Source organism: Pleurodeles waltl, chromosome 1_2 (assembly GCF_031143425.1).
Source record: "Pleurodeles waltl isolate 20211129_DDA chromosome 1_2, aPleWal1.hap1.20221129, whole genome shotgun sequence".
In the NCBI taxonomy this organism is placed as follows: domain Eukaryota; kingdom Metazoa; phylum Chordata; class Amphibia; order Caudata; family Salamandridae; genus Pleurodeles; species Pleurodeles waltl.
In genome coordinates, this window is record NC_090437.1 from 1,297,849,124 (window position 1) to 1,297,993,302 (window position 144,179).

The 144,179-nt window shown below is 44.9% G+C and overlaps 1 protein-coding gene across 1 annotated transcript; it reads right to left on the minus strand.

The window, feature by feature from the left end:
- Nucleotides 1-10,140: 10,140 nt before the first annotated feature.
- On the minus strand, nt 10,141-81,311 carry PAIP2B (poly(A) binding protein interacting protein 2B). Its single transcript, XM_069205428.1, has 4 exons — nt 80,818-81,311; nt 55,555-55,706; nt 51,360-51,536; nt 10,141-12,649 (listed from the first exon to the last, which is right to left on the minus strand). Exons 2-4 carry the CDS (start codon nt 55,696-55,698, stop codon nt 12,593-12,595), a joined length of 378 nt encoding a protein of 125 aa, XP_069061529.1. The 5' UTR covers nt 55,699-55,706; nt 80,818-81,311; the 3' UTR covers nt 10,141-12,592.
- Nucleotides 81,312-144,179: the final 62,868 nt, after the last annotated feature.

The following is a 144,179-nucleotide window of genomic DNA, read 5'->3' on the forward strand; positions in this document are numbered from 1 at the left end:
GGGTGTTGTGGAACTTTGTCCCACCTGTGCCTCCTTGTTCATCTGAATGTCCACACATTAGTGTTTAGTGAAGGTGTGTGGGGACATCCAGGTTTACACTGTGCATATATCATTAATGGGTACATTTGCTAGGAACTAAAGTATAACACCCTTTTTTCCTGGTCGAGTATCCTCTCAGGCACACAGGTAATATTCTTTCCCGCTCCGGTGTAGCAGGTTTGTTTAGTTTCCACTATACATCTTGCAATAGTTCCATTGGTCACTGGTGATCCCTTGTTTGGCCTCACAAGCAAATAATTGGTTGCCTTTACAAAAATACCTTGTTTCCTGCAGGTAGTACATTTATGCTCTATGCACATCCAATGCGTGAAAGGCTTTCGCCTGGGTCTTGGCTTTTGGAAGAAAGCTGGTAGCTGTATGCTTTGGCTGACATGGAACTTGGTCACTACCTTGGGCAGGAAGCATGGATTGGTCGACTGAGTAGGGATTCAATTGTTATTAGAGAGGCTGCTTTCAGAGTTAGTGACTTTATATCAGATTTGGGCATAGGCTCAAAGAGTTGGGGGCCCAATTCTACATAGTCAGGAGCCATGCCTCTAGGCTGAGTTTGGCTGCTTCCAGGTGGTACTCTCTTCCATTTTTAATAGGTCTTGTTCTACTTTGATTGCCAACATTTTGCCTTTGGACACTTCCAGTAGGTCTGTGTACCAGGTCTGTCTGGCCCATTGTAGGGGTACAAGGATGAGCGCTGTCCCTGAATGTCTGGTCTTGTCTAGTACCCTTGGGATCAAGGAAATCTGTGGAAAGGAGTAAGCACATTTCTTTGACCAGTTTATTGACAGGGAATTTCCCCCTTTGATTCGTGGTGAGGAAACCTGGGGCAAAGTCTTGGCATTTTGTGTTTCCTGAACAGGTCTCTGCTTGGTCTGCCCCAAACTTTGAAAATATTTTCCAGTGTCTCTTGCTTCATCTCCCATTCACAGGAGGTACTGTCCTGACTGCCCAGTCTATCTGGCTCCCTATTGTTTTTTTTCCTGGCAGGAGAACTGTCTGTAGTGTGATTTGTCTTTGAATCGCCCACCTTCATATCTCCAGAGCTAGTTAGGACTGCGTGAAGGATCTTGCCCCCACCTCTTTGTTGAGGTAGAACATGGTTGTTGTGTTGTCCTTCGGGATCAATACAATGTGACCTACTACGTGCACTTGGAAAGCTTTCAAGGCATGAAAAACTGTCCATCTCTATGTAATTTATGTGCTTCACTGATCCATGCTGTTACATAGTCCTCTGACCTTTAGGTTTCCTGTGCATGCTCTCTAACCCTTGTTGAATGCATTCACTGTTATAGTTACCATGGGAGCTGCCATTCTGAATGGTCTCCCTATGTTCTTGTTTATCACGTTCCACCATTTTATTTCCTTCTGTACCTTTGCTGTGGTAAACACCAGATCCTCCCAGCAGTGTGCGACCATCCATTGCAGATACATTCCTGAATGGGGTACACATGTAATATCACACATGGTATGAGTGAGATGCATCATGCCCATCAGCTTCATGACAGTCCTAACTGTCAGACCCAACTTTTAAAGGCAGGTTTGTTCTGGATTTGCCTCTACACTCTTCTGGGCTGGGTGTCAGGTTCGTATGAACTTGTTTAAAAGTCCAAGACCAAGACCTAGGACTGGTGTTCTTTGGTGGTCTTGTTTTGGCAGCAGCAGGTAGAGGAGTAGATTTGTCTCCCCTGGTGAGACTTTTTCTGTGGCTTTTAAAATAAATTAAAACAAATTGGGGGAAGAGCTCTTTGACCTCTTTTTAAAATTGTATGACTTCCTGTCCTTTGATCTTTTTTGACTATGGGGGTAAATGTGTACACAGTATGTGTGAAGGTTTCTTGATCTGTTCTATACAGTATCCACAAAATATGTTCAAAATCCAGTTGTCTGATGCAATTGTCCTCCAATCTTGCCCCCCACAGGTGCTTCGCAGGGGAGTTGGGCACTGCACAGGTCAGTGATCTGTTGGTTCCCCACCTCTTTGGGAGGTTGGACTCTTCCGCTTGTTCTTCCTTGAAAGGGCTGTTTCAGCAGGTGAAGTCACTGCTGGTGCGTTTGTTGCAGGTTCTGCTTTGGGTTTACTGCCCTGATGTAAAAGCCACCTGCCTGTGAGCCTTTAGTTTGCAGCTTCTCCTCTCCTGAAGGAACCCCTGAATTGGAGTGCCCCCATGAACTTCACTGGATCATTTTCCTTCTTTATTTGTTGAAGGGTATCATCCACTGCCTCTCTGAACAGAGCACCTCATGTGACAGGCATGTTGATGACTGAGGCTTGTACCTCCATTTTGAAGCCTGATACCCTAAGCCATGCGTGCCTTATCAGTGTTGTCCATGTGCACATCTGCCTACTGGCTGTATCTGCTGTATCCAGTGCAGACTAAAGACATGCATTGGCAATGCTCTTACCTTCTTGATTTACTGTCTTGGCCCTTTTGTGGTATTCCCCCAGTAGGTGTTGCATTAGGCCCCCTACTTCATCACAATACTTGTGTCAGTAGCAGCACATGAGAGCATTGGAATGAGCGATCCTCCCCCATCTTTCTTTTCACTAAGTCAAACAGCCTGCGTTTCCTTTCTTGTAGTGTACCCTATTGATGTGTGGACATTGCTTTTCTCCCTTGCAGTGGAGACAATGATCGAGTCCACAGGCACGCTGCCCTTTACATATATTTTAAGTCCCAAGTGGAACGCTTGCATTTCTTCTCCCTTCTAGGTGATACAGGTCTGGCAGCGGCCAGTTCACAGAGGGCCTCCTTCCCTCAGTCAATGATGCTAGGTGCAGAGAGCTTTCCCTTTTGTGAGGGCATCAATGTCTCAAGTAGAAGGCATGTGTTCTTTATCCTCGTCTAGTTGCACCCCCACAGGTGTCTGCAGCCCTTCTGATGAAGCTGTTGTAGTGGGACAGGTCAGAAGGGGTTGGGGGACTCCAAGGATAGCCATCTATCCCTTCATATGGGAACTTGGTGTTGCAATCCTTCCTTGTTTCCTCGAACTGGTGCTATTTCTCAAACTCTGCTGTGTCCTCAACCTCTTCAATGTCAAAGAACTCCTACTCCTCTTCATGAGGCTCTGGTGTTATGGCAGCCTCCATGCCAGACTAGTCTTCTTCAGGTTCAGGGGCTGCTAATGGTCTTGTAGGGATGAAAATGAGTTACTTGCCTGTAACTCCAGTTATCCAGTATAGGTATCTTTCATAGATTCACATGCTTGAATCCTTGGAGTCACACATTATCACAGAAAGCAGTTTGCAACACCCACACAGGCTATGACAGTAGGCCTTGCATTCACTAGCATATCTATGTCCTTTTAAAATAATTTTTAAAACATGTTAACAAAGGACCAAACTTGAACCATGACCAATCAGGCGACATTACCCTCTAGAACACTCCTAAGAGAGGCTTTCTCAGTCAGATTTTCAGCACTTGAGTGAGGTATACATCTTGAGACTATAAGTTAAGCCTCTAAGGGAAGGAAGGTGAGTCGCATGTGAATCTATCAAAGATATCAATACTGGATAAATGCTGTTACAGGTAACTATTTTTATTATCCATTATTGGATCTTTCATAGATTCACATGCTTGAATAACAAGCAGTATTAACAATATTGATTACCAAAATCTTTGCACATGGTGGTTATTAGAATTTATATGCACAATCATACAATATATTACAATTATATTGTGCGCTTACATAAACACAGAAACGTTCTGGTAGACGTTAAACTGGTTAGTGATGTCCGTAGCATATATAAGAAATAAATTCTCTATTACAAGAGAGGCTCACCTTACTGGAACAGATAACTTAGGACTACTCGTCCCACAGGTGCAGTTTCTATGTTTGGACTGGAGGCAGTAATGCTTTGTGAACGAGCGGGTGCTCTTCCAAGTTGTAGCCCAGCATAGTCGCTGCAGCAGAAGTCCAGCAAAATGAGTAGCAGAGATAGCTACTGCCCTGGTCAAGTGATCCTTAGGTCATCTGGTTAAAGGTTTTCCTGCTGTGGAATGACTGGAAGGTATCCAACAGCCACCTTGCTATTGTTGAGTTTGTTACCGCAGTGCCTTGATGCCCAGTCCCATAGGAAAGTAGTAAGACATCAGTCTTGCGAATGGCTTTAGTGTATTGGAGATGGAACTTAAGGAATCTCTTACCATCCTAATTGTGGACAGATGTTTCTGCTGGTGTTGTTGGATTGCGAAAGACCATAGGAGAATAACTGGTTGACTGAGAGGAAAATCTTAGGAATGAATTCTGGATTTGTTCCAAGTATGACGAAATCCTCTGCGAGGAGTAGGCAAGATTTTTGCCTAGAGAAAGCTTGGATCTCACTATCTCTTCTGGTGAAAGTGATCACTAGTAAGAAGGCTACTTTCCACGTAAGAAACTTCAGATCAGCACTGTAAATAGGTTCACAATTAATGAACATTACCCTAGGGCTTTCAAGGAGATCTTGTGGTCTGTTAGCCAGTTCGATAAATCCTGGGATTCTAGTGTTAAGAGAGTCCGTCCCTCCCTGCTTGTTGATATAATACATGCTGGTCGTGTTGTATGTCAGTACCGCACTGAAGAGCCTTCTATCCTTGAGGGGAAAAGCTTGTAATGCGAGGCAGATGGCTTTGCGTTCCAAGCGGTTGAAGTGCATTAGCTTCTGATGTTTTGACCATTTTCTCTGGATTTGTAGATCTTGGATCTGTCCTCCCCATCTGACCATTGACACATCTGTTGTAATAACTTCTGGCAGATAAGTGAGGCCTTGGGAAAAAGGAGATTGGTGAGACCACCATTCCAGCACCTTTATCATCTTTGGTGTGCTGGATAACCAGTCTTCAAATGATACTTGTGTTAGATTCCACTGAACTTGCAATTCGTCTTGCAACAGTTTAATTTTGAGACATGGCTGTGGAAGTAGTTTAATTGCAGTTTCAGTTGCCTTTCCTGTGAAAAGAAAGCTTTGTTCTGCCAAGTGTCCAGAAAAGCTCTGAGGAAAGTCATCCTCTGAGTAGGGACCATAGAGAATTTTCTTTTGTTGACTGTAAGACCCAACTTTTGAAAAAAAGTTGGAGGCAGGCTTTCCTTGCTTTCAGGGTTCTTTGTGGAGTTGAGGCTTTCAGCAACCAGGTATCCAGGTACGGGAACATCTCAGGACCTGGCTTTCAGAAAGAAGCCACTACTGGAGCCAAACACTCTGGGAAGATACGTGGGGCTGACTGTAGTCCAAAAGGAAGGACTCAGAATTAATAATGGATACCAGCTACTGTGAATCGGAGCTATCTGCGATGCTTAAGATGAATGGGGATATGGAAGTATGCATCGTCCAAGTCTAGAACAGTCATAGTCTCTGCTGTTTAGAAGGTTCAAAATGTCTGAGAGATTGATCAATCTGAATGTTTGTGGCGGTATTTGCTTAGATGCCTGCGGTCTAAGATAGGTCTCCATTCCCCTATTTTCTTGCACACAGGAAAAAAAAAAAAAAAACAGGGATAAATTCCTTTTCCTTCCTGACCCACTGTTGCTCCCTTGGAAAGCATCAACTTGGTTTCTTTTTTTCAAAAAGTGAATATGAGGTGGATGCACCCCCTTTGGGGGATTTTGGGGTGGTTTTGCTGTGAACTCCAAGGTGTGACCATAAATAACTACGTCCAAAACCAATTGGTCAGAAGTGATGGCTTTCCAATTGTGGAAATAATTGGAAATGTTTGCCCCTACTGGATGATGGGAAGGTTGAGTGGCTGGTACTCGAGTTGGGTCACTGCTTGAACCCTGTGTCTATAGTCTGATGTGAGGATCTCCAGCGAGTTCCTTGTTTAGGAAAAACAAACTGTAGTTGGCTGACGATATCCTTGTGCTGGTCTATATTGAGGTTGGCAAGGTTAAAATTGCTGGGAACAGGGATAAGCGCCTCTATAGGTGGAAAAACCTCGTCCACTTGGGCCTCCAAAGGGTAATCTTCTGTATTGTAAGGTGCCTAGGGACTTAGTGGTGTCTGTTTTAATGGCAAGAAGATCCTCATCTATATGCTTGCCAAAAAGCGTATCACCATCATAAGGTATAACAAGAAGTTTTGACTGTACTTCAGGTCAAAACTTAGTGGCTTTGAGCCAACCTTGACGCCTCACAACTGCTGCGCCTGCAAGCTGCCTGAACCCTGTGGATGGCTAGATCAATCTCCAAAGAGGCATATTTGCCTTCTTGTAGGATTCTCCTTGCTTCCTGTCTCTGTGGTCTTCTGGAATCAGGTCTAGCAAAGACAATGTCAGACCACTATCTACCGGTTGTAAAGCGCCAGAATAGCTAAGGCATTGGCAGCTCTGGCTGACATGAGGGGAAAATCTTTTGCATATTGCCTCAAGACAGCGTCCGTCTCTATCGGATGGGATGGGATTTGGGGGTTGGGGGAGTTTGATTCTTAGATCTTCCCTGCGCTGCTTGGGAGACTAAAGAATGTGGTATGCCCCATCGGGCATGCAGGGGAATCAGACACATCCTGTGTTTTTTTTTTTTTTTTAATCAATACAGGGTAGGACCACCGGCACTGTAGCGCAGTGCTTCATGATTTTAAGCCTCTCCTGCCATATGTGGTCAATGATGGGTATTGACCTGACCAATTTCCATACCTGGTCCTTGAAATCATATAAGAAGCAATCAGAGTGCTTCACTGTGATGGGTAGGTGAAATCTTTCTGCTGCCCTTTCCATAATACTAACACCCCACCCCCACCAAATGTCTTCCGAAGTGGAATCAGCATGGGATGTTGAGGTGGAGATGGAGTAGGGATGATAGTCATCCCTGTCATCTGATTGAGCTGGATGTTCACCTTCCTCTCTGTTCTCATCTTCTGAGGTGGAAGGGTCCTCCCTAGGAGGGTAAACTGCATGTGGTGGTGTCATCCTAGCCATAGTTGGAGGTGGGATGTTGGTGGAGAAGCAGCCATTCCTGGAGGGGTTGATGGTGGTACCCCTGTATGAGGAGGAAAAAAAAGTAATCTATAATCCAACATTTCCTGAAGGTCTTGTATCAATGAGAGAGGCATAAAGACATCCTGTCTGTGATGAGGTTCTGAAAACGCTCTGTGCGCTCATGTGCAGAGAGTTGATGATGGTAACCCTCAAAGCCCTGGCACTGGTAGCCCTCCTAATATTCTTCCTCCTCTTCCCGATGCTTAACATGGAGTTCTGAAGGGCATTGAACTGGTGCACACGGGACCTCCTCATCTGAAATGTCAATAAGGGGTGAAATGTTAGAAGAGTATGAAAGAACATGCTTCAGAAAGGTCTTAATTTTTATCCTCATCAAGGTCATTCTTGGCAGTGGATTGCAAACAGACATCTGAATCATCAACAGTGGTGGCATCGCCATCAGGGACGTCTTCGTCAACGGTGATGTCAGAGGAACCAGCATCTACGGGGTTAATGTTTTGGGGGGGGGGGGGGGGAGGATAGAGAGGGGTGGGACAGATGTGCCCCTCATCTCTGTGGCAATAGTCAATGAGATGGGAACCTGAATTGCAGTAGTCATCAGCGCTGCAGATGGTCTCACCAACAATATGGTAGTAACAGTAGACAATGTTTCAGTCGACAGTGATTTCGTGGTCAATGGGGTTTTGAAAGCAGATTTTGTTCCTGTCAGATTTACCTGTGGTAGTCTGTTTTTTTCTTTCTGTGGCATAAATGGAGGAGCAGATGAAGTTACTTCTGTAGAGGAGTGATGAATTCTGGGGGATTTTCTGCTCTTCTTATAAGTACCCTCCAGAGATCTGGCTTGAAACTGAAGATGTTCTTGGGATTTAGTTTTCTGTAATCACAATCTGAGTTTTTGTAGGAAAAGTGCTATAGATTTTGCATTTGTTTGCCTTATGGTTAGGGTAAAGGCAATAAATACAGTTATGTGGATCATCCACACAAACTCTTTTTCCCCCACAGGTCTTGCAGGGCTGAAAGAGGCCTTTTGTATCGGAAATGGCGACTATAGATGAAAATCTAATACCTTTTTATGAAGTAGCAGAAACAAACTGAGCAAAGCTCAGGGACACTCTTCACACTCGACATGCAGTGAAAATCTGAGGGAGAGCGCCTCTCTTGGAAGAGTTTTAGAGGGTGCGGTCGCCTGATTGGTCATGGTTCAAGTTCTTTTTTTTAAAGGACATAGAAAGGAAGTGAATTCAAAGCCTAATGTCATCATAGCCTATATGGTTGTTGCAAACTGCTTTCTATGATACCGTGGGACTCCCACTTCGACGACAGGAAAGGATTCAAGCATGTGAATCTATGAAAGAGCCAGTACTAGATAAGCGGAATTCTCTTTCAGAGGTGTACTAATTTCTTTGCAGTAGGGAAGACATTTCAGCCTCAAGTCTTTTTTTCATTCGTTCGACTTCAAGTCCTCTATTTGGCATCAAGTGTCAGTCTTTTTCAGCATCAACGGATCTACCATCCAAGAGTCCTTGCCGTTCTCTCTTACTCCCTCACAAAAGGATGGTTGAGTCAAGGGTTTCAACTCCACCTTGCCCCTATCAGTATCCTTTGGGAGGACCTGTGTGGCTCTGTTTGTGCTGATCCTCAGTTGAAAAATGTGGACAATGAGGCAACTTTTGAGGACTTGAGTACAAGGAATCATCACATATGCCTTTTTAACAGTTTTGTTACAGTGAGTCATCTTTTCTCTGCGTCCTTTACTGCCTTCCTCAACACTTGCTTCACTTCTGCTTCAGCTGGAGTTCGATTTCTGACTCCTCTCCCTGTACTGGCCCAGCCTCCTGAACGTTCTCATGATCACTGGATAAGTCAAGGTCTTTCAGGGCCTCCTATGTCGGAGTGCTCCCCATGGTGTAATGCTGTAACCTCTGGGTACATCATTTAGAATCTTGGGTACAAACTCTGCATAGGCCTTGTGCTTGCAGTCTTTCAGTAAAGGTTGCAGAATTCATGGTGGCAGTAGAGGCAGAGCTTAGAAGGGACGATCCCCTCCCCCTCCCCCTTCATTAAATTACCCTGTTCTGCCTCTCTTCCTCATTCTCCGGTCACATGGTTGTTATAAGTGGGGTGCCCAGTCGGGATCAAGAAGGTTCCCCTTCTCCATTTAAATGCTGTGCCTTGACATTTTTCTATGGATTTCCAACTCTGCATCTCTTTTCAAGAAATCGTCGGAGCTCATCCATAGTTCTCTCAGACCCACTGGGAGGAAAAAAAAATAAAAAATCTGAAGAGGGCTACCACCCACAGGAACTTCTGGGGCACCGTCTGACATCACAGAAGGGATGGTCTTAACAAATGGAGGTTGACAACGCCCACCAAAAAAATAAAACAAAAATAAATGTTTCTAGACCCAACCATTAGTAGGCGGAACAATGCACAGCAAGTGAATCCAAAAAAGGATTCATGCTGCAAAACTACAAAATCTGGATAAATATAATTTTTAAGAAAAGAAAAAGAAAAAGAAAAATCAGATTGGTTTACTAGTGGTCTACCTCCACTTGTAAGGTGGACTGTTCTGTGTTTTATGGCTTCTATACATCACCACTGTTCAATGCCTAAACACTCCCAACTGAACCCAGTCCTGTGGCAAGTACACAGTGCACTTTAAAACATTCACCATGGGCAAAAAGATTCTCATCATTTGGAAAAAGATTAGCAAACATGCTTACCAAATTCCATAACCTGCTCTGCAAACGCACAAGAGTTGTTTAAATTGAGCTAAAGTAAATCTTAATGTAAACACAAGCTATTAACTGGCTCTCTCGCTGATGGGCATTAGCTGCTACACATTTAAATGTACACACCATAGTAAAAACGTATTCTTACCCTCTATTATCTAAGCGAGTCAGTCAAATATTTGATAGAGGTTTTTAGAGAAAATTCCCACATCACTGGACTACACTGTGTTAAGTAAGCTTCATTAAAAACATCAGGTTTAAAGATGAACATAGGACTCAGTTAAGGAACCAAGACAATTGTGTACTCTGCTCCACAATATTTTGAGTCTGGATAAAAATACTCGTTATGTGATGCAGCCAACAAACATAACATGTATTTCTACGTGAATATGAGGTATACAAAACAGCAGGCACAAAAAAACAAGTCCAGAGATGAACATTGGTCTCAGTACTTACAAATGAAACTGCATGATTTATTTACTTGAAACTTAACACAACTGCGTGGGTACAGCCCAAGATGCTCAGACACCCACCCATGCAGAAACCACCACTCGTATGCAATGAATCGTAACGTTTCCCCCATTGAGACTCAAGTCCAATTAACAGAATCCTCCAGATAATAAAATGTGAAATCGTCCAGTCAGGTTTTAATGTTGCTAAACTAAACAGATCCAAAGATGGCTAGAATTCCCCATTTGCTTCCAAATTAAGAATCCAATTCGGCAGTGTTGACGTCCTGTTTTCTCCATTAATGCTTCGCTCTTGGTCTACAAGTTGTGAGCCACAGATTTAAACATAACATTCCATACTAGACATGATCTAAATGACAGGAAAACCCCCAAATCTCTTCCCCCACAGCTACATTTGCAAAATATATATCCAGCCATAAACACTAGCCTTCCATCAGTAAGTTTTACTCTGTGGGGAAAAAGGATAAAAGTGATGTTACAGAACTACTATGATATTCTTCAATTGTGCACCCTCAGATTAGCAAGTCTAAAAAAATGACAGCTATTGCCAGATATAAATATATGTACACACACATTCCCTGCATGTACATACAAGGGAGTGGGGGGCCCAGATCTTGCTCTGAGGAAAGCTGCAGTATTGAGAATGTCAGTGTAGTTTACATTTGCCTTTTAGTCTTCAATATCCTATTAACTTAATGACACTGCAAACTGAACAAAAATATAATATTGGCTTGAGAAAAAAATGAGCATGGTTTAGTTTTGCACTTCACTCCGAGTAACCTCCTGAGAGCTCGTAATGGATTTGAAATTTGGTTTCAGGAACGTCATCCAAATTTGAGACACGAGTTAGGCAGCATGGTTTCAACTTGAATAGCAGACGAGCCGCGGAAACAAACACCAATCATGGCTGGTAGCAAGTTTGCAGGGGGTCAGAGCTAAAAGATGAAACAAACAGATGGCCATCCAAAATGTTGGCCTTGCAAACAAAAAATAAGCAACCACAGAATGCAAGTGGCACTCGACAGAACAGACATCTGTAGACAGAGTTCGTCTGAGAGGTGTATCCTGCAAGCCATGCTCACTTACGGAGCACAACAAAACATTTTTTTCATAAACAGTGGAATTTCAAGCAAAACTATATTCAGAAGTGAGAGGAACCATGAGGATTAAAGTCCTGGTCTATTAAAAGGAATATGTTCCATTTACCCAATACACATCTGTGCTGCCCCAACAAGCACAATCAATCCATCCATCTTGGTGGCAGTGAATACTAATAAAATTATGGAGCTTTCCAGGCATCTGTAGGAACCTCCATATGTGCTGTAAGCCTCTCATTGCTTATATGAAGTAATAAACATTAATTCTTTAAGGCAAAAAAAAAAATACCAACACTGGAACAGATGCAAAGTCTGATAATGTTCCATGAATTAAAACATTACCTACAAGAGTTTTCTGAAGCAAATCAAAGTGGACGCCTAATTGTACATAAATGGAGGGATCGCAGTTAAAACAAAAAAATTTAAAAATGCAAAGAATGCATTTCACCATCTATTAACCCTTAAGAATAAAAAGTCACCATCCTTTAACCCTGGCAGCATGCAAACATTTTAATGTTCACATAAAAATGAGCTCTTTTGCACTTTAGTTCATAAACACTGAAAATTGGAGATTCAGGAGGGCAGTTTTGAAAACAATTGTTCTTGAGCTCTCAATAAGCACTACATTAACCTGAGCAGAATCAGAATGTGGCTGGTTTGATTTCTCTTGCCTCCTGGCCCGTAAGTAATACTTTCAATGGTCGCTAAACAACTGCTTAGCCTGCACCAACCTTTCTACTTACAAAAGCAGTTAAAACGTGAGGGGCAGCATCAGGGCCTCTTGCGCAAGAGGCACTGTAGTGTTAAATATTGAATGGGATGACTTAGCTTAATGCACGGTTGAAAGGTAACAGGCAACAAGCCACGAATAATCCTGGCCTAACCTGTACATTATAAAACAACGCAAAGAGATGTAAGGCCTGTTGTCACCCGGGTCCATTAGCTTTCCGATACATCTCAGAGGTGAGGACGGTGAGAAGGGATTACGCAAGGAAGGGTGAAACCCCATGATTTTACGGTTTTGTCAATAGCATTGTGGTGCAAACACCCAATTGTTTGATGTACAGATTGCAAACCCCCTTGCAAAAAATAGAATATCCCAAGTCCGATAAGCATACTGCCAAAACAATATATGTTGTAAAGAAAAAAAGAATCCAAGCTTATACAATACGATCCCTTGTCCTTCAGTCCCGCCCCCCCTCCCTCCCAGGTACTCGATTCACAGTGTCGAGTTCGCTTTCCATTCCCGCCCGGCTTTTGTGCAGCGTTGTCCCAAATACTTAGGGACACAGTCTTTTTTATTTTATTTTTTTTAAGTTCAGTAAATTTCAGTACTTCACTCCTGGAATAAACTCCTTGGCATCAGGGTTCAGATTGCTTTTGCTCTGCAAAGAGAAAAGAAAAAAAAATTGCTAGGTTAAATAATTCTACTACAAATATATATTTCTTTGGATTATTTAACAGATTAATTTTGAGTACGTTGGATCAAGCAGTTTAATCTATGTGCTAACAATTAGTAAACAGTCAAATTAAAAAGAAAAAATTGACTTCACGAGTTGTGTATACACATTTTACCTTTCCAATACCTAAAACCATCTTCTTTCCAATTAAACTACACTCCACTGCATTATGCGGTTTCCCAATACTACAATTAAAATCTCCAACATTTTTAGTCGAGCGCGCATGCTCTGGCCTGTCGTAATCTATCTGTGGGCTTTTAACTACAACCACTGCACGCCCATTCCTATCACTCGTTCGTCGGCTTGCCTTTCAAAAATCCTTTATCATCATTTGCCCCTCCTTGAAGTGGTTTGGTTACCCACCTTCAACAGACACGGTTACATGGATAATTGCACTTTTGCTGAGACGTTTGAGTGCAAGCAAACTTCTTTTTCCTTATGTCTCTCATTCGCACTCATGCTGGCGCTTTGAATCGGCTCGCTTATGTCAACTATTTTACTTTCATTTTCAATTTAAGTGGCAAGAAAAGTCCAGTTAGGAATTTTACAAAGTTAACAGTTATAACTCGAGCAAACAAGAGACCCATTACATTACAAATGCTTGTTATTATAGCTATAGTCTGTCTTTTCATGTCTGGGTAGGTCCATCTAACCTGGTGAGTGTCAGCAATAGCTTAAGGCTCAATCAGTAGGTGAACACATCTACTTCACCTTTAACGGTTGCTTAATTCTCCACGTTGGACACTAAACTGTTAAGGTCTTGCATTAAGAATTACTTCCAGCTGTGGTTATCATAACCTATCTCTGTACATTCCTAACCATGATCGCTAGTCTCAATATGCCTCCTGTTAAACTACCACTGTCTTATTCAAAAGGCCTGCAACACAAGCTGACAGCGCTTCACCAACATGTTGCTAATCGGGGTTAAAAGCCTTGTTCACTAGATTAAAAAGGACAAGATGGATGCTTTAAATTTGTATGCTATTTGGTCTGTATGATATTCGGTTTTATTCAATTCAAACATTAAAACTATGGACTAACAAACTGACATTTAGGTCAATTTATTAGCTCAAGGCTGCTAAATATCTTGCTGTATCATACACATCGGTCAACTTTTCGCGCTATGGAAAGGTTACAAACCTTTAGTACTGGTTCTAAAATGGAAGGAAACTAATTGATAGGCAAAATGAATAATTCTGTGCTGCATGCGTGTAACCCATACTACCTTTCGGCATGAAACAGATAAGTGGCCTCTGTCCATTTATATTCCTTTCAGGAGTGGCTGTTCTAGGGTGGTGAGAGGGGGGAAGAGGACCACCTCTAAAGAAAGAAATAACTAAAGATGCATTCTTTCTCTAGAAAGTTCCACTCACTTGGAAGGTGGCTGCACGTACTTATTACTAGAGAGGCCATAAATAGTGCAATCTAATGCACACACAGGTAGCATTAAAATAACTAAAATGAATGTGCTCTCCGGTATCCTTCATCTACTGCGATCTCTTGCAATGTCTATTACAGTTGGTGAACTTAAGGATCTATGGCAGTGTATTTGGGGATTATATGGGTAGTGTGATTGTATATGGGGAATAAGAGGATCCGGATGGCTCAGAGGGAACCAGGATGGTTAAGCTTGCCCTGACCACATACGATACGACCAAGCTGCACAAATGCGAACACTAGTTTAATTGGCGAGTCAGACTCGAGATGATGATTCTATGAAGCAGCCTTACAGGAAGGACTCTGGAAATGTCCATGGGTCCGGAGGGGGAGTATGCCCTCACAATCTGTAACTAGCTGAGATTACTAAAACAGCCCTACACAGAGAAGTTAGTGTGAAAGAGGTCTCAGCACATTCTCATCTCCATACACACCAAATAAATTCCACTCCAATTCAACCCCATCAATGACAGCAGATCAATTTGCAAGTTAGCAAAAAGGGCAATGGGGGCGGGGGGGGGGGATGGCTTGTCATACACTAAGACCTTTGTGGGAGCTATGGGCCCACATACCCAAATGATCTAGAAATGCAGTGAACACAATAGAATCCTACTAACTAAATGTCTCCATACATGGACTTAGACAGGTACATATGGTCGCTAATGAGAAATGGGCATGTTAAGCCAATGAGGTGCTCATATACAAACATTTAGGAATTAAATTCCTACTCTTGTTGCAAAAGGGCTAGGTAACCTTATAGTGGCAGACCCCCATGATCACTCTTGCATATGTTGTAGGTGGGATACAGGAGCAAGTGTCACAGATTGATACTGTACCACATGCTTGGGGAGGCGAGGTAGCTCAATGAAACAAATGCCACTGATGCCATGACGCCCTGAAATCTAGGCCCTGGAAAAGAACTTAAGACCTGCAAAAGCGCAAAAACAATTTGCTAAAGCTAAGCAACCTCTGATCCCTCATCTGGCTGGGATGGTCTAATAAATCCATTTCCCGCCACACCCGTGACCTTAGCAATTACTTGAACTACATCAGTTATTTTTAGGAGTCATGCTACTGGCCCATGTTAGAGGGTCTGTTACACAGATTAAGGTTTGTTCACTGGAAGAATTTTTTAAAATATGGTTTTGACTTTGTTTACTTAGTACTCTAATAAAAAGGTATCTTGTCATTTACATGTAATGTCTAGAAGACAAAATTCGGAAAGGTTGAACCAGAAAATATATACTTAGTCTGGCAATCTTCATGAATGACAGCAATCAGTTAAAAACCAGAAAAAATACATTACTAACCAAGTTCAGTTGTCCACAATATTAAACACCTGGGAAGATTTGTTTGTGGTACTAGTAACTTGTTTACTGACGACAAACCCTCTTTTGAACATATTCATTACACCCTCCTCCAAGGTGGAATTAATTGCAAACAAGACTGGCAAGACACCTACCCCCTCACCGCAATGTAGAGACTTCATAAAACCAGATACAGGAATTAGTTCCAATTCCATTTGCTAGAAAGAGGGTCGAATTCCAAATTTAAACCACATTTCAAAAAATTTAAATTTCATATCGCTCGCTGTAATTAAAAGTAATCACTAACATACGGGACGCATAACAATAACCAACTAGACCAACAATTAGCTAGATAGTTACACCTTCATAGTGCATACTAAAATGTTTTGGCCGAATATAAGGGGTCTCTCCAACTGTAAGTGGTCGCCGAGTTAATGTTTAAAAAAAGAAAAAAAAATTACCTTGATTTTACAAGTGGTAACTATACTATCCTATCGTTTCAATAATTACGGCATGCATTAGCCCTGTCCATCAAGAGAGGGGGGGGGGGTTTGGGCTGTCTGGCCAAAGTTATATTACCAGTGCTGCAGCGTGGGGATTTTCTTTTTAATATTTTTTTTAGTTCAGCAAAAAACTGCCTTATTCTCTAGAACCTAAGAGACCAATTCTAATCACAGAAAAGAATTTGCTGTGTGAACTCCAAAGCTCTGAGAGGTGCTAACGTAATGATCTGACCAAATGACTGGCCAGAATGCCAAAATGAGTCATAGCACTGGCAAGTACCATCACGCAGTCTCACACATAGCCATGGGAAGCAACTGCAGGAACCAGTGAGATGTGGCAGCAGTATGAATAAAATCCTGAATTGCATCCTTGCTCGGATCCAGTTTCAGTCTTTTGAGTAAAAGACAGAGGGGCTTACCTCGGGGCATTATGTAAAGTATTTATGCAGCACCAAAGCAGTAATAAGGTAAAAATGCAAAACAAAAAGTCCCAAACTAAATTAGAAAAAGTAGAATTTAACAAACAAAATGACAAATCCGATAAGGGAAGCAGAGATATAAATGTGGAAAGCATTAGGTAGGAATAGCACCAAAAAGTACAAAGTGCCAATGATAGTTAACAGTCGTGATAGGCCTCATACGCAATCCGCAGCCCACAGGTTGGGTAGATCAACCAGGTTCAACCTGGTCAAAAGCTCTAGCCTTCTGAATCAGTCCTTTAATTCTCAACCCACCACAGGAGTACATGTCTAAAGTGACCCTACCCTTTCTCCACCCAAACGAACTCAGGAAAGGGACAGACCTGGCAACCAGGTTTCTCAGATCCATTGGTGATGAGCTAAACTAGGTTTTTTCCCCCTTATACTTCAGGACCTTTATAATGGCATAATAAAGATTGCAAGTTCCCGGATCCAAAGTAAAAACTTGAGCAGATCAGCCATGGACCTGGGAAACTGTACACACTCTGTATCGGGCAGAGACCAGCAGAAAGAACCAGTCCAAGTGGGTAGTTGAGGTAATGATCTCCCTATAGCTTGACCTGGAGATCAATCTTATGACCTTTGGAGTTTACTTCTTTAAAGAGAGGAGCCTTTAATCTCCCTCTTGTACCCAGAGCACAGACAGCAGGTCCTGTTCTCTTCTGTTCTTCAGGTCCAGCGGTGTTATGAGGTGGGTGCCTTAAGAGGACACATTTATGCCTGGCTTAAGCTAGACAGTTGAGAAGGACTCCAGGACATGCCTTAACCAATGGGGTAAAAATTACCTTTGCCAACCCTACCCACTTTTGATATTTTCAAAATGATGAAATTCTTCAGTCACTCCAAACTTGTCTTTGGAGGGTGTCCGTGAGGAGTGTACTATGGTCCTTAAATATCTGAAATCCAGTTCGAGGGAGCCACTGTACCAATCATAATAAGCCCAGAAACAGAAGTTTGGTAGGACAAATGTGGAGTTTACCAGCAACCAGCCAGGAAACCGGCTATAAAGACATTTGTGTACCTTCTACCTTTCATGTGTGCTACCAGTGTTGTGACCAAAACCACAGGTCAAGTAGGATTTGACACAAATGTCAAAAAAAAAGAAGCAAACAGCTTCCCCTCTGCTGAGTTTAAGGGAGACATCCTTGCGGATTAGGGCGGACCTATGACAATGGCCTATTTTTAGCTCCTGGGAGGAATTTCATACCTCATTCACACCTATCAGGCCTTGAACAATTATAAACATTTAACCAGACCTACAGGTCTAGTGACTCAATCTACTCGACCTAACTGTAATACGCTTGACCCGTAAACTGATCTCAAATTGTGTGATCCTAGGCAAACATTTTATTTCACCGAATCACTTTTCCTTTTACCCCCACATGAGCACTTTCAAGTATCCAAGTTCAGCAGCTCTGCTGTACAAATCGTGTTTGATTAAATTAACTATACATTTTCTCCACGCAATAAAAATCTTGGCCACATATATGGTACACATGACCCTTAATTAGCCTCTTAGTTCACATTGGATACCGGTTGCTAGAAGATCCACCTCCAAACTGCTTATCATCACCAACAAAGCAGTACATGGAACAGGAACGCCTTTCACCAGGAATAAAAAAAAATATCACCAAATACATTCAACAAAAACTTCCACTCAAGATTGGCACCCCGCCTCAAAATAGCTTTCTGTGTTCAATCAGCCAAACTACGGAATTCACTACCCCCAAAATATAAGATCCACGGATAACTCATCTTCAGAAGACTACTCAGGAGTTGGCTCTTTCCTACATTACCACCACACTCAAAACAGCAATGGATAGCATATTCCCTGAGTGCCTAAATGTTATAATTTGATTATGTGTATCTCTAGATAGGTATATTTCTTTGTACAAGTATGTATATTTATGATTTTATCTTAAAACATACATGCTCTTTAGGCCTGTTTAAAGAATGTATAGTTGACATCAATTAAATGTAAATATGTATTTATTTGTATGTGTAGAAAAAAAAAAATATCTATATTATATATAGTCCACACTTGACATGTGCATAGGCCATTGCATAGATTCTATACAAGTTGCTTGATTAGATGCTTATGAATGTTTTTAATCACAATAGGTAAATATCATAACTTTCTCTACAAGCATTTAATGAAATATTGAGGAAAGAAAATACTGTTCGAAAAGTACACAAATAAAAACTTCAAATAATGTAACTCTTGAAACCCTGTGTTTATAGGATACAACTTTAAATCTCAATATATTATATTCCTTACACATTTATTCCCTGGATTATATATTCCCTGGATTACACATCTATATATATATATATATATATATATATATATATATATATATATATATATATATATATATATATATATATATATATACACACTTTGTCACTACTGAAATCCTACTGTATGAGAGGGAAAAAAATGAACTCTCGAAAGCTTTACTCTGTCTGACCATTACCCTATACTGTTATCAATCTATCCCCACTGACTCATCCCAAACCCATTCTACTGCTATAATCTCCAAAATAACCCTTCCCAGACTCTTCCCTTCTCTACCACAATCCTCAGTTTTAGGACTATGATCTCCTAAACAACCCTACTAAATTCTCCCTCATTTATCTCTCCTTTGACTCATCCCAAACCCTGTTTAACTGCTATGATCGCTCCAATCCCTTTTTACAGATTTACATCCTTCACCTCTACTTTACTCATCCCAAACCTCATCTCACTACTATGATCTCCCAATTAACACTTCTGGATTCTTTCCTCCATCGATCACTTCATTACTCTACTAAAATCAACTAAGATTGCCATGTTCTCTGCTCAAATTCCCTCATCTCCCTATACTAATACTGTACTCATATTTCCCTATACTAATCCACCACTAATCCTTTTCTATTCTGGAGTAGCGTGCTACTCGCCGAAAAGCACTGACCTCGTTGGGGTAGTAAGCGCCATATAAAAACAAACAATCACAATAGCATTGTAATCAGGGCAAGGACAGGAATGTCTCAGTTCGGGTCTAAAATGGCTCCATTTTAATCAATTGATTACTCAAGTAGGATGTTTACACAGGGCACACTTCCATCAAAATAGCCAAACATTCCTACTGAGTTTGTTTTACTGAAAAAACTATATAGCATACAAACGATAACCTGTGGAAATCGGGTTTCAGCAAATATTTATCATTTGCACAGGACCAGGTGTTTTTTCCATTACATTTCAGAATTACAAAAAAAGTGCTTCAACTACGGGGACATGTTAAAATATCTGTATAGTTCATTTTGCAAGCTATTTAAATGTGTTGGAAAAAACTGACATCCAATAGCCTTTCATGTCACACTGCCTGTACCCCAGCACAATTCTGACAGTTCAACTTTTCTCCCCCTCCGACAGCAAAGTAGGTTTTGTAAAACATCAATCTCCAAGATAAAATACACTGCAATTTTTAAGAAGAAATAAGATGAAGTTTCATCTGTCTGAGCACCGCAAATGTGACCAGATAAAACAAAAAAAAGTTTAAAGATCTCCATTGTTCATTCATTTTTTGAATGAACAGAACACTTGTTATTTACCAGCTCGACCTCTCGCGCTAGTAGGCCCTAAAAATAGCTTGCCCTGATAAGTGACTGACCACAGCAAATAGAAATTGAATAGGCAGACCTCGAATTCCAATTACTGGCTGGAAGAAGTTGGAGAGCAGGGGAAAGGTAGCTTTCTGAAAGTTACTGTTCCTTAATATTTATTTTGGAGGGATAAAAACAACATTTTTATATCTATATCTAGTAGACTTCACATCTTATTTGAATTTTTAGTAAGTATTAAAATATATTTCTTTAATTATTTCTAGTCTGTCGCATTCCCGAGAAACAGTACTCAAAATTTGTTCTGCACTCTGGTTTTCTGCGTAGGGCAGCTAGGCCTGCTAGAGTTTTTTGGTGCTTGTCACTGTAAGGACATGTTAACATTAAATTTCTAAAATTTCTACATGTTTGACTTTTACACTGCCACATTCTGGCTACGATGATAGGCCTGAAGCCATGTTTTACACGGTCACTATAGCGAATGACAATAGCTGCTGCATTCCACTTGTGACAGTTAGTTTACAGGTCCTGGGTAAATTTGTGCCTTCTAGCAGGGTTTTATAGGCATGTTAAATATACCAGTAAGGAATATATTAATAGGGCCATGTTTAAAGAAGGGAAGTATAGCACTTTACAGATTGTTAACAGGCATTGAGTTCCAACACCAGCAGAAAGAAGAAAAAAAAAAAAAAAGGGGCCATCAAAAGACAAGATATATAAAAAAGATACACACACGGAAAATGTCACTTTCCCAGTGTACATCTGTCCATGGCATGTAGTGCGGCAGATTCACATGATGTGTGTAGGAAGTTGGCTCTGTATGTGCTATTTCAAAGTAAGGAATAGCATGCACAGAGTCCAAGGGTTCCCCTTAGAGGTAAAATAGTGGTAAAAATAGATAATACTAATGCTCTATTTTGTGGTAGTGTGGTCGAGCAGTAGGCTTATCCAAGGAGTAGTGTTAAGCATTTGTTGTACATACACAGACAATAAATGAGGTACACACACTCAGAGGCAAATCCAGCCAATAGGTTTTGTTATAGAAAAATATATTTTCTTAGTTTATTTTAAGAACCACAGGTTCAAATTTAACATGTAATATCTTGTTTGAAAGGTATTGCAGGTAAGTACATTAGGAACTTTGAATCATTTCAATTGCATGTATACTTTTCAAGTTATTCACAAATAGCTATTTCAAAAGTGGACACTTAGTGCAATTTTCACAGTTCCTGGGGGAGGTAAGTTTTTGTTAGTTTTACCAGGTAAGTAAGACACTTACAGGGTTCAGTTCTTGGTCCAAGGTAGCCCACCGTTGGGGGTTCAGAGCAACCCCAAAGTTACCACACCAGCAGCTCAGGGCCGGTCAGGTGCAGAGTTCAAAGTGGTGCCCAAAACGCATAGGCTATAATGGAGAGAAGGGGGTGCCCCGGTTCCAGTCTGCTTGCAGGTAAGTACCCGCGTCTTCGGAGGGCAGACCAGGGGGGTTTTGTAGGGCACCGGGGGGGACACAAGCCACACAGAAATTTCACCCTCAGCGGCGCGGGGGCGGCCGGGTGCAGTGTTAGAACAAGCGTCGGGTTCGCAATGTAAGTCAATGAGAGATCAAGGGATCTCTTTAGCGCTGCAGGCAGGCAAGGGGGGGCTTCCTCGGGGAAACCTCCACTTGGGCAAGGGAGAGGGACTCCTGGGGGTCACTTCTGCAGTGAAAGTCCGGTCCTTCAGGTCCTGGGGGCTGCGGGTGCAGGGTCTTTTCCAGGCGTCGGGACTTAGGTTTCAGAGAGTCGCGGTCAGGGGAAGCCTCGGGATTCCCTCTGCAGGCGGCGCTGTGGGGGCTCAGGGGGGACAGGTTTTGGTACTCACAGTCGTAGAGTAGTCCGGGGGTCCTCCCTGAGGTGTTGGTTCTCCACCAGCCGAGTCGGGGTCGCCGGGTGCAGTGTTGCAAGTCTCACGCTTCTTGCGGGGAGATTGCAGGGTCTTTAAAGCTGCTCCTTGAAACAAAGTTGCAGTCTTTTTGGAGCAGGTCCGCTGTCCTCGGGAGTTTCTTGTCTTTTTCGAAGCAGGGCAGTCCTCAGAGGATTCAGAGGTCGCTGGTCCCTTGGAAGGCGTCGCTGGAGCAGAGTTCTTTGGAAGGCAGGAGACAGGCCGGTGAGTTTCTGGAGCCAAGGCAGTTGTTGTCTTCTTGTCTTCCTCTGCAGGGGTTTTCAGCTAGGCAGTCCTTCTTGTAGTTTGCAGGAATCTAATTTCTAGGTTCAGGGAGAGCCCTTAAATACTAAATTTAAGGGCGTGTTTAGGTCTGGGGGTTAGTAGCCAATGGCTACTAGCCCTGAGGGTGGGTACACCCTCTTTGTGCCTCCTCCCAAGGGGAGGGGGTCACAATCCTAACCCTATTGGGGGAATCCTCCATCTGCAAGATGGAGGATTTCTAAAAGTTAGAGTCACCTCAGCTCAGGACACCTTAGGGGCTGTCCTGACTGGCCAGTGACTCCTCCTTGTTGCTTTCTTTGTTCCCTCCAGCCTTGCCGCCAAAAGTGGGGGCCGTGGCCGGAGGGGGCGGGCAACTCCACTAAGCTGGAGTGCCCTGCTGGGCTGTGACAAAGGGGTGAGCCTTTGAGGCTCACCGCCAGGTGTCACAGCTCCTGCCTGGGGGAGGTGTTAGCATCTCCACCCAGTGCAGGCTTTGTTACTGGCCTCAGAGTGACAAAGGCACTCTCCCCATGGGGCCAGCAACATGTCTCTAGTGTGGCAGGCTGCTGGAACCAGTCAGCCTACACAGATAGTCGGTTAAGTTTCAGGGGGCATCTCTAAGGTGCCCTCTGTGGTGTATTTTACAATAAAATGTACACTGGCATCAGTGTGCATTTATTGTGCTGAGAAGTTTGATACCAAACTTCTCAGTTTTCAGTGTAGCCATTATGGTGCTGTGGAGTTCGTGTAAAACAGACTCCCAGACCATATACTCTTATGGCTACCCTGCACTTACAATGTCTAAGGTTTTGCTTAGACACTGTAGGGGTACAGTGCTCATGCACTGGTACCCTCACCTATGGTATAGTGCACCCTGCCTTGGGGCTGTAAGGCCTGCTAGAGGGGTGTCTTACCTATACTGCATAGGCAGTGAGAGGCTGGCATGGCACCCTGAGGGGAGTGCCATGTCGACTTACTCATTTTGTTCTCACTAGCACACACAGGCTTGTAAGCAGTGTGTCTGTGCTGAGTGAGGGGTCTCTAGGGTGGCATAACACATGCTGCAGCCCTTAGAGACCTTCCTTGGCATCAGGGCCCTTGGTACCAGAGGTACCAGTTACAAGGGACTTATCTGGATGCCAGGGTGTGCCAATTGTGGGATCAATGGTACATTTTAGGTGAAAGAACACTGGTGTTGGGGCCTGGTTAGCAGGGTCCCAGCACACTTCTCAGTCAAGTCAGCATCAGTATCAGGCAAAAAGTGGGGGGTAACTGCAACAGGGAGCCATTTCTTTACAATGTGCGTATAGCGCCATCTAGTGTTGGGTTCGGAGTGTTACAAGTTGTTTTTCTCAGAAGTTTGAGATCGAGCGACTCCTCTCGGTGATAATGCCCATGCGCACTAAGTCCTTTGATAGAATGTTTTCCCGCAGGAGGGTAACGTAAGGCGTGAATGATTGTATATGTACAAATAAATATTAAGTAAAGAAGAAGTCCATGCAATGAATCTATATAATCTACATAATAAAATACAACGGCTACAGGCTTCCGGGGAGAAGGGAGGGCGCACGTGAATCTGCAGCAGTACATGCCACGAACAGATGTACACTGGGTAAGTGAAATTCTGTTCAATGGCATGTGTAGCTGCAGATACACATGCTGTGCATTGACTGAAAAGCAGTCCCCTCCTAATTAAGCGGTGGCAAGCCTGTAGGAGTTGGAGTAAAACAGTGTTTAAGCACGGCTTGACCAACATACACTTGTTGGTGAGATAGTACATCCACAGCAGTGTTTGGTTAATGTGTGTGGCGTGGACCATGTGGCTACTTTCCTATGTCTGCCATTGGTATATTTACCAAGAATGCCATTGAAGCTCATTTCTTTCTAGTAGAGTATGCTTTAGGAGTTTTTAATAGTTGCCTTTTAGCTAGCAAGTTTGAATACACTTTACTATCCATCTGGCCAATCCTTATTTGGAAATAGGATTACCTTTATGAGGCTGTTGAAAAGCCACAAAAAGTTGTTTAGATTTTCTAAAATCTTTTTTTCTGTATATATAATACATGAGAGTTCGAGATCAAGAGTGTGGAGAGCTCTTTCAGCAACTGAATCTGGCTGTGGAAAGAAGACAGGCAATTCCACTGAGATTGATGTGAAATGGTGAAACCACTTTGGGTAAAGATTTTGGATTTGTCCTAAGTACTATTTTGTGCTTGTGAACTTGGAAGAAGGGTTCTTCGAAAGTGAATGCTTGAAGGAAAGCAACCTTCCATGAGAGAAATTGAAGAGTTGAAGAATGCATGGGTTCAAACGGTGGATCCATAAGCCTTGTGAGCACAATGTTGGGATTCCATGCAGGAGCTGGTGGAGCTCCAGGTGGAATAACTGTTAAGGCCCTTCATAAAAGCGTTTACGACAGGAATTCTAAACAGAGAGGTATGTTGTCTGTTTTGGGGGTAGGCTGATCTTGCTGCCAAATGAATTTTAAATAGATGAATATGCAATAACTGCTTTTTGTAAATGAAGCAAACATACAATATCCTGACCTGATACTTTAAGTGGATGTTAGGTTTGCAGTAATATACAACATTTTTCCATTTATTTGCATAGCACTGCCTGGTTGTAGGTTTACATGCTTGTTTAAACATTCTGATGGAAGCTTTAGATATCCAAATTCTATGGCCTCAGGAGCCAAATCGCCAGGTTGAGCAAACTGAGGTTGGGACGCCTGATCTGATCCTTGTTTTCAGTCAATAGGTCTGGTCTGCTTGGGAGCTTGTGATGTGGGACTACAGCCAGATCTAACAATGTTGTGTACCAGTGTTGACATTCCCACATGGGAGCTATGAGTATCATAGTGAGAGAGGTATGACAGATTATTGACCAGAAATGGAATTAGTGGGAGAGGGGGGGAAAAGCGTAAGCAAATATCCCTGACCAACTGATCCATAGGGCATTTCCCTTGGATCGCGAGAGTGGGAACCTGGATGCGAAGTTTGGGCATTTTGCGTTTTTGCTTGTTGCAAAAAGGTCTGTGTGGTGTTTCCCCACATGTGAAAGTACTGTTGAATTATCTGTGGGTGAATCGCCCATTTGAGTATTTGTTGCTGCATCCTGCTTAAGAGGTTCGCAAGCTGGTTGTGTATTCCTGGGATATACTCTCCTAGTAGGTGAATCAGATTGTGAATTGCCCACTTCCAAATTGTCTGTGCTAGAAAGGACAATTGGGATGAGGGTGTCCCACTGTTTTTACAGATAACACATTGGGGTCATGTCTGTTCTTATGAACACTGTTTTGTGGGTGATCTGTGTCTGGAACACTGCTAGCAATTCCAAGTGGTTTATGTGGTAAGTTTGTTGTATTGAATCCATTCTCCCTGTATAGTAAGACTATTGAGATGGGCTCCCCAACCGGTCATTGATGCATCCGTGGTGATTACAGTCTGAGGCACAGGGTCCTGAAATGGCCGCCCTTTTGATCAGTTGGTTTGATTCTACCATTGCAGAGAGTTGCAAGTTTGGCGGTCCAACAACACTAGATCCTGTAGTTGACCCAGTGCCTGAGGCTATTGTTGCAGTGGTCTCCTGTTTAGACGTGCATTGGGCACTATTGCTATGCATCATGCCATCATTCCCAATAGCCTCATGATAAACCTTACTGTGTAGGTTTGATTGGCCTGTAATTGGGAATGGAGTGTGAAACGCTTGAATTCATTCTTGATTTGGGTAGGCAAATGCTGACTGAGTGTTGAGAATTGCTCCTAGATATGGCTGACTTTGTGATGGCAGAAGGTGAGACTTTGGAATTTGATGGTGAGCCCTAGCCTGTGTAGGGTATCTCTGTGTATTGCGCGTGTTGTTGACAGGTGAGAATGGTGCTGGCGTTTATGAGCCAGTCGTCCAGATATGGGAAGACATGTAGGTACTGTCTGAGGTATGCTGCAGCTACTGCTAGGCATTTTGTGAATATCCTTGGTGCTGTTACTCCAAAGTGTAGTACTTGAATTGATAGTGCCTGCCCGCTATCACAAACCTTAAGTACTTGCAGTGTGCTGGATTGTATGGGAATGTGAAAGTAATCATCTTTTAGCTATAATGCGGTATTGCAGTCTTGTTTTTGTAACAAGGGAATTACACCCTGCAGAGTGCCCATTTGGAAATGCTCTGACAGAATATACTGATTTAGCGGTCTGACATCGAGAATTGGCCTGAGAACCATCATTTTTTTGGTATGAGGAAGTACAGAGAATATACCCCTGTCCCTTGTTGATTGATGAGAACTACTTCTACTGCACCTTTGAGTAGAAGAGATTCTACCTTTTGTTTAACAGACCAATGTGTTCAAGAGACTTGTTTAACAGACCAATGTGTTCGAGAGAAAGTCTGTGTGAATTTTGGGGGGGTGGGGGGGGAGGATAAGTTCTAGGCAGTAACCAGTGCGGATAGACGGTACCCATTGATCTGTTGTAATCTGTTGCCAGTGAGGATGGCAATATTGACGTCTTTCTCTCAGTAGATATATGCTGTGTGGGGATGCAGGAAGAGTCATTGATTTGATGAGGTGGAGGCACCTCTTGAAGCAGCAGATTTGACTCTAGTTCTAAAAGTGTGTCGTCTGTAGGAACCCCTGAAAGTTCCCCTGGTATTATTTTGTTGTCCCTGTTTTTGTTGGGATGTAGAGGCCTCTGACGTTTGCGGCTTAAAACCTCCTCTAAATTGAGGTTTACGAAATGAGCCCCGAAAAGGTGTTGTGTAAGACGCTCCCATGGCCTTTGATGTTTCGGAGTCCTTTTTTAAATTTGTCAATGGCCGTATCCACCTCAGGTCCAGAAGGTTTCTCTTTATTAAAAGGAATATTAAGGACCGCTTGTTGTATTCTTGGTTTAAATACTGAGTATCTCAACCAAGCATGCCTTCTAATCATGACACTGGTGCTAATTCCCCTAGCTACTATGTCAGCTGCATCTAGTGCTGATGTAATCTGATTATTGGCAATGGCTTGTTCTTCTGCCACTACTTGCTGTGCTCTTTTTTTGGTGTTCGTTTGGGAGGTACTGAAGGAACTCCAGCATCTCATCCTAACGTACCTGGCCAAAAGAGCTTGGGAGTTGGCAATTCTCCACTGATTTGCAGCTTGAGTTGCCACTCTTGCCTGCTGCATATTTGCGGCTCTCTATCAGGGGGAGGAGCAACCCCTGTGGACTGGCTATTTTGCCCTTTTCCTGGATGCACTGACTACAATGGAATCAGGTGGCAATTGCTGTGATATTAAGACTGGATCAGATGGTGCAGCTTTATTTTTTTATCTACTCTAGGTGTAGACACCCTAGCCTTGACTTGTTCTTTTAAAAGAGTCAGACATGTTTTAACATACCTGGTAACATTGGTTAACATTGGTATTGTTTGTGAGTTGAGGAAAGTGTTAAATAGGAAATCCTCTTCTATAGGCTCAGAGTGCATTTGTACGTTATGATAAGTGGCGGCTCTGGAAATGACCGGATAGGCTGTTTATGCTCAGGTGGAGATGGCCTTGTGGGATACAAATCAGGGTCATTGGATGGAATTGTCAGAATCGTATATATCCCATGGAGCCATGTTGTAAATATTGTCACCCATATAATCCTCATGTGAAGAAACTGGGGAAGGTGTGGGAAATTTAGTGGGTGAAGGTGGTGGAGAAGAGGGAAGCTAAGGTGAATGTGGTGGAGAAAGTTGTTCTACAGTCTCCCTTGTGTTTAAAAATCTTGGCTGGAGAAGGGCCAGTTTCCAAGCTTTGCTGAAATGCTAGTTTCCTCCGTTATAGGAGGAGAGGCAATAATCTTCCGCGTATCTTTCTGGATTTGAATCCTCCTTTGATTTTGATCCATGACCTCAAGAATTGGTCTAATGTCCGTTTCATCTGGTTCCTGTTCTAAATATGAACATTTTTGCTTCCCAACAAAGACTGCTCTGAAAGCTTGGTGGGAGCATGCTTTATATGGGATGAAAAAATGGTCTGTTCAGTAAGTGAAAGTTTTTTTCAACTCAGAAGAGGAGCTTTGATGTTCCAGCTCCGATGTAGTGTGCAGCTGTCTTAGATCCAAAGTGGAAGCCTCCATCTTTTGACTCAAAGCCGAAACAGGTGTGCAGTCTGTTGATCGGTGTGAGTTTTGTCCTTTTTCGGCGCCGAACCGGAGGGTCTGTTGACGATATGTTGTTTTCGGGTCAAACCGTGGCCAGCAAGCAGCAGTAGACCGAAGGCCTTCTGTGATTTTTTAAATCGGTTTCTGGTGGGAAGGGGCTGGTGTACTCCCGTACTGCGCCGCAGGAAATATATGGCTGACCCCATCTGAATCACGGTTGGAATCAGTCTCAGATGGAGACTGCAGTCTGTGCCTGTTCCTCACCAAAGATGACAGGCATTTGTTCTGTGGACCTCGATGCCATCTCTAACCGTCTTGCTCTTTGATCCTGTAAGGTTTTCTTGGATCTGAAGGATCGACATGAAATGTGCCGGTGACGCAGTAAGCCAGAGAATGCACTGGGCGTTTAATCGATCCTGATGCTACAATCTGATCCAGTGTAGTCAGAAACCTGTTCCAAAATGATACTGACGTTGAAGAAAAAGATAGAGAAGTTGAGATAGTACCAAACCGAAATCTACAGGAGCGAGAGGGAACACATCCGAACCAGACGGCGGAAAGAAAACAATCAAACAAAAGCCTAGATGCCCATGTGCACTATCACAGAGAAGAGTCACTTGATCTTGTGACTCAGAAAAGCTTTTTGAAGAAACACTCCGACCCAAACTCTAGGTGGCGATATATGCACAGCATGTGTATCTGCTGCTACACATGCCATCTAATATATACACACACTCACACTGCATCTTCAACACAGTTTGTCACAGGATTTAATCAAGACCAAAATCCTTTGTTTATACAGCAATTAGATTCCATGTAACAAGATACCTGTCTAAAGGCTGTAACTCAGTGTTAACAATCCACTCATACTAGCTTTAACATACAATTCTCAGAATAACACACTACGGTCTAGTGCCTCTTATTTTTGATAATATTCAAAAGGCATCTAAGGGAACTTCAGGCAACAAACCAATCAGACCGGCAGGCTTTTTTGTTGGCTTATCACCATAACAACTCATACCTACTATACTGATACTTTATGTACTTCATTGCCGTTTCACTTAATATAAGCACATACTTCAAGAAGAGCACCTTCACCCATTTACTCCCTGAGCACCCTAGTCTCGTCTTAACTTTATAATGTGTCTCCTTGTCGAGACTACATACGTTTTCCATTTCAAATTTCCATGGTAGGTTTTGATATTCATGTTTGTCTAATAAAGATTAATGTTTGGATACCAATTACAGATCCTGAAAAAAGAATGTGGTCTAAATCAAGCCAGAAAGAACCATTGTTTGGGATGTATGTATTACATACTGGTATCTGGGATGCTGGAATTCCCCTTGTTTACAGAGGCACTATATCAAGCAAGCATAAACTTAGTTGCTTTGACAATTATTGTAAAAGCCAGCAAAATTACAGATACCTAAAAAATTAGATTTGGAAAAAACCAAACAACCCATGTTAAGATGGTCTAACAAGCATTGCTACACTGCTAATCTTATATCGCAAGTGTTTATCTGAGGGGGTAACCAGTAACAAAACTCCTGCTTTCTAAATTCATCAGAGAGATTCTATGTGACACAATTCCAGTCTGCAGCCTTCAACAATGCTTAACAACCCATCACAAAGACCTATAGTCTTGAATAAATGCATTTCATGATAAATGCCTGTTCATAGTAAAACAGATCAGACCTATGGTAGCTGACAAGTTTTCTCAGTGAACCAATTAGGCATATTGCCTTTATCACTGGCTTATGACCATCATATCAGATGCCTCCTGTAAAGCACATAAGTTGGCAACCATCAAGTGTACTGATATACAATAACAAATTGATCAAAAACAGTTAGCAAAACCTCCATGGAAGGGCTTCACAAGGATTATGTTGCAAATCTTCAACTACAAAATCCTTGCCTCACGTGAAGAGTTTCGATGTAGCAAGGCATGTAGCCTTCAATACAATGTAATGACAATCCACCTCAAAGGACTATTAGCTTTAACAAGGGGAGAAAATGGTTTCAGGCATACTTCTGTATTAACTTCTCATAAAAAACAGTTCAGACATATGGCATTGGACACAATTTCCCCCAATGCACCAGGTATGCATATACCTTAATCAATGGCATGCACAAGGCAAGTCATACAGATAGAAATTTGTAAATATATACAAAATTACAGTTGGCAAAAATGATATTCACTCCTTCTTAAAAAGATCATCAAGTGCAAATCTTCTACAAGCAGGGTTTGCATAAAGCGGAGAGCGGGAAGAAACCAATAAAGATCCTTAGCTACTACAATTATCTGCAAGAATCCTTGTAACACAAAACCAGTCACAGGCTTTAAATTGAATATTAATCCACCCTTAACTACTTATCGGATTTAATATACTATTTTTTCAAATAAATCAGCCCCACTACTATCATACATTTTCATTAAAAAAATTAGACCATTGGCATCTGACATTTTCCCAGAGAACCTATAATGCCTATGGCCTTTATCGCACGTTTGTTAGCACAACCAACTCGAACGTACTGTACTCCGCATAAGCTTTCCCATAACACAACTGCTGATAAACAGCCATAGAATTACAAATACTTATGAAGTTAGAGTTAGCAAAACAAAGTGCACATTTTCTACCCTGAGGATTTGTCAAAGGGGTCTCCAACCCCAGAACTCGACTGCGATGGTAATCTGAAATCACATATTGCAAGGTATCAGCCAAAAAGCTTTAACGCAGTAATGACAATCCGCCCATTTAAGGTTAATTGACTTGAGCATATGCTTTTCACATAAAAAAAAGAAAAAAAGCCTCCTGCCTTTGTGATAACTTCATTTAAACAGATCAGCCCTTTAGCCTTGATCACAGGGTCACCATAACCAACTCAGTCTTTCAGTATTAAGAATAAGCTTTCCACAAGGCAAAGCGTGCAATAAGCACTCCTTATAAGGAAATTAACACTTCAGCGAAGACAAAGACCCTCTTCTCAGTAGTGCTTCTTAAATCACTATTTTTGTTTATCAGATAGGGACACACACTAGCTATGCTGTCAAGCCAGAGCTGAAAAGTTGACGTTATGAATGGAGCACACAATTAGTCTTCCAAGGTCCTACCTGGGTAGAAACGTTCTAAAGGATCCGAAACTGTTCAGTGAGTGCTGCAGCTTTTCTGTGTTTTATTATATAGTCCGTATAAGCAGAATAATGAATGCTGAGTGTTAGACTGCCCTTGTACAGATTACTAGAGTTAAAGATTTACAAGAAGGTTCCAATTCAGGAGTGCCTTTAAAACAAATAACCTTGCAGGCTGCTGTAAAAACCAATTTACTCTGGTTTTACTCAGTCACCTATTAAAGTATCCAACTGGAGCACCAAAAAGTTGTGGTAAAATGTGGCATGGGAATACATAAAAAATAACACCCACAATATCTGGGGTGGTCTGTGCAGGGACAGGTCCATGACTTTCCATGAGCAAACTCACAAGTGCTGACATATGCAAGAAAGACCCAGTGCTCGAGGTCACTGGCAGACATGGAATAGAAAAAGGGAAAAAGAAAAAAAAAAAAGTGTCCATTACACATGCAGCAGGGTAGGAATCCCTCTCTCGACCAATAAGCAAACTGTTATCTTAAAAATTGTGCTCTTAACTAGGCTCCTCTCTAGCTCTATACAATTCCTTACTTATTTGTATTGGCTCTACGCAATACCTTATTGGGGATATCAATACTTTATTCTTTCCGACTATATGTTTTCAAATCTCAACATCTGGTACTCAGATTGTGAACACCTCCCTACAGCATTAAACTTGAAACATGGTGCTTCTCTGTTCTATGCCACCATGTATTCTACCAAACTCTAGCCCTGTGCTTAAGGCTCCTCTCGCTATCATAGTGTCCCCTCCTGCTCATTTCCTGTTCCCTAGCGTCCAATGCATAGCCACAGACTTCACAAAATGTATACATCATACACTCAAACAAAAAGCCAGAAGGTTTGGAGTGTACTTGTTACTTATATTCACTATCACAGCAATCCAATTTCTCTAGTTCGAAGAGAACAGAAGCCTAGTAGATTGCAACCCTAGTGACTGCTGTAATAACTGATATGTGTGAACCTTTTATAGTATCAGGATATTATGTACATTGATGGCACGCACGCCCCCCCCCCCAGCCCCTACCAACAGATAACCTGTATTAGCAAAACCGATACATTCAACATTTTATAAGTTTCAGTTTTACTATAATTTCAGATACATTCATTTCAAACGGCAATAAAAAGCATGCAGGTAGTGTGATATATATATACACACACACACACACACACATACATGTATACATACACACACGTCAAAGAAAAAGACAAAGGTTTAGGAAATTCACCCGTTTTAGTTAGAGGCTCTGTTTAATAGTTTACACAGTGGTGGGTAACTACTATATTACTTTTCCACTTCATTTTACAGAGTTTGGGTCTAGCTAATGGGTGTGTGTGTGTGTGTGTGTGTGTGTGTGTGTGTGTATAAATGTGTATACAAAAAGCATGTTTGCACCACAGTGGCATAGAGGTATTGAACAGGTTATAAATCTTTGTATGCAAGAGTAATTCTGTGAGCAAGTGACAGTTGATGTTTTTTGGTCCTACAGAAAGTTTAAGGGGAGAAAGTTTTTATGTAGTAGATAGTAACTTTAGTAAGGAGCTTTGAATTATTATATAGATTCTTCTCAGCACCACAATTTCTACTTAACATTGAAAACTGTGTGCACCAGGTTCTAAATTATGTATATCTGCTAGTTTTGCTAGACATGAGCTATCTGTAAAGTTTACCATGTGAAGAGTGCAGGCAGTATGTTCTCTAAATTGTGGTTATCTTTATTTTTTTTTAATAGTTTTTTTTGACAACTGCTGCAAGAATGCACACTATTAGTAGAATGTAATACTTTGATGCATTCGTCATGAGTTTCACTGTCTGCAAACAGTGTGGTACAAAGTAAACTATCTCCAAAGAGTGAACACTGTTAACAGTATCTACTACTCTACTTATTACCTTTACTTTTCAATATAGGTTCACTGAGTGACATGGGTTTGATACAGATTAATGGTGTAAGTTGCGGTCCCTAGGGACATGAGCCGCATGGCAAGGAAAATGCAAGGGGCTGTTGCGTTTTGGGGAACTGCTTGATGGGTCACCAAGAGTTTCCAGGAAGGCGTTGGGGGTAGATAAACTTTTTCTTTTTTTTTTTTTACATTTTCAAAGATTCGTCTAACGTGGTTTAAGTTATTAGCAACCCCCCCCAAAAAAAAAAATGCACTATGCAAAAAACAGACCCATTTGTAACTACCCAGTGTGTGTGTGTGTATATATATATATATATATATATATATATATATATATATATATATATATATATATATATATATATATATATATATATATATATATAGATATATATAGATATATATAGAGAGAGAGAAAGTGTGAAGAAAGGAGTAATAAAGTATAAGAGAAGAAGAGATGTCCATGCAAATGTAAATCTATATGCATATGTACAACTGTATTAACTTAGACTACAGGCTTCCGGGGAGGAGGTTGGGGGCATGTGAATCCGCAGCACAACATGCCACAAACAGATGTACACTGGGTAAGTGACAATTCCGTTCGATGGCATGTGTAGTTGCAGATACACATGCTATGCATAGACTACAAAGCAGTTTGTCCTCCCCAAATAGCGGGGGCTAGCCTGTAGGAGTTAAAGTTCTTTGAAAGAACGTCCTTAGGACAACTTGTCCTACTGTGGCTTGTGAGAAAACATCTGTGTTTAGTAAATGTATGAGGTGTTGACCATGTAGCTGCTTTACATGTATCAGCTATTTGTATGCTTCCTAAAAAAAAGTCATTGTTGCACCTTTCTTTCTTGTAGAATGTGCTTTAGGAGTGATTACAGGTGGTCTTTTTGCTTTGATATAGCATGTTTGTATACACCTAACAATCCATCTAGCTAAACCTTGTTTTGATATAGGATTGCCTGTATGTGGTTGTTGGAAAGCTACAAAACGTTTTGTTTTCCTAAATTGTTTAGTTGTCTTTTTAGTACATTAAAGCTCTTTTGAGATCTAATGTATGTAGAACTCTATCTGCCAGAAAATCTGGCTGTGGGAAGAAGACTGGCAGTTCAACAGTTTGTTTGATGTGAAATTGAGAGACTACTTTTGGTAGAAATTTAGGATTGATTTGTTCCAAGTACAACTTTGTGTTTGTGTACTTGGAAAAAAGGTTCAAGAGTAAAAGCTTGTATTTCACTTACTCTTTGTAAAGAAGTAATTGCCACAAGAAAGGCAACCTTCCATGTTAGAAATTGAATTTGGCAAGAGTGCATGGGTTCAAAAGGTGGTCCCATAAGCCTGGTAAGTACTATATTCAGATTCTATGTTGGAATTGGTGGTGTTCTTGGTGTAATGATGCGTTTTAAATCAGTCCATGAAAGCTTTAATAACAGGAACTCTAAATAAAGAGCTAAGAGCTATGTTGAATAGTTTGTAAAAATGCAGATATTGCAGTATGGTGTATTTGTAATGAGGAGAAAGCTAAATTTGATTTCTGCAAATGGAGTAAACAACATACAATGTCTTGTATTGATGCTGAGAGAGGATCTATGGTTTTAGATTGACAATAATAAACAAAATCTTTTCCATTTGTTTGCGTAGCACTGTCCAGTAGTGGGTTTACATGCTTGTTTAATAACTTCCATACACACTGATGGGAGTTTTAAATATCCAAATCCTATGACTTCAGGAGCCAAATCTCTAGATTGAGAGCTTTGGGGTCTGGATGTCTGATTTGACCTTTGTTTTGTGTTAACAAATCCAGCCTGCCTGGCAGTTTGGACTGAGGTACCACAGATAATTCTAGTAGTGTTGTGCGCCATGGCTGACGTGCCAATGTTGGTGCTACGACTATCATGTTGAGTGGAGTTTGATGCAACTTGTTGACCAGAAATGGAAGGAGTGGGGGAAAAGCGTAAGCAAATATCCCTGACCAATTGATCCACAGAGCATTGTCTTTGGACAGTGGATGTGGGTGTCTGGATGCGAAGTTTTGGCATTTTGTATTTATGTTCGTTCCGAATAGATCTGGTGTGCCCCACTTTTGAAATTACTTTTGAAGTACTTGAGGGTGAATCTCCCATTCGTGTGTTTGTTGGTGATTTCTGCTGAGGACATCTGCCAACTGATTGTCTATCCCTGGACTGTACTGTGCTACTAGATGAATTTTATTGTGAATTGCCCATTTCCAAATTGTTTGGGCTAGAAGGGACAGTTGAGATTAATGTGCCCCTCCCTGCTTGTTGAGATAATACATGGTTGTCATGTTGTCTGTTTTTATAAGAACATTCTTTTGTTTGAGAAGAGGTTGAAAAGCTTTGAGGGAAAGGAACACAGCTAATAACTCTAAATGATTTATGTGTAGCTGTTTATGGTTGACATCCCTTTGCCCTTGAACGTTGTGATTGTTTAAGTCATTGCTGCATCTGTTGTAATTATGGTCTGAGGCACAGGGTCTTGAAATGACCGCCCCTTTATTAAGTTGCTGCAATTACACCACTGATGGGACAGGTGTTTGGCAGTCTACCAACACTAGATCTTGAAGTTGACCGTGTACTTGTGACCACTGTTGTGCAAGGCACTGTTGTAAGGGCCTCATGTTTAATCTTGCATGTGGTACTATTGCAATGCAAGACGCCATCATTCCTAGTATTTTCATGACAAATCTTAGTGTATTTTTGATTTGGGTGTAGAAGTGGAATTAGATTTTGAAAAGCGTGCATCCTTTGTGTATTTGGATATGCTAGAGCTAGTTGAGTATTTAGAATAGCACACCTAAATACCGTTGTAATTGTGCTGGTTGAAGGTGTGACTTGGTAGTTTATAGAAACCCCTAGGGTGTGCAGAGTTTCTATCACTGTGTACGATTTTGCCATTGTGTACGACTGCTTGATTTTAGTAGCCAATCGTCTAGATATGGAAATACATGGATATGTTGTCTCCTTAGGTATGCCGCTACTACTGCTAAGCACTTTGTGAATACCCTTGAAGCTCTTATGCCGAAAGGTAACACTTTGAATTGTTAGTCTTTTCCTTGTATAACAAGCCGGAGGTATTTTCTGTGGGCTGGATGGGTATGTGGAAATACGCATCTTTGAGGTCTAATGCTGTCAAAGCTGTTTTTGTAGAAGTGGGATAACATCTTGCAGCGTTACCATGTGGAAATGTTCTAATAGGATATAGAGAGTTAGTGGCCTGAGGTCTAATATTGGCCTGAAGGGACCTTCTTTTTTGGGAATTAGGAAGTACAGTGAATAAACTCCTGTTCCTAGTTGAGACTGTGGAACTAACTATTGCTTGTTTGAGTAGTAGAGATTGAACCTCTTGCTGTAACAGAAATCTATGTTCTGGGGTTAATTTGTGATACCTTGGTGGAATAGTTGGAGTGTTTATCAATTCTAGGCAATAGCCACTGCGGATAATTAATAACACCCAATTGTCTGCTGTGATATTTTCCCAATGTGCGTGGAACTGTTGTAGTCTCCTCCCCCCCGCCTGGGACGCCACTCTTTCCTGCAGCATCAAATATCCTGCTTTCCTTATCAGGAGGGGGTGCATCTCCGGAGGACTGGCTATTTGCCCTCTTTCGTGCAGCACTAACCACTACTGAATCGGGAGGCACCTGATGGTTGAAATAATCAGGGGCAGAGGGTGCAGGCTTATGCTTTTTCTCTATTCTAGGTGTGATTATCCTTGCTTTCACAGGCTCATTAAAAATTTGGTCTGCTTGCTTTACCAGGCATGGCAGCATTGGGAGGCATTGGTACCTAGAATGCGTTGAGGATAACAACGTAATAAACAAAGTCTTCCTCTAATGATTGTGTGCATTGTTACCCCATGATAGGCTGCAGCCCTAGCTATCACTGGATTGTATACTGTAGTATCCTCAGGTGGATAAGGTTTAGAGGGGTAGGTGTCTGGGTCGTTGCTTGGGATGGGATCAGGGTCATAAAGATCCCATGGATCAACAGTGTCTTGTTGAGAATCAAACGAATGTGTTGGAGAATGCATTGGTGCAGGGCTGGTGTGAGGAGAGGTAGGTAGGAGCGGAGAATGAGGAGGAGAAGACCGAGGAGGTGCTGGCTTCTTTGCTTTGGCACTTTGGCTGGGTGCTGTGCAGTGTCCAATTCCTCTTGAAATGCCAGCTTTCTCTTTGTATTTAGTTGTGGTGCTGTAATGATTCTCCCAGTTTCTTTATGGATGTGTATCCTAGATTGTCACACCCATAATTTGAAGGATTGGTTCTATTTCAGACTCTTCCTCAGAGTTTTTATGGCTTTCGCGAAGTCTTTTGGAAATTCCTTGCTCCTCTGTATAACTTGTCTTTTTCAGTTCCGAAGTTTGATGTTTTTTCGGCATCGAAAATTATGAGGAAGGTCTTGGCTATGAAACAGTCTTTCTAATTTTCGACTCCGAAAATAGTCATTTTTTGCTGGTCTGAAATGGAGCCTTTGATCTCTGTTGACTCCGAAGTCGGAGGTGTGGCCTTGTTCAGCACCGAACCCGAGGGTCGGTCACGGAGTCTTTTTCTGGGCCGAACCAGGGCCTTCCGGCAGTAGTATACCCTAGGCCTTCTTTTGTTTTTTGTGTAGGGGTGGACATATCCACGTGCTGGCCGCTGTGATGGTCTGTCTTCGGATTCCTGCTCGGACTCTGTTTCTCGGATAGAGACCGCGTTTGTGTCTGTTCCCTTTTCGGTAACGTCAAAATGTTCCCCGCTCTTCAACACCATTTCCAGCCTTCTTGCTCTTCGGTCTCTAAGAGTCTATTTCGAGCAGAACAAATACAGGCCTCGCAGTTTTCCTCACAATGGTCTGAAAAAAGGCAGAGGTTGCAAACTAGATGTTGGTCTGTGTATGGGTACTTGGAGTGGCACCGAGGGCAGAATCGGAATGGAGTCCGATCCATGAGGCTCTCCATGCAGTCAGCCCGAATAGGCTTGAGTTGGGCACGCACGCCCTGAAGGGTGAACAAAGTGATTTTCAGACGGTACTACTGCTACGATATAATACCAACGGAAAAGGTTTTCTAAAGTTTTCCAATTTGAAATTTCAGAGCGAGAGGAAACTCGTCCAAACCAGACAGTAGAAAAAACAAAAAAAACAAAGGAGTCGATGACCATGCGCAATGGAACCAAGGAGGAGTCACTCCATCCTGTGACTCTAAAAGACTTCGCCGAAGAAAAACACTCCGAGACCACCACTAGATGTCGGAATCCATATGCATAGCATGTGTATCTGCAGCTACACATGCCATCGAACATACATACACACATACTTTTAATTTTTTTATTTATTTTTACACACACTAGTAAAAAGCTTTATTTTTATTAAAAAAATATATTAATGACTTGTAAAATGATTGTGAAAATATATATTTTAAAACATTAACATGAGGAGTGAAAATGTACCCTTCTCCAAATACATAAAGGGAATCCCAAAAAAATAATGATCCAATATTAATCAGGAAAAAAAGGTAGATCAAAATAGCAACATGTAATCAGCAAATGCAGCAGAAAAATTTATGGCACTTAGCCTGTTCTTAGATTCAAACTCCGGGCACGGAGGTAAAAGATCATCCGTGAAATTCTCTTTTACTGAACATAGTAATCCATAATGTCCATAAAGCAATTGGACTACAATTTACTAGCCTTCAACATGACCATTAACGGTTCCAGTAAACTCAGTTAGTCTCCTTGCTAACCCAAATGCCATATTGTGTATTGCTACAGTAATTTTGACAGAAGTTGGAATGTGTTAATTATGCCTGGAATAGAATTATTCATACACCTTAATGATTATAAATTGTCTTTCAAATGTCAGACTTATAAATGTGTGATCAGAAAAATATCTAACTTTTCAGGAAGTGCTTCTTTTCTCCCAGAGCATTATGGACATACAGATTCCTTGTTTGGCACAAGGGCTCTCCCCCCACCCCTTTCATTGTGATCTGACCAGAGATGTGCTCCACCTTTTTTCCCCTCCTTCCAGCACTGGCCAGGGAGTACGAGGCTCCAGTGGCAGCTCAGCACTTAGAGAACAGAGGAAATAGAGGACTGTGCAGTACGAACAGAGGGGCCTTTGCAAGTCTTCAAGCTAAGGCAGACCAAACTACAGCACGTCTCCTAAGGAATGACCGTGCTACCATCTTCAGATAGTACAGATATTCCAGGATTACCCAAAATTATTAGAACTGCCTTCTTCAGAAGACTAGAGATCAATGAGACTCTCCCTGCCCTAGACAAATTCCACAGATCCATATAAAAGGTGTTTCAGACACACCATTTGGCAACAGTGGTCTGGGGAAGATTTGCATGGCCAGTCCCCCACAACTCGTGCAGGAACAGTTTCCGGAGCAATAAAAATAAAAAATAAAAATATTAAGTTCTTTGCATCAAGGGTCATAGCTGGCCAGGGATAGTTCTCCAAAAACAATGACAGGTGGACCCACTAAAAACTGAGGGTTTTTCATAAGGGAGGTATCCTTTTTTCCCCTACAAAACTTAGAGGCATGCAGTCATATTCCCAAAGCATGTGTGGGAAAGGCCGCCCTTCCCAGTTTACTTATTCTAAAACCTCAAAATGTCAACAGTTCGGTTTGTTGTTTTTTTGTTGCATAGTGCAAACTTTGTATGTTCTGATCAAATATGCAAAACATGTATAGCTGCAGGTGCCCAAAACAATGCAGTAAGGCCTTAGACTTTTGAGTGAGATTTCAATATGACCTACCCAGTGCTTGTAGGAAGGGATTAGCCTGCTACACTTTAGTTACTGTGGATATTAATGAAGATCCACCAACAGAGAAAAACTTACTTTGCTGTAACTCTAATTCTCCATCTCAACAGTATCTTCATTAAATATCCCAGTCCTAATCTCCAAAGCACCACAGGAGTGGTGGCTAAGAATCCAGAGACAAGTACACATTAATACCAGCACACCATCGAAATATAAAAAAGTACTAACAGACAGCTGATGCAGTCATGGGCAGCCTTAAAGTGACAGTTTCAATCTCATCTAAGCTAGACTGCACCCCATGAAAAAAAGTTCGTCTTTTACGTTCAAACAGGGAAATGCAAACCTTCTTGGGCAAGAAGGCTGCTATAGATTTAATTTTAAACATTTTTAGAATGGTTTTAATACATTTTGCTATACACTTGATTTATAAAACATACGGGTAACATTTACTTGCAGAGTTCAACCCTCTAGATTGTTGCAGGATTGAATGCATGTGTAGTACTAGCCAGCATTTATGAATTTTATGAAGACATCACTGAGAACTGGTGCTACATGTAATTAACTGTATCCCTCATGCTATGGAAAATCCTTTCTGTTAAAGAGATCCATACGCAGTCACTGCATTATCAACCACGGCTTGCAAACAGCAAATCACAGTAGGGCGTTTTTGGCAGGCAACTTATGTCAGGAGCTGGCGAGGCACATTACAGAACATTATCTTACTGGAATAAGACGGTGGTATCCCAGTAAGTAAGCCCTGCCCAATCTGAATATAAGTGACATAACGACTACAAGGGATATTTATTGGCCCAACAAGCTCTTACAGTCCCCGAGTTTTCCAGACTTCACCTTGAGGCATCCATGAGGCAACCAAGGTGGCAAAATAAAACACTGATTTGAAAAATATTTCGCGCAGTGGTGACAAAGTGGAAGAAAAGAGAAAATGACGTGCAGTGGTAATGGCATGCCACAGAATAGGCCATAAAACAAACCGGGTCAACTGCATGGTGAAGGCCTGCTCTTCTCTGGACTACCGCCCGTTAAGTGCCACAGTGGGATGGGCACCAGATCAAAGCTTTCACAGATGCCCCAGGCATTCTGTATTTGGCTTCATATAGAAAATATAAAGTGGAGCACCCAGAAAAGGTTCCTCGTACAGCTGCTCCCTACAGGCACACTAGAAACATTGATTGCCAGACATTACATTCATGCCTAGGGTGCACCAACCACTGGCAATCAGCTTGGGTGTGGGGGGGGGGTTGACCTTGTCCCACAGCTGCTCAGTGCAGACAGTTCATCATGGAACAGAATAATTCCTCTTCGGGGTCTGCTAGACACTGCAAGCAGTATGCTTAGTTCATATGCCTTCATCTTGCATTGTGCGACTCAAAGCATCAACTGAGGCTGATCAATCAGTAGCACCAGGCATAGAAGAGCGAAGGTTTCATTGGTTATTATGAGAAAGCAGGACACCAATTGCAAGGTTGCAAATCATATGTCTGAGAAAACAGAATTACCACACCAACCGCCACCTCAGCATACAAGCACAGCAACAATATGTACAAATTTCCATCCCTAAGGACCATCTTATCGGTCAGTTCAAACACCATTCCAGCAAGAACAACAAGTGCTGCCAAAACCAATAGTTTGACCAAGGCAATTCGGCACTCAATTTTTTTTTACAAATATATGCAAATTAACTTATTCTTACATAAAAGATACAAATGGCAATGTAAAGGGGGTTAGCATGCAAAATAAAATAAAAATATAAAAAAGTATTATTTTGTATTTATCAAATCAAGTAGATTTGCGGCCTACCAGCCAGGTCACGGAACTAGCATGTGAATGAGCAACGGATGAAGAGTTCTTGAAAATATTTATCTATCATTACAGGAGGCTGTTAAGAAACCTAGGGCGGCCTCTAAGTTAAACATCTGCAGCTGGAGGGAGGTGATCAGAAAATGGAAGACAGCATATAGATCAGAAGGTAACTAGTGATGAAGGTAACAAGTCATTATAAAGGTTACATCGTCATAGTACATAGCTGCTCTCCAAGGACAAAATGGTTGCTCAAACCATTTTACTAAGTTGGTATCACTTCATGAGGAAGCCTCAGTAACCGTTCCAGCAAAAGTGTGTGGGTGGACAATATTGCTGCTCATCTGTCACAATACTCTTGGGAATGCCATGGCACCATGCCCTCAGACACTGGATAGAAGATACATCTCAGAAGAAGAGGCGGGTGCAGTCGAGATGCAGGATGTATCCTATCTGCCACATGTGGCATCAAATGTATTTATTTTGCTGACAGTATTGTTAAACGTGTATGGAACACAGCAGCTTGGTCAGGACCATTGTCATAATGATTATCAATGGCTAATCTGTAAAACTCAGGTTCTGTGCAGATAGCATTTAACAGCACACATAAAACCCAAGTAATATGCTTCAGAATAGAAATAATCAGTGGAAGAAAGATTTCTTCCTTTAGGTGCTACGGTTTAATTTTCTGGAAAAGGAATGTAAGGAAGGTTCTTAAATGCACCTTCTATTTCTGCCCATGGTTCTGAGGTATACAGGGCTGCTAGCTCACTGATGATTATGCCAGACCCAACAGGAAATAGTAAGACTTCCAAGATAAGTCACAGCAGGCCGCAGGTTCAAAGGGATGCTAGCCTAAATCGGCAATTAAGATGCAGAGTGGATAAAATGCAAATATAACTTGTCAGCCAAACTGCTTCCAAAACCACATCTGGCAGTGCAAAAGGGGGTTCAAGGTTTTTATTTCGATTCGTAGGAACTGAAGTAGAGTTTCTATTGTAACCAAGTGAAAGCCAGTTGTTGGTAAGTGGATTAATGGTAAGCGTAGGTAGGTACCTACACTTGGCAATAGGCCACAATCCCCCTATAGGTCCAGTCAAGGTCTCAAATTAATCCTTGTTCAATTCTTGGTAGCTTGGCCCACGAGCAGTTAGGCTTAATTTATGAGACCGGTGTGTAAAGCATTTAATAGCAACAAAAACAGTAAATAAGCAAGAACACACAAAAATACAATACCAATTCGTAAATATAGAAAATATTTGTAACTTTAAAATGACACCAAAACAACAAACATCCAATGTAGGGAAACAGAGATATGTGTGTTTAAAGATTAAATGTTAAAAAAGTAAAATAATGCGTTCTAGTGCCTAAAACCCAAAACATGCCACTCCGGGACATCTGGTCGCACTCTACCAGGGTAAAGTCAAAGTTTGAAGCAGACGGCGATGGAGCTCAGTTGGGCTACACTGAGCGGTAAGCCTCAGTAATTTTATTTTACCTTCTCTCATCGGACATGGCTCCTCTTCAGCCCGGGCTGCGATGAAACGATGGTGGCTTGCTTCAGCGCAGGGTCCTAGTCAACTCCTGGAACTCTTGTCAACGGGGAAAGCTCCAGAGCTTCAGCAGGACGAACCTGAAATTCATGACAGGTCGTAGTTTGACGTCACCAGCTTGACTCCGACAAATCGGTCACCTTATGGAGCTTTTTTCCAAAGTTGCTCCAAACTTCTGGACCTTCATCCAGAAATACTTTGTGTCCTCAAAGCATCCACAAACTTGATCCGAGGTTCCAAAAGCTCTGAACTACTCAATGGAAGTTGGGACTCGCGCTTTGCATCGCGTTATGCGCCTCTATACTGCGATATTATTTTAAAAGCTACCTTTATAACTATTTGTGTTCTTTTTTAGTTGTTTATTGCCCTGATTTTATAGGACTTATTGTAACCCCCTTACCTGCACTCTAATCGGTTCTCCCACCGCTGTTTGGCGGGTCCGGTCTCTGGGGTATTGATTTTGGGTGCCATCTTGGAGTGGTGGTCACTTTGGGCACCATCTTGGAGTGGTGATCACTCTGGGTGGGGTTGCGGACGAGCGGTCTAGCGCTCCGGCTGAGTGGAGGGACGCCTATTTAAAGCTCCCCCCAACGCGCAGCGGATACGCGCAGCGGGCGTGCCTTCGCCGTGCCAGAGTCGTGCCCGTCTGCGCTAAGGAAGCGCAGCTCGTGGCAGAACTCTGGACCTGGTAATCATGACTGTTCGTTTGAGAACCTATAGTAGGTCCGATTTACTGGCCCTTCGGGGTCAATGTACACGTTGCGAGTGTTCGCCTGTAGGCCCGTTGTGTGGCCCATATCACTGTAGGTGCGGTGTATGGTCATTGGAACCCCCCTCCCTTATACGCTCCTTAGGGCCTGCTGTAAAGAGGATAGGACAACGGGACTTGAGTATCTGGAGCTTAAACGTCAGATCTGTGGTAAAGCACTATCAGGAGATTTACGACCTTCTTGCTGATGGTTCGCCGGATGTGCTTTTTCTGACGGAAACGTGGCTCCAGGACTCAGACTCCTCGATAACTAACTTAGCTTTTCCCCCAGAATATGCTATTTTTACTTTAAATCGTACGACTAGAGGTGGAGGTATTGCGATGGTCACCAAACGGTGTTATCCCTGTCAGTGGAAAGCCGCTGAACTTTTGGGGTGTGAGGGTGCCCTATTTAAAATAGCGTTTAGTCATCAGTTTACCTTCTCTGGGTTATTAATTTACTGGCCTCCGGGCTGTGATTCTGTTTTTAGGGCTACTCTTCCTGAGTATATTAGCATAGAGGCACTAGGATGCGCAAATTTTAATGTTGTGGGAGATCTTAATCTCCATTTGGACTGTCCTTCCTTACCTACTATTAGGAGCTTTTTGGTGGATCTTGAGGCTTTACAGCTCTCGCAGATGATTACCTTCCCCACACATAAAGGTGGTCATATTCTTGACCCGTTCTTCACAAATTTAGAAGGTCTCAGAGTTCTTGGTTCCTCTCAGTTGGTCTGGACAGACCACATGCTGGTGAAAATGGCATCTCTTAAGAGGGTCTGTAGACAGGCCGAAAGATTATGGAGGAAGTCATATGACTCTGATCTGAAAATATGTTATCTTGCTAAAATCAAGATTTATCACAGGGCAGTGTGTCAAACTCGTGCCTCCTTTTATGCTCAACAGTTTCAGAATTCTACCAATCCATCGAAACTTATTTTTAAAGTATTAAAGGACCTGATGGCGAAGAGAGTAATTGCAGGGGAAATATGCTCAGATTCACATTGTGAGGGTTTGGCCTCTTTCTTTCATGAAAAAGTGCAAGCCATCTATCGCACTTTCCCAACGGGTTCCCTGATGCTAGAGCAGGTTGGTCGCACCTTAGGTGAGGGGGAATGTCTTTCCATCTTACCCCCCTTATCTCTGGAGATGTTTGACTATCTCAGCGCCAAAATTAAGTCTGGCTCTCCGGCTGACCCGTTGAAACCCGCCCAACTTAAGACTCTGGCACCGGTTTGCCGCTCCCCGGTACTGTTCTTGATCAACCTGTCTCTTCTGGAGTGGTTCCCGTTAGATGGAAGCAGGCAGTAGTTACGCCAATTCTGAAGAAGGCGACCCTTGACCCCCTTAAACCTGAAAGCTACCGCCCTATCTCCCTTGGGCCACGAAAATAGCAGAGGCCCATGTGAATGCCACTCTTACAGACCACCTTGGTAGGTTTAACATTCTTGATCCTACCCAGAACGGGTTCCGCGCGGGCCATAGTACGGAGACGGCCCTCCTCTCGATGGTCGAGCATCTGCGCTCCGTGATGGATTCCGGTCGGACGGCAGCACTGTTATTAGATCTTAGTGCCGCCTTCGACACGGTCTCGCACGGAATTCGGATTCGGCGTCTTGAGGAGGTGGGTGTTTCTGGCTCCGCCTTGCACTGGTTTTGTTCCTTCCTTATGGATAGGTCATTCCAGGTGGCGATCCTGCCCGGTAAGTCGTCACTCTACCCGTTAGACCAGGGAGTCCCACAGGGGTCTTCACTGAGTCCCACCCTTTTCAATCTGTATGTGAGACCATTGGCTGCGGTCGTCAAGCGGTGGGGCCTAACCATGGTATCCTACGCAGATGATACGCAGCTGGCGGTCACACTGAGTGGGGACTCAGACCTGGAGGCTCCCAGGTTTTGTGATGGTCTGCGGGAAGTGGCTAACTGGATGAAATCCAACTGTCTCCAGTTAAACACCAAAAAGACGGAGATTATGGTGGTTGGTAAACAGGTGGTTTTGTGGGATGATAAATGGTGGCCTTCGGAGTTGGGTGTGACTCCCCTCCCAGCGGCAGAGATAAAAAGTTGGGGGTATGGTTTGATTCTTCTCTGAGTTTCATCTGTCATACCAAGAAGGTGGCGGCTTCTTGCTATGGCATCAGAGGACTTCGACCTATCCTCAAATTCTTTGATGCACCTACAAGACAGCTGGTGGTTCAAGCATCAGTGCTGTCTAGGTTGGACTATGCCAACTCCCTACTGGCGGGGATAAACCAGTCAGAATTTCGGCGGCTCCAGCGGGTTCAAAACGCTGCGGCCCGACTGGTGACTGGTCTCCCCAGGCGATGTTCGGTGTCCAATACTCTGCGCTCTCTCCACTGGCTCCCTGTGCAGCAGAGGATTAGATTTAAGGTTCTCTGTTTTGCATTTAAAATCTTAAAGGGTACTTCCCCGCAAATCATGGAGAAATTGCTGATTCCTTATGTTCCCTCTCGCACTCTTAGATCGTTAGGCCAGAACTTAGCAGTGGTTCCGTGCTTTAAGCTGAGCAGAATTGGGGGCCGCTCTTTTCGAGTCCTGGCAGCGAGTTGGTGGAATTCTCTTCCTCCACAAATCCAGGCCATTGATGAGCTCCTTCAGTTTAGGCGGGCTATTAAGACCTTTTTATTCGTCTAAGCTTATCTGTTGTGTTTTGTCTTCTTTTGCCCGCTTTTAGTGCTGGGTTGTGTTTACCTTCTCAAAGCGCCGGGACGCCCCTTTGCTGGGGCAGCTGTGCGCGGTACAAATAAAAATAACATAACATAACTACAGTTCCCAGATGCATCTGGCCAGAATCCTCAAATGGCCACTGGATGCTGGTCTGCTGGACGTTTCTTGCAGGACTTGGTGCAGGGGGGCTCTGGTTAGCTCCTTTGTACCTATAACTTACAGGAGTTCACTCCTGGAGTTGCAGAAGCAAGGCAAAGTTCTTTTCTTGATGAAGCCCAAAGTGTGCACTGGTGAAGCCCTTTTGAGTGCAGTGTTCAGATGCAGGCCAGGGGTCCAGTAGGGCAGTCCTTCTCCAGCATCTTCTTCCAACAGGGATCTCAAGCTCTGCCATATTTATCCTTGCTCTGGGTGATAGACAGCAGGGGGTGTAGGCCAACAATCTGGGGGTGACCACTTCCTGTTAAGTGTGGCAAAAATCAACCCCAGAAAGCCACATTCTATATTAAAAAAAAAAAAAAAAATCCAACTTGGAGGAAATCTCTCCTTGGAAGTTACATCTGGCTGAGCCCACCTAATGGTGGGGTCAAGTTTCCCTACCACACATCCTCCAGCCCCTCTCCTAATCTAATCAGTGGGGCTCCTAGATGTCTGGGGGTGCAGGAAATGGGGGAAGGTCCATTTTCTGTACCAAGTGGTTTTCCCTCCTTTGAGTACCAGCTTGGCTACCCCCCCCCCCTAAAATCCTGCTCTGCCATTTGCTGTAGCAGTTCTCCACCCCCAAATGCTTCCTTTGTGTCAGCCCATGCCACTTCACACCTCACTAAGGTGGTCCGGCTCAGGCTGCCATGGCTGACCAATCAGGAAAGGGCACTACAGGGCTCAGAAAGAGTTCTAAAACTGTCCCTGTACTAGTTATATTAAATTCAACATTGGCAAGTTGTTGGATTTATTACAACATTTACTTTGGTACTGAACTTGCTATATTTAGCTCATCTCCACTGAAAATAAGACTATTATTTTAAAATTAAGTCTACGAAGTTAGCCTATGGGGCCCATTGACTACAATGGGGAACAAGCATTTGCAATGCAATAGGTCTCCCTTTTGAGTTATAGCTATTGGCATTGTAAATTGAGAACTGTCTCACATTTCAACTAGCAGATAAGCCTGAGAAGATTTATGGCCCCAATAGAGGAGATGAGCAATGCCCTGTGTGCTTTGTCTTGAGTGCTGGCAGGAAGGGGCCCTGGAGAGATATAGACTCAAGATGCAGTACGAGGCTAAGCAAGTTTCATTGCTTCTAGGTTTAGCTTCATTATACCACATCGAGCATATTGTGGCTTTCGTGAACAGTGGGTAAAAAACACAGGTGTTTCTTTCGTAAGATAAGGTTATTTTATGAGCCAGATGTAAACGAGGACAGCACTGGAATAAAGCCAAAACAAATGTTGGCGACATAGGAGGAGGTGGGAGGAACGGAATGCTGCAATAAAACCTAGGCAGCTACCAGCCGAAAACACCCAATGTGAAAGGGGAGCACCAAAGGAATAACAAAAATAGTCTGTCACAACAACAGATAAAAAAAAACAAGGTGGAATAATACAGTAGTTGGCCACTGATCTGAAATAGAAAAAGGAGGGAGTAAAGGCAGAACTGACCACTAGCGAGCAAGGTGTTTTTTTTTTTTTTTTTCTTTTTTTTTTTTTAAGGACTTCAACTAACAAATGAAATCGCTTTAAGCCATAAGCAGCATACTAAAAGAAAACACGAGGTTGAACGCTTAATCTCGACCTAAAAACAAACGTGGCTGTTCTTCCCTCACCAGGGCTTATAAAACATCTTTTAGAAAGTACCTGCTTTTATTTACACTGCACCCAGCCCTGGAGGCGCTGAGGGCAGACCAAGGTGACAGATGTAAAAAAAGGAGGGAAACAACAACAAAAAAAAAAAAAAAAAGTGTAGTTTAAGACTTTGGAAGTACTTTTAATTCTACAGTCGAATTTGGAGTTAGCTTCAACTTAAAAAGCAGTCAGCAATGCAGGCCTACCTTTAAAAGGACACAGGCCACCACAGCAGTGCACCTATCTATAATGGGGTCCCTAAACCTGCATGCCCAACCATATACTAGGGACTTACAGGTAGGTTGTCAGAGCTAGTTATAATTAGGTCTCATTATCATATACCATTTTACACACAGCACTGGCCCTGGGTAGTACTGCCCAGGGAACAGTCAAAGTCAGTAACCAACAGAATCAGTCCAAACGTTTGGGGAGTGATCAGGGGGCAAAAAAAAAAAAAAATAATAATAAATAAAGGACTTTCCCACTCGATGTTACACCAGATTTTTTGTAAAAATAAAAATCTACGTCAAGCAGTTATGTGATCTACTACTTTAAGGAAAGTATAACAAGTGTGTTGCTGGGTTCTGTGCCTGGTGAAGTGTTCTGTCCCAGAAAGCTCTTAGAGACTCCTACACACAAAATCAACAGCCACCACTGGAAGATGGACCACCAATCCCAGATTAAATACAACAACAACAAAAATGACAAGGACAGGCTTTACTTACGTCTTAGAAGATATCCACTGCAAGACAGATTACTCTCCTAGCAAATCCTATTAAAATTTAAAGGCAAGGAAGACCAGGTGGCTAGTGAACACTGGGACAAAAACAGGAGACCTTTGCCTTGAAAGACTAGAATGCTTTCAGCAGATCAGATAAGGTCTGTGCAAAACGGCTTGAATGGCAGTCAGCAATTTGGTTTGCCAATGACTATTCTTTAGTGTACATGATCTGTAGCAGTACAACAACTTTGTTGGAGTCAAAGGAATTAGTGTTTTTTTTATTTTTTTATAAGTCTCTGGCTACAGGTAAAATGGTTCAGCAATATTTTCTGCAGACAAAATACACATTCATGTTCCTAGCAACTATATAGGACCCATCCAAACTTCTGCACAATGTTTTCTTTGCCATAGTGAACGTAAACATACACTCCTGAACATTACCTAACAACAAGGAGGCAGAGAAGTCGAACTTGTGCCATAGGCCTAGAACACTGCCCAACACAATCAAACCTGCTTGTCCAAACAACCAATGTTGCTTCTTGTAAGAAGATGAGGCCTTCTGCCTCCATGGGTAATGGATTACACTTCAAGAAAGTCAAACTAAATAAGGGGGCAAAGTAAACATACTTTGGGGCTCAGAATCGGTTGTCCATAGACTACAAGATGGGCATCGTAGTCAGGCTTCTTTCAAATCCGTATGAGATCTTGAGGTCAGCCATAGCAGGTCTGAGTCAAACAAGTGTAGAAATCAAGCAAGGTGGGAGCTGACGAGTTCCAAAGTCTAGCTACTGCACAGTACCATCTGACAATAATATCTGGTAATAGGAAAAGAAGGACAGTCACATACTCTAGACTACCATTCAGCAGTTCAAGGTAGCTGATTAGTAGGAGAGATGTGCATCTTGAAGTGAATGGTCGGTTCAAACAGTCACCAGGGCAGACTGAGCGGACGCCATGAACCACCTGGGAAGACAGGCATGCTCAAGATCTGGAGTGTGTCAGAAACTACATGCAGAATCAAAAGGTTCTGCTATCACTCAATTTAAGTAAAAGCAGCAATTCCAATTGAAAACCGCAGAAAACTAAACTTCTCAAAAGCTGGAGGGGGTGAGTGGGGTGGAGTATCTTTTACAACTATAGGTAGTTTCTATTTGGGCTTTAGGGGTGGTATTGGTGTTCTAGTCACAATAGGTCAGAAGGGATTTCCCAAAAATTCTCACTGTGAATCTTGTGTGGTGAAACGAATTTGTGTTTATGGAGGATTTTTTGAAATATTTCCATACTTGCTATCAAGATTACACAAAGGAGACCAGGGGTATTTTGATAACTGCCTTCCCTTCAAAACCTAATCGCCATTGTTTAAGAAAAAAAAAAAAAAAAAAAAAAAAGTAAAACTAGGGTGGGGGGTTCAAAGAAATGGGTCACTAAAAGGCCTCCGAGTGCTGCTTATTCTTGGTCAGGCTAGAATCATATCTGTGGCATGTTTCCACTTACCTAAACTTGGATAGAGGTTTGGAAATCACAAGAAAAAAAATGGAACACTAAGGAAATCAAAACAAAGGTCTATAAAAGTCACTTAAAAACCAAGTGCAGTCTTTCTGGTTAAGCAGAAATAATTTTAAGATGCACTTTTCAAATACAAAAATCCCTTACTGGAACACAGTGATTTGAAAAATTTGACAATCTTTCTCATTACAACGGCAGCAGTGAACAATTCCTCTACGCATTTGTAACCACCAGTTCATGTCTGGGCTAGTGATTTAACTATGCAATGGTGATGTGCATTAATAATGTCATTCCATTTACCAAAATGTCCTCTGAAACGCGACCATCGTTGACCGTGAGCCCATTTAACTGTTGCTGTAGCTGCCCTAACCCTTGAGGCAAGTCGCGGGATGGAATGAACCAATCCTGGTCTTCTTCATCAAGCATTTCTTGGAAACAACGATCAAGGAAATCCTGTTCTTGCAGCTCTTCCTCCACCTAAAAATGGAGTAAACAAATAATAATAATAATATATATTTATATATATGGAGGATTTCCCAACAAAGTATTTCAATGCAATATTCGATTACTATTCTGCATGTAATACTAAGGAAATGTACTTGTGATAGTGGTTCTCGAAAGTGAGCATCCTGCAACATTCTAGTCCTAAAATTCACAGCCTACATCCCTATTTTACATACATATCTGCTCAGCTACATAGACTAATCAGAAGAAAATCAAAGTAGCGACCCCAAATCTTTTTCCACTGCATGAAAGGAATTCATACATGCAAATTAAATCATGAAAAATAAGGATGAAGAAATATATTGCTGTCTGTCAGGTGGACAGCCATTCGACAGATGAAGACAGAAAGCCACCTTTTTAAAATATTTATACAGGACAGAAGAAGCCTACAATCAAATTGCAAAAGGCACTGATCAGCACTTACTACAAGATGGTCCCCACACATTCAGGCATTTTTATTCACAGGAGGATGTATATTATCCATGTGCCGTACCGATTACAGTACTTTGCAAATGTGCAGTATTTCATTTTAAGAAGCTTTTTTTTCCATATCGAATCACCACCCCACTGTATTTTCATCTCATAATTTGCGCCCAGGACAACTAAATTGCTTTCATGTATATTAAGAGGATATATAGCAATGCATAAATTAACTCCCCCCCGCCCCCCCAGTGGTTCGTAATATCACGTCTCATTTCTAAGCCGTTACACTTTTGGTGGGGAAGAAACCGAGGATCAGACAAGGTTATCAAGTGCAGAAACTGCAATGATCCAACTACAGTCACCACCATAGCCACAAATACACGTTCTTTGAAAGGTATGGACAAATTAATAGAGAACATGAGATTTTCTAACTCATGCATGCCTTTTAAAAGCACCGAGTCACGATTGCACCAGAGATGGCAGTTCGTTAATGCCAGATACATGCACCATCAGGCATTTCTATATGATCAAGCAGGTCTACATATTACATGCGTTCTTAAACGTTACTTGGACTCCAAATTGTAGCAACATTAAACAGTTTCATATAAGTCAATGGCAGAGAAGGCTTCACCGCTGGCCTGAAACCTTAAAGCAGCAGAAAATCATTCTGCAAACTACATCTGGCTATGACAAAACAGGACTAAGCGATACCTTGAAGATGACGAGCCCCATAATTCAATTAGTCAGAGGAATTTAGGAGAGAACCTCTTAATATTCAGGAAAACAAAACATTTCCCGTTTCTGTTAAGTATCCTCTAGTCCAGAAAGTACAAACATCCATGAGGAAAACAGTCTTGCTTCTACTAGAGATGCATTTACCATCATTGTTTTCCGACCCCCAACTAGAAGTCAGCCTGATTTCTGGAAGAAATCTTGAGTTCCTGCAAAAGGCTTGGATTTCAATTGAACACTTGTTAGATATTTACTTTCGCCCTTGAAATAGCTCAACTGTTTTGAAATGTTGTAACTAACATGGTTAACTATTTGAAGACTTTTCTTGGGACTAAGTGGTGTTACAGGTTACTGTGCAGTATCTTTTGTAGTTTGGCTGTTTACGGTCAGTATCCCAACATTGACAGACCTACTGAAGGACCAAATTACCCCTTTTGAGCACCACAGAGCACTCAATCCAGGACAAAGCTGGCAGCTCAGAAGAATACACACACACACAATAGAAATACTTTAGCTTGCTAGTAGCAGTTGCCCTTAAGGTAAACGTAATTTTTTTGGGGCCTAGCTCTGGTCCGCTAGGCGTACTCTTTAGCGAGAGCTCTTCTCCTGCAAAAGGGCTTGAAAGGTGAGCAAGGGGTGCTAATACATTGCCTCTGGACTGATATCTGGGCATGGACCAAATGGACAGCAACAGCTGGAGGAGATTGCGCCAGCAAGGATGCCTCAGAGTGCAGCCTTCAAGACCTCCATCAACCTTTACCACTGCCTGCTGAGGTCAACAAAGACGACAGCCCTTGCAGCACACATTGAAACCAGCACCACCAAGAAACTTTTCAACATAGTTAAGGAACTCTCTAACCTGGCTGCCGTCAGAAACATCACACCCTCACAGGAGCTGTGCAACAACCTTGCACACTTCTTCCACAACAAGATCGCAACCATATACAGAAACTTCAAACCCCAACCCACACCTACGGGGCTCTTCAAAAGATATGCCACCACCATAACCAACACTAACCACATAATGACCACCTGGAACATCCTCTCCCCTGGACATTACATCCAACATGAAATCCATCCACTCGGGAGCTACCACAGACCCATGCCCGCACAACATATTTAACCTTTGAGAAAAAAGAAAAAAAAAATGCCACATTTTCAGCACCCTGCTCAACACCTCTATCACCCCTGCCTCAACATTTCAAGACACCTGGAAGCACGCCCAAGTCAGACCACTACAAAAACAAAAAACAAAATTGTCATCCAAGGGGACACGCTCAGATTGATCACCTCCTTAGACCGGAGAACCCAGGATCCACCTCCCCCAATTTTCACCTCTGAACCAAAGGAGATCACCTGTGGTGCCCCTCTTTCCCACCCCCCCACCCCAGGGCTCATCCCTCACCCCCATGCTCTTCAACGCATATATGACCTCAGTTGCCAACTGCCGACGGATCTCAAGGTCTCAACAATTTAATGCAGACAATACCCAACTCATCCTTTCACCCACTGACAACCCCTCCACCAGAACCAACTTCCACAGATGCATGACAAGCGTCACTGACTGGATGAAGAACTGCCTGCCTGCAGCTGAGCACATACAAGACAGAAGTAGTGATCTTTGGCAGTAGCAGCAACACATGGAACAACTCCTGGGGAGAGGGTACCAGACCTAGGACCCGCAGCCACTCCCACTGACCATGCTAGAAACCTCAGAGTAATCATTCACAATAAGCTCATCATGAAATCACAGATCAACGCTTTCTCCTACTCCTACACCTGCTTCTTCACTTTGCGCATGCTACATAGGATCTTCAAGTGGCTACCCCTACATACGATATGCACAGTGACATTGGTCCCCATCACCAGCTGACTAGACTATGGCAATGCCCTCTACATAAAGAATCTCTGCACACCTTCTACAGAGAATTCAGACCACACAGAAAGCCACAGCCAGACTCATCCTCAGCCTTCCCAGACAAACCCACATCACAATCTACCTCAGGCATCCCCACTGGCACCCTGTACAGAAGAGATGCCCAATCCAGTTTTAAACCACGCACACAAGGCTCTACACAAGCAAGGACCTGCATACACTAACCACCGCCTGAACTTCCACAACCATTGAGAAGACTACGCTCTGCCTCCCTTTTACCTACCCATACTCTCTACATCTACCAAAGCAGAGGCTTACTGCATTAAATAAGCTGTTACACAGCGTATTTCTATACTTAGTTATCCACTTCCAAGGTTGAGACTGCAAAGGTTATTAGAGTGCACAACTTCACGTGGAGGAGTAAGCAAGCATACCTCAACAAAAATCTGAACGTGGTCAGACAAGGAAACCACAATACTACTTATTCTGGTTTAGGAGCATTGTTTAAGTCTTATACGGTTATCCTTTCTAGCAGAGAACATTTTTTATACTTTGACCAAAAAGTGTTCTTTAGGGTTGGGTGGAGAAAAATTGGAGATGCGCGTTAATACAATCCAGGCAACAGGAAATTTCCCAGCACCACACAAACTAGAAAGATTACATTCTATATTCTGAGACTATACATGTTTAAATAATTAAACCATAACTAGCTTAGGAAGACTGCAGAAGTAGTTATGAATACCCAACACACTGCCTCCAGGGAGCTTCAGATGACAATCACGATAAACACTTGCCTAGAGTTACATCTGGCCCTGTGGGCTATACAGAAATGGCATAGGATTTCAGTGATGAAAAACTGCTGATGAGATCTGCATGTGAATTTCAAGTATGAAGGACCACATATTTGAGGTTAGTAATAACAGCATTAATTTGAATAGAGTGACAAGTTGAAATCTTCACCTGCCGATTGAAGTCTTCCTCGTTCTCCATCCACATGTACTCTTCAAACGGGTTGGATTCATTTTCGTCATGCCCGTTCACTACCTGGTCATCTTTAGATTTGTTGTTCGATGTTGTGTTGGACGCATTTGAGCCATTCATCATTATAGATTCTAAAAAGGAAAAAAAAAAATAAAAATACCTTTTACATTTGAGTTCAAAGTGCTAGTAGCTTTAAGGCGGTAGCAGTAATGCAGCATCCCCATTTACTGATTACCTCCTCACACTTTCTGAAAACAGGCACAATTTTGGCATAATGCCTCCTGCTACATCAAAGTTTAATACTAAGAAATCGAGGAGGACAACTAAGTATGGGCGCCACTGGTTATTGGTAGACAATGCCTATAAAAATTTCACACAACATGTTAAATCAGCTGAGCCTGGGCTACCAACCAACCACCAAAGTACCAAATGCCTTCTATTATCAACGTAAAATTTATATAAAAAGTGGACAGAATTTTTCAAATTGAAGAGAGAAAAAAAAGGAAATAACCAAGCTTGACAAATTTTATTGTAACTGAAGCCTACAAAAAAAAAAAAATAATAATAATAATAATAATACAAACAAGATGTCTAGCTGGCAGAACTTTAGCTGTGCCTCCCCATCACCTAACAGTGCAGCACAAGTGGTAACCAGAAAACAATAGAATGTACTTTTAACACTTTTTCCTTTGAAAGGCCAGTGAGGCTCAGAAAATAAGCATTGGCAAGGCCACTAGTTCTAGTTTGTAACTGAAAGTGCCTTTGCATTCAATGATGGGTGTAGGTTTTTCAAAACGTCATTGCAGCAGTCGTGCATCCATTCATCAGACGGACTCATTCATCCACTAATATAAACACAATAAGATCATGCAACTCATCATAAAGCAAGATAAATCAAAGGAACTAAAGTAGAAAAAAACATGCTGCCATCTTAACATGGCAGGCGTATGCTTGCAATAATAAATGAAACCACAACAGCCAGTGGCTGCCTTGCAGTGGTGCTGTGAATTACAATGTAAAATTTTGGTAGACATTTATATTTGTCAATAAAATCAAAGTTTGAAGTGACATACGTAGGAGATGAAATAAGGTGACCAGCATTGGCAATGCAAATAGGTCAGACTTACCCAAAAATAAAATGGTCATGCCAAAAATATATATATATATATACACACACACACACACACACACACACACACACACACACACACATATACACACACACATATACACACACATATACACACACATATATACATATACACACACATATATACATATACACACACATATATATACACACACACACACATATATACACACACACACATATACACACACACACACATATACACACACACACACATACATATACACACACACATATACATATACACACACACATATATATACACACACACATATATATACACACACACACATATATACACACACACACATATATATATGTATATACACACACACATATACACACACACTAATGTGCCTCCTCTATGAGGCTGCCAAACAAAACCCCCTAAATTATCTTGTTAACGAAGACACTAATAGGATAACAATGGAGTGGGTGCACTCCTGACAGGTAGCTGCAAAAATAAACACTTTATAACATGTTGCAGGAATGCACTTTAGGGTCGAGCCTGTGTATCGCTTGCGAGATGCTGTAGAAGTTAGAAAAGGGCTCGGAGCCCTGTCCATGTAACATCAGTGTCTTTCATTGGTTTGTGGGCTTGTCTTTTAAAATCTGCTTTCTTTTATTAGCGGAAGGCATGCAAACGTCATGCCTTTTCCGGTGGTTAGTCCTCCTCGAGCGCAGCGACCATGTACTGAAAATATACGAGGCTCGCTGTTTTCCGTCCGGTTTGTGGACTACTTTTTTTCTTTCTTTGCAGCGTGATCTCGCTTGTTTAGCAGCGCGATTGTGCTCGTTTTTTTTTCTTCCATTTAATGAGGCAAGAAAAGTCCGGTTGGGAGTTTATAACTGCTAATAGCTCTAACTCTGAGAAATGCGAGACGCGTTGCATTGCAAATGCTTGTTTTGTGGAAGCACACAACTTTTGCCCAATAAAAACTCCTGGTTCCCAAAGTGTGGGCGGAGCAAAAGCCCCTCTGCTGGTTCTCACATAATTGTCTGGCGACAGCTGCACTGCCAAGCCTAGACCACATTTAATTTAAAACAGTTCGAGCTAATTATAACTTGCACATCATCAGGCACTGCTTATGACCTCACGTTACTCATGACATGTTAAATTACATCACTGATATCAACCCTGATGAGATTAAGCAGAACACCATAGTCATAAACAGCATAGTAAAAGTTAGTGTGTACATGTGTGAGTCAATAGCATGGGAGCAGTATATGCCCTGGAGACCAGTGTAATAGAGCATTATAAGGGTTATTCGGTAAACAGCTTATAAATCACTAATATGTGGGGTGGAAGAAGCACTCCATCTTAAGCAAGGTAAAGGCTGAAAGCACCCTATGTAGGTTTCAGGGGTATGTTTGAAAGTAGGTTATGGCTGAAAGATAAAGCCTTGTCTAAAAAATCTTTAAGAAAAGCCAATGCTGCTGTGGACAATACATTACCTGCGGTGGATATCTAGGCACTTGCCCAAGGTAATACTTGTAATACACTGGTATAGACAGACTATTAAGACAGTCTCTATAAGACTATTTATTTCCAGAAAATAGGAGAGCCCCACTTTGAGGTAGTTTATCTCAATTATATTGTTAGCACAGTTGTATAGTTGTATGCCGATCTCAGGAATGTGTGTAGTGTATTTTACCCAACCACAGAGAAATACAGCCAGACACGTTGTCTTTACAGCTGCAAACGTACACCTGTCAACCATTTGACTTAATACTGTGGGTCATGTGAAGTCTTTAAGAAGGTGATCCCATTAATATTAATAGAAAATAAATAGGTGGAGTGTTGAATTACTTCATGTCCACAAACCCTACAGGACGATGTCACAATGACTGACTGATGTCAATGTCATTTAACGTCTCACAAGTGATGTAATAAGAGGTCATAAGCAGGGCCACTGGGATTATGAGATTGTGCGACCGCAGCAAATCTAGCATAATTAGAGATTTGCCACAAAATCCATCAGGTGCCGCATAATCTGCAGATTTTAACAACTTTTGATTTTAGCTCAAACGGTTCAAAAATTACAAAAAAATGCATCAACACGTGGTGTTGTGGAAGGCGCTTTGCAAAGTTGGACTGGTCACTTTCTGTTACTTATTGTTATACTTGGGTGTGAGTTGGAACCAATGAGGTGCAACCAATGGCCAAACTGTTACCAAGTTTAACAAGCATTGGCAATGCCAACAGGTCTCGGCAATCAGAGAGCTACAGGCAATGGCAATGTTAATGCCCTGGGGCTGGTTTTATTAATATACGCACTGCATTAACATAGCCAACGCCCTTGGTTCTTGGAGTGCCGAGTAGGCCTGGCATGGCTTTACACACCACAACCAGGGTATGGGTGTCAGCTAAGAAAAGGCACTCCTGCTTCGATACAGTGGCAGCACTCACTCTCGTGAGCCCCGTGAACATTACAACTCTCCTTGTCAGGAGCCACATTCCGGTCCCTGCACGTTAACTCATCAAGTAGCTGAGCGGCTGACATCATTCAGCCCACCTACTCCAGTGCGGGCTGTTCGAGTACCGAAGCTTCTATGCCAGAAACACAGAAAATGGAACAAGTGGCGTTGACGCAGGACTAATCAACTGTGAAAAATAACACGGGCATTTTTAAATTATACTTTCATTACATGATTTTTTGGGGGGCCATAAAGAATGTTATCCCAGATCAAAATTGTTTCAGACTCTTAATATTTGTAGCATCTTTAACACAAATATATACAGGCCTCAGTCAGAAAGTGGAGGAGCAATGAAGAAGCCTTTAAATCTCCTTGTCACATTTGATGAGTTTTCAGATAAAGAGGCAGAAAGTCAGTTTGTCTTACAATGAATTTTTCTTCTCAATGCAGAGTACCTGGGTTTTGTCCGTTTTTTATCAACACAAAACAAATAGCTAAGTCAACTGTACAAACATTTCCAAAATATATTTCAGTAGTTGTGAAAGCCCTTTGTACTTGTGTGATGAAAAAAAAAAATATGAGATGAAAACAAATCAACACTTTACTTGGTTGTGTGTAAAGAAGAAATATGTTTTCTGAAACTCGATTTCCACAGATTGTTACTACATTATGTAGTTTTATCAGTGAAGCTGCAACTTAGTGGAAAGGTTTTTGGACATGTTCTGTCTGTAAATGTCAGTGTGCAATCACATCATGCTTTAGTAATCGATTTATTAAAAGTGAGTGTTTAAACAAACTGAGAAACACTCCTGCCCTGATGGCAATGCTATTAGCAAACTAAGAGGCAAGTAATGGATCATGTATTCCCTATATGTGGGCTTGATTCTTTTGCTACCTGGAGCAAACATTTAGCCTATTTAATCAATCTGAGACGTTTTTATACAGACGAAATGCTGAGCTCACATATTTGAAGGTGCACTTGTGTGACAAAGAATAAGGCAACACTATAAGCTAAAATATTTGATCTAGGATCAAAAAATTTGAGACCCGTTTACGGGTCAAGTACATTGCAGTTATGGTAGAGTAGTTTATTCAATTTACTCGACCTGCAGGTTTAGTAACTTTTAGGATTGAGGCTGGCAACAATACACTCACTAGACATACAGGGATTCCGCACTCCCAAGAATGTCCACTGTAGAAATTAATACACCAAAGCTAGCGGTTGCAACAAGAGCGATGCTCTATTCTTTTACAGATTGTGTATGTGCACAAAATGCACATCGGAGAACGGCGGGGCGGAAACAGGCGCTTGTTTAGTTTGTTTTCAGAACTTAACACATACGCTCGTGTTTACAGAAGCTCATTTTCTTTTCTGCAGCATTTAACATATTACAAGTGCTCGGGTTTGCAGCCCAAAAAAAAAAAAAAAAACCTGAAACTTCCCCTGTTAAGTACTCAAAGGAAACAACAAAAAAAACAACAACAAAAAAAAAACATAGGGGTGCAGAGCGGCTAAAAGCACAAGCGCTTGTGTTAAGTGTGAAAACAAAACTAAATAAGCATTTGCAATGTAATCGGTCTCGCATCTATGAAACTTAGAGCTCTTGGCGATTAAAATTACAATTTTTTCCTTTCGTTTTTTTATATGCAGCGGAGTGATATTTTCATAGCGATATTGCCATTTGCATGACCTCGCAGTGCTTCAGGTGGCTGGACAACACTTCATTTCCCATCATCCCAGGGTAGACTTCTCGCATGAAAGAAAATTGGTCAAATCTACTCAGAAAGATAATTACACATCTTTTGAAACGTGTTTAGCTATTCTAAGAGTATTTTCTAATGTACTATGATATGTTGGGAGCTTTACCATAACATTTGCAAATTAATGAGCAGCCTTAGTGCCTTTTGAAGGCGATATCTTCCTCAAACTACTCTAAGTGACGGAGGTGTTGAGGGAAAAAAAGTCTTACTGAGATTTACAGCACTGCCCATCTGTTGTAAAGTCAGCAAGAACATTTCCAGTTCCTTTAATTAGCATATCATCAGGTGGCATGTTAACCAGACACCATTTCTGGATATTGCTGCGGAACACTTAATAAGTCGAAAGAGCACATCCCAGCAAATTAAGTCACAGCTCGGTTCATTGTCAGCCAAGTGTAGTCCAAGAGCTGGACTACAGTACATTTTATGGAAATGGTCAATTTCCAACCTGATAATTTCTAAACACACGTGGATTAAAAAAATTGGCCTGTAATAAGTGTGAGGTGTAGGATAATTAAAACAGTTTACATTTCATAAAGAATTGAGCTCAGAAGTCAATAAATTTGCCTTTTGCCCCAGAAATAGGATATATGTGTTAACAAGATAGTCTGGGTCAAGATGGACTTTCGGTGCGTTGAAATAAAATATCACTACTGGGTCGCAGTAGCTAGGCCCAGACTGGAGCAGCTTCTGGGATGTCACATGGTGGGACTTCTGTCTACCTACAATTGTGACTACATTGAGGATCTACAAGAACGTTTCCTAGAGCGACAAAAGAGTGCTCACGCCAAAAAATGCTTTTACTATGGAACTAAGTCCTAACTATAACTACCTTCTGGCGACCGCCGGTAGGTTATAGATATATATATATTTTTAATATAAAATTAGAAGTGGTTGCCACTAGGTAGTTATAGTTGGGACCTAGTTTCTAAATAAAAAGCTTTTTTTTTTTACTTGCCTATATCTTTGGCAACGCTTTACAAATCTTTCCAATAAAGTTTGCCAGGCACGTCACCAGCTGTCTGGAAAGTTCCAGGGTGATATGTCTGAACTAGGCCGTGGAAGGAAAAAAAATAAATTATATATCCATCTATCTAAATATAGAAAAAAAAAAAGGGGGTGGTGGTGTCCTGCCAAACCTTTTTCCCCCATTCATTTTTTCATAGGAAGAATTGAACAGCGATAGCACCTAAACTAATGAATGGAATTACACCAAATTTGGCAGAAGGGTAGGCCCTCGTTCAAAAAGCAACTTTTTTTTGGTCTGAATCCGTTCCGCAGTTTTAGAGAAATTAAAGAACATTCAAATTTTTATATCTAGGGACAGGAAGGATTGCAATTTCTCCTGATCTTGTGCTGAGCTCTGATTGGCTGACAGCACTTCAACAACAAAGCTGTTTAAGTGTTGTCAGCCATCTTGGGACTTGGCTGAAGCAGAGTCACAGGAAAAAAAAAATATATAAGAATAAGAGAAATACAAAAAGGGGCCAGGGTACGAACACCCGGACCCCTTAGCTCTGGTGCTGGAACCAAAGGCCAGGGCTAAAAGCTTTTTTTTTTTTTTTAAATCTTCACAGTTGTGCAGGACTGGTCTAGCAAAAATTTTAAAAAAAAATGTAAAACAAAAAAAACAAGCACACACGCGAAGCGCGGCCTCTCACACTTTATCAAGCCCCCAGATGATCTAAGTCCCGTGGGCAGCGGTTATTTGTATTGGGGTGGTCTGGCCACCCCAGGGACCTTTATCCCTGTGAAACAGGTCCGCTGTCAATATAAGTGGAGCTTTCATCTTGTTTTCCCTGCATGCAGGGAACAGAAATGATCGCATTGCTCCAGCAACCAGGCAGCTGCTGTTAAAAGCTGTTATAGGGGGGTTGGTCTTAGGGCTAGGCCAAAGGCCTATGAAGCAAAACTAAGGTTAGAGGACGTTCTAGTTAGGAACATTTTTTTTCCCCTTTTTTCTAAAAATAAATTCACCTAAAAAAAAGAAAAGAAAAAAACCCAGGTTACGGGTATTTTAGTTAGGCTCGCATTTTTTAAAGTAAGAAACCATAGATATTGACTGGTTATAGTTAGGGTTACCTCAACTAAATATAACTCAGGCCCTAAGGTAACTAATGCCTTTGCCATACAGTGGTAATTAGCCCACAAATTACGGCACTCATGACATCTTTGATAACATCATTGATAATATCAATGTAATATTTGTAGAAAATTGACAAAAAACTGCAAGGAGGGCGCAAGGTATAGTGACCTCAGGGCACGAGTTAGTTAACTCAAGTAACTATAACCGGTAAATTTCTATGGCTTCATACGTTTAAAATGTGAGCCGAACTATAATGTCCCTGTAACCTTTGGTTTATTCAGTGAATACAGTGTGCGTGTGTATATCTATATATATACACACACACACTAAAAAGTATATTTTTTGTCCTCAGAAAGCACACACTGTCATGGTCTCTCGCACTGAAGGGATCTACTCTGGGGTAGATGTGCTCCTTGCCAAATAGCAAAATGCTGTTACAGTTAACTGCTAAAGGGGGCTGGCCGCATGCTGTGCTGTAGTTGGCTAAATACAAATGGAAACAACAAAATTGAATTTGAGGATAGGCTGAAAGCCCCTATAATTAACATGATATACAATTTTAGTAAAATTATATGGTCTTGGCTAATGCCAAGCCGAAACATTTAAATCTCGAGTTCTTAATACTAAAAGGATGGTTCTGGCCAGCAATCTCAGAGCTACAGTGAACAGGGGTAGAAGTAATATTAGGAAGAGGTAGTATTGAAAAGAAGTACTATTGGAGAAGCACAAAAGCACTCAAGAGGGGAAAATGTGTTCAAATTATTATTATAGCTACAGATAAACCCAGGGCTGCTCATTAGTAATGAGGCACGTATCAGATGTAGGTGTACCAGACATTACAGCAAATAGGATGTCAAGTGACAGGAGAGCAACTGATTAAATAGACAGAAGCAGTCAATTATGGAACTCAATGTGCAAAAATACTGAAACCAACAGAGAAGTCAGTGATGTGAGCACAGATGCAAATACTATAACATTTTAGAACGTCAGGCATTCATCAATAAACGTTTGTAGCATGCGAGATAGGAGCCAGCACGCAATGTAGCATTAATCAGTGTGCACATTTTGGACACACCAGTAAGTCAAAAGGCACAACACAGCTAAGTTTTAATGGATTAATGAGCTCAGTATGCCAGAGTGGAATCTTTCAGAAGCATAAACAGTGAGTAACATTTTGCAAGACAAACAAAGCAAGGAGTTCCTGGGAAAAAAACTACATTGGCTTATACCATATGCTAAACTACAAAGAGCTGAGCGAAGCTATGTACCAGTGGGGTATGGCATAAAAAGAACGTAGAGTAGATTCTCAACTTGAAAAACTGAAACAGGTGCTGTTCAGTCTTACAGGCAGTAGACAAATCAGCAAGTTTGTTTTGAAAATACAAAATGAGCAGACATGTTTTTAAAGACATGGTAGCAATAGGGACCTACATAATTTAGGCCACACGGCTGAGCATATTAGCATAAGTGAGTCTGTACTCAGAGTATGGTGCACAAAGGTGGTAAGATAGTCCAGCGCGTTAACCACCACAGTTACCTTACCATTATTATTCCCAAGATTTACGAGGCATACAAAGCTCTCTACAGCAGGTGCCTTAACCCCATAAGATTTTTTTTTTTATGCAGTCTTTGCAACTAATTGAACAGAACAGATTTATTGCCAAGTTTCTCCTTGTGTCAATATCTTTGTGGTGAGAGATTTAAAAAAAAAAAAAAGGGAAACAAAAGAACTTGAAATGGAGTCTCAGTTTTTGGTTAAATCTGGTAATTAGGTCAAATGTACTCCTTCTAGACCTGCTAAACATATGTACGAGGTCTTAATATCAGATGTCACTTTCTGTGAGGTTATGGGTTGTAATGCCACTTGCAATGTCACGTACAATGATGTTACATGCTGTGCTACCACGCGCCATGATGTCACTTGTATACTGTGTAACTTGGTTAGTACCCTCACTTTTTTTATTTTAGGTCTCGTGCCCTGTAGGGGGTATAGTTGTAGCACTGGGAATGTAGTCCCATATGAAGGGCCCTTGATACAACGTGTGACTTAGTTAAGATTTCATGCAGAACTACAGTTCCAAGTATCCTTTACTTGTTTTCCACTTTTCATGCAGCGGACCAAACCTACCTCACCCGTCAACCTGTCAGATTAGAAAGTGCACTCTCTAAAGCAGCTCACTTAAAGAACGCTGCCTTTGTAGTGCACACGTCTGGCTCGCATGATGTGCACAACTTTCTCCTAGGTCTCTTCCTATCAGCCAACTGTATGCTCTTTCCATCTCTCGGGGTGCCACTGGTCCTGCATGTAATCAGACTGCCATCATTAGCTCATAATATATATTGTCCCAATCTCCTCGCCCCAGTACTCCCACTTCTTCAAGGCCAAGATTTAATCGCCTCTCCAGCTCTATTTTTAACATCCTTCAGCCCCTTTTCATTTTTTTTTTTTTTTTTTAAACGACTCATTCTTTGAGCCACGCAATTAACTGTATCTTAAGTCTACCCTTCTGATATACCATGTTCTTGATCCCTTTTTTCCTTTCCCCCCCGCCCCAACTAAATGTACACCTCATTCTCCCTTTTATAGCTTGCCACCATTTCACTCACCCTTTACCATAGAACTCTCCATATCACTCTCCACCATGGTCACACAACCTGCTTGCAGCCGAGTTATTAGATTTCTTCAGAAAATCACGATCCAGAACTTTTACTGAACACTCAGTCCTGCGTTTATACCTTTTTGCCTCTAAAATCTTGCCGCAGCCAGTAACCATCACTGCTTCCTCAGGTTTGTGTTCACTTTTCCAGATATGCACCCACCGCTGTGGTTTTTCAGGTCTCCAGGCACACACTGCTTTGTCTGTACCTCTCATTTCCACAACCACTCACTGCCGTGTCTCTCTCATCCACTACCTGTCTCACTTTGGTTCAGAGCTATCTAAGATCCTATTTATCCACCTTTGGCACCCCCTTCCCAACATGCCACACAAATATCCTGTGTTTGTACACCTCACCCTGAGAGTTTATCTTTCGCTGACAATTTGAAACTGTATCCGAAGGTTTTACTGGTTTGTCCACTCCCTCCAAGGTAGGATTTCTCCTTCTGCAACTGCATCTGTGTGCATGTGTTGGAGTGTCTTATGGAGATGGTACGAGGCCTATGGCTGTGCAGTAGTAATTGTAATATATACATAAATTAAAAGGACTGAAAACTTTAGTCGTTGGTCAAATACAACTTAAGTTCAAAATCTTGTTTTCACAGATACATTTTCAACACGTGTTCTGCAACCTTACATCAGCTTTCTCTTCTTCAGGATCAGATTTTAAACAAGTTCTCAATGAAAATTGTATGATTGCATGCGAGAGCATCAGGGCATGGGGTGTAGGCATTATTACCAATCAACTGCAAACAACGAGATAATGCAAAGAACACAAATCCATAGAATAAAAACGAAAATGTAGAATCATTAGTCAACTAGATAAAACATATTGTTTTTATTAATTGATAACAGTCTCTAAGAGAAAAAAAAAAAAGATGACAGCAATAAAAATAAAATCTAGTGATGCATCCAGGATCGATAGAGAAAACGACTGATGACCATCCTTGAGAGAACAAAGATAAAAAGGTCAAATGTGGTAAGTGCAGACGTGGTGGGTTATGTAACCTGAACAAGTCAAATGAATTATCTGAGAACTGAGAGAACAAACACTGACAAAGCCAATGGGTCTCGCCTATTCAAGAGCTATTAGCTTTGGCCAATGTGTTTTAGTCGTGTTATTCACCAGCATGGCAGCTGTTCAGCATGGCTAAAAGTTAGTGACAGGAGAGTGGAGCAGAGTGTCGTGGAACGGCAAAGACCAGAGTGTCATACACTGGAGTGGCAGAATGCAGTGGCGTCCAGTGGCACAGAGTGCAGTGGTGTAGAGTGGTGCAGAGTAGAGTAGCAGAGTGAAGTGGTGGAGAATGCAGAGTAGAGTGACACAGAGACTAGTGGCGTAGAGTACTGTGATGCAGAGTAGAGTGCAGTGGCAGAGTGAAGTAGTGCAGAGTTAAGTAGAGTGGCCTAGTGTAGATTGTTTCAGAGTAGAGCGGCGTAGAGTAGATTGTGTCAGAGTAGATTGAAGTGGCATAAAGTGGAGTGGTGCAGGGCCGAGTGCAGTTGTGTGGCATAGAATAATGGCATAAAGCAGTGTAAAGTGAAGTGGCAGAATGCAGCGGTGTAGAGTAGATTAGAGTGATGTACAGTGAATTCATGAGTGCAGGGGCACAGAGCTGAGTTACTGAGTAGAGCGCGCAGTGGCACCGAATGGCGTTGTGCAAAGTAGATTGGTCTAGCCTAGAGTGGTGTAGAGTGCAGTGGCAAAAAGTGCAGTGGTGTAGAGCAGAGTGGCGAAAGGTGCATTGGCACAGACTTGAGTGCCACAGGGTAGAGAGACTTGGTGCAGTCAAGTAGTCATGGTGTGCCATTACAGACAATACAGTTTCAATTTAAAAGGGCATTACATTTGCCCAGACATACAGTTTTACCAATAAAACTAAACAAATGTGTTGAAATTGCATCATCTAGTGTAATGATTTTTATCATATTATTAAAGTATTTATTTCCAACACAAATCAGAAATGACAATGTGTTTTGTTTGTGCATTCATAATTCTGATAAATTCTGAAATACTTCTACGGTTCATTTTAATGTTTGTGTGCTAGAAAAAGCCTCCTTCCTACCCTGAGTATCCAGCAAATGTGTCCCATAAATGCTCTCACATTGAAGGCAGCCACAGGAAAGTAAACAAGTACCCCTTGGAAGACAGTGCCTCACATTTGACCTCGGTCTTTGAATGCACAGCAAATGTGACGAGATAAAAACAAGATTTAATGGCCTGGTAACAGAAAGTAAGTTTGTGGAAGGCTACAGAAAACACAGTTTAGGCAACAGGAGGGACAAACTGAACCTGTAGAGTCTAAAGCAAATCAATCAAGAAAGCACCCCGTTATGTGGCAAGAATGCAACATGGCTTGCATACTGATGCAGGAAGCAGATTCCCTTGAGAGGTAACTGATGTCTACTTGCGCCTTAAGCAATAAAAATCAATCTTTGCTTAATTCTCACAGAAGCTTCAAAAAGGTTATTTGAGTTGCTAAAAATAATCTGCACATCAAGATAAGATCTAATGCTACCAACCTTCAACGTAATTTTTTTTTTTTTTTAAAAACATTCCCATGTTAGACTGCTCATACATGTTTAATATGTTATGTAACAATACAGTTTGGGGTTTCAAACTCCTGGTGCCTTAGTGGATGGTGAATAATCAATTCAAATGAAACTAAAAGATATCAAATAGTGTTATCCTTGCAACAGTTACAGGAGTTTTACTATTAAGTTAATAATGTGCACTGAATAAAGTGTAACTAATCAATATTAAATGGCATGCAATTTGTTTTCTAGACAGAAAAAAAAACAAATAGTTCAGCTGGAAGATATGATTTGCATATGTTCATTCTGCTGGAACTCCTGTTCTTTTTCATTATAAGTAGTATGCTAATATACTCTACAGTACACGGTCAGCTGCCAAAAAAATAAAATAAAAAAATAAGACAAATGTGTCTGCTTGGACTTCTACTAATGAAGTTGCTTTCCACTAAACCTTAGTTCTAACCATTTTCTATATCCAATAAGACAAACTTATGGTAACAGTAGTATAAAAATTACTGCACTTCCTGTGAAGTATGGAAAATATGCAGAAGGTACATGCAGTATATGCTCAGCAGGCAAAGGAAATATGCTACCCAAATAGTGTCAATTATATGTGAGAGAAACTCCTACACAACCATAATACACAAATCACACTTGGAGCATGGAAGGCAGTCTTAACAGTAAAACATAAAAAAGTTGGTTCACTAATTGACTAAAACGATTAGATTCAGGAGTAGGGTGTCAAGTATTTATTCAACAGATACAAGGCAGCCGGCACGTGTTTCGTCTATGAAAACTTTTTCAAGACTGCAAAATCAATATTGCAAACGTTTTGTTCCTAAATATACCCAACACAACATAATAAAAGACCTGCACCCAGGTGTGCATTCGGTGGGAATAAGCACAAAACAACGTATATACTGCAAAAAAAAAAAAAAAAACAGTTGGCTGATTGGTATTGTATCACAAGAGGTGTGTCATGTAGAAAGTGCAAAGAAACACCGTTGTGAAATAGCGATAAACGTAGAAGGATGTGCCAGTCCACAGGAGAATACCAAAAGTGAGTAAAGGCAAAGAGTCATCTCAGACGGTCACAGAGAAATTGTATTATACTTCCCAGAAGACAAAGAATAGTTGGTACCTGTAGGGTCAAATGTAACCACCAGAAAGAATGCGTGAAAAAGTCATTTTACAGATGCATGTCATGTGCATGGGTTCTAATTGGTAACACATGCCTTGGTCAGGCTGTAAACCGGGCACAATCAATAACTAGCAGAAGAAAAAGTGGAAAAGGAAAAATTCATTAGGTCAGAGATAGGTAAGGTGTGCAAAAATGACATGAATAATCTCAGTCAAGTGAAACGTGTATACCTCAGAGGCAAAGTAAGCCACTTTGGGAAGCAGTTAATGTAGTATACACAGGGAAACCATGATAAGTTTCCGAGTTGTTCTGTAAATAAAATTAAATCAGAAAAACATCTGAGTGCTAAAAGAAGGACGAAACCGAAAAAGGGCGATGCGTGGACTTACCAATAGAATCCATGTGAGCTGTTGGCTGCAATGGTCTAACTGGTACCAACATCAACAAAATATGTGCTTCAAGGATTTAAGTGTGAGTTACAAACTACAAAGCCAATAGTAATCATCAAGCGAAATGCATTCCCAGGTCAACTTTCTGAAAGTCTCCAACATGTCTTTACCAAACCAGAAAGCTACTCTGACTGGTAGGCTGAGACCTAAAAAGTGTGACAGAAGTTAGAAGTGCCTGACAGAAGTGGGGAGAAGAGAGCCATCAGTATTTAAGTAACCAAGAAAGCACCCCAGTATGTGGCAAAAAACCAACATGGCTTGCACGCTGATGCAGGAAGAGGATTCCCTTGAGATGTAAAAACTGGTGGGTTAACCAGTTACCCCCAAGATGTAACAGTCATCACAGAAGTCTGCTTGCCTTAAGCAATAAAATCAATCTTTACACAATTCTCAAATTATTTTGCATCAATCAAGGATTTATAGAGCGCACTAATCCCCCGTTGGGGTCTCATGGCGCTGGGGAGTGGGGGATGGGGGGGGCGGAGCTACTGGTCGTAGAGCCATGTCTTGAGGCGTTTCCTGAATGTCAAGAGGTCTTGGGTCTGGCAAATGTGGAGCGGTAGGGAGTTCCAGGTCTTGGTGGCTAGGTGAGAGAAGGATCTTCCTCCGGCAGTAGTGCGTCGGATGGAGGAGAGGGTGAGGCTGGTGGAGCGAAGATTGCGGGTAGGGGTGTGGAATGTGAATGTCGTTGAGATAGGCTGGGCCCGTGTCATGGAGGGCCTTGTGTGCGTGGATGAGGAGTTTGAAGGTGATCCTCTTTGATACTGGTAGCCAGTGAAGGTCTGAGGTGGAGGGAAATGTGGTCGCAGCGTGGGATGTCCAGAATGAGGCAGGTGGATGCGTTCTGGATTCTTTGCAGCTTTGTTAGGAGTTAGGTTGTTGTTCCTGCATATAGAGCGTTTCCGTAGTCCAATCGGCTCCTGACCAGGGCGTTGGTGACCGTTTTCCTGGTTTCGACGGGAATCCACTTGAAGATTTTGCGGAGCATGCGGAGAGTGTTGTAGCAGGAAGAGGAGATGACCTGCTAAGTCATGCTGAGTGTGGATTTTATGAGCGGTGCGTGGGTGTTGGCACAATCTTCTATCCAGCGATGCAGGTTGGTGGTGGCTGTGTTGGGGTCTGGGGCCCGGGCGAGAGTGGAGATCAGCTGATCTGTTGATATTTTGCTCCAGTTGCGTCTGGGGGTTGTGTGCGGTGGTGGTAAGTGACTGGTTTCTGGTAGAAGTGGATGCAGCGGTGGTCTGTCCAGCTGAGTTCGGTGGTGTGGCTGAAAGAGACGTGGTTGCTGGCTGAGAAGATGGGGGTCGAGTGTGTGGCCTGCAGAGTGGGTGGGTGTAGTGATGAGTTGCTTGAGGCCGAAGTTGGCGAGGTTGATGATTAGGTTGGTGGTGTTGATATCTTTATTTTCTAGGTGGAAGTTAGGGTCACCGAGGAGCATCATGGAAAAAAAAATAATCATAAGACCTCAAACTTTATTTGCAGTTACTAAAAATATTTTTGCACATCAAGATAAGATCTAATGCTACGAAACTTAAAGTAAAACAAAAAAAAAACTTCCCCATGTTTAATATGTTATGTACACATACTGCTTTAGATTTCAAACTCCTGTTGCCTTAGAGATGATGGCAACTAACCAACCGAGTTGAAACTAATAAAGATATCAAATATTGTTACCCTTGCAGTTCTTAGAGAATCTTTACTATTAGATTAATAAGGTGCACTGAAAAAAAAACTAATCAATATGAAATGCAATTTGTTTAATGAACAGAAGAAAACACTATTTCAATGGGTAAACACTATTTCAGCTACATTGATTTGTGTAGGTTCATTCTACTGGAACTCAAATTCTTTTGTTTAATTAGAAGTAGTATGCTAATATTGTCTACAGTACATGGTTAACAGCCAAAGAAAGACGAATTTGTCTGCTTTGACTTCTATTAAAGAAGTTGTATACCGCTAAACCTTAGTTCAGATAATTTTCTATATCCATCATGGTCTTAAGTTTAAAGAGACATAATCCGCAAACCTTCAGTTGCCAATAACAAAACATAAGTATGTCCCTTGTTCCAACCATCTGTTTAAGTTGTGTTCATTCAGACAAACACACTCCAACAACAGGTAGAAAGCAAAGCACAAATTTTCTGCCACTTAATACTTTCTCTGGACAAGCCACCAAGCTCTGACACTTGCTACAGGCCAAGATTTGGAACATCCAAAGGCAGTTTAGAAGAGATTAAAACAACTATTCCTAGTGTGAAGGACTAAACAGGACTCTGCATTGTGCACTGCCTTGTAAATGACAACATCGATCTACCTCACACAAAAAGTAGGAATTTCAGGGAGTGTTGTGAGAACACGTTACACAAGAAACAAATTCATCAGACTGAATACCACCCAATGCAGACAACAGACCATCTTCTAGCCATAGGTGTAGGAAGCTTATGCAATGCCACTACATTCACACACCACTTACACACGTGAAAGAACCACACAGTGTTACAAAAATAAAGGTACTTTATTATTGTAACACAAATACTAAACTACTGTATGGGCAATACCCCAACTGGAGGTAAGTAAACACTTATGTACACATTAGAAATCAGTAAAGAGCATTGAAAGCAATAGGCACTGAAAAGCAATAGCAACTAGTGAGGGCCCAGGGGGTGTGGGCCAAACCAAATACTAAGAAAGTGGAGTGTGAAAGGCAGTCACCCACCCCAAGGATGTGGAATCAGGAAGAGATCTGGAGGAACTAGAAACCCCAAAAGGTAAGTACCAGGGTGCCCCCCAGCAACCAGGAGAGAAGAGGCAAGTACCTAGTTTTCCCCAACTCAACAGGACTACTTTGGAAAAGGATTTTGCAAGACCTAACTAAGGCTGGAAGAATGCAAAGGTGGATCCGGACAGAAGAGGACCAAGTCTAGTTCGAGTTTGAGTGTTCGGTTGTGGCAGGACTAGATAGACTGTGGACGAAGAAGAAAAGCAGTGCAGCACTAGAGAAGAGGAGTTCCAGGAATGATGCAAGTGATGTCCCACGTCAACAGTCGTGATGCTGGAAAATCGCCAACAATCCTTGGCAAATGCAAGATTCAGAAAATAAGGTTTTGCAAGGCTGAAGGGGACCAGCAAGGTCCAGGGGACTCGACCCAAAGAGGGGAGTCCAGGTTGGGGAGAGTCACAATAAGGAGGCAGCCTCCACAGGCAACCTACTAGCAGCAGAAACAGGAGTCGCAGTGAGGCCCACTCTGCACAAATCGATGGAGCAGCAGACAGGAGACTGTGTTGCAGGAAGAAGTGCTGGAGCCCAGGATACAGAGCCAGAAGAACCCTTGGAGGAGGAGCAACAAGCCTTGGTAGCTGCAAGAGTCACATTGCACACAGGTACTGTCCTGCAAGGAGAGGCAAGGGCTTACCATCTCCCAAGTTGGATAGATGATAGAGAGGTCGAAGGGGACCACTACAGAACACCACCTGTGATGCAGGATGCATACAGTACCGGACAAGAGCAGAACCACGCAGCCAGTAGTTGTTGCAGTTGGTGCCTACAGATGCAGGGGAGTGACCCCTTCACTCCAAGGGAGATTCCTTCTCACTTCTTGTGCAAACTGAAGACCCTCAGATGATGCACAGCTGGGGAAATGTTGCAGTTGAAGAAACAATGTTGCAGAGAGAAGTTGTCGCTGAAGATGCAGATTGCTGTTTCCTGTAGAGTCCAGTTGCAGTTCCAGTGGCCAGATGACGAACTAAACTATGCAGAGGAGTCCTGCTGGAATTTTGCACGTCAAATCTGAGGACCCAACCAGGAGGGAGACCCTAAATAGCCCGAAAGGGGGCTGGTCACCTGCCTTTCTCTCTCTGTGTTTCTCAGCATGTTTTTTGGCGTTTCTTTAGATAGGTATGGCTCGCTAACAACGTTGCCGGTTGAATTATCGACCATATGAAGAAAAAATAAATAAATTGTAAATGCCACTAATTTTACGATTTGACTGACTGCAGATAGCAGTACAAAACAAGCATTTGCCATGCAACAGGTCTCGCGTTTGCTCGTGTTAGAGCTGATAGCGTTGTAAACTCCTAACCCGACTTTTCACTGGTAATGAAACCTATCGGCAAAATTGCATTTATGTACTAACTGGAAAAAGTGTAATACTGTGAAACCGGGTCGATATTATGTAAAGCGCTCGACTTCTGCCAAGCAAGATTGCGCAGGGAAAAGAGGAAAAAGTAGTCCACAAGCCAGACAGAAAACAGCGAGCCTCACATGTTTTCTGTACTTGGTCGATGCGCTCGAGGAGGGCTATCCACCGGAAAAGGCAAGACGTGAGCATGCCTTCCACTAATGAAATCAAGCAGATTCTAAATGGCAAGCCCACAAGCCAAACACAAACGTGGACAGGGCTCCGAGCCCTTTTTAGTTACAAAAGCGCCTCGCTTAGCGATACGCAGACGCAAGCGACGCCGACTCGACCCTAAAAAGAGGAAAATACACCTTTAGCTCAATGTCTCCATATCTTACCACCTTTACAATTATGCGGTTCATGTCTTTTAAAATATTATCGTTGACAGACAGATGTATGTGGTGGCAATACAGCAGACACACCATATTTGGGGGATGTAATTTTTATACAATCATTTTCTCCACTTTGGTAATCCATCTATTACCACATGGTAACATTCCCTATGAGAGGGGTAGGACCAATCACACTATGCTGTGTTTAAAATTAAAACCTGATAATGCCAACTTTTTTATTCTGGACATACCACCATATCATTAGATGGGTGTTACATAGCATGAACACTTCCATCATTTCTTTAGACATAGAAGGATATATCACTTACCTCTAGGTCATTACTGTATATGATGTCACCATTCTTATTACTCACTGTGTTAGTACTTGACACTGAGCTATTTTTTATCCCTTTCCTTTCACAGTTGGACTTCACAGTCAAGGTACAAGCCTTGACTCACTACCAAGGTGTACCGCTGAATATAGATTGATATATCCATATATGTGAAAAGCAACTTTTACCTCGAACAATACAAGATGACTATATTGTGACATAGACCAAATAATTTACAGTTTATTAATAAGGTATGATTCTTTATTACAATCTCTGGTGGTTCTGATCTTGCTTTTATACATACATCTTCTCTCTCCCTCTCGTGTGCTCATCACTAGGGTCACTGATATACATCTTTATAATCTTAAGCACTTGGTGCTATAAAGACTCACTCTGCAAACCTTTATCCATGTGCCACACTTATCCAGCATGCCTATTATCTCTTTTTCTAGTAATCTAGACAAGCACCAATCACCTATCTGTTAACTCACCTCACACAGAGGTAGGGATACCTTTTTGGTGATGGTAAAGATTGTATACTAGACATTGGAACTATTGGCTTACTATGACATGTTTTGGATATTGTTTCACAGCCTTGAAAAAGTCGTTGTTACGACGAAACACGTGTCGGCTGTATGTACATGGAACGGTATAGCGATTGCTGTATTCAATGAATACCCAAGAAGAATAAAGGACTAATATTTGGAATGCTTGGATGTGCCGTGGTTCTTTCAACTTCACCTGCAAGGTGATCACCTATCAGGAGGGGGCTGTGATGTAATCTGCTGACCACTCAGATGCTCCCAGGGGCCTCTGCACAACTTGGATTCAAGACGGCAGAACCAAGTGGCCACCTGGAGGAGCTCTGGGCACCACCCCAATAGTGTTGATGGACAGGGACTAGGGGTCCCTGGACTAGTGCAAACAGGTTTATGCAAGGAGGGCACCAAATGTGCCCATCAAACCGTACTGGTGGCTTGGGGAGGCTACCCCTCCCAAGCCATGTCACACCTATTTCCATGTAAATAGTGTGTTGCCTCTCTCCCACAGGAAATCCTTTGTTATTCCTTCCCCTGCTTGAGCTGGTCAAGCAGCAGGAGGGCAGAAACCTGTCTGAAGTATGGCAGAAGCGTGGGCTGCTTGTAAAAACCCTAAACAACTGTTAGGAGCAACACTGAGGTTCCTCTAAGGAGCCCCCCCCAGAGTGCATGGAATCAAATATGCCCAGATTCAGAGTTACCATTATGTAGCTGGACACAGTAGTGACATGGTTCCAGTACATGGGGAAAATGGCTTCCAAGCACTTACAAAGTCCACTGCACTGGAACCGGAGTTTGCATGGGCACCTCTGCTCATGGAGTACCCCAAGGATTATAGTTGAGGCCCACTTTATTCAACATCTACTTGACCCTGCTCGTCCCTATTGTCAGGGACTATGGTATGAACATTGTCTCCTACTCTGATGACACCCAGCTGATCATCTCCCTGACCGAGAAGCCCTTAACAGCCAAGAACCACCTCAGGGATGGGATGGAAGCAGTAGCCACATGGGTGAGGGAGAGCTGCCTTAAGCTGAACTCCGACAAGACCGAAATCCTCATCGTGGGACAACTCCTGGGGGCCCTTACCACTCGAAAGGCACCCCACCTCCACAGACCACACATGAAACCTCTGTGTAATCCTCGACAACGCTCACCATGACCAGACAGGTCAACTCCGTTGCCTCCACCTGCTTCCACACCCTCCAACTTCAGATGGATACTAACAGACTAGTTTAAAAACGTGACATGCGCTTATCACAAGCAGACTTGACTACGTCAACACCCTCTATGCCAGAACCTTTAAGTAGGAACTTCAGCAATCTGCAACAAATTCAGAACGCCACTGCTAGACTCGTACGGAACATCCCCCGCCAAGAACACAACACCTGAAAGACCTCCACTGGCTCATTGTCGAGAAGATGATCAACTTCAAACTCCTCGTACATGCCTAGAGAGCCCCCCAGAACATCGGAGCTGGCTACCTCAACCACTGCATCATCCGGTACTCTCCTTACAGACCTCTCCGCTTGGCCCAGCAGTCGCTCGCCAACGTACACCACATAAGTAAGTCCTCAGCTGTAGGAAGATCTTTCACCTACCTAGCAGCAAAGATTGGAACACGTCGCCCCTTCACCTCAGTCGCCTTCGCTGCTTCAGTTCAGAAAGGACCTCAAGACCTGGATCTTCAACTGAACTCTGAGGACACACCCATCAGCGCCTTGAGACCCTATGGGTGAGTTCTAAAAATATTTTATTGATTGATGCAGGTATCTGCACCTTGCCCTCTGGGCAAGTAGGGCCTACCATAGGGGTGGCTTACAGTGAGTGACCTGAAGTGAAAGGGTTCAAGTACCTTTTCACGCAGCCTGCAATGGTAGGCCTGCAGACAAATTTTGCACTGGATCCCATGGGTGGCACAATACATGCTGCAGCTCGTGTAACCCATATTGCCCCAATGCCCTTGGTACCTAGGTACCATATATTAGGGACTTATATGGGGCCCAGGTATGCCAGTGGTGGGGGTCTGTAAAGTCCTAAGCAACCAAATTTAGAGGGCGAGAGCACAGTCACTGGGGTCCAGGTTAGCAGGATCCCAGTGAACACAGTCAAAACAAAAACAGCAGGCAGAAAGAGGGGGTTAACCATGAAAAGAGAGGGTACTTTCCTTCAATTTGCACCAATAGTTTTGGAACCACCACTATTAAGTAAGGCTAGCAACTGCTTCCCTCATGACAGAAACAGTGAAAAAGCTGCTTCTGCTCCAGCTGCCTTTGAATCTCAAATTATATCCCTTGCTTAGTTTCCTCAAAAATCATCTTAATCCTCAGAACCAAACTGCTCAGTCTGATCTTCAGCTCTCCACCGATGAATTCTGATTGTATTCTCTAGTAAACCACCCGCAGCTAAGTCACCACAGAGAATCAATGCACTGCTGATCCACCTTTCTTACTGCCACATAATGCAGGCTAGCCCAAGAACACACTCATACATAAAGCAATCCAATGTTCCAATGTCTCAAGCCAAGACCACGCTGTATAGAAAAACTCAGTTGGCCCACAAAAAAAAAAAAAAAAAAAAAAAAGAAATATCTAGGCTGTTTAGTGGACGCAGTTGCTAAGGAAGCCAAAAATAAGGAGTTCAGCACGAGTCTCAGAAAGGTTACCACCTGGTTTTGCATATAGTTGTGCCACACTCTAAGTCCGAAGTCCATTCATACACTCGGGACAAAAAATCACCAAGAATGATGCAACTTATTTAACACACATTTTAAAGCACCGAAATCAATATTTAAAGCAGTGGCACCTACCAATATAAAAGAACAATTGTATTCCTAAACTCGGGCCATAAGACATCAACGTGTTTAATTGCTTGCTAGTTAGTCTTCGACTAAAATGATCTCATGTGACATGACCGATCTTTTCCTGACGTACGCAGAAAAACGAACAGCCTGTCGATACCAAACGAAAGACAGATGCAGACGAATAGACAACCAAGCAGTTAACTATATAACATCGTTGCTGCTTTAGTAGGCAGTCCAAATAATAGGCACATTTTCAGTACTCTGTCTCACACAATTTCAAACCTTCCGAATTAATTAATATTAATTGGACAGTACTCTGGCACGTTTGCTTTTTTTTTTGGGGGGGGGGGGGGGGGGGGGGTAGGCGGAAGAACGCTTGCAGGTCGCAAAGAATACCAAGCTGACAAGTAAACGCACGCGATGTGCTTGGATAAATCACTATATGCAACGTGAATCACACTTTACTAATCAAGGACAGAGCTTTAAGGGGGAATACAAAATGAGATGGTGCCTAAAACCGGAATAATGTGAAATGCACATTGCCACTCATTTGTAAAGATAAGAGGGATATGAATTTGTCGTGTGTTACCGCTAAATACTTCAAGCATGTGTACATGGGAGGAGATTTTAGAGTTTCTACATTTTTGTAAACATTATCTTGTGCATTCTGACGTTCTACTTGGAGAGTGACACTCTGGAAACGAACCGCTCTCACAAAGCTCCAGACGCAACGTCGAATGAAACAGACTAGCCTATCAACATTAACCTCAAACACAAACTCTAGTCAAATTATTTATTAGCAGTTACGTGTGAACAGGACGAGATTCGGCAGGTGGGGCACTTTACGTAACAGTCTGTCATCACCAGTGAGCGAGAACATAGTATGTAGCAAGAACTGGTAACAAAATATCAGGATATGCGATTGCTCTAGGTTACAAAGGTCGTTACTCGATACAGATATGCACGATAAAAAGATAGGGTGACAAACTAAGAACAACTATGAACAGAAGTTTCACAAACCGTAACATTGTAACGTGGATCAACGCCAGATAATAAAGTTTATAGACGGTGCATCATGCTGTCTGACAAGAATAGTCCAGTACATACTTTAAATAACTAGGTCACCAGACCTGGCCAACTTCCCCTGCGTCAAACACCAACATTAATGTTGTGCAATGTTACTCGTGGGTAAAGAAGGCCTGCAGTGAGAGGTAAGTTTCGGCTGAGTACACGGCTCACTGAGACCTGTATCGCGAGTAGGCTCCCTATTAAAAAAAAAAAGTCTGTCCTGCAGCTGCTCCCAGGGGGCTTGCGGCTGCCTTAACACCCACATCATGGCCGCCAGCAGATGTCGCGGGATGGTGGAGAATGTAACATTTTAGATTAGCATAACGAAATCCAGAGGAAAAAGAGCACACGACATAAAAGTTATATTACACAGGGATAAGGTCCCAAACAACTAAGGTCAGATCAGAGCGTATGTAAACATGGAGGTAACTTTCAACTTCTTAAAGTAAAGGCCTCGTTTATTTCTGGTGTTTATTTTCTGGCGATTTTAATACAGAGGGATCTCCTCTGTAAAGTACCGCGGACATGGGTTGTACTGAATACTCAAATGAAATTAACAATAAAGGAGATCTTTAACACCTATGTTTAGGCCTCAGCGGGAGAGCAGTGCACACGGGCTGAATACACAACACTCAGAGCGCTGTGCGCCTTCTAGGGCTAGGAGAAAAAATATACGAGTGAATGAAATCTGTACATACACATTCCGCAACGGGACGCACAATAACCTCGATGACCTCAAAACCTTCAAACAGATTTAGGAAAATACGCGACAAAAAGTTGTTATCGTGTCTTCCCTATCTATGATAAAGTGCATTTGGGGTAAACCATGGCGGCGAACTATCGCCTATTTACCCCCTACAAGGGCATTTACATTATTCCAGGTGCAGTGCCAAAAATGCACCTTCAAACAAGATAACACGCGCGTGATCACGGAACACGGCAAGTTTCTATGGGAGGATTTGCAGCAATGTAGCATACTACAGAGCGACACCGTGAAGAGAAGTAAACTACTCAGTGCAGGCTGCCCCGTCCCACATGCGATATTACTATGTATCCGCCGCCATATGCTTGACGTGTCATTAGTCCCATGGCACATGGTAAGGTCATATTTGCACGATTAATAAAAACAAATGCAATAGTATTTACATTTGAGAGGCGTTAAGATCGCATGTCATCAAAACAGTAATAAAAAAAAGTTGCATAATCAATAAAACCATTATAAATTGGTTTCTGCGCAAGAGAACACGGTGAGCAGCGGCAGGACAGCGCGAGCGCTCCGCTGAGCGAGATTCGCGGTTGAAGTGAGCGAGGCGGTGGCACCCCGCCAGCCCCCGGGAGCCAGCAGCAGAGCCTGTGCGGACGTGTTACTGAGCCCGGGGCCCGCACACGCGGGGAGGCCCCAGAGCGCGCGGCCCGAGCACAGGCCCGCCGAGGCCTCCGCGGTACCGACGCGTCAGGCGCGGGGGGGGGTGTACACAATATTAGCTTCCAGGGGGGTGGGGAGCGGGACGCTGACTCCCAGGGAGGGGGTGTTTACTGGGGGAGAAATAAAAAAGACAAAAACACAAAGGGCCACGCGGTGGCTCTGGGGAGCCTGCGGGTCTCCCGCGAGGAGCGCGAGCCCTCCCCTCCCGTACAGCGCGAGCTCGGACGGTGGCCGAGGGGGGTCGCGAGCTCCAAGGAGACAACATCAGCAGGGGGGGGGGGGGGGGGCTGTGTTTACTTTATCAAACGCCTGACACTGGGCCACTGGAAAGCGCGAGCCCCTATCTCCCCCCCCAGCCGTCACTCACCTGGTACACGCCGGCACCTGAGTCGCGCGCTGGGGTCTTCCGTGACGTGTTCTGGCTCGTGAGCACTGTGGACGCGGCCGCGAGCTCTCCTCTGCTCTCCTTGGTGTTCCAGCTTACCGCCAGGCCCTCCCCCCCTTAGTTAAGCATCCACGAAACACTGTGAAACAATCCGGGTCTTTCGGTGAATTTAAAAAATAAAAAAAAAACTAGCACCAGAGGACGGGGGTCTCCGTTACTCACACTACGGACGGCGCGCACACTCTAACACGCTATATCCGCCGGCCCGCCCCCGGCCGTTCGCCATTGGCTGGTGAGTGGAAGCCCCGCTCTATCTGAATGGCTGCGGAGGCTGCTCCTCAAGTCCTCGCTTGGGAGGGGGAGGAGACCAAATGCTGTATTCTTCCCTCCGGTGCGAGCGGAGGGGGCGCGGGGGCTAATGGGCAGCGCCCGCATGCTTCTGGCATTGTGACGGCTTCACTGCGCGTCGCCCCATTGGCCAACGTCGAGCGGAAATGGCGTTATCATGCTGTCATGACGTATGAGGGGGGGAGCAGTGGGCATGGGAATAGCAAAAAGAATATGTTGACAAATATTTTCCATATATCGCGGTTGAGAGTTGAGGGTGGAAAGGGCCCCGTCAATTTTAAACATCATGGACGCGCCTTTGAAGTGTTTTATCACTATGTACAGACTGCTTTTTGAAAAAAAAATATGTGTTTGAAAATTGTGGCACACGGACACACACGTCATGAAAATAATTTTCCACTTGTCTTTTTTGGAACTAGTTATTGTTCCAGTGTAGGGTCGGACTGGCCTATATACCAATCACGCGGTGTCCGACGGGCTCGCCTGACAGGTCTGTGGGGTGTTGTTTGGCTGTTTAAGGGTCTGTTTAATGGTATTATGGGTTGGAGTTTTTTTTGTTTTTTTTAACAGCAGTTTTTATTGACATTGCCTGCAATAAGCTCAAATGGCTGCAGTCTTCCATACCTTGCTAAACAACTATGCAGCCTGTCTTTACAAGTTAAAACTGCACCAGTTTGCAAATACGAGCCACTGGGTTTCACTAATCGGGGGCAGTTTTAGCTTGATGCCCAGCCCGTTTTCTCTCCAGTTGGATACTGCTCATTGCACAGATGTTTCACGGACACGGAAATTACCATTCTGCTATGCTAACAGATCTGTCATCAGCAAAGAACCAAAGATTGGTGCAGAGAAATTAAACAGCTTGCAGCCATAGCAGTAGAATGAGACATGAACATCCGTTTTATATTTAGGTGTGTTAGTCTCCATAATGTTCGGGCAAAACTCAATTTGTATGATGACACTTCTGCATTGTTGTAATTAACGATTCTTCCTTAGTGAGGAGAAGTCAGGTAGCCAGTTCATGTAGGATAGAGGTTGTAGATTTATTTAAAAAGGTTACAGGATATGTTACTTAAAAAGGAAATTCCACCAGGAGCAGCATCCTCCCTGCTCTGCCCACTCTCTGTTACACACCTTCAGTCACTCACCAACATTCCATGACATCACACACTCGCTGAGCAGAGAACAATGGAGGTGTGCACAGAATGCATCGGAAGCATAGCAGATTATACCACCTTTCCCTCCTTTAGTAAATAATACAAATGCAAATAGGTCTGGACCAACTGGGTAAGCTGCGGGAAGCATGGGATCAGGTTATAGGATTGCTAGAAGATAAGGACTGGAGTGAATAGATACAGAGCCCTAGAGAGGTAGTGATCTGAGCCCGCTTTAGATTAGTACAACCTAAAATCCTACATAGAGTATACTATTCTAGGATGCTGCTGCATTAGACAGGGCAAGCACTTACTCCGGTGTGTCTCAGAGAGTGTGGACAGGAAGGGATCTTTATTCACATATTATGGGAATGTCCTAAAATCCAAGACTACTGGGGAAAAATAGCTCATATCTTTCAATGCTAAATTGCTCCTTCTAAATGTCACTGGAGACGTACATTGCCCTAACTACCAGAAGATTTGGCTGGCACTAGCGGCAACAGTGGCAAAGTGTAATATAGCACAAACAGGGAGATTCCCCCCCCCCCCCACACACTCACAATGGTGGTTGACTGGGAACTTTACCTTGACTGATGCCAAGAGCTGAACATGTGGTGTAGCTTAGAAGGGGCTGCTAGCGGAAATGGGAGAATGTATTGGTGGGGTGGAACACCTACCAAGACTTATAGGTATCATGAGAGTGGCGGGCAGCGACAGCTGGCTTACAGGTGTTCATTGAGTTTACGGGAAGTACTTTGTGTATGTGGCAATAGATTGTATTTTTTTTTAATAACCACATTTTATTGTTTTATACATATAGTAATATGTCACATTAGCAGAGCTAAGTGAGTAAAGCATAACATCTTTATTCACTGCACGCCCAGAAGAGCCCAGATTCTATTCATATAGAGTCAGTACTGGCTTCAATGTTGCCCATTCCAATCCACAGTTATAATGAGTCTATTCCAGACTGGATATCCCCCATCCACCTAAACCAAATCTTAGCATGTTTTTTTTTGGGGGGAGGGCACCCTTGTGCCCTGTATACCTGCCGTTCCATCAGGGCGCACCAGTCCACCACACCTCAATTTTGACAGTGTGGGTGGGCTGCTCGCCATCCATTGCACTACGATATCCCTTTTTGCCTCCAAAAGGGCCGAGCCCAGCAAGGCTTTTCCCGCCTATGAATTCGCCACCCCTACCATAACACCCAGTTGGACCACCAAGGGGGAAGACTCTATTGTTTGACCTAGTACTGTAGAAAGTTCAGTTAGGATCTGTGTCCAATAGCGCACCATGACTGGGCAAGCCCAAACCACATGGAAAAAGTCGAAAGGTGAGTGAGAATATCAATTACATTGGGGTGACGGCCAGAGCCAAGCTCGGTGCAGTCTGGCTTGGGTAAGATAGGGACTATGCAGGTAATATAATTGCACCACTCGCAAGCTGGCTGTGATAGTGATTTCACGTGGTGCCATTAATGCATCCTGCCAGTCGTCGTCCTGTAGCAGCCCAAGCCATGCTTCCCAGCGGGATCTCAGGGGCTGGAGGGTCCCAGAGGCATTCAGTGTCAGGGAAAAATATATCTGAGAAACTCCTCTCCACCCAATGTTCCTATAACCACCTTCGCTTCCATTGGGCTAAATTTAGGTATATGGGTATCCTTGGGGATGTGCGTCTTCAGTGAGTGTCGTAATTGTAAGACTTTATGAAATTGTGTAGTGGCCAGGGCATGGGTTTGTTGGAGTGCTTCGGAGGACCATATATTTGTGTCTGACCATATGTCTCCAACCAGTGTAGGACCTATAGCATCCCATAGAGAGAAGCTATCTAAGGCAGCGACCTCGCGCTGCCAAGTCCCCTGCCATAAGGTGGTGTGCTGCGTAATTCTCCCCCACTATAATGTGCGGCATTGTGGTGCGCGCCATTCTGTGAACACCACTCTTGTTACCTCCAGAATGCTAGTGGAAATGGGGCTACAGTAAAGTCGATCCAGAACGCGGAGGAATCCCATTAGTTTTAGTTCCAGTCAATAGGCTGGATCATCCCAACCCCCCGTAAGCCATTCGTTGATTATCAAGACTTGGGACAGTAAATAATAATGTTGGACATACCCAAACCACCTTCGTAAGTGCTACGCTGGCAAGTATCCCATTTGAGGCACCGTCTGCCATTATGCCATCGGAATGCACTAGCCACTGCGTCCATCTCCCTAAACCAGTGGCTTGGTATATTAATGGGAAGGTTTTGAAAAAGGTAAAGAAAGCGGGGTAGTATTAACATTTTATACAACATAGGGCCAGATGTAGGAAGCCTTTTGCGCTTCGCAAACTGTGAAAAACGCAGTTTGTGACACGCAAAAGGCTTAACACAATGCACAACCTCAAATTGCGAGTCGGTACCGACTCGCAATTTGAGGCTGCGACTCGCAAATAGGAAGGGGTGTTCCCTTCCTATTTGCGACCGCATCGCCATGCTGAGTTGGTTTGTGACCGCAAATGCGGTCGCAAACCAACTCACATTTACCATCCACTTGAAGTGGATGGTAACACATTTGCAAAAGGGAAGGGGTCCCCATGGGACCCCTTCCCCTTTGTGAATGCCACAAAAAATATGTTTTCAGAGCAGGCAGTGGTCCTATGGACCACTGCCTACTCTGAAAAAACCGAAACAAAATGGTTTCGGAATTTTTTCGTTTTGCAGCTCGTTTTCCTTTAAGGAAAACGGGCTGCAAAGATAAAAAATAAAAACTGCTTTATTTAAAAGCAGTCACAGACATGGTGGTCTGCTGTCTCCAGCAGGCCACCATCCCTGTGAGTGCATGGACTCGCTATGGGGTCGCAAACTGCGACCCACCTCATTAATATACATGGGGTGGGTCTTTGCGACCCCATAGCGAGTCGCAGAAGGTGTCTGAGACACCTTTCTGCATTTTGTATTGCAAGTTGCAATTTGCGAGTCGCTATGACTCGCAAATTGCAAGTCGCAATTTGATACCTACCCACATCTGGCCCATAGTGCGTCCCATGGCATTTAAGGGCAGTGAATGCCATTTCTTAAAATCTGCCCTAACCTTACGGGCAGCTGGGGTTATGTTGAGGGCCCAAGTCATGGATCGGTCGCGTGCAATCCTAATGCCCAGATAGATGAAGCTGAGGCACCAGATGGGTATGTTCGACTGCCGATCAATGATGTCTTGGGTTCCAGACAGGAGTACAAGAAGGGATTTCTTTGAGTTTATAGCGAGGCCCAAGGCCTCCACCAAGAGGTGTAGGAAATGGAGACAACAAGGGCTGCTCTCAGCCGGGTTCGACAGGTATAGCAACACATCATCTGCATGGACTTTTGCTAGTTTTCAATGCCAAGATTGCTTCACCAATTTCTTCTAGAGAAATAGGCTGGTCTAGTACCTGGCGAATAGTGTCCAAGAGACAAGGCATAGGGATTCCGGAACAAAGCAGTGTTTCTTTCTCCAAGGCAGGTCTGGGAGCCAGCCGCCTTATATAAGGTGGCATAATAGCATGGAAATGTGGCTGCTATGCCGTAGGAGGTGCTATGTGGAGTCTCTGCGGAGTCACTAATTTCAGGTATGACCAATCCCGCCAAGGGCCTACTGGCGAGCCTATAGAGTAATTTGCCGTTTTTATCCCCCGTCCATATATCCATGCATGAGAGGCACGCCAGATTTGTTTTGCCACCTCTAGGGATTGAGCCCGGATTTCCTCCCTCACCAGAACGAGGGCATGGTCCAAAACACAGTACTAATTCCGGGCCAGGCATGTCTGTAATTGAAGTGTGCGGTCCTCTAAGAGAGCAATATGGGCTTGCTTGGTCCTTTCCTGTTGTCTAAGAAGGGCCTTCGCGTGGCCTTGCACAGTAGCTTAACACGCCGCCCATAGATTTGCTTGAGACTGGACTGTGCCTTCATTAATCTCAAAGTAGGATTCAATCTCTCTAAAGATGTCACCAACAAAGCGCTTGTCCTGCAGGAGCCACGTGTTAAGGCGCCACATGGGTCGCCAGATCGGATCAGACACACCAATGCCTAGGAGGATAGGGGCGTGGTCCGAGATGCCGCAGGCAAGTATTTGGATTTGTGTAACTGACAAGAGGTCGGTAGCTGGCACAAAGATCATGTCAATGCAAGCATACGTGTGATGTGCTGCTGAGGTGTGAGTGTATTGCCGGAACCTGGGGTGGCAAGTCCACTATCTCTCGCAGAGGCCAAGACCAGTTAACCACTTGCATAGAGAGGTGGAGCGACGATATCGCACCTCAGATGGGTGTCCAGTGACGTCCAATGCAGGATCAAGGACCGCGTTCCTGTCCCTCCCAACGATGGTGAGACCCGGGGCCATCTGTGCCACTATGTCTGCAAACGTGTCAAAGAAAAACTCAAGCGGCGTCGGGCATACACACATACCAGATTTAGGATATGACCCTCTGACGTACCTGCCAGAGCAGCGTACCTATCTTGGGGTCCAATCATGATTGATGCACCACCAGTAGAAAACTGCAGCGCAGAAGTATTGCCACCCCTTGGGAACCTTGTGTGAATCCAGCGTGACAGACATGGTCAAACCCGTATCTGGCTAGGAACGGACAGGAAATGTCCATTAAATGTGTTTCATGTAAAAGAAGGATGGAGGAGCGATGTTGCTGCATGTTTCACAGCACTGTTGCTCTTTTGATTCTATCTAAGAGACCGTTTACATTCCATGATACTACAGGGCATGGAGCCATGAAATGTGTGTGTTAGCATGGTGGGCCAGACCAGAATATGAGTTGGGGACAACAAGAAGCCAGCTCAGCAAGTGTGGTGTGTAGAATAGTACTCGTGCTAGGACCCCAGGTGACATTGAGAAAGCTAATCCATGTGACAATATGAAGTAGAATAGGGTGAGATAAGCAGTAAACTAAGAATACTGTAAGAATCTAGTCAAATACAACACAACTTCCTCCCAACTCATACTCTCCCACCCTCCCCAAAATAAGAAGCATCTGTCACCTCTACCCAGTCCCCAACAAATGACCAAGGAAAACTGTGTGATGTGGAGTGGTGGACCCTCCAAATTATAGGATAAACGTATCATCAAGCCAACCATTGCAGCCCGAGTGGCATGCCTTTGCAGAGGAGATGAGTCATATCAAGGATGTCTGGCTCAACTGCTCCCCAGCTCGTGTCAAAGTCTGGTCTCCCATCTCACGGTCCAGAGAGGGATCTGCGTTGTGTGAGGTTGGCGGCACTGACAAGGCAGAACTCGGCGATCGTGAGGCAGGTTGTTTCTTTCCATGCCGTCGACGGGATCTGGTGCGGGAGCGTTTAAAGTGACCAAGGTTCCCCTCCTTCTCTCGAGATGTGTGAGGTGGAGCCAGACAATAGGAGGGGGATGAACAAGCATTGTCTTGGAGGTGCCATTCCTCGGTTAGCCATTCCCACGCCGATTCAGGAGTGTCAGAAATGAGATTTTTCGGCATGTATGACCTTGAGACGAGCCGGGAACAAGAGCATGTAGGATAACTGCAACACTCTTAGTTTCTGTTTTTAACATGTTCATAGGTACAGCTGCATGCTTCGACCTCTTGTGAGTTGTCTGGAAATAAAAGGATTTTTGAATTTTGAAATAGGAGGTCGGTTTGTAAGTGAGCTTCCTTTAAGATCAAGTTCTTATCTTGAAATGAAAGAGTACTCCCCACAAGAAAACCAAAGTGTGTTTCTTGCCAATAAAGTAAGTCTTTTAATAGTGTTTTGAACACTACAAACAATTCACGTATATAGAACTAAAATAATTGTGACATATTTAATACACAATATTCTATCAGCAACAAGAACCAACATCAGTAATATTAAATGAAAATTAAAACATTTTCCATTGCTTTATGTCTGGACAGTTGCATCGTTCTAAAATACAAATACACTACACTGTGATTGCTGTGCGAGCATTCATTACATTCACATGACTTTCCACTAAATGGAAAATAATATAGAAATATATTTCAATAATTCATTTTGTTTCATAATACGTCCTAGCACATACTTCAAGCAGCAACAGAAGCACATCAAATATAATAATATCAGAACATTTGCACTTCTTTCAAAACATGCGGCATACTTTGTCCTTGTAATGTTTCATCTGTAGCCATGGAAAGATCAAATAGACCAACAAGCAAGTCAGTAAATAATTCACAATATTTTTCTATTCCACAGAGAAAGGAAAACAGGCATATTTATATGTCATGCACATTTAAGGCCTACTATATTTGTGCTGGAAAATGAGACTCTCTGAAGGGTCACCACAAACATTTTGCCTCCCCCCTCCTCTTTTATGACCACATTTTCTTTGGCTTTAGGACTCTGAACACTTTACCACTGCTAACCAATGCTGAAGTGCATGTGGTCTTTCCCTTAAATCATGCTAAGACTGGCTTAACCCCAACTGGCATATTTATTTTACTTATATGTCCATAGTAAAGTGTACTACATGTGCCCAGGGCCTGGAACTCAAAAGCAAATAGTGAATCTGTAGCAATGATTGTGCCACCCACTTAAGTAGTCTTTAACTATGCCTTAGGCCTGTCATTGCAGAGCCTGGGTGTGCAGTTTTAAACAGCCATGTTTCCCTGGCAAGTTAAGCATCTTGCCAAGCCTAAACCTTCCTTTTTAATACATATGAGTCACCCACATGTACGCCCTGGACAGCCTATGGGCTAGGTGCAGTGTATTTAAAAATAGGACATGTACTTTTAAGTTTTACATGTCCTAGTAGTAAAAAACACCCAAATTTGTTTTTCACTACTACGTGGCCTATCTGTCCAATAGGATAACATTGGGGTTACTATTAGAAATGGGATCCCCGGTTGGCAGTCAGTTTGCACTCTGTCCACGCAGGGACCCTCACTCTAGTCAAGGTAGGGAGATACACACCTAGTATAATCCCTGCTCACCCCCTTGGTAGCTTGGCACAAGTAGTCAGGCTTATCTCAGAGACAATGTGTAAAGTAATTGTACCAACACATACAGTAACTCAGTGAAAACACCACAAAAGGACTCCAGTTAACAAAAATAGCCAATATTTATCTAAATCAAACAAGACCAAAACGACAAAAATGCAACATAAACAAGCAAAGAGATGACTTTTTAAAGTAAAAAGAGTCTTAATCCATAGAAATCAATGGATGCGTTATTTTAGCACAAAGTACCTGGTATGCATCAAAAATAAAGCTGCATGGGCGGGTGTGTGTCAGAAAAGCAAGCAATGCATCTATTCCTTGCTTGCAAGTGAGGCAATGTGTTGATTCTTTCTCCGCCGAGAAAGTGACGCGTTGATTCTTTCCTTGCAGGGAAGAGATTCGTCAATTTCTGGGCAATTGGCCTCTGGTCACTATGGGGATGTTGCAGGTTTTGATGCTAGGGATGATGCAAGGAAAATGCAGATGCACAGCAGTGATGAATCTGTGCTGAGCTACGAATGCGTCGATTTCACCTGCGATGCATCAATATTTCAGCCTCTGTGCAGGCGCTGCGTCAATTTGTCTGCCACTCAGCTCCGGTGAGTGGGTTTTCTCCTTGGGTTCACCTTTCAAGGGCCCAGGGACTGGATGTGTCACAACTTGGCAGGGTGGGGGATCTCAGCAAGAGCTCCCAGGTGCTGGCAGATGAAGTCTTTGAAGGCCCTGAGACTTCAGAACAAGGGGCAAGCTCAGTTCAAGCCCTTGAGAATCTTCACAATTAGGATACACAACAAAGTCCAGTCTTTGTCCTCTTTAAGGCAGAAGCAGCAACTGCAGGCCAACCCAGCAAAGCACACACAGCAAAGGGGCAGTACTCCTCCTCCAGCTCTTCTCCTTGGCAGAGGTTCCTCTTGATCCAGAAGTATTCTAAAAATCTGGGGTTTAGGGTCCACTACTTTTACTCACTTCTGTCTTTGAAGTAGGCAAACTTCAAAGGAAAGTCACTGTTGTTCACAAGATCCTGCCTTGCCCAGGCATTGGGTGAAGACAGGCACAGCCCTTTCAGGTGTGAGTGTCAGCTCCTCTGTTAGAAATGGGCTCTTTGGCTGCCCGCCGGATAATGAGTCAGGTTCTACCAGCCTTTCCGCCAGGGAAAGGCTGGCGGAATGAGTGACTCGGGGCCCCCCTGGGGGCCTCTGCACTGCCCATGCACTTGACATGGGCAGTGCAGGGGCCCCCATGCACAGCCCGTTGCGCATTTCACTGCAGATTTACGGGCAGTGAAGTGCGTGATGGGTGCTGCTGCACCCACCGCACTGCTACATTGCCGCCGGTTCCATTTGGAGCCAGTGTCAATGTTAAGGCCCTGCATCCAGCTGGGCCGGCATGCAGAAACACTGTTTCCGTCCGCCGGCCCAGCTGGATGTTCTTTATGTGTCCTGCAGGTTCTGCGTGCTGGCGGTGTTCTTTTGACCGTCAGCACCAATTCCTTAATCTTTAGAAAACAGTGAGAAAGCTGTTGTTACACAAAGTACCTGATTGGCATCCTGCTGTTGTGTATCCTTCTTGTGAAGATTCTCCAAGGGCTTGAATTGAGCTTGTGAAGTATCAGGGCCATTAAAGACTTCATCTGCCAGCACCTGGGATCTCGTGCTGAGATCCCTAACCTGCCAAATTGTGCCGCATCCAGTCCCTGGGCCCTTGAAAGGAGAAGCTGGTGAACCCAAGGAGAAAATGTTTTGGGATTTTTTTTTGCTTTTCTTTTTTGTCCTTTTTGGGATCTCATTGCCTTTTGAGACTTTGCACCTTTTCTGAACCTTGTTCTCAAGTATATCTCAGTCTGGGTAGCCATCAGCAGTTATTGTAAAAGTGGTTTTGAGCTGGAGAAATTTGAGAGTTACACAGAGGCCCAGCTCAAGAACTTTTGTAAGGAGTTCCAATGCCAAATTAAAAGCTCCACTAAGAAGGAGGAGCTGCAAAAGACGTTGAGGGACTGGTTGGCAGCAAAGGGGACTGAGGGACACGCAGCAGAGGAGAATATGGTTGTGGATGAGGAGGAGCACATTATGCATGGTGATTTGGTAGATCACTTGGACCTGCCTGGAGGAAGGGCCTCCAGGGCAGGTAGCAGAGTTTCTTCTAAAGGTCTGACCCCAGAGGAACTGAGGGGCAGACAGGCATAGAGACACCATCATTTGGAATTTTAAAAGCTCAAGGTACAATTGGACAGAGAAGCAGAAGCAAATAAAATGGCAATGACCATGGGGGAGAGAAAAATGTTGTTGGCTCATGAACTTCTGGATCTGAAGGGCAGGCCCAGCACAGATGATGGCAGTAGTACCCCAGTGAAGCCTGAGAAAAGATTGTACATTCCTAAGGATCTGGTAAAGGATTACAAGAGGGAGGATGACATATACTTGGTGGTTTAAGGGGATTGAGTCAGCTCTTCACATGAACCTGGTGCCTGAGGTACACTGGGTGGCGGGTCTGTGGAACCATTTTGAGGTAGAGGGAAGGGACACCTTGACAGCCCTATGGGGCCCTCAGGTGCTCACCTACTCTACCATGAAGGAGGCCCTACTCAGTGGGTATTGGGTCTCTCCTCAGCAGTACAGAGAGAAGTTCAGGGCTTACAAGAAGGGGGATTCTCAAACTTGGTTAGAATGTGTTGATTCTTTTTGCAGAGCTCTGGATGGATGGGTGAAGGGCAGTAAGATAACAGATTATAAGGGGCTCTATAATTTGATTTCATGGGAGCACTTGTATAGTCTGTTTTCAGAAGCTTCTCCAGCACCTAATTGACAGCAAGCTGACTGACCCCAGGAAGCTTGCCCAGGAAGCGGACCGGTGGGAGACCACTGAGGGCCAAAAGAGGTGAAGAGGTAAGGGGGACACTCAGCCAAGGGTGAGCAGGGTCCCCATCAGATGAAGTGAGGGGGTAAGGGTAAACAGGGGGAGTTCTCTAAAGTGCCCCAACCTAGTTGCCAGGGTAAGGATTCCCAGCCCTCAGGTGAAAAGAAGCCATTGATCTGTACAGGGAAACCTGCAGAGAGGGGTCCCCATATGTCCTATTTATGTGATCAGGAGGGTCACATGACTGGTGCACAGTCACAGGGTTTCGCTAGTGTAGTGCTTGAGGAGGAGTTGGTTCCAGGAGAAAAGTGGGAGCCAGTTGAGATGATCTTGGTCTCACTAGAGAACAGTGAGATGGTCCAGAGGACCCTCGTGCCTAAGAACACTAAGAAGTACAAGCAGTGGGTGACCATCAATGGACAGAGGGTGGAGGCTCTGAGAGACACTGGAGCCAGTGTGACTACTGTCAGGTTTCATCTATTGTCTGAACAGCAGGTAGTCCCTAATGTACTTCACCAAGTAGTTGCTGTAGACAACTCGGAGTGCCTGTGTAAGGTGGCACAGGGTACCTTTGAATGGGGGAGTCTCAAGTTCTTGAGGGTTGCTGTGAGTCCAACCGTGCCTGTTGATGGTCTGCTAGGTAATGACCTGAAGGATTCCCCTTGGAGTGAAGTGGAACGCCTGTCACACTTGGAGATGGAGGGTCTGCCTGAGTGGGCATGTATGACCACCCGGTCTATGGCAGCCCATCAGGGTGATCAGGAGGTCCTGAAGACTGAAAGAGTGGCCCAGGTGCCTGTCAGGAAGAGGAGGGGCAAGGGGCACGGGAAACCCACCCTAGCAGTTCCCACGGTCCAGGAGGAGGATGAACCTGAGGGGAATTACCCGGAGCCTACAGGGGAACAAGTGGCTGAACTGGGGGATGTGCCTGAGCTGACCCATTGGCAGCAGGAAGAGGGTCCCATCAGGGAAGAGTTCTGTGAGTTACAGAAGTCATGCTCTTCCCTTGAGGGCCTGCGGCGGCAGGCTGCAGACCAGGCATCTGGCAAGGAGCTTGGATCGCACTGGATTTACTGGGAAGATGGCCTCCTGTATAGTGAGCCTAAGGTTGCTGAGCCTGGGGCAGCACGTGTGCTGGTGGTACCCGAGCACTTCAGAACCTTCCTACTAGTGCTGGCTCATCATGTGCCTTTGGCAGGACATTTGGGGCAGGAGAAGACTTTTGAGAGGATTGTCCCTTAGCCCCAGATGCGCAGGCACTCTTACACCTATTTTAGGTCTTGTCAGGCTTGCCAGGCAAGAGTGGGAGGAAATGTAAGTCTCCCTTCTAACCATTTCCTGTTGTCAGCAGCCCTTTTGAGTGGGTGGGATTTGACATTGTGTGACCTCTGGACCTGAATACAGCCGTGGGCAACTGATTTATCCTGGTTTTGGTGGACCATGCCATCCCTCGGAGGTCAGTGACAGCCCCTGTGGTGGGCTGGGCTTTGATAGGGATTTTTACCTACATGGAGTTCCCCAAGGAGGTGGTATCTGCCCGGGGTACCAACTTTATATCTACCTATATGAAGTCTCTTGAAAGGAGTGTTGGGTGTACTACAGGTTTATCACTCCTAACCACCCCCAAGGAAATGGGTTGGTTGAGAGAATCAACCGTACCCTGAAAGGCAATATATTGGGCCTGTCAGAACCCATGAGGAGTAAGTGGGACGTCCTCTTGCCACACCCTCGCTTTGTCTACACGGAGGTACCGCAGAAGGGACTTGGATTTAGTCCGTTTGAGCTGCTGCATGGACACACTGTGAGGGGTCCTCTGAGTCTGGTGAAGGAGGGCTTGGAGAAAGCTTTCAGTAAGCACCCCCAGGACGTGTTTAGGTATGTATTGGCAGTTAGGAACCAGACTGCCCGTTTCAGAAAACTCACTCAGGTGAATGTAGAAACCAGCCAGGAGGACATGAAACAGTGGTATGACCAGAATGCCACTCTGGTTGAGTTTCAGCCTGGCCAGAAAGTGTGAGTCATGGCCCCAGTGGAGCCTCGTGCCCTCCAGGACAAGTAGACTGCGCCTTTTGAGGTGGTAGAGCGCAACAGTGATGTCACCTATCTGTGAACTTGCGGATCCCCAGGAGCCCTTTGAGGGTAGTACATGTGAACTGCCTCAAACCTCACTTTGAGAGGTCTGAACTGACTATGCTCTTGGCAACAGATGATGGGGTGGAGGAGGAGAGTGGGCCTCTTTTTGACCTCCTGCCTGCACTGGAGAAGAATGGGTTTGTGGAGGGTGTGAACCTCTCCCCAACACTCACCCCCGAGCAACAGAGGGACTGTTGCCAGTTGCTGGAACAGTTTGCCTCCTTGTTTTCCTTGACCCCAGGGGTCATTCATCTGTGTACTCATGATATGGACACTGTGGACAGTCCACCTGTGAAACACAAAATTGACAGGGTGACCGACAAGGTCACAGACAGCATCAAGGATGAGGTTTCTAAGATGCTAGTGTTAGGGGTAATTGAGTTCTTCATCGGTTCTTAGGCCAGCCCCATGGTCTTGGTCCCAAAGACTGTTGCCCCTGGTGCCACTCCAGAACTGAGGTTCTGTGTGGTCTATCGTGGACTCAACACTGTCACTAAGACTGACATGCACCCCATCTCCAGAGCTGATAATCTCATAGATCAGCTAGGAGCTGCCAAGTTCCCCAGCACGTTTGATTTAACGTATGGGTACTGGCATATTGCCTTGACCGATGAGGCCAAAGAGAGGTCAGCATTTTCAACACCAGAGGGGCACTACCAGTTCAGGGTCATGCCCTAAGGGTTGAAAAATGTCCCTGCCACCTTTCAGAGGTTGGTCAATCAGGGTTTGGCTGGGCTGGATGACTTCAGTACAACATACATGGATGACATTGCAGTGTTCAGTTCCACTTGGGAGGAACACTTGCAGCACTTCAGCAGAGTGTTGGAGGCCCTGCATAAGGCAGGCCTCGCTATTAAGGCTAGCAAGTGCCAAATAGGGCATGGATCTGTGGTTTACCTGGGACACTAGGTGGGGAGTGGCCAGGTGGCACCCCTGCTACCCAAAATTGACACTATTCTGGCTTGGGAACTCCCCTAAAACCCAGACAGAGGTGATGACAGCTTTCCTAGGTCTCACCGGTTACTACAGGTTTGCCAAGGGGCATGGCACCATTGTTGCCCCCTTGACAGTGCTGACCTCCAAAACGCATCCACAGAAAGTGATCTGGACTGAGGCTTGTCAGACTGCTTTTGATGCCCTGAAGGTAGCCATGTGCACGGCACCCGGGCTGAAGGCACCCGACTTCTCTAAGGAATTTGTTGTGCAGACTGACAACATTGATAAACTGAAATAATCTACCACATATATTAAAATATGGACGGATTTGCAGCTCCAACATTTTTCCTTAATTCTTCTGGCGAACCTATCACAGCATGGGAGGACTGGAAAGAGGGTTTTGAGGCGTACGTTTTGGCTCTTGGTGGTGATATTTTCAGATTGTCTAGGAAACTTGCCATCTTAAAACACTGCCTAGGAGCTGAGGGCAAATGCATTCTAAAATATTTGCCTGATCTGGGGGATGAAGACTCAAAAGACAGAGATGAGTATGACCTTGCTATGGAACAGTTGGATGAAAATTTTGGCAAGAAAATGAATGTAGTGGTGGAGTGGTTTAAGTTGCTAAAGAGATCTCAATTACCTGGTGAATCGGTGGAAAGTCACGTGGCTGGGTTGAGAGCCTTGGTAGCATTGTGCAACTACAAACATTTCCAGGAAGAGATGCTAAGGGACCAGCTGGTTTTAAAGTCTCACAACAAAAAAATACAGGAAAAGCTACGTAACACACAAGCTTTAACTCTACAATTAGCAATTGACATAATGAAAAGAGCAGAAATACCTGATGAAAGTCTAAAGGAATTGTCAACTCCGTCAGGAACAGTGAATTCTATTCATCTAGATGGAACCAAATCTAAAAGAACGGATCAGCCGCATGCATTTACAAAATCAATTGAAAGGGGTGACTTAACATGCTTCAAGTGTGGCTTAAAGGGACATTTAGCGTCTGACCCACGTTGCCCTGCAGTCGGACAAACTTGTCAGAGGTGCTAAGCTAAGGGCCATTTTGCACGTGTATGCGAAGGAAGACAATTTGGTGATAGGAAACCTAAGGGGTGGTGAATTCTATTGAAGGTAACAATGTTCAAGATGTTTGTCAAGCATATATTTTGCAAATTATGGATGTTGGTTGTGTGAGGAGGAATGGTCCTCGGTGTGTCATTAATATCGATGGTGTGGATATAAGAGTGATGGCTGATTCAGGTGCATGATATACCTTAATTAGGAAGGAGCACATGTCAAATTTTCCAGATCGAGAAATCAAACCTCCTGATGTGAGCTTAGTAGCCTATGGAAATAAGCTTTATGATTTGGCAGGATTCATGGAGGCTAGTCTGGAGCTTCAGGGTGTGAATGCTATATCCAAAGTATATTTAGCTGAAAATGGCGCTAGTCTGTTGGGTTGGCCGCAACAAAAGGATCTGGGAATTCACCTGGATCCTAACCACCCCAAACAAGTTCTTGGTGCATACACGGAAGTGAATGCTATTCAGAATCACACTTTTGTGGAAGAGTACCCACAAGTCTTTAGAAAGGGGTTGGGTAGACTAAAGGGATTCATGCATAGGAGTATATTGAAACAAAAAGCCATTCCCAAGGCTCATAAGCCTCGTCTCGTTCTTATTGTCATGAGAGAACCATTGCGTCAAGAACTAGCTAAGTTGTGTGATCAGGATGTTATGAAGAGATTGAAGCATCCAAGTGGTTGGCCCCAGTGGTTATTGCGAGGAAGCCTAATGGGGATTTACATTTATGTGTTGATCTCAGAGATCTTAACTCAGCCATCAAGGTTGATAGGCACCCCTTGCCTAATATTGGTGAAATGCTGACTATGTTAAAGGGGGCCAAGGTGTTTTCCACTCTGGACTTTTCATCTGCTTACTATCAGATACTACTGCATCCTGATTCTCATGCACAAACATCCTTTATTATTCCCAAAGGTGTGTTTAGGTTCAAGCACATGCCTTTTGGTTTAGCCTCTGCAGCAGCCATCTTCCAGAGGGCCATGCATCATCTGTTCAAAGATGTTCCGTCTGTGACGTAGTTCCAAGACGATATTTTAGTGTTTGGAAGGGATCGTAGTGAGCATGATTGTACTATGAGGATAGTGCAAAATTGGTGTACCTCAGGTGGAATATTTAGGTCATTCGATAGACCAGAAGGGCATATCTCCTAAATTGAAGTTGATGTCAACCATTGAGAATGCACCTTCTCCTGGTAACAAGGATCAGCTTAGATCATTTTTAGGTTTGGCTGAATACTATTGAGATCCATTGGTATGTTTGCTGATAACACAAAGTGTATGAGGAAGCTGATGTGCAAGAAGGAACAATTTTGTGTGGAGCGAGGAGTGTGAATCAGAATTGAATGGAAAAGGTTGATTGTGTCGGCACCGGCACTCAAACCATTTGACACAAAAGATCAGAGCATTATCAACACGGATGCCAGTTCTTTTGGTCTAGCTGCCGTATTGCTACAGGTGGGAGAGGGCGTATGCTTCCAGACCTTTGAAAGATACAGAGAAGAATTACTCCACCATTGAAAGAGAAGCTCTTGCTTGTTGGTGGGGTGTTAATTATTTCAGAAAATATGTGTGGGGTACAAGTTTTTGGATTAGGACTGACCATCAACCCTTAATTGTTTTTTTTTCCACAAAAGGTGTAGGCAGAGCTACTCCCAGAATTGCCTGGTGGGCGATGAGGATGTTGGAGTATAACTATATTATGCAGTACATGCCAGGCAAAAGAAACGTGTTAGCGGATTGTTTATCCAGGTTACCTTCAAATGAGGAGGTAGAAGTAGATGAGGAACATGAGGAAACGGTAGCAACTGTTAATGTGGATATTTGTTGTGTTATGGATGGTAGAATTTCAGATGATGAGTGGTTGAGGGTTATACAGGAGGATATAGTTTTGCAGGAAGTTGTGAAATATGTACAAGAAGGCTGGCCAGCAAGAGGAAGTGTTTCTGCTGATGCGGAACATTTCTGCCAAGTGAGTGTTGAGTTATCTGTTGTAAATGACTTATTGATGAGAGGGGAACAATTTGTGGTTCCTGTTGGGTTGCGAGGGCGGGTGTTAAAACTTGCCCATGAAGGACATTTGGGCATGAGTGCAACCAAGAGGCATATCAGGTCGGAATACTGGTGGCCCGGTGTAGACAGGGATGTGGAACACCACATCAGAGATTGTGTTTTGTGTGCGTGAAGTGAAGTAACAAGTCCCAGAGAGTTCTGAAAAACCTCGTATTGATTCAGACAAATCAGATGGACCCTGGAAGAAAGTTGCAATTGATATTGTGGGACCGTTGTATGCCTTAGGCAAAATACTTAAGTATGCTTTGGTAGTGGTTGACTACTTTTCAAGATGGCCTGTAGTAAAGTTTGTGGAAAATGTAATGACAGATGTTGTAGTAGAGTTTTTGATTGATTTGTTTGAATCTGAAGGAGTACCAGAAACTATTGTGTCTGATAATGGGGTGCAATTTGTGTCTAATGTCATGATTGATTTCTTAGAAAGATATGACATCGAACACATTAGAAAGTCTATTTATTATCACCAGGTCTGGTTGAGAGGTGGAACAGAACCTTGAAAGATAATTTGCAACTAGCTTTGAGTAATGGGGTAAGCTGGTGTAAAGCTGTGAAAGATATGATTTGGTCATACAACACCACTCCACATTCTGTAACAGGGTTATCCCTGTTTGAAGCAATGAGGGGAAGAAAGCATAGAGCTCTGGTGTCAAAGGGTATTGAAAAGAAGAAAGTCGAGTAGTAAGGTGTGGATGATATTTTTGCGGTTGGTGATTGGGTTCCCCCACAACACCCACAAACCTTTGCAAACACCAGAAGACCACCACACCTTGCCATGCCAATCCCAGAGAGAACTGCACACACATACCACATCTACTCATTTATCCGTCACACACCACACACCCCAGCACATCACTCATCACCCTCTGCACACCACACAACACCCATGTCCCCACAAAGGCCCCCCATTTCACTGATGAGGAGTTGCGGGTCATGGTGGAGGAAATAGTCAGTGTAGTGCCACAGCTGTTTGGAGCACAGGTACAGCAGATCTTCATTGCCAGAAAGATGGAGCTATGGCGGAGAATTGTGGACAGGGCAAACGCTGTGGGACAACATCCACACACAAGGGATGACATAAGGAAGAGGTGGAATAATCTATGGGGGAAGGTGAATTCCATTGCAACAAGGCACCAGCTCGCCCCTTGGACACTGGACCTGTGCTACAAACATACTGTGCCACTACACTGGACTTTTCCCAACCATCACCCCACCCTATTGCACTTTCCATTGTATAGCAAATTTATTAATAAATACCCTTGGCACAACTTGAGTAATAGTGCTTTATCTGAAGGAAATGTACAATGTATTAAACTGTATTGAACTGCATGATCCTGTGCAAATGTCCTGTAATGTTTTCATCCATCCAACATATGTGTCTCAGCAGTCTGTACACATCACAGCAATACACTGTTGTAACCACACCAACATCTGCAATAAGGGAAAGCATAGGTGAGAGTCAGTTGGGATGCAAAGGTAGTGACTGGCATTATACTACAGCCACACAGCACAACACTTAAATGTAGAAATGTATAGATCTACAGTCTTACTTGAGTGTCATTGGAAGTACTGCTGTATGATACGTGTCCTGTTTTCCACCCCCCCACTTATTCCTCCTCCTCACTGTCCTCAGTGTCCATAGCTGTCCACAGCTGTCCACAGCTGCCCCAGGTGCATTGTCACTCCCTCCTCCTACAGATAGTGCACATGGAGTCTGTGGGCCAAATTGTGCAGCATGCAGCACACAACAATCTTGCAGACCTTCTCAAGGGAGTAGCATAGGGATCCACCTGTCAGATGGAGGCACTTGAACCTGGCCTTCAGGAGACCAAAGGTCCATTCAACAATCCTTCTGGTACGCCCATGAGCATCATTGTAGCTATTCTCAGCCCCTGTTCTTGGATTCCTAACAGGGGTCAAGAGCCAGGACAGGTTTGAGTTGCCAGAGTCACCTGGAAGATGTGAGGGACACACATTAGCCTTGCACAATGGCATGGGATATGACTCCTGTAGGCATACACTGACATATATTGGGTGGGGAATCAGGCTCACCTATAAGCCACACTCTGTGCCTCTGTAGTCGTGCCGTCAGCAGCGGGATACTGCTATTCCTCAGGGCAAAGTCATCATGCACAGACCCAGGATACTTGGCAGTGACGTGGGAGATGTACTGGACAGCAAGGCACACCATCTGGACATTGAGTGAGTGGAAACTCTTCCTATTCCTGTATACCTGTTCGTTGGCCTGGAGGGGACTAAGGCAATATGGGAGATGTACTGGACAGCAAGGCACACCATCTGGACATTGAGTAGAAATTCTTCCTATACCTGTATACCTGTTCATTGGCCTTGGAGGGGACTAAGGCAAAATGGGTGCAGTCAGTGGCCCAAGTCTCATGTGGTATGTGTCTGTAACAGGATCGCTGTTACATCATCCCCAGTATGCGAGTGGGGCCGATAGACGAGTGCCCTCGGGGCACTTCAAATAGTGACCCACGTTCCTGCACGCACGTCAACACAGAAGAAGAGGGTTGTTGCGGTGCGCCGGAGAGAGAGAAGAGAGACGCGAAGGAGGCTGTGCATGACGAGAGGAGTGCAGTAGCACTAAGGACAGCGCAGAGGTTGGAGGACCACTGGACGCAGCAGGCAACGAAGGGACAGCGGAGAACGGCGAGGAATCTGGGGAGGCCGAAGGGGCTCGGGAAACAGAGTTCCCAGCCGAAGACGAGAAGACTCCCAATGTTGAAGTAAGCCTCAGCAAGGCCTACTAGGGCAAGGGGTTCACCCTTCTCTGCACAAAGTCCTCAGACCATATAGGAAGAAGTTGGCACAGAAACTGAAATAAAAGACAAAGTTTATTAAACCTCATGAGGTGGTACTACAGTTCAAACAGCACCCTTCGGTAATGTTTGAAGTAGCACACTGAACTGAGAGAGCATGGTCCTTTTATACCCACGCAGGGGCTAAAAGGAAGTGGTACAATTATAGAAGCAATACTTACATACATGTAAGGTCATATGGAAATGCACAGTCGACAGGTAGGAGGGGCTAACAGTTTTCAAGGACTAACAGCGGCAGACCTTACTGGGCATGTGCGAAAGTGGGAGATGCTAAATATAACTTGTCACTAGGCAGATTTTCAAGAGTAGTTAACAGAAAGGTAGGACAGAGCACATGGTGAGCACATGGCAGCATGTGGCAGAGAAAATGGCTGCCATGAATACAAAATGGATTCCGCGAAATGTTCACAATAGTTGCTAAATACAAGATGTCTTCTGCTAATGCTTAATCTAATCGCTGCTAAACTACAACAGACGACTCTTTCAGCATTAGCTGAAGACATTCGTCTTTCTGGGATAATCTAAATATTCATCTTGTATATTTATGCTCATCATTTCAGCTATTTCCTTATCTAACATGTGTTGTGTTTTCATTTCTGTAATATTTATTTTGGTAGGCATACAAGCAGTAATACACATGGAGCAGAACATTGGACCACACTGAATACAGATACAGCATGTGAAAAATATTGCAATCATTACACACAGGATAGTCAGTAGTTTCCAGCCCCAAGCGGAAACAAGAGCCCAAAACCATCCAGAAAAAGTCCAAGTACCAGTCTCTGTGTGGATGTCTACAGCAATTTTATGCAATTTAGATATTGCATCATATACTGAAGGTGAGCGATCTGGAATAAAAACACAGCAACTACTACCGATGATGCGACATGCACCACCTCAATCAGCTAATATCACATCTAGTACCATACGATTTTGGAGCGCTACAATCCTCGCAATTTGGAGCTCCTCAGTAATATTCCCAAGTGCCAGAGCTGCCTGATTGGTAACAGCTTCCACAGCCCTAGTCAATCGTCTCACTTTCCTACTGTTTAACACAGCACCCACAAAGGAAAACAGCCCTAAATTAAAATCAACATATTGTTGCAGGCTAGTGTCCGTTTGGTCTACCTCATTTGTACTTATTGTCCTTTTACATCTATTTTTAATGATGTCATTGAACAGTTTAAAATCTCTGTGATATGATGCAGGGGCCAAAAACACAGGGGGTAATAGAAAAGATACATAACACACAACTGACCACCCAACAGGTAGTTGGTAATATCCATAGTTACCACAAACAAAATATGTATTTTGTGAAGCTGTAAAACTACTATTATTTACACCCTCAATAGTTAAAATCAAGGTACGATCGCTTATCCCTACTGGAATTCGCCCAATGCTACGTATACATAAATCTGCTTTAGTTTTTGTAACAGAAATCACAAATTGTTCTTTCTTGTCAGAGTCTCTTATATTTGTGAAGACATATGGTATTGAAACATTGTCCGGTTGATACTCTTCCCATTCCCATTTAGTTCCTTTGGCTTGGGGATACCCATCTTTGTCTTGGTAGCATACTTTATTAAGGCGAAAAAGAAGTCCGCCCTCTGTACATTTTCCAGATGCAAACAAAAACGTGTACCAAGCTTGACAAGAACCATTCTGTGAAAAAGGAAGAGGAATGAAAGGTGTTCCTCCTTTCTTTTGATGCGCAGGTATCATTCCACATACCCAACAGTTAGTAGTATTTGTAGCATTATGAGTATGATGCAACATCGGAATGAAAGTATTATTGAAGTACGATTGACAGTGCTTCTGCTCATGATAGGGAATCGTAAAGTAATAGTGATCCTCTGGTACTGGAGTAGTGGCAACAAAAAACTCACGAGCAGGAGCCTTCTTTTCAACAAACCAGGTGAATATTGCTATAACCACCAAAACAACAACAAACCCCATAGTACTAATGATCAGTTTGTTATTCATTTTAGCAACAGTGATAATTGACCCTTTCAGAAATTAATTAAAAACAATCGTTGGAGCTCTTATCCCTGGGCAGCCGCTGATTTCTTCACCACGGGCCAAGACGGGTGTCACTACTCTAATGCATGGCTGATCCCCCCCCTTGCCACATTGGCTCCCCGTTTCACTAACCCAGGGCGGTAGCTCAACCAGTTTTTTTCAAAACATTTTCAGATTTGTCAGGTGATATAGCACGGCCTTTCTCCGTAGTCAAAATCTCTTGATGATCGGTCAGCACAGCAGGTTCCACCAAGGTAGGTAGCACTCTCTTGAAGTGAGTACTATGGACCCAATTCTTTCGGTCGTCCCTCGAACTGCTGTCCTTGTCGCAAGGAGCACCTGTTCTGGGCCTCGCCACCTTGGTTCCAAGCTGCTTGATCTTTCAAAGGACTTAATCATCACCTGGTCACCAGGTCGGAGTTTATGGCCTTCACCTGTAGATCTGTCAGGAAGTGCTTCTCTAACCTGTTGATAAATAGAAACCAAATTGTCGGTTAACTGTGCCAAATAATCATTCATCAGGACACAAGGTACATCATATACAGAATTTGGCTTAGGAACTCCCCAAATGTTCATTGGCCTTCCAAACACCACTTCATAAGGACTAAGGCCGATTTGAGAGTGTGGCACTGACCTAATAGACAATAATGCCAATGGTAATTCGTCCGGACAAGTTAAGGATGTGGAAGCCTGTATCTTCGCTAACTTCAGCTTCAAAGTAGCATTATACCTTTCCACCAACCCTGCTGATTGCGGGTAGAAAACCGCATGGAACTTCTGTTTGATCCCTAATCCTTTCAGGACATACTTAATAACTTCACCAACAAAATGAGGTCCGTTATCATTCCATAAAAGTCTGAAAACACCAAGCCTGGGGAAAAATTCTTTCAAAAGCACCTTCGCTGTGGTAATGGCAGTATTATCCTTTGTGGGGTACGCCTCTGTCCATTTACTGAAGGCACATACCACCCCCAAGACATACTTCAAATTAATACAGAATGACCAAGGCACTCAGAGGAGCAAAGTTCATCAAAGTTTGTAGGAGAAGGTATCCCTGGTCGTATGAGTCCAGAAGCGGAGAAAAAAGCGCTGATTCCGAGTTAGTGTTGAGTGATGTCTTTATTCTTTGACAAAGTTTGTCGTAGGTAACTTGTGTCTTGCAGAAAAACAGCCAACACGTGTTTCGTCACACAAGTGACTTTATCAAGGCTGGGCCCGTCCGGCCAAGGAAAGTGAGACCGCAAATGGTAAGTAGGAAGGTAGTAGGTATGTGTTGAGCCTGGCAAGGTCAATGTTTAGTCTTCAAGCGATCGAAGAAAGAGACGAGGAAGCCCTGATAAGCCTCCCAGCAAGGCCCAGCAAGGCCCACCCATCCGTCCGTAGAAACGCCACCCAGCAAGGCCCACCGATCCGTCCGTAGAAACGCGTTTCCTCGTCTCTTTCTTCGATCGCTTGAAGACTAAACATTGACCTTGCCAGGCTCAACACATACCTACTACCTTCCTACTTACCATTTGCGGTCTGAGCCATAGTCAAAAGAGAAACCGGAGTAGAGGTAGTCCATGAACTTTCACTAGCTTTTAGACGACTAGCTATTCCTGGTAACAGATTTGCGACATATTTATCAACAAACAAATGTCTGCCCGTATCATCGGACAATAACTGGCCGCTAAAATCATGAAATGCTTCTTCAAAGCGTGTAAAGAAATCAGAGACCAATTCATCTGCCTTTTGCTTACAAGACGCTAAAACAGTCCAATCTATCTTTTTAGGGGGAATAATCGTTTTTAACTTAACTAATATGGCTGCGGGAAGATCTAGAATCATCTGATATGGCTTTTTCTCAGGTTCCCTATCCCCGTCCATCTGTTCTAATTCTTTCGATGATGCCCCAAAAACTACACGATCATCAATTTTACAAACAGTTCTCCACATATATGGCAGTAATATCAATCCAAAAAATAAATCAATGTCAGCCAAAGTCATAGTACAAGAACTAATTGCTCCCTCAACTTCCTCATAAAAGGTGGCTGGATTTTTCCGTGGTCAGGTAATGCTGTTTTAAGTGCCATTACACCTGCCCTATTCCAAGGAGTATACATCCAATTATAAATAAAATAACCCTTAGCATCAACAGAAGTTTTATCATCACTTTTATCCAATACAAAGGCACGGCCTCCCGCATTGGTTTCGCGTGAACTATCATAGTCTTATCTGTTCCAAAGATGGAAGCTTGCACCCCGCCGGTCTGAGATGTCCGTGCAACTATGTCCACAGCCCTTTTCTCCTCTTGCAAACGGACTGCCACAACACATAATTTCATCAAACGCCTGATTGCATCAGCCACCTGGGAGAAAACAAAAAGACCATCACGCATTTGCTTATGATCAGCTGCTACATCATCGGGCTCTAACTCATCAGAATATTTCCGATATAGTTCAATAACCTCTGTGCCAAATGCCTCAGTAAAATATAGCTGCTCCTTTTCCGTCCACCCTTTCATGTTGTCTAAAAGTTCAAAAGCAGAGACAACGCTACAAATTGTTTTACGAGCAATAGATCTAAGCTCAGAAGCACTGTCAGCAGGCAACATAGAGCGACTATCTCGTATCTTCTGTTGCTCCGAGCCGGAGGTCTTAGCTAACTCATGAGGGGCAGAAGGAACGACATACGGAGGTGGAGGGCGATCTAGTAACAAAAAATCATTGTGTGGTTTATTAAGGATAGGATAGAGAGGTTGCCTAACGGTGTATTGGCCAGTTACCTGTAATTTACCTTCTTTCTCTTCTAGCTCCTTTAAGTCATTTATTTCTTTCTTTCTCATTTCCAATGCTTTTACATATACATTCTTCCGCTGCTCTTTCTCAAGCAAGGCTTGCTCACGCTTCACTCGTCCACGCACTTCTTTCTCCTACATTCGTACACAGTCAAACATATCTTGCCTAGACTTTCGCTTACACATACATTGTTCCACATACTTAATCTTTCGCAAATCAAATGAACCATGCATAGGCCAACGTAACTCAGGATCCGCACTAGTATATGTTTTCCATAATGTGCTGTACATTATAGAAGAAAGACCATGTTTAACATACATATCTCTATTGGGTGTCCCCTCTGGGGGTGCCGGTTGCGATTCTTCCAGTCTCAAATTGGTACCATTACAAAAGCAACACATCCTACGAAGTGCGCTAAAAACAGGCATGCCAAAAATAGTGCATAATATGCAATATTATAATCAAAGTAGCACTTAAGGTGCCGTTCAAATCAAAATTAAATTGGAGAAAATTCTCCTCATTACCTGCCTATATAAATTGCAATTTATATATCAATTCAAAGGACACAAATTGACTAGTCACCCAAAACACGAGAGCCACAGTAAGTAGTGCTAAACTTCATTACCAAACAAAGGCATCAAAACCCACAGCAAGTGCTGTAAAACAGCTCTTACCAATCACAGGGTGTCCAGGTTCCAACTGCCAAGTTCTAAAATCAACCAAATGGTCACTGCATGACGAATGAACAAAAAGGATCTCAGTCGAGGACCGGCGCCACCTGGATGGTCAAATCAGAAAGAAGGAAAAAACGCCGTGGTTGCCAAGACTCGGGTCTCCTCAGGCATTGATCATCCGCAGCGAGATCCCAATCCTTCGTCTCGACCAATCCGTTGGGCGTCCGAGTCGCCAATGAGTCCCTGTTCGGGCGCCAATTTGTTGAAGTAAGCCTCAGCAAGGCCTACTAGTGCAAGGGGTTCACCCTTCTCTGCACAAAGTTCTCAGACCATATAGGAAGAAGTTGGCACAGAAACTGAAATAAAAGACAAAGTTTATTGAACCTCATGAGGTGGTACTACAGTTCAAACAGCACCCTTCGGTAATGTTTGAAGTAGCACACTGAACTGAGAGAGCATGATCCTTTTATACCCACACAGGGGCTAAAAGGAGGTGGTACAATTATAGAAGCAATACTTACATACATGTAAGGTCATATGGAAATGCACAGTCGACAGGTAGGAGGGGCTAACAGTTTTCAAGGACTAACAGCTGCAGACCTTACTGGGCATGTGCGAAAGTGGGAGATGCTAAATATAACTTGTCACTAGGCAGATTTTTAAGAGTAGTTAACAGAAAGGTAGGACAGAGCACATTATGAGCACATGGCAGCATGTGGCAGAGAAAATGGCTGCCATGAATACAAAATGGATTCTGCGAAATGTTCACAATAGTTGCTAAATACAAGATGTCTTCTGCTAATGCTTAATCTAATCGCTGCTAAACTACAACACCAAGGACGCCGGAATCACCCGCAACGTCCCAGGAGGGAAGTGGCTAATGCAGGTACGGGCATACTTTAAAAACCTAAGTACCTATTTTGGAAATGAAAAAGGAGGGGGGGAGCCTGAAAGAGATATAATAAAGGAGAAAAAAACACCAAAGTACTTGTGAACCCTCCTCCTTACATATAAAGGGCAGGAAAACAATTAGTCCTCTATAGAAGAGAACAGAGGCAATGTAAATAATTTCTCTCTTTATTATTTTCTTCTGTCTTGTTACAAACACCTTATACACAAGAGCACTTGAGGCACATAAGAAGAGAATAAGACAATATCCACTATTATGCACATTTAGGCACGGACCCAACTGGCCCTTACTTCTTCCTTCTCCCTTCCCCTCCCACCAGGTATAATTAGTACACGTCAATAGAAAAACATTACTTACCTACTCCCTCCTATTGTTTGTTTTTCCAGCTGGTACTCATCCTTCTGGGGAACGTCACATCTGGAGATGGAGACATACGTATAAAAAGGGAAAGAAAGGAGGAACAACAAGAACTAAATAATAGTCCCAGAGAAAAGACTATGAGAAACAAAAAAGAAAATGGAAGGAGAAAGAAGGAGACGAGAAAAAGGAAGAAAAGGAGAAAACAAAAGTACTCGAATAGAAACAAAGTTAACAAAAGAATATAGTATCATACAAAATACGGAGTCATACAACAGTTTTTTTCGTTTTTATCATACCACGTGAGCATAATCCCTATACATACCCACAACAGTGTCCCATTGCATAGAATCCAGCCTTCACAGTGGGCAAATCATCAACCTGGGGAAATGCGATGTAGCTGCACATGTGTTTGAGCAAGGTAGCCAAAATCCTTGCAAGCACAATCAAGAACATTGGCTGTGACATTCCTGCAGCCAAGCCCACTGTCACCTGGAAAGAGCCTGTTGCCAGGAAATGGAGCACTGATAGTACCTACACAAGAGGGGGTATTACTGTGGTGCAACGGATAGCAGGTAGCAGATCAGACTTCAATTGTGCACACAGCTCTGTGATTGTGGCCTTGTCCACACGATAGATGAGTATGATGTGGCTGTCCCCCAATGTAGCCAAGTCCACAAGGGGTCTGTACATGGGTGCTTGCCTCCTCCTCCTATTCCTCCACAGTGGTTGATACCTAAACGACCCACAAGTAAGAAGGGAGTGACAACAGGACCTATGGACACACTATATGAGAATACACAGAGCATGTATGTATGTTGGACACTAGAATTGTCTAGGTGTGAACAGTCGACAACAGTGATGCACTTTTAAATCAATACATGGCAGTAGGAAAAGGCAACCGCCTGTCAGGTATGCAGGGACAGGTGGAAGTGACCTCACTCCACCAGCGTTATGCGTCATGGCGGTAGGCAGTCTGCAGCGCAGTGTAATTCCTCATTGGCTAAAAAGGGGCCCTATGGAGTACAGGAACCAATGATGATCAACACCGGTGGTGACTGTGTTTACCACCGTGGACATGACCGCCATTTTCTTCCTACTACTTCACTTGACTCCTGACTTTCCACTGGACTACATCTCCACTACATGTGCTGCTGTGACCTGTGTCTGGTACCTGCCATAGCCCATGCTACAGGGCCCCAGCCTTAACTTCGGAGGAGTTGGAGAAGCACGTGGATGGGGTCCTACCGCTGTATGGACAGTTGTATGGGCCTTCAAACCAACAGGTGAGTACATCATGAGTATGTTGAATGTGACATGGCTGTATGTAGATGTGTGTGCTGGTAGTGTGTCATTTGGGGGTATGGTTGCAGCCAATGCGAATGAAGAGGTATGGGTCATGTGTGTGCTTGATGTGTGGAAAATGTTGTATGTAGACCATATGTGTGACAGGCTGGATAGTAGGGTTCATGGTGTCCCTCTTTCTGTGTTTCCTCTGCAGGTCAGCGCCCATCACAAGAAGGAGTTGTGGCGTGCTATCGCCAAGGACGTGCGCACCCTGGGGGTCACCAGTCGGTGGAGCACCCACTGCAGGAAACGGTGGGAAGACACGGAGGCCCAGCTGGGGACAGCCTCCCAACGAGGGAATGGTGCCCATCGGAGCCTGACCCCCCTAATGGCCTGCATTCTGCCGTAGAGCTGGATGGGAACTTGAGGGCAGCACAGCAGCCACAAGGGGCTGAGTACAGTGAGTGTGACATTCATCATTTGTTGCCTGGCATGGGATTTGGGTGCAGGGTTTTAGTCAGTGGATGCCCCAATATGCCAGTTTTGACATTGCTGCGTGGTCCAACTTAGGTATGTTGGGTGGTATGCCTATTTTAAAATGCTAGATAACTGGCTTTCCATGGCAGACAGGGCTTAGTTGGTCCCAGTAGGTGTGCAGATGGCAGTGTTTAACTCCTACCTGCTGTAGTACCTAGCCAGTGATATGCCAGTGTGGTCCATACTGCCCATTTGTAGTCCCAGTGAGTGATAGTGATGTGTATGCCATCTGTGCTGTTGGTGGTGTGATTGACCCTGTGCTACCTTTCTTTCTCCCCCCCTCTCCTTTTGTCATCCTGCCCATGTGTGCAATAGCATCATCTTGCAAAAGAGCAGAGGCACCGGCGAGTGAGGGAGCTGCAACCCACGGGACCCAGGAGGCAGAGTCCCCAGATGTCGAGGGAACCAGTGGGACGGAGGGCAAGGGGAGCACCACAGGAGGGACAGGAGCGGATACTACTGACTCTGAATCCTCCTCCGATGGGAGCTTCTTGGTGGTAGAGGACCCTTCTGGGATCAGCCCACCTACTTCATCTTCCGCCACCCCTTTACCAGCACTGCCCTCTCAGTAGCCCCCCCACCCAGTTGCCGGTGCCCACTCACCCAGGAGGGTGGGTGTCTCCTTCACCCCAGGCACCTCAGGCCCTGTCCCAGTCAGCACTGCTGCCCTGCAGTAGTTTGGCTATGATTGGGCGAGGTCTGGTTCCTGGTGGAGGGGGTCTGCCTGGGACCCCGTGGGCTCTTTCGACTGCGAAAAAAGCTGACAGGCCTTCGGAAGGGATGGTGTCTTTAAGCCAGTTTTCTAAGAATATTTCCATGTTTGCCGTGGAAGACTCCGATCCCTCCGGCACTCTGATTAGCCTCAGGTTGTTCCTGCGGGAGCGGTTTTCCGCATCCTCTGCTCTGGTCTCCACTGTTTTAATTCTTGCTGTGAGCTCGGCCGTCTCCATGGTTGATGTTTTTTGAGTTGACGTCACCAAGTTTAGTGCTTTCTCTGCAGTTCCTACCCTTTCTGTTAGTTTGCGATGGTCGTCTTGTAATAGTGATAAGTCCACGGTTAGATTATCTATTTTTTGTTCAAGAACTTCACGAGATTCTCTTATGGCCTGCAGGAGTGTGCCCAAGGTTGTTTCTTGTTGAGTTGGTGTGGTCTTGGGATCCAGATGAAGAGGTTGTCCGGGCATCTTATTGGTCATCGGTTCCTCTTGGTCTTGTCCCTCTCGTTTTTTGGGTTTGCCCATTTTGCTGTTTTTATCGTTGGATGGCGTGTAGGAAAAAAGAAAAGGAAAAACCCTGGTCGTGGCGACTGTCCAGGGCCCAGGTGAATGGTTGCTGTTGCCAGGTGATTCAGTTGTGGTGCGGTTTCAGGTCAGGGACTATTGGTCAACGATTTCAATCTGTGGCGGGGAGAGCACTCTGCATCCCGTTCCTCGCCGCTGTGGTCTTTGCCATGTTCAGGCACAGCGCGGGCCTCTGGTGAAGGATAGCTTTCTGTGCGTGAGTCTCCAGTGGTCCAGTGGGCGATGGTCGCTGCGTCCCTCTGGTCTCTAGTTGATTGTTGGAGCCTGCGCGTTAACTTGGATCTTGCTCGCAGAAGGCCTCTGTGTGTGAGTCGCCGGTGGTTCGGGGGTGATGGTGAAGTTTGTCGGGCGGGTTTGTGTGAGGTAGGGTTCACGCTTTAGTTTCCCTGATGTGGCTCCTTGTGTGCGTTTTGTTGTGGAGAGCGTTTGATTATGTCAGGGCACTGACAGGGGTAAATGTTCTTGGTTAGTGCTGTCGCTGAGCTAGTTGTTCGCTGGGCAACTCGCTACCCCAGCGTTCATGTTCTTTTTCCCCTTGCTTCTGGACCCCGGTCCGCCCGACTCCGCGCTCTCACCTGGATTTCACATTTGTTCCGCAGTTCTTCTTTCGCCGCTTCTATTGTTCTCCGGGTTGAGCCACCTTTCCATCCCTAGCCGGGGAGTTGGTGCGATGTAGGTTTCTCGATGCGGCCGCCATTTTGGGATCTGCGCATGGTGTCGCTCGTTTACTTTTTTTCTTTCCGTATGACTGTTCTTGGGCGATGGCACCTCCCAGGTTTCTGCACTGGGGTCCCCTATTGCTGGGGGCGCTTTTAGTTAAGCTTTGGGCTTTGTTTAAGGCAGGATTCTTCCCGGGCCCCGTTCTCGGCTCTGGAGCGCCGCTCTCACGCGTGCAGCTTCATCGGCTGCTGGCCACGCCCCCCCAACTAGGCACACAGTTCATGGATTGTTGCACGATCAAGTCTGTAGGTGACTATTATGTGTCCCTCTTCCATTGTCCACCAGCGGTCTGTACACCGGAGGATGCCGCCATCTCACCACTTGCCCCAGAGGACGTGCCCTATGGATGAGAACAACGAGCAGAGAGTCAGCCAACACTGAGGTATTACTAAATGTCATTTAATATTAATGCCATGTGGCCCCCTGAAATGGTGGCTGCCTGAAATGTAAGGTGGGACAATGGGATATGAGGTAACTGCGCTGGCATTCTACACTGTCGCAGTAGGTGGTCGAAGACCGCAGCGCAATCCTGCATTGGTTAACATTGGACCCTATGGGTCCCAGGAGCCAATGAGGATGTATGCCGGCGGTGACGGTACGCACCGCCGCGGACGTGGCCACCATTTGTCTGTTCACTCACTTGATACCTGACCTTCGACAGGAGAGGATCTGCACTGTAAGTGCTGCTGTGACCTCAGTCTGGAAGCGACGATGGCTCATGTGTCTGGGGAAAGGGCCCCTGCCTTCACTTCGGAGGAGTTGGAGAAGTTAGTGGATGGGGTCCTCTCCAAGTACAAGCTACGCTACGATCCTCCAGACAAACAGGTGTGTACACTGTGAGCATGCTACATGGGCAATGCCTGTTTGGAGTAGTGTGGATGGAAGATACATGAGGGTGGGGGGGGACTGGGGCCTGCATGTGCGGTCGGTGAGTGTATGTGCGTCAGGGCAAGGGTGGGAACGTGGTCCAATGACTGTGACGGTCCTGAAGGTTAAAGTTTTTCGTTTTCCCCTGTACTATTCCTCTAGGTCAGCGCCCACCAGAAGAAGGATATTTGGCGTGCCATCGCCAAGGACGTCCGGACCCTGGGGGTCCACCACAGACGGAGCACCCACTGCCGGAAAAGATGGGAGGACATTCGCCGCTGGAGCAAGAAGACGGCAGAGGCCCAGCTGGGGATGGCCTCCTAATGTGGGAGGGGTGCCCATCGCACCATGACCCCGCTGATGTTCTGGATCCTGGCGGTGGCGTATCCGGAGTTGGATGGGCGCTTGAGGGCATCACAGCAGCCACAAGGTGGTGAGTTCCATCACATCCATCTGACTCTGCGCGCATTACGAAGTGTCTGAGTAGGGGAGGTGGGCAGTGGGTTACCCTAGGCCAGGGCGAGCTTTGTAGGCAAGGACCCTTTGTGAGGCAGGCTATGTGGTACCCCAACCCCACCAGTGGTAAGAGCCATCTACACCTAGTCAGGCTCCTGTGACTTTCATGTGTGCAGCAATCGGGCATAGGCCTTGTACCCCATGGGCATGTGATTAATCTAGGAACTCTAAGTGCATGGCATAGTGCAGAGGGCTGCTGTGTCTGTAGTGTCCGCCAACGGTAGTGGTATTGCATTCAATGAACATGTATTTCTTCTGTCTTATTCCCACCCTTTTTGTGGTCTCCCTGTTCTTGTGTGCAATAGCATCATCAGGCAGAGGAGCAGTGGCACCGGAGCAGGAGGGAGCTGCATCCCACTAGACCCTGGAGGGCGACACAACGGAGTCTGAAGCCACCAGTGGGACGGAGGTTGAGGGGAGCTCGGGGACAGGAGGTGACATCAGCGACAGCGACTCCTCCTCTGATGGGAGCTCCCTTGCTGTGGCGGGCCCCTCTCTGCCCCCGCATCAACAGGTACAGCCGCCACACCCCCTATCAGCACCGCCCTCCCAGCAGCCCCTCAGCGTGTGTCTCGTGGCCGCTCACCCAGGAGGGTGGGCATCTCCTTCGCCCCAGGCACCTCAGGCCCTGCCCCAGTCAGCCCTGCTGCCCTCAGTGAGGAGGCTATTGACCTCCTGAGATCCCTCACTGTTGGGCAATCTGCCATTCTGAATGCCATCACGGGTGTCGAGAGGCATTTGCAACAAACAAATGCATACCTGGAGGGCATTCATTCTGGGCAGGCAGCCCAACAGAGAGCATTTCAGGCTCTGGTCTCAGCACTGATGGCAGCCATTGTCCCTGTCTCCAGCCTCCCTCCTCCAAATTCCTCCACCCAGACCCAATCCCCTGCACCTCAGCCTATCCCAAGCACACCATCAGAACAGCATGCACACACCTCATCACACAAGGGTGGCTCAGGCAAACATAAGCGCTACACATCCCACAGGCACTCACACAAGCATCATTCCCATGCAGACATACCAACATCCACTGCCTTCACTGTGTCCCCCTCCTCCACGTCGTCCTCCTCCTTCCCTGTCTCATCTCCACTCACACCTGCATGCACTACATCTTCAGCCACTACCTCCATCAACAGCACGCCCATCACCACACACCGCTCTTGTGCGCTCACCACCCCCACTACCATTCACACATCCCCTGTGTCCTCTACCAGTGTGTCTGTGAGCCCTCCTCCCAAAGTACAGAAACGCAGGCACACACCCACCCAACAGCCATCCACCTCACAACAGCCTCCAGCCCATGCACCTTCACCCAAATTCAGCAATCGTACACCTCCTACAACCACTACCTCTTCCTCCACTCCCAAACCCCCTCCATCTACCCATCCCAGTGTGTCTAAAACAATTTTCCTGGCTAACATTGACCTCTTCCCTACACCTCCCCCCCATTCGTCCCCTAGGGCCAGGCTTTCCAGGTCCCAACCCAGCACCTCAGCCACCACATCACCGGGCACATTGGTCCCAGCAACAGCGGGCTTTTGGAGTGCGCCAAGCATCAGGGCAGCCAGTGTTCCACGGAGCGATGGCAAGGACATTCCGCCACCTGCGAAAGTAAAAAAGTTGCCCACATCCAAGAGGGAGAAGGCAAAAACACCTGCCACGAAGGGCTCAGGGAAAACAAAAGGGGATAGTGGCAAGACAGCTGCGCCACCATCCAAGGTGGGGAAGGGCCAGAAAATCAAGGGCAGGTCAGGAGAGGGCATGGTGGCCCCGACTATGGGACCAGTGTCACACCTTCTGTCCACTTCGACGCCAACCACATGCACCGCCACCAGCACCGCAGTCACTGAGACCACCACCAGCACCGCAGTCACTGAGCCCGCCACCAGCACCGCCGCCACAGAGCCCGCCACCAGCAGCGTCACCACAGAGCCCGCCACCAGCACCGCCGCCAAAGAGTCCGCCACAGCACCGCCACCACAGAGCCCGCCGCCAGCACCGATGCCACAGAGGCGGCTGCAAGCACCGCTGCCACAGAGTCTGCCGCCAGCACTGATGCCTCAGAGGCCGCCGCAGTCACTGCTGCCACAGAGTCCGCCGCCAGCACCGATGCCACAGAGGCCGCCGCCAGCACCGCCGCTACTGACACCGCCGCAAGCACCGCCAGCGGCCCCGCAACATCCTGAGCCAGTGGCACCACCGCAGACATGGCTGCCATACCCAGTGGTCAGTCGACCGAGCCTGGTGGTCAGTTCCAGGAGCCTGGCCAGCTTCCATGATGCAACACCTTCAGTGGAGAAAGGCATCCACTACTTCAGTCCTTGGCAGGATGAAGCACTCTGGGCACCAAGCCCCCTCCAGAACCAGTGGATAAAGGCATCCACCTGAGTGACTGTGGCTTTGCACTCCCAAGGATAAAGAAGTGGGCAACCCACCCACTGGAGAGACTTGAGAGACTGTGGCTTTGCACTCCCCAGGATGAAGCAGTGGGCAAACCACCCACACTCCCCAGGATAAAGCAGTGGGCAAACCACCCACTGGAGAGACTTGAAAGACTGTGGCTCCGCACTCCCCAGGATAAAGCAGTGGGCAAACCACCCACTGGAGAGACTTAAGAGACTGTGGCTTTGCACTCCCCAGGATAAAGCAGTGGGCAAACCACCCACTGGAGAGACTTGAGAGACTGTGGCTTTGCACTCCCAGGATAAAGCAGTGGGCTTGGAGCCCCCTCGTGGAGCAGTGGCGTTGTGCACTCATCCGGCTGAGGTGCCCCCCCTTTCTTTCCCCCTGAGGTGCCTGTTTCATTTTGATCTGATGCTCCTGCAGTGTTCTCTCCGTTTGAAGTCTGGTATCGAGTGTGGGCCTCGCCCATGCATTACGGACTTGTGTAGTTGGTGTACATAATTGTATATACTGTATTTCGAGTTTTGACTACTGTTTTTTTCATGATTACAATCGTTCAACTCATTTCCTTTTGTCCTCGCGTTCTTGAAAGGGGTTGTAAATGTAATGTTGCAGCATGTATGTGTGTATGGTGTTGTGGGTGAGGGTGGGGATAGGGGTGTTGCGTGTAATGTGTGTGTGTCACTCTCTTCCCCCCCCCTGTGTTGTAGGTGCAGTACTTACCGTGGTCGTTGCCGCCGTCTTTGTTGCTCCTGATAGAGGAGCAGGAATACCATTGCAGGGAGTATTTGGAGTTCTGGCTCCATGGCGTCCTGGTTCCTCGTGGGGTGTGGAGAGGTGAGTGTTTTTCCTTCCAAGTCCTGTTTCCGCTGTGTTTTTGTTCGCGTTGGTTCTGTCCCAGAAAATGTGGCGGATTGGCCTCTCATAATAGTGTGGGTGGCACATTGTCTTCCGTCTGTCTGTTGGCGATGACCGCCGCGCTGTTTGTTTGTACCGCCATGGCTGTCAGAGTGTTAAAGTGGCTGTCTATGTAGGCGGTTTCCGACACGGTCGTGATTCCATTTTATTTTCCGCCGGCCTGTTGGCGGTATTACCGCCGCTTTAAAACCAACCGCCAGGGTTGTAATGAGGGCTTATATGTTCTAGCAGCACTTGTTCTTGCTTTGCCGCATTGGGTTGTTGTTGAATGGAGCCTCTACATTTACCTTTCCCCTGCAACCCACCCACCATCCATCAAGTACTCCGGTGACTGCTTTCTCTCTGGTCCTGACGCTGCTCCTGTACTGCCCACCAATGACCCCGACTAACATTCTTACATGGAATGTGAGAGGTATACACACATACCAGCACGCACATACGCTATTTACTTATACCTCAAAAGACATTCCTTACACATTGGATTTTTGCAGGAAACGTACCTCACAATGTCAGAAGCTACTAGGTTACAGAGGCGCTGGCGCGGACACCTATTCTCAACATATTTTTCCTCTTATGGTAGGGGCGCTCTCATTTGGGTAAAATCAGGTACCCCCTTCCTGGCTGAGGAGCAGATAATTGACATTAAAGGCCGATATTTATTTATACGCAGTTGTTTAGATGGCGGGCATTAATTTTAGGATCTCTATATGCGCCAAACACAGAACAAGCTTTATTTTTGCACAAACTGTCTGGTGTCCTGTCCAGCTGGAGTGGTATCCTGTGGCTTCTGTGGGGAGACTTAACAGCGTAATTGACCCGGGACTGGACCGCTCCATCCCGCCCCTCCCTACAGCCCCTGCAGTATATACTGCAAGCTCGCTGCGTCACTGGCTTCAGCATTGGTGTTTGACAGACATTTGGCGCCACCCACACGGCCAGGACCGTGTATACTCATACTACCCCACACAACTTAAATGTGCGGTTAGACAGAATACTCTGCACTGGCAGCCTAATACCCACTGTATCGCACATGGACTATCTGGGCTACCCCCACTCTGACCATAATCCACAATTCGTACAGCTGGCAGAAAACAATCTAGCTCCGGTCATACCCACTTGGTGCCTAAGGCCTGAGGTGCTGGAGGACCCCCCCTTTTGTGAGTCTCTCAGTAGACCCATCACAGAATACTTCAACAACAATGACCAGACGGCCTCATTGAGGCGCATGGAATGTAACACTGTAGAAAGCTGGCTCTGTATTTACTATATCAAATTGAGATACAGTGCGCACAGAGTCCAGGGATTCCCCAGAGGCTTGACAGAGGCTGAAATAGTATTTGTGGTAGTGTGGTCGAGTAGTTAGGCTTATCAGAGGGTAGTGTTAAGCATTTGTACACACACAAGCAATAGAAGAAACACACACTCAATGACTTAACTCCAGACCAATAGGATTTTATATAGAAAAATATGTTTTGTTAATTTATTTATAGAACCACAAGAATCGGTTTGCAGGTAGGTACATACAATGAAAGGTACTTTGCATATATATGATCAGGACTTTGAATAGAATCGACAATTTATAGTTTTCCTTAAACTGGCAAAAAGCTATTTAAAAGTAGACACTGCAATTTTCAACAGTTCCTAGGGGAAGAAAAGATAGTACAGTTTTGCAGGTAAGTATACAACTTACAGTTCTTATCTCTAGGGTGTAGGTAGTCCATCATTGGGGGTTCAGGTTAACCCCAAACACCCACTACCAGCAACATGGGGCCTGTCGGGTGCAGAGGTCAAAGAGGAACCAAATAAACGTGGGCTCCGTGACGTAAGATAGGGGGTACTCGGAATCCTGTCAGCCAACAGGTAAGTACCCACGACTTGGAGGGCAGACCAGGGGGGTTCAAGAGAGCACTGGAGGGGCCCCAAGTAGGCACCAAACATGCACCCTCAGCAGCACTAGGGTGGCCGGTTTCAGGGTGCAAACAGGGCATCGGGTTTTCAATGCAACTCTATGAAGGGACCATGGGGGTCACTCTGAGTCTGCAGACGTTGTCCAGGGGGGTTCTCGGGCAACCCACCAGCTGGACAGGGAGAAGGGCCGCCTGCTGGCCGATGCTGCACCTGGGGTCAGTTTCTCCAAGGCCTTGAGGCTGTGGGTGCAGTGTATCCTTTAGGCGTCGGGTAGCTTCGTCCGGAGCTCATGGTCAGGGGGGTCCTCGGGATTCCCTCTGCAAGTGTCGTCGTGGAGGTTTGGGGGGGGTCAACCCAGAGTGTGCTCTCAATCACCTGGGGACCCTTTCTAGCTGGGTGGTCCACCTGGACACGGGCCGTGGGTGTCGGGTGCACAGGGGTCAGGACTCACGCTTCTGGAGTGAGGTGGGAGTCCTTAGTTGTAGGTTTCTTCAGACAGAGCTGCTGTCCTCAGGAGTTCTTGGTCCTTTTGGGTACAGAGCAGTCCTCTGTAGTTGGCAGAGGTCGCTGGGCCCAGCTGGATGCATCGCTGGTCTTTTTGCAGGTCCTTTGAGGCAGGAGACAGGCCGGTAGGGCTGGGGTCAAAGCAGTTGTCAACTTCCTTCTTCTGGTGAGGAATCTGGTGAGCTGGGTTCAGGGAGGCCCTTAAATCCTAGATTTAGGGGTGTGTCAGGGGTCAGAGGGCAGTAGCCAATGGCTACTGTCCCTGAGGGTGGCAACACCCTCCTTGTGTCTACTCCCTTTGGGGAGGGGGGGCACATTCCTACCCCTGTTGGTCCCTGTCGGCCAGACCAAGATGGAGGATTCTGTAGGGAGGGGGTCACCTCAGCTACGGACACCTTAGGGGTGGTCCTGGCTGGGGTGGTCACTCCTCCCTGTTTTCCCTAATTTTCCCACCGACTCGCCGACAAAAGTAGGGCTTTGTCTGGGGGGGGCGGCCATCTCCACTAGCTGGATTAGCCTGGTGCATTATAATCCGAGGCTTGAGCCTTTGAGGCTCACCACCAGGTGTTACAGTTCCTGCAGAGGGAGGTGTGAAGCACCTCCACTGAGGACAGGCTTTGTTTCTGACCACAGAGTGCACAAAGGCGCTCACCCCATGTGGTCAGAAACTCATCTGAAAGTGGCAGGCTGGCACAGACTGGTCAGTCCTACACTAGTAGTTGGGTTAACATACAGGGGGCATCTCTAAAATGCCCTCGGTGTGCATTTTTTCAATAAATCCCACACTGGCATCAGTTTGGGTTTATTGTGTTGAGAAGTTTGATATCAAACTTCCCAGTATTCAGTGAAGCCATTATGGTGTTGTGGAGTTCGTAATTACAAACTCCCAGACCATATACTCAACATGGCTACACTGCACTTACAATGTCTAAGATTGGATTTAGACACTGTAGGGGAAAATTGCCCACGCAGCTATGCCCTCACCTGTGGTATAGTGCACCCTGCCTTAGGGCTGTAAGGCCCGCTAGAGGGGTGACTTACCTATGCCACAGGCAGTGGTTTGTGGGCATGGCACCCTGAGAGGGGTGCAATGTCGACTTTGCCTTTTTCTCCCCACCAGCTCACTTAAGCTGCAAGGGGCAGCGTGCATGTGCTGAGTAAGGGGTCCCCTAGGGTGGCATAGTACATGCTGCAGCCCTTAGAGACCTTCCCTGGCCACAGGGGCCCTGGTACCATAGGTACCTTTTACAATGGACTTAACTATGTGCCAGGGCTGTGCCAATTGTGGAAGCAAAGGTACAGTTTTAGGGAAAGAACACTAGTGCTGGGGCCTAGTTAGCAGGGTCCCAGCGCACTTTCAATCAAAGTTGGCATCAGCACTAGGCAAAAAATGGTGGGGGTAACCATGCCAACAGTGGCACTTTCCTACAGACCCATTCAAGGTCACACTGCGGGGCCACTGTTTGGGTGTACAGTGGAATATGCGCAAGACAGTTGAAGCAAACCTATCACGGGTGGAGGAAACACTCTTAAATCAAGAAACATATGCGCTACAAGATCCGGAGGGGCGGCGCTCCCTGGCGGACAGCCATAGGAAACAAATATCCCTGTTGGAGCGCCAACGCTGCCTTAATTATGCTGCACATTCAGCCCAGACACACACCACAGCAGATCGGTCAAGTCAATTGTTGGCATGGCTGATACGTCAGGAGCCCACCGCCACCTCAATAATGGCATTACACTCTGTGGTGGGTACCTTGCTGCATACCCAACAGGAAATACACAATGAGTTTACACACCATTATACATACTTGTATCAATCTACAGTGTCGGTGGGTTCTCCGGACTATAATGCATTCCTCACTTCACTTCCTTTGCCACGTCTTACAGATGAACAGCGAGGGGAATTGGAGGAACCACTAACACTTATCGAGCTACAGGAGAGTATAGGTGCTCTCGCCACCGGTAAGACCCCGGCCCTGACGGCCTCCCAAGTGAATTTTACAAAACATACGCCCCTATGATATCCCCTCACCTACTGAAAGTGTATGAGGAGGCACTCTCTGTGGCCACACACTCCGCTTCTCAGCGTGAGGTGCTTCTGATTTCCCTTCCAAAGCCTGGCCGTGACCACACCATACTGGGATCCTATAGACCACTGGCCATGCCTAATACAGATTATAAAATACTGGCTAAAGTGCTTACTAGGAGCTTAGCGCCTTTGGTCCCCACATTGGTTCACCTGGACCAGAACGGATTGGTGCCAGCACGCAGCACATCATTGAACATCCAAAATATTTCAAGCAGGCCTGGCCTACTGCTGGATGCCTGGTATTAGACCTCGAAAAGGCCTTCGACTCACTGTATTGGCCTTTTTTATTTCGAGTTCTGAGCCGATACGGTTTTGGTCCCTGCTTTATAAGACTAATGCAGCTGTTATATATGCAGCCCCTGTTCAGAGTAAAAACTGGTTCCAACATCTCTGACCAGATCCCAATGGGCAGGGGAACTCATCAGGGCTGCCCCCTTTCACCCTTTCTCTTCTCTTAAGCCATTGAACCCCTGGCGACAGTGCTCCGCCACCGTGGGCCGAACTGGGGCATGCCACCAGGAGAAGGGCTTCATGTGGTGTCCCTATATGCGGACGACCTGCTTCTCTATTTCAGCGCTATCTCAGATATCCCCGTTGAGGTTGTGGAAGTACTGCAACACTTTGCCTCTCTGCATGGCCTACATGTCAACTGTGGAAAATCATGTTTGTTCCCCTTTAACCAAGAGATGAGAGACCCGGCCCTGCTTCTTTCCAGTATGCTAGTCCTTTGGCAACCCAGAACATTCAGATATCTCGGGATCTGAATATATCACTCAGTGTCTGATCTGCACAATGGAAACCTTAAATGTGCAGCCATTGTGACTAAATCTTTCTCCCAGTGCATTATGTGCCTATGTTAGCCTTGTGTAAACTGAACATATTGTATCCTCCTTACTGAGCTACAGCCTTCCAAATGAAAAGAACACTTTGACGACCCTTGCCTGAGTGTGTGCCAAAAGAATTTCTTCAAAACCTTCTAAAGAGGATCAAAATATCAGTTACTTCTGTATCGCAGTCACCTGTGATAAGTCTATATAGAGCCATGGAAATGGCCTTATTAAAAAAACAGTCCAACGTTTTGATGTGTTGGTTCTCACTTGTAATTAGGTTCTGTGTAAAGCTATTTGACCCACGCCCCCCAATTTAAGTCTTGTCTGCATGCTAGAAAACTGCAATATATATGAATGAATGACTAGGGCAAATGTTGGCACTAAACTGATTGAGGTCACTCTGGTCTACACAAGTCTTACCAGAAGCTGAAGCCGGCAATTTGAATGGGTAGCCACATAAAAATTCGAAGGGGAATACTGATAATTTAGTATGAGGTATTTGATCAGGCTTTCCAGTCTCCTGAGCCTCTTGTAAATGTGAGAACTGCCAATATAATCTGCACACTTCTACACATCCTTCCTGTAAACTGTATGCATGTCTAAATTTGCTACCCCACACCATGTACTGTAATTTTGAAATCTTTTGCCAGGAGTTGATATTTGAGCACCCCATAAACTCTAAACTAAGATCACTAAACCTCTGTCTAAAACTGTGTTCTTGGTAGCCTTTTGTGAACCGAACGGAAGTACTATTGTAGGAGGCTGGCCTGGTTTGTAGTGGGTACCCTAGGTACTTACACCTTATATATTTACCCATGGTTCTAATAATGTAGTGTATGTACATATATGTGTATTCATGTATGTATGTGTATATGTTTCTGTGCTTGGCATGTTCGTGGGTCATTGCATGGCTCCTGGATGGGTTGTTATACTGGATATCTATGAATCCCTGCTCTCATCTTATCACACTTATCTACCCATCATCAAATGTCATGTCTCTATCAAATTATCCACCATTCCCACTCTGACTCATCCCAAATCCTTTCTACTACTTTCATCTCCTAAATAACTCTGCCTAACCTCTTCCCTCCGCTTCCACATCTAACTCACCAAACCTCACTCTACTACCATGACCTCCCACACAACCCTACTAAATTCTCCCTCATTTATCTCACCCGGCTACTGTGCTCTCCATAACCCTTCCCCACACTTCCCTCCTCCATCCCCCTTTACTCATCCCAAGCCTTTTGGTTGAGTAAATGAGGGATATACTCCCAATTAACACTTCTGGATTTCTTTCCTCCTCCACCCCTCCATTACTCCGGTCAATAATAATACTAAAACTGTACTCATATTTCCCGATACTAATCCATCACTAATTCTTGTTGGGTTCCAGAGTAGCATGCTACTTACCGAAAAGCGCTTCGACGCCTCGTCAGGGGTAGTAAGCGCTATATAAATACTATTACAGTACAGTACAGTACAGTACAGTTACCTCCATTCGCACTCAAATGTCCTTCTGGCAGACTCTGCCTCTATCCGTGATGAGCCGAGTGGCACTCCTGAAGATGGTAGTGCTTCCCCGCCTTCTATATAATTTCTCCAACCTACCTGTTTATATTCCGACAAAGTTTTTCAGGGAGTTAGAACCTAGGATCAGGGAGTTCATCTGGAATACAGGCCACTGCTGCTTAGCGCTGACAAAACTGTATGCGCTGTTGGATAGAGGCAGTTTGGTGGTGCCTAGTCTAGAACACTATTACCTGGCCTCCCAATTACAGTGGGTGTCCGGTTGGCTCTAAAGCAGTGGACTTTGGCCAGCGTATCCAACCTATTCCACCTAAACACACGTATTAGGACACCAGACTCCCTTTTTCTAGGTGTGGTGCAAAGGTGCTATCGCAGGAGCATCAACCTTACACGTTCGCTGACTCCCTATGGGCCAGCCCTAGCCTTACTAGGCACTCCTAGAAGCACCACATTTACATCAGCAGCGGAGTTGGAGCCTTGGCATGCAGTAGGACTACATTCTCTGGGTGACCTTTACAAGGATGACATACTGACTCCTTTTGACACTCTAGTAGCAGAGACTGGCTTACCACAAGGACAATTCTTTCTTTATAACCCTTTGAAGGCATCATTGGGGGAACATATTGATGGAATTGCCAACTCATTTGATGATACAATACATACAAGTCATGGGTCAGGGTACGCATTTAGAGAATTGGCTAGCTAGCTCATTGCAAATACCTACCACATCTGCACATGCTGGTTTGCACGACAAATGGGAGAGCAACCTCCCCCGACCCAGGAATGGGAAATGGATCAAGAGAGCCCCACACGTGTCCCGCGGAATGCACAATTTCACCTGATCCAATTTTACATATTGCATAGGGCATATCTCACTCCTGAGAAGATTAACAGATGTTTCCGTGCGCATCCTGTCCCAGATGTGCACTGGTCGTGGCTGACTTTTTGCATATGATGTGGTCGTGTCCCTCTCTGCACGCTAACTGGTAGGGAGTGACCTCCCACCTTTCTGCCTGCATGACGCGCCCAGCATTAACTACCTGGGAGGCATGCATGTTGGGATTATTCCCCAGACCTAAGACATAAAGGGCAACCTCCTGATTCTTGGACTTGGGCCTTTTGATAGCAAAGCACCTTATTTCGAAAAACTGGAAGGCCTCTAGACCTCTCTCTCTAGTGGCATGGCTGCGTTCTTTTTTGGTGTGGGTGCAGGCGAAGGGGACAGCGCTGCACAGGGAGGATAGCTTGGGGCTGTGCAAATATCCATTGACTTCTAGCTGTGAGAACATGCTCATTGAACTTACAATACCTCAGGATGAATCTGAGAGCGAACCGAGGGACTAGAGGGGCTTGTTGACTAGAGAAACAGGGATAGGGAGGTGGTACAGAGTACAGGAAGTCTGAACTACTGCATGGAAATGTCCCCTGGGAGCAGGGGTACCTGAGTGGATGAGGTGGGATGGGAAGCAGGGAAACAAAACATGAGTGAGATCATAGTCATAGGCTCTGGTCATATTTGTTGACCCTACTGTTGTTAACAATTGTTATTCCGAGTTACGCCAAAAAAGTAAATAATGGAACAGATAAATCTTCTTGATTTGCCGCAATTGCCCTGACACGCATGGTCGATTGTTATGGGGCTATCAGAACCTACTTGTCGCTCTCCACCGGCTCATGTCCTGAAAATTGATACTATGGGAGGCCCAGCTATCATGGCCAAGTCTCCCCCTAAGTTATATACAATGCAAGTTGTAGACATTGTAGATACAAATGTATTATGCGCTAATAGGTGGACTACTGGAATACATATGTGCTGGAGATGCTTTTTCTCACTGTTAATGGTTTTACCCAAATGACATATTGTAAAACAGATAAAGATGTAAAAACCGAATAAAAAGAGTTATGAAAAAAATGAAGCAGTAGTAGAAGGACAAGACATAATCCTCACTTCCGTGACCTTGATAGAATTAAAACTTTCAGAGATAAAATGGAGGACATTTTGCATTCATCAAGTGTACGTATTTAAGAGATAGGCTTGCCCGGTAGAGGGTTAGTTCATTACATCCTTTTCCAGGTGTAGTGACCATAGTTACATTATATTGTACTGTTGCTTTTGTATGGTTATGGTTTGCATGGTTAATCCTTTGATAGGTAAATCTCTGGGTCTGTGTTACATAGATATCTTTCTGCTGCATTGTAGGATCAGCTGTGATGTATGGTTTTGTTGTAGTTTTTCCATTCCCATTACGTGCCATAGGCGCTGGAGCCACATTGCATGGGTGAGGAGGACTTTATCTGTCCCCCAGTGGGCCAGGATCGACTGGTGAGCCTCTCCTAGTGCTATGCCAATTTTCCTGCCCCTGTGGCATTTAAGAGAGAATGTGAGAGGGTTTGGTAAGCCTACCACCATGTATGCCGGGAACCGGGGCAACACAGTGTTGAGGCAGTCATCTATGTCGCTTATGGCAGCATTCCAAAAGGTAGCCAATTGGGGGCATTCCCATAGGATATGTAGCAATGCGCCCTGGTGGCGCCAGCAGGGGGGGTCGCACGCGTGATTTCCTTTATGGAGCTTAGCAGGAGTAAGGTACCAGTAGGATGTGATTTTAGTGGCAGTTTCTATGCATGCCATGCTATTGGCCCCATGACGCACCCGCTGGTAAATTTCACCCCATTCTTTTGCCGAAAGCTGTCTTCCAAGTTCATTTTCCCAGCGCGTTTGTCTGGGTGGCATAGGGGCTGGTATCGATTGCAGGGGAATGTTGTATAATTTGGTTATCAGAAATTTGTCATCCGCTTTCTTTACTAACCACTGCTCAAAAGCCGTCAAGTGGCGGCTCTCTGCCGGGCAGTTTAGAGGGTTAGTGACCCATTGTCTGATCTGCGTGTAGTGGAGGCGCTCAGCTTCTGGGAGATCTTAGAGATTTCTTAGGTTCTCAAAGGGGATGAGGCCTTCGGCATTAAAGAAGTGGCCCATGTAGTGGCATCCGTTTCATGCCTGGAGTCAACTCTGGATTCCCGACAATGGGCGTGAGGGGCAATGGGAATGTGGTATGTCCCTGCCGTGTGGCCGTTGCGCACCAGCCCCTCAAGAGAGCACCTGTAATTGGGTAAAACATGAAGCTTTTGGGTCTGTGGGCGCTCTGTAGGAAGGGAACCCTCCAGAGGTGGAAGCCCCGACCGCTCTGTCCATAAACAACCAGTTTCTTTCAGAGGCTGGTCTGGACCACTCCACAAGGTAACGGAGCTGGGCTGCCTGATAATATAGCTGAAGGCTAGGGACGCCCAGCCCACCCTCAATTGGTGGTCAGTGACTCAGGTCTCTAGTCATTCTGGGCATGCTATCAGCTCATATAAGTTTACAGAGTGCCTGTTGGAGGATTTGGATAGTTCTGTGTGGAGGGGCAAATGTCAGAGTTTTGAAGAGGTACAGGATACATGGGAGGATTGTCATTTTAACTGCGGCGATCCTCCCCAGCCATGAAAGGCCTTAGAACTGCCATAATGCTAAGTCTTTGGTCACCTGTTGGCAGAGTTGCCCATAATTAAGTGACACTGTGGCCACCATCATCGGCGCAAGCTAAATGCCTAGGTGGGCGCTCGCCTCCTCAACCCACTGGAAGGGGAAACAGCAAGATAGATGTTCCTCTTGGGGGCAGGGGATCGAGAGGTTAAGGGCCTGCAATTTATGTATGTTAATGCAAAATCCTGCTGCCTTGCTAAAAATGCTCACCTCTCCAAGAAAGGCCGGCAGTGAGGCAATGGGATCCTCCAGAGTCAGCAGGACATTGTCAGCATACAAGCTGGTAGTGTGCAGGTCTCCACCACAGCGGATCCCCGTGATATCTGTTCATCGCATATTCGTTGTGCAAACGGTTCCATATATAATGCAAATAATAAGGGTAACAGGGGGCAACCCTGTCTTGTGCCCCTTCTGATAGGGAAGGCATTAGAGGAGTGGCCATTAACCCGTATGGTGGCCCTGGGGTTATCACAGCAGTTGGAAAGCCTGGCACAAAACCGGTCGCCAAAGCCAAAGTGGACCATGGTTTCCATTAAGTAGGCCCAATCAAATGCCTTTTCAGCGTCTATGGAGAGAAGCATAGTGTGCCTCCCAGATCGGCGTGGTTTATCAATTATGTGCACGAGTCTTTAGTATTGTCAGATCTCTGTCTGTGTAGCACAAACCCAGCTTGGTCTGTCTCTATTAAGCCTGGCATGAGTGGGTTCAGACAGGCAGCCAAGATACCTGTAAAGAGTTTAAAGTCGACGTTGAGGAGGGAAATGGGTCTGTTTGAGTCACATTGGCTCCTTTCTTTACCAGGCTTCAGTAGGTCTACTATCTACACCTCTGTCATTTCGGGCAGTATTACTCCTGGGCTCTCAGTCTGGTCAGTATCAGTGCTATCCCTACACAAAAGCCCTTATAAAATTCAGCCGGAAACCCGTCTGGGCCCAGTGATTTTTGGGTTTGAGTCTGGCTATGGCTGATATTACTTCCTCGATTCGGATTGGGGGTCTAGGTGTTCTGCGGAGACCAGGGTCAGGCGGGACGTCGAGACCCCTTGCAAGTATTGCGAGGGAGCCTGGTCTGATAGGCTCTGGGCTGCGTACAGATCTGCATAGTACCGCTGAAAGCATGCCGCTACATCTGCATCTGACATCAGAGTTTCGTGGGCCTCGCCATCTCTGGCCTTGACTCTCGTCTGCATTTGAAAGGATCTGAGGCGATTTGCTAGCAACCTGCCGCATTTGTTGCTGCCTGTGTAGTATGTATATTTGAGGCGGAGAAGTGAGTGTTCGGCTCTGTTCATATCTATTCCTGCCAGCTGCTTCCTAGCTGCTTCTAGCTGTTGCCAGACCCTCAGGGCTCCTGTGCTCTGATGTATAAGTTCTAGTTCCCTCACCTTTCCGATAAGCAGTTGTCTGCCGCTGCCCTGGCCAGAAATTCCCCTCTTATCACCACTTTTAAGGCAGTCCATAAGTACGTGTGGGTCAGCTTTGTCATTAAGTGCCAGGTATGTTTCTATAGCCCCCTGAATCTGATGGAGGACCTCAGGTTTGTGCAGGAGTGTGGTACGTAGCTGGCATGCACGGCGTGGGGTGAGATGTTCAAGTCTATAGTGATCGCCACATGGTCAGAAATAGTGCAGGGCTCTATATCTGTTGAGCTCACCATGTCCTGTATCTCGTGTGTCCCCAAAAAGTGATCCAGCCTGGCATACGTTTTATGTGCATATGAGTAGAAAGTGTACGCATGAGCCACAGAGTTATGGAGTTTCCAGATATCCCCCATGTTGACTTCCATGAGCTACCTTTTCATGCTCTCCGATAAAGCCTCGGTGTTCCCATATTGTTGGGCAGACCAATCTAGATCAGTATTAAATACTATATTAACTTCTCCTACTAGCAAGAGCCCCTGCATTTATCAATCATGACTTCCTCTATTGCTCTACATAAGTAAAGCTCCTGTCTGTCATTGGGGCATACACAGATCCCAACACAAAGGCATTTCCCTCCACCTGTATTTGGTAGGCTAGGAGTCTACCCCAGACCTCAGCTACCTTGTCACCTATAACTTCCTTGAATTTATTCGAAAACAGGATCCCCCCTCCTGCTTTTTTGGAAGAGCTGGATGAAAAAAAATTAACAAGGGAATAAATGGGATTTAAGGCAGTTCCAGTGGGCGAAGGGAAGGTGGATTTCCTGGATTAAGCAAATCTGCGCCCCCAACTGCTCTAAGTATGACAGGATGGCCCCTCCTTTAACCGGGTTATTAAGACCCTTTGCATTGATGAAAGTGATGCTTAAAGTGGCGTTTGTATCAGGCATAGTAAGGATATGGAAATAGGCTCATAGGGCTCCCACAGCCCACCCCCGGTAATAGGAGATCCAATGAGATAAGGTGTGCCCACTATGCATATTGAGTAATCCTTACATCCTTGGCATATAGTAGAGTGCAACATAATTTAAACAAACATATTATCTCTGGTATCCCCGGGGCTTTAGAAAGTGCCCCCAGTGAGTTAGTAGTCTCTAAGCCAAACAAGTTGGCGGTTTGGCGTCTCCTGGCCATAGTTCGGAAATCCCTGGATCCCTATCGGATGAATAAGGATTCTTTCACCACTTGGGAGGCGCTAGGTACTGGAGTCCTAGGCGACCAAATCAAGAACCACCTTCCTCTCCTGCTCAATCGTCTCTGTCTGGGTCAGAAGCCCCCTGAAGTGGAGGGTCTTTGTCTTCACCAGTGGCGTTTTTTTGTGTCTAGCTCCTTCCCGGTGCTCCCAGAGGGCCCAGCCTGGTCTGCCGGCAGTCCCAGGAGCTCCCTCACGGCTGAGAGAGAGTGTATTTGGTGCAGCCTACCGTCTCACCAGAAGATATGGTGGAATGGGTGCCCCCACGAATACGAGACATCGTGATCCTGGAGGAAGGAGGGCACAGGCCGGAAGTCCCTGTGCTTCTGTAGGGTCATGACTGAAAAGCCCTGGTACAACACCAGGGTATGCCCCTGGAACCAGAGCAGATGCATTTCCCGAACCCTTCGGAGGATCCGCTTCTTCACTTTGAATTCATTTACACAGGTCAGGATATCCGTGTGAGGGCTGAGCCTGGTTTTGGGGGGCTAACTCTGTGGGTGCAGTCCAGCTGGATGGTGGAGTATGCTGGGGCTTCAAGGATGTGGGTGAATAAGGCTTGGACATATGCCTCTATATAGATGTTCTCAGTTCCTGAGGGGAATTCGAGGGGAATATCAAAGTGGATGTGGATGTTCGTGGGCACGTGGGCTCGTAGATCTATATGCAGTTTTACATAACACAAACTTCTCCCAAAGGCATTAGAGCTCTTTACTGGAGTACCAGATTACATTACACTTTTTTAGGCACAGGGAGATTATGTGATTTGCCCAGAATCATCAGATGCTGAACTGAGTCAGGGCTACAAACTACTTCTTCAGTTCCAAAGTCGGCAGCTGTGGTTGTTAGGCCACATCTCCTCCCTTTATTGTCAACCATCTAACATGTCTGGCTGAGTCAATTTAGTAAGTCTTAATTATGCCAAACTATGCACTGTTTCTCACGTACCTGATGCTGTCATCACGACAACTATCGGAATTCAGCCTTTCAGCATCTCCCTTCTGCAAATGGTCAATTGTGTCCAACGTGGTTGGTGCACTGATATATTCTATACCTTTATCACCAATAATGTCTTATGGTGCGAGGTATTTTGTTACATAAACATGCTAACAATGCCCATTGAAGAAACAGACAAATACTAATGCTGCCTCTTTCTCATTCCTTCAAAGACAGTTCACTACAAGGACATCTCCTTGCAGTTGTGGTTACAACATATACAGGCCTCGAAAAATCTATTCGCCCAGACCTTATGGCCAGCCAGCTTTTATCAGGCTGAGCTATTTTTAGCCCTACTAGTCACTGAGTGAACTTAAGCTGGAAGGAGCAGATGTTCTGTTCACTTGGAAAGTGAATGAGCAATAAAAATGCCTTTAGATCTTGTTTTTATCTTGACACATTTGCTGTCTGTTCAAGGACAGAGGTCAAATAAATATCAGTTTGCCTTTTTACTAATTGTTTGTTATCCTGGAAATTGTGTTTCCATTTCTTTCTCTTATTAAAGTTAGAAGTGTTTGTTAAGTGAGCTGTCTGACAATCATTGTGAAACAAAAGGCTGTAAGATGTCAGTTTTTTTCCTAACACACACCAGTACAGTACAAGTATTTCAAAATATATTAGGAATTTCGAAATACATTTTTTTGTAATTCAAAACTGTGATGCAAACAAAGATTTAAATAGGAGCAAAACAAATCAGAAAACAATACTTGATGATGTGCAAATGGAAAATATTTGCAGAAACTCAATTTGCGAACATTATACACTATATAGTTTTATCAATAAAACCACATGTCAGTGGGAAATATTGTGGCCATTTCAATGAGAAAATATGCTGATTTCCAATAAGTGTGCTGCCACTTCATGCTTCAGGTATGAATTTACTAAAAGTGATAGGTGTTGAACATTATTTGATAAACATTCCTGCCCCCGCCCTGATCACAATTCAGTTAATGACCTAAGACGCAAGTTAGCGGTCATGTGTATCCCATAGGTGGCAAGATTTGTACTATATATGGAGCAAACGTTTAGTCTATTAAATCAAACAAATATGTTTGTGTACAGCAGACATGCTGAACTTGCGTAAGACGCTCTCATATGTGATAAACAATACAATGGTGGCTCAGTGAATTAAAATATTTGCCCAGGATCACATAATTTGAAAGACGTTTATGGTTCTAGAACCTTACAATTAGGTCAAGTAGATTATTTAAATCACTAGACCTGCAGGTGTAATAGCATTTTTATGATTTTTCCAGGTCTGATATACACCAAAGAAGTGTGAGGATTTCCTTCTCTTATCATGTTAGTTTGAATGCCCTCAAAAACATGGAGCTTCTGGACAGAAAATATGGCGATTGATCATAGCATTACCGTTCAAATTATTGATTCATTTTTCTAGGCCGGTCACATTCTTTGTACAGTAGTATGGGACAATGTAAAATTTCCTAGCTATTGAGAAAGAAAGTTTCAATTCTGTTAAGGACAGAGAGGTGAGGATTATGCATATTATTTATACATATCTTTCTTCCCTTTACCAAATACATTCCTTAAATGATAAAATAAAAACATTTCCCAATAAACACAGAGAAATTAAACAGCTGCAAAATATCTCTGTGTTCCACCAATCTCGGTAGTCGGGCCATCATGTGGTCCTCTATTCCTTTCATTTCGTCCACCTGCTACTTGCGCACAAACTCCTAACTTCCTTTCAACTCACTGTTTGTTCTTTTGGTCTGAATGTAATAAGTCAATAAAGATCCATTATCCAGTTCTTTCAACAACTTGTATTCAATGAAAGCTCATCTTGATTCATCAAGAAAACAGCATTATTTGCATTCAATAGCCTCATCTATAGACAGTACCTAACTTCATTAATAACAGCATCTCATTTCAGCACAAAAATATCATCCATAAATTGAAATAAACATACTCCTAATGAGGTAACTTATGGGAGGGAAGAATGTTTCCCATAAGATTCCTAGGTGGGATAATCTTCGCCTTCATGCCCTTAACACAATTGAAACTTCCTTTCTCAGTTGCTAGTAAATTTTATATTCTGTATCAGGATCAGAGGCGAGGATTATGCATGTTCAAAGTCTACTTACCACCAAAGGTGCTGCCTCTGAAATGGGCTTGAAGTAGAACTTCGAATAGGTCATTTCTGATGACCACTCCACAATTTGCAAAATGTCCTATAGTCGCCTTCCGATTTGTGACTGCCTTGGATGCCATTTTCTTAGTCACAATGATTCGCATAGATATAATTCAATTCACTTTCCAATAATCAGTCTATTTGACTGTACGCAGTCAATGACAGAACAAAAATTCAATCTCCAGACCGTAATGTATCATACATAATTTATATTTGACAACATCAACTGGTCTTTATCGCAGTTAATTTCACAGGACTGAGAAAGTTGCAACAAACTTCCCTGGCTCCTTGACAAAAGGATGCCCGAAAACATTTCTCTGGTCTGTGGGGCTTGCCTCAGGCATGGCAAGATCACCTAATTTGGGATTTATTTAAAAAAAAAACTTTTTATTAAGTTCTTTGAATAGTTCCAGTATTAAATCAATCATTTATAAACCTTCTTTTTCTTCTCCATTTTCTATTATAATCAGCAATACATGAAAGGAGCCCAGGGTGTGTTCAAATTTAACGGAAATCTATATAAAACCAAGGCAAAACAATATAGAAATTCAAGGTCATCCATATTTAGGTTGATACTAATAGTGCAATTTACAGATATAAAAATACAACAATGGTTGCTATATATTTACGGTGGGATAAAAGTGTTGGCGGCCTTGCCAAGATGGCGGGCGAGTATGACGTGGGATTGGTCCTCTTTCCGTCCACCGGCAGGCCCAGTGGAACTTCTCCCTATCACCGCAAACTCTCCACACACAGCATCCCCACACCTCTTGAGGATGGAGCCGGAGATGATTTGGAAGCACTGGGATGCAAGTGGAGACCTGGCGGACTGGGGGATGAACAAACACATCGAAGGCCCTGAAGACAAAATGGCACGCGCGGCACAGCAGTGAGAGGCAGCCGCAAGCCCCGTCCCGAGTGTCTGGGGGACATGCAGGTGGTGACCCCGGGAGGCGGTGCAGCAGAGGTGCGTCCCACAGGCAATGAGGGCCACCGATGAAGATTGCGAGGAATGAACTGCAAGCCCGAGAGGGGAGCAACACGGCCTGACAGGCCAAAGCTGCGACGGAACCAAAGACGTCGCACACTCCCAAGCCCACGATTGCAGACCAGGGTGCAGAGATGAGGCGCACGCGGAGGTGCTGGGCGGGGCTGGTGTGGACGCGGTGCTGCCACTTCACCGGCGATGAGAGAAGCCCCCCTGGCAGAGGGTGAGGTCAATCCCCTGTGAGAGCCACTGCCCCCGCGGTTGCGGACTTGCAGAGTGCCCGAGCGGGCAAGCCTGGGCGGCGACCGAGGGCTGGAGGAGCAGAGCCCCTGTATGGATGATTGCTGGGGGCCTCCTCCTGCCTGTGCCGCCTGCCTGGACATCCGTGAAAGTCCTTCCATCCACTGTACCAGTGTGAGCGTGCATCATAGGTTGGGATAGGTTGTGGGTCAGCCCCTTGTTGACAGGGAATTGGCTAGTAGGGTAGGGATGTGTGAAGAAATCTGATCCGAGTTTACCTATCATTCACCCAGGTTTGCACACTTTCTTCTGAGTTGCTTCCAATATTCATGATTATTCTCATACATAATTTGTAAACAGATACTGCATAATAAATAATCATATGGTTCTAAAATACCAGTCATTGTGTGTGTTGTAATAATGCTCCATGATCCAATTGTTGCTTTTTTTGTGTTTATTGGGAGGCAATTTTCAGATGTGCTTCCCCAAGGTCAGCTGGGTTTCAACTGACTAGAGGAACCACCAGAGATCACAGCATAGCATTCTATTAATCGACATTCTAAGATAGTTTAAAGCTACAACACACCTCCCTTTTTATTTACATAAATGAAAATTAAAGGCTCTGGAGCCTATAGGTTACATATTACACATAGAAGGTACGATTATCACTTATTAATATTAAGATCACTTAAAGAGAATAAGAGTTAAAAGGCTCACAGGATGTAATTTTACAAAGAAAGTATAGAGAACAACGATCACACAATATTATTATGCAAAGTGTAGGAAGTTGGCTCTGTATGTACTATTTCAAAGTAAGAAATAGCATGCACAGAGTCCAAGGGTTCCCCTTAGAGGTAAGATAGTGGCAAAAAGAGATAATTCTAATGCTCTATTTTGTGGTAGTGTGGTTGAGCAGTAGGCTTATCAGAGGGTAGTGTTAAGCATTTGTTGTACACACACAGGCAATAAATGGGGAACACACACTCAAAGACAATTCCAGGCCAATAGATTTTTATATAGAAAAATATATTTTCTTAGTTTATTTTAAGAACCACAGGTTCAAGATTTACAAACAATACTTTAAATGAAAGGTATTTCACTTAGGAACTTTAGGAACTTTGAATTAGCAAAATTGCATATACAGTTTTCACACAAAGGACATATAGCTATTTTAAAACTAGACACTGTGCAATTTTCAACAGTTCCTGGGGGAGGTAAGTGTTTGCTCGATTTGCAGGTAAGTAAACCACCTACAGGGTTCAAAGTTGGGTCCAAGGTAGCCCACCGTTGGGGGTTCAGGGCAACCCCAAAGTTACCACACCAGCAGCTCAGGGCCGGTCAGGTGCAGAGGTCAAAGTGGTGCCCAAAACGCATAGGCTTCAATGGAGAAGGGGGTGCCCCGGTTCCAGTCTGCCAGCAGGTAAGTACCCGCGTCTTCGGAGGGCAGACCAGGGGGGTTTTGTAGGGCACCGGGGGGGACACAAGTCAGCACAAAAAGTACACCCTCAGCGGCACGGGGCGGCCGGGTGCAGTGTTCAAACAGGCATAGGGTTCGCAATAGGTTTCAATGGGAGACCAAGGGGTCTCTTCAGCGATGCAGGCAGGCAAGGGGGGAGCTCCTCGGGGTAGCCACCACCTGGGCAAGGGAGAGGGCCACCTGGGGGTCGCTCCTGCACTGGAGGTCGGATCCTTCAGGTTCTGGGGGCTGCGGGTGCAGTGTCTTTACCAGGCGTCGGGTCTTTGAAGCAGGCAGTCGCAGTCAGGGGGAGCCTCGGGATTCCCTCTGCAGGTGTCGCTGTGGGGGCTCAGGGGGGTCAACTCTGGCTACTCACGGTCTTGTAGTCGCCAGGGAGTCCTCCCTGTGGTGTTTGTTCTCCACAAGTCGAGCCGGGGCGTCGGGTGCAGAGTGCAAAGTCTCACGGTTCCGGCGGGAAACGTGTGTGGTTTCAAAGTTGCTTCTTTGTTGCAAAGTTGCAGTCTTTGTGGAGCAGAGCCGCTGTCCTCGGGAGTTCTTGGTCCTTCTAGATGCAGGGTAGTCCTCTGAGGCTTCAGAGGTCGCTGGACCCTGTGGAACGCGTCGCTGGAGCAGTGTCTTTAGAAGTGGGGAGACAGGCCGGGAGAGCTGGGGCCAAAGCAGTTGGTGTCTCCGTCTTCTCAGCAGGTTTTCAGCTCAGCAGTCCATCTTCGTCTTAGGTTGCAGGAATCTATCTTGCTGTGTTCTGGGAGCCCCTAAATACTCAATATAGGGGTGTGTTTAGGTCTGGGGGGTTAGTAGCCAATGGCTACTAGCCCTGAGGGTGGCTACACCCTCTTTGTGCCTCCTCCCTGAGGGGAGGGGGGCACATCCCTAATCCTATTGGGGGAATCCTCCATCTGCAAGATGGAGGATTTCTAAAAGTCAGAGTCACTTCAGCTCAGGACACCTTAGGGGCTGCCCTGACTGGCCAGTGACTCCTCCTTGTTTTTCTCATTATCTCCTCCGGCCTTGCCGCCAAAAGTGGGGCCATGGCCGGAGGGGGCGGGCAACTCCACTAGCTGGAGTGCCCTGGGGTGCTGTAACAAAGGGGGTGAGCCTTTGAGGCTCACCGCCAGGTGTTACAGTTCCTGCAGGGGGAGGTGAGAAGCACCTCCACCCAGTACAGGCTTTGTTACTAGCCACAGTGTGACAAAGGCACTCTCCCCATGTGGCCAGCAACATGTCAGATGTGTGGCAGGCTGCTAAAACTAGTCAGCCTACACTGGCAGTCGGTTAAGGTTTCAGGGGGCACCTCTAAGGTGCCCTCTGGGGTGTATGTTACAATAAAATGTACACTGGCATCAGTGTGCATTTATTGTGCTGAGAAGTTTGATACCAAACTTCACAGTTTTCAGTGTAGCCATTATGGTGCTGTGGAGTTCGTGCATGACAGACTCCCAGACCATATACTCTTATGGCTACCCTGCACTTACAATGTCTAAGGTTTGGCTTAGACACTGTAGGGGCATAGTGCTCATGCACTTATGCCCTCACCTATGGTATAGTGCACCCTGCCTTAGGGCTGTAAGGCCTGCTAGAGGGGTGACTTATCTATACCTATAGGCAGTGTGAGGTTGGCATGGCACCCTGAGGGGAGTGCCATGTCGACTTAGTCGTTTTATCCCCACTAGCACACACAAGCTGGCAAGCAGTGTGTCTGTGCTGAGTGAGGGGTCCCCAGGGTGGCATAAGACATGCTGCAGCCCTTAGAGACCTTCCCTGGCATCAGGTCCCTTGGTACCGGGGGTACCAGTTACAAGGGACTTACCTGGATGCCAGGGTGTGCCAATTGTGGAAACAAAGGTACAGGTTAGGGAAAGAATACTGGTGCTGGGGCCTGGTTAGCAGGCCTCAGCACACTTTCAAATCATAACTTGGCATCAGCAAAGGCAAAAAGTCAGGGGGTAACCATGCCCAGGAGGCATTTCCTTACACAACCCCCCCCCCCCAAAACGAAAGAGGATGAGACTAACCTTTCCCAAGAGAGTCTTCATTTTCTAAGTGGAAGAACCTGGAAAGGCCATCTGCATTGGCATGGGCAGTCCCAGGTCTGTGTTCCACTATAAAGTCCATTCCCTGTAGGGAGATGGACCACCTCAACAGTTTTGGATTTTCACCTTTCATTTGCATTAGCCATCTGAGAGGTCTGTGGTCAGTTTGAACTACAAAGTGAGTACCAAAGAGGTATGGTCTCAGCTTCTTCAGGGACCAAACCACAGCAAAGGCCTCCCTCTCAATGGCACTCCAACGCTGCTCCCTGGGGAGTAACCTCCTGCTAATGAAAGCAACAGGCTGGTCAAGGCCATCATCATTTGTTTGGGACAAAACTGCCCCTATCCCATGTTCAGAGGCATCAGTCTGCACAATGAACTGCTTGGAGTAATCTGGAGCTTTGAGAACTGGTGCTGTGCACATTGCTTGTTTCAGGGTGTCAAAGGCCTGTTGGCATTCTACAGTCCAGTTTACCTTCTTGGGCATTTTCTTGGAGGTAAGTTCTGTGAGGGGTGTCACTATGGATCCATATGCCTTCACAAACCTCCTGTAGTACCCAGTCAAGCCAAGGAATGCCCTGACTTGAGTCTGGGTTTTTGGAGCTGCCCAGTCCAGAATAGTCTGGATCTTGGGTTGGAGTGGCTGAACTTGGTCTCCACCTACAAGGTGTCCCAAGTAAACCACAATTCCCTGCCCTATATGGCATTTGGATGCCTTAATAGAGAGGCCTGCTGCTTGCAGAGCCTTCAAAACCTTATTCAGGTGGACCGGGTGATCCTGCCAGCTGGAGCTAAAGACAGCAATATCGTCAAGATAAGCTGCACTAAAGGACTCCAAGCCAGCAAGGACTTGATTCACCAACCTTTGGAAGGTGGCAGGGGAATTCTTTAAACCAAAGGGCATAACACTAAACTGATAATGCCCATCAGGTGTGGAGAATGCTGTCTTTTCTTTTGCACATGGTGCCATTTTGATTTGCCAGTACCCTGCTGTCAAGTCAAAGGTACTTAAGTATTTGGCAGCACCTAGTTTGTCTATCAATTCATCTGCCCTTAGAATGGGATGGGCATCTGTCTTGGTGACAGAATTAAGTCCTCTGTAGTCCACACAAAACCTCATCTCTCTCTTTCCATCTTTGGTGTGAGGTTTGGGGACTTAGACCACTGGGCTAGCCCAGGGGCTGTCAGAGTGCTCAATGACTCCCAATTCCAGCATCTTGTGGACTTCCACTTTGATGCTTTCCTTAACTTGGTCAGACTGTCTGAAAATTTTGTTTTTGACAGGCATGCTGTCTCCTGTGTCCACATCATGGGTACACAGGTGTGTCTGACCAGGAGTTAGGGAAAAGAGCTCAGCAAACTGTTGCAGGACCTTCCTACAGTCAGATTGCTGTTGGCCAGAGAGGGTGTCTGAGTAGATCACTCCATCAACTGAGCCATCTTTAGGGTCTGTGGAGAGGAGATCAGGGAGAGGTTCACTCTCAGCTTCCTGGTCCTCATCTGTTACCATCAACAGATTCACATCTGCCCTGTCATGGAAGAGTTTGAGGCGGTTCACATGGCTCACCCTTTTGGGGGTCCTGCTAGTGCCTAGGTCTACCAGGTAGGTGACCTGACTCTTCTTCTCTAGCACTGGGTAAGGGCGACTCCATCTGTCCTGAAGTGCCCTGGGAGCCACAGGCTCCAGAACCCAGACTTTCTGCCCTGGCTGAAACTCAACCATAGCAGCCTTTTGGTCATACCAAAACCTCTGGAGTTGTTGGCTGGCCTCAAGGTTTTTGCTTGCCTTTTCCATATACTCTGCCATCCTTGAACGTAGGCCTAGTACATAGTCCACTATATCTTGTTTAGGCTCATGACGAGGTCTATCCCAGCCTTCTTTTACAAGAGCTAGTGGTCCCCTTACAGGATGGCCAAACAGAAGTTCAAAGGGGGAAAACCCTACTCCCTTCTGAGGCACCTCTCTCTAGGCGAAAAGCAGACATGGCAAGAGGACATCCCATCTCCTTTTGAGTTTTTCAGGGAGCCACGTGATCATGCCTTTCAATGTCTTGTTAAATCTTTCAACAAGACCATTGGTTTGTGGATGGTATGGTGTGGTGAATTTGTAAGTCACCCCACGCTCATTCCACATGTGTTTCAGGTATGCTTACATAAAGTTGGTACCTCTGTCAGACACCACCTCCTTAGGAAATCCCACACTGGTAAAAATACCAATTAGTGCTTTGGCTACTGCAGGGGCAGTAGTCCACCTAAGGGGAATTGCTTCAGGGTATCTAGTAGCATGATCCACTACTACTAGTATGTATTGGTTCCCTGAGGCTGTGGGAGGTTCAAGTGGACCCACTATGTCCACACCCACTCTTTTAAAGGGGACCCCCACCACTGGAAGTGGAATGAGGGGGGCCTTTGGGTATCCACCTGTCTTACCACTGGCTTGACAGGTGGCACAGGAGACACAAAACTCCTTGACCTTCTGGGACATGTTGGGCCAATAGAAGTGGTTGACTAATCTTTCCCACGTCTTGGTTTGTCCCAAATGTCCGGCAAGAGGAATATCATGAGCTAAGGTCAGAATGAACTCCCTAAACTCCTGAGGCACTACCACTCTCCTAGTGGCACCAGGTTTGGGATCTCTTGCCTCAGTGTAAAGGAGTCCATCTTCCCAATAGACTCTATGGCGGTCATTCTGACCGCGGCGGGCGGCGGTCGCCGCCTGCCATGCGGTTACCGCTGAATGACCGCCCCGCGGTCAAAAGACCGCGGCGGCCATTCCAACTTTCCCGTTGGGCCGGCGGGCGACCACCAAAAGGCCGCCCGCCGGCCCAGCGGGAAAGCCCCTGCAACGAGGAAGCCGGCTCCGAATGGAGCCGGCGGAGTTGCAGGGGTGCGACGGGTGCAGTGGCACCCGTCGCGATTTTCACTGTCTGCAAAGCAGACAGTGAAAATCTGTATGGGGCCCTGTTAGGGGGCCCCTGCACTGCCCATGCCAGTGGCATGGGCAGTGCAGGGACCCCCAGGGGCCCCACGACACCCGTTCCCGCCATCCTGGTTCGGCTGGCGGGAAGGGGGTCGGAATCCCCATGGAGGATTCCCCGGGCCAGGGGAAAACCGTCCCGAAACCGCCGGTTCCCCTTTTCTGACCGCGGCGGTAGAATAGCCCAGGAAGCACCGCCAGCCTGTTGACGGTGCTTCCGCTGCCCTCCGCCCTGGCGGTCAGAGACCGCCAGGGTTGGAATAAGGGCCTATGTGTTCCTGTTATTTTTACATTGGACTCTTCAGCAGCTTGCTCCCTAAGGCCTTCAAGAGAGGGACAGGTTTCTTGCCGCTTACACAACTGCTCCCTTGAGGGTCCCCCTGGGCCTAGGAGCTCAACCTGATAAGGTTCTAACTCCAGGGGCTCAGTTCCCTCAGAGGGCAGAACTTCTTCCTGGGAAGAGAGGTTCTCTTTTTCTTGTTGTGTTGAAACTGGTTCCCCAGTTTTCTTTCCTTTTCTCTTGGGGGGTTGGGCCCTTTTTCCGGGCTCCAACACCACTTTTTGCACCCTGAGCCTTGCACTGTGCCCTTGTCTTGACACACACCAGTTCAGGGATACCCAGCATGGCTGCATGGGTTTTGAGTTCTACCTCAGCCCATGCTGAGGACTCCAGGTCATTTCCAAGCAAACAGTCTACAGGGATATTTGAGGAGACCACCACCTGTTTCAGGCCATTGACCCCTCCCCACTCTAAAGTTACCATAGCCATGGGATGTACTTTAGTCTGATTGTCAGCGTTGGTGACTGGATAAGTTTGTCCAGCCAGGTATTGACCAGGGGAAACCAGTTTCTCTGTCACCATGGTGACACTGGCACCTGTATCCCTCAGGCCTTCTACACTTGTCCCATTAATTAAGAGCTGCTGCCTGTATTTTTGCATATTAGGGGGGCAGGCAGCCAGTGTGGCTGAATCCACCTCACCCTCAAAGACTAATGTAGCTTCAGTGTGAACCCTGATTTGCTCTGGGCACACTGTTGATCCCTCTTGGAGACTGGCCATTCCAGTGTTAGCTGGAGTAGAGTTAGAAGTGGAACCTTTCTTGGGACAGGCCTTGTCTCCAGTTTGGTGTCCTGGCTGATTACAGCTACGACACCAGGCCTTTTTGGGATCAAAGTTTTTACCCTTATACCCAAAATTGGATTGTGAAGAGGCTCTGGACCCTCCCTCCTGAGCAGGTTTTTGGGGCCCTATAAAAGACTCTTAACCTTTCCCTTTGGATGTCTCAACACTCTTCCCCTGGGGAGACTTTGTGACCCCTTTCTTTTGGTCACCCCCGTGGAAGTCTTGGTCACCCTAGTCTTGACCCAATGGTCCACCTTCTTTCCCAATTCTTGGGGAGAAATTGGTCCTAGGTCTACCAGATGCTGATGCAGTTTATCATTGAAACAATTACTTAACAGGTGTTCTTTCACAAATAAATTGTACAGCCCATCATAATCATTTACACCACTGCCTTGAATCCAACCATCCAGTGTTTTTACTGAGTAGTCAACAAAATCAACCCAGGTCTGGCTCGAGGATTTTTGAGCCCCCCTGAACCTAATTCTATACTCCTCAGTGGAGAATCCAAAGCCCTCAATCAGGGTAGCCTTCATGAGGTCATAGGATTCTGCATCTTTTCCAGAGAGTGTGAGGAGTCTATCCCTACACTTTCCAGTGAACATTTCCCAAAGGAGAGCACCCCAGTGAGATCTGTTTACTTTTCTGGTTGCACAAGCCCTCTCAAAAGCTGTGAACCATTTGGTGATGTCATCACCATCTTCATATTTAGTTACAATCCCTTTTGGGATTTTCAACATGTCAGGAGAATCTCTGACCCTATTTATGTTGCTGCCACCATTGATGGGACCAAAACCCATCTCTTGTCTTTCCCTTTCTATGGCTAGGAGCTGTCTCTCTAAAGCCAATCTTTTGGCCATCCTGGCTAGCAGGAGGTCCTCTTCATTGAGGCTATCCTCAATGATTCCAGAGGTGCTGGACTCTCCTGTGAGAGAAGCAGCATCTCTGACTATCACTTGTGGAGACAGGGTGTGAGGGACCCTGTGCTCCCTAACTAGGACTGGAGGTGGGAATTCCCCCACATCACTAGCTTCCCCCTCTGGGAGGTTATCCTCAGAGGGGTTGTTCTTAGCAAACTCTGCCAAAAGCTCCTGGAGCTGTACTTTGGTAGGGTTTGAACCAGTTTTAATCTTTTTGGTTTTGCAGAGAGACCTTAACTCTGACATCCTAAGATGCAGGTAAGGGGTGACGTTGAGTTCCATCACACTCTCTTCTGCATTAGACATTATGGGGGTCATTCCGACCCCGGCGGGCCGGGGTCGGCGGGAGCACCACCAACAGGCTGGCGGTGCCCCGCAGGGCATTCTGACCGCGGCGGTTAGGCCGCGGTCAGAACAGGAAAACCGGCGGTGTCCCGCCGGTTTTCCGCTGCCCTGAGGAATCCCCCATGGCGGCGCAGCTTGCTGCGCCGCCATGGGGGATTCCGACCCCCTCACCGCCATCCTGTTCCTGGCGGTTCCGACCGCAAGGAACAGGATGGCGGTGAGGGGTGTCGTGGGGCCCCTGGGGGCCCCTGCAGTGCCCATGCCAATGGCATGGGCACTGCAGGGGCCCCCGTAAGCGGGCCCCACTTTGAATTTCAGTGTCTGCATAGCAGACACTGAAATTCGCAACGGGTGCTACTGCACCCGTCGCAACCTTCCCACTCCGCCGGCTCCATTCGGAGCCGGCTTCCTCGTGGGAAGGGGTTTCCCGCTGGACTGGCAGGCGGCCTTCTGGCGGTCGCCCGCCAGCCCAGCGGGAAACACAGAATGGCCACCGCGGTCTTTTGACCGCGATGCGGTCATTCGGCGGTTCCCGCCAGGCGGGCGGCTCCCGCCGCCCGCTAGGGTCTGAATGACCCACTATGTTTCTAAAAGTTGGAATACTTTTTAGGAATCTAAAACTATCTCTAGAACTTAATTCAAACTTTTACAAAACTTTTAAACTCTAAAAGAAATGCTAACAGGGACTAACACAAGGCCCTAGCAGGACTTTAAAAAATTTAGAAAAATAGCTCAAATTTCAAAAATCAGTTTCTAATGACAATTTTTGGAATTTAGTCGTGTGAGTAGTCCAGAAAATGCAAAGTCTTGTACCCCACCGCTGATCCACCAATGTAGGAAGTTGGCTCTGTATGTACTATTTCAAAGTAAGAAATAGCGTGCACAGAGTCCAACGGTTCCCCTTAGAGGTAAGATAGTTGCAAAAAGAGATAATTATAATGCTCTATTTTGTGGTAGTGTGGTCGAGCAGTAGGCTTATCAGAGGGTAGTGTTAAGCATTTGTTGTACACACACAGGCAATAAATGGGGAACACACACTCAAAGACAATTCCAGGCCAATAGGTTTTTATATAGAAAAATATATTTTCTTAGTTTATTTTAAGAACCACGGGTTCAAGATTTACAAACAATACTTTAAATGAAAGGTATTTCACTTAGGAAGTTTAGGAACTTTGAATTAGCAAAATAGCATATACAGTTTTCACACAAAGGACATATAGCTATTTTAAAACTAGACACTGCAATTTTCAACAGTTCCTGGGGGAGGTAAGTGTTTGTTAGATTTGCAGTTAAGTAAACCACCTACAGGGTTCAAAGTTGGGTCCAAGGTAGCCCACCGTTGGGGGCTCAGGGCAACCCCAAAGTTACTACACCAGCAGCTCAGGGCCGGTCAGGTGCAGAGGTCAAAGTGGTGCCCAAAACGCATAGGCTTCAATGGAGAAGGGG

What these genes read in the sequence shown, in the direction of transcription:
- PAIP2B (XM_069205428.1), bottom strand. Translation starts at nt 55,698, where the DNA reads ATGATGAATGGCTCAAATGCGTCCAACACAACATCGAACAACAAATCT. An exon ending in AGGAAGACTTCAATCGGCAG is followed by an intron (nt 51,537 to 55,554) that starts GTGAAGATTTCA and finishes CTCCATTTTTAG; the next exon opens with GTGGAGGAAGAGCTGCAAGA. An exon ending in GCGTTTCAGAGGACATTTTG is followed by an intron (nt 12,650 to 51,359) that starts GTAAATGGAATG and finishes TTCTCTTTGCAG; the next exon opens with AGCAAAAGCAATCTGAACCC.